Consider the following 137,471-nt stretch of genomic DNA (forward strand, 5'->3'; position numbering starts at 1 on the left):
TCGCAGATCTGGCTTGGATCCCACATTGCTGTAGGCTGGCAGCTGCAGCTCTGATTTGACCCTAAAAAGTAAAAGAAGAAAAAATCCCTAATTTATCAGTCACAGCAGCTGCAGTTGCATCTTTGTGTGCCACTATCCGGGCTCTCTCAGGACCCTCCAAAGGGTGGGCACTCACAGGAATGGGGAGGTGAGAGGAAGGGGCTGGGAATGGCAACCAAGGCGCTGGTGTCTGAGCCTCTCCACGTGCCTCACCGGGGCCCTACCAGGCCCTACCAGGGCAGATGTGGGTCTCACCGACCGGCTGGGGAGGCAAGCTGTCCACTTCTGTAAGAGTCACCAGGAGGCAGTAATGAGCCTGGTGAAGACCATGGACTCCGCCTGCAGTCAGGAGGCCAGAGGAGGTGTGGGGCTAGAACTGGCTGGAGCATTCAGGAAGACTTCCTGGAGGAGGAATATTAAGTGGGTCTTGAAAGACCAGTAGGAAGTGGATGGGCAGAGAGAAGGGGCAGGAAGGAACACTGTGTGGGGGGGGGCCAGGAGGAACAAGCAGGGTTCTTCGGGTTCCAGAGTCATGACTCAGGGTCTTGTCTGGGGGCCAGGAGGGTAGGGCTGGGAAAGCCTCAGGGAGTTGCCCTTTGCTGAGTAGGGGCTGGAAGGAAGGGGAGAAAGAAGAAGGGTAGACAGGGCAGGGCCGGCCACACCTGCAGGACCTGCCACAGCCAACATCTGCTCCGTCTGACAGAGGGTGGGGGATGTGCATGCACTCAGGACTCAGTGTCGTGTTCTCTCCTGCGCAGTCTCCCCCAGGGCAGGGGTTCCCATGCTGGCTGCCTGTGGAAGCCCTATGCAAACAGAGGGGTGTCCTGTGCAAAGAGGGACCTCGAAAAGCTGCTGCAGAGTCTGATTCTGTTGGTCTGAGTCATTACCCTGTGCAGCCAGAACAAAGAACCCCCTGACTCAGGGTTAAACACTGAACGGGGGCGGGGGGGGGGGTGGATGCTGATGTAGCCGACAAGGGACCAGCAGGGCCCAAACTTTGCATCAGCATCCGTTGAACCCTGGTAACCTCCTCTCCTGGTACAGTTAGGACTCGTGAGTTGCAAGAAACAGAAACTTAGTGGCAGTTAGAACTCTTGAGTTATAAGAAACTGAAATTTTCAAGGGTGGGGAGGAAGCTGGGATGGGATTGGTCCAGAACTGGGATCTGAAAGGCCTAGGTCACTCCTGCACTGACTTGTATTGACCCACACATCAGCTCAGGGCCTTCTCAACTCAGCCTGGCTTCATTTGTCATCCACATAATGGGTTCTCAAGTGGACATCTTTTTTTTTTTTTTTAACATGTGTACAATCTTTTTTCTCACATTGTCATGCTCCATCACAAGTGACTAGATATAATTCCCAGTGCTATACAGCAGGCTCTCATTGCTTATCCATTCCAAAGGCAATAGTGTGCATCTGTTAACCCCAAATTCCCAGTCCATCCCACTCCCTCCCCCTTCCCCTTGTCAAGTTGACATCTCAATGGCCAAGTGCCACATACTACCCACAGGATGATCCAGCTTTCTCTCAGGGCACCTTTCTAGTTCTGGGAAAGAGAATCTGGCTCGCTTGAGAATCTGGCTAGATCCACCCCTCTGAGGGTGTAGTGTGATCTGGCTAAATATGGCTACAAGGGCCAGCCATGTAGGTGGGATGGTTCTTGCATGGTAGGCCCTGTGCTGAGCCCGAGGGACACAGAAATGAGCACATGCTCCCGGCTTTCTCAGGAAACATTCGAGCTGGGTCTTGAAGAATGAGTAGGAGTTTGCCAGGTGGAAAGGTGGAGCAGGGTGAAACGGGTGAGACTGAGGAGCCCGCATCTGAGGCAGGAACATCACAGAAAGAGAGGGAACCTCCCAACTCTGCAGTCTCTGTGTGAACGAACAACAGAGCAAGGCAGGATCCATGATGGGGCACCAGGCTCACGCCTTGTTCGGGTTGGATATGCATCAGACTTCCCCTGCCTACCGCCACCAGCCGGTCCCCCGGTGGCGTTTGGGCTGAGGCTGATAATAGAAAGCACTGTTGTGTTGTGTTTGAAAAGCAGGGCACAGCGCTGCCCTAGACAAAACAGGAGTTCTGTTAGGAAGGAAAGAGGAAACGAGGGAGATCTGGCAGCAGCCAGCAGCCTCCACAGGTTCGACCCCTGATTCTGCCCGCCACGGGCGCAGACCACGAGAAGTTTACAGAAGTGGAGGAGGCTGGCATGGGGAGGCCAAAGGGTTTCATGCGAGAATGAGAACGAACAACTGCAAGGAGAGGGTTGTGTGTGTGTGGGAGAGAGAGAGAGCACGATCTGAAGAGAGGCTATGATGAGGCAGTGTATCTGTTGGGAATGGCATGCTCCTGTGTGGCCTTTCTACCTTCCCTGGGCCGTATGAGGACGGGCCTTGGGCCTGGAACATTTTCTCATCCTGAGGTAAAGGGCCCAAACAGCCTGTGCCGGGCTTATGGCCTCTTGTGGGAGTCGATGTCCCTGTTTCCAGCTCAGGGTGCACTCCCTTGCTCTGTTTATACCTGTACATCCGTCGGTCCCCCCTCCCCACACCCAGCACGCGCACACCCCCCCCCACCGCCAGATTTCAGGATTTCAAACTCCAGGGAGGAAGTGTTGGGGTCCTTCTGCTGTAGCACAAGAGGGGGTGCACAGGCCAATCGCCCTGCATCAGCTGCACTCGTCATCAGCGCCAACCACTGGCCAGGAGGGACGACAACGGCCCCCTGCCCGTGGTGCTCTGTCCTTTCGCAAGGTGAGTAAAGCGTGGTCTCTTCAGTGCTTGACTGTGCTGTGTTTTCCTTGGTGACTCCAATGCCAAGATGCAGTGGGCAGAAGTGTTGGGACTGCTGTTCTGGGGCCTTTGCTGTGCTCTGTGTAGTTGGAGTCCTCTGTGGCACTGGTGACTGTGACATGGTGTCCTGTGGTTAAGCGTGTAGGTATCAGTGCCAGGAAGACTGGGTACTGGGATGATGAACTCACCTCAGCTGGCCCCTGACTTTCCTGGTTGTGGCCCAGAGAAACCTGCATCCTGGGCAGACCAGCAGGGCTGGCCACCCAATCTGGGGCTTACTAGCTGCATGAACTTGATCAAGTGACCTAACCTCTCTCTGCTCCAGGTTCCTCCTCTGTAAAATGGGCATAAAATTCATACCTACTGGAAGTTCCCATTGCAGCTCAGCTGTAATGAGCTCAACTAGGATCCAAACTCAGTGGGTTAAGGATCCGGCATTGCTGTGAGCTGTGGTGTAGGTCATAGATGTGGCTTGGATCCCACATTGCTGTGGCTGTGGCGTAGGCCGGCATCTACAGCTCCCATTGGATCCCTCTCCTGGGAATTTTCACATGCTGCGGGTGTGGCCCTGAAAAGCAATAATAACAGTAGTAAAAATAATTAATAACTACTTAAAAAATTTTTTGTGAAGATTAAATGAGAGAATTTGTATAAAGGGGCCCAGCTCAGTGCCTGAAGTAAGGACATGTTCAGCAAATAATAGCCATTAATAATGATATTATATCAGATATATAGGGGGGTTGGGGACAGGAAAGAGCCCAGGTCTGGTGTCCAGTGGACCTGAGTTCAAGTCCCAGCCCCTCCATCCACTGGCTGTGTGACCTTGGGCACATGGCTAGGCTGGAGTCTGTTTCCCCATTTGTAGCATGGAGATGGTGCCACACGACCCCTCCTGTGTGCGACTGTGCTCCCTCCTCCATGAGGGGGGCACCTTGCAGGGCTTTTCTGGATAACCCCAAAGGGGAAAACTGAACCACTCTGTTCCGTACAAGGAAATATTTCCTCACAGATCATGGGGTCATGAATTGCCAAGGTGTTTAGATAAAGGCTGCTCCTGGGCCTGCTTTGTGAGGTGGGAGGCAGAACTTCCTCTGGCCCCTACATTTCTTAGTCCTTTGATTTAGTCTCGTCAGCCTGCATGGGTCTGTAGATTATGTGGACATAGGAGGAGCCATGTTTTTCATTGCTGGTGGTTTGCATCTTTCTAGAATTTTTCTCTGGCTGACCTGCTGCAGACCCAAGGCCTGAGAGATAGGGTGCCAAACAAGAAAACTGCGGACTGCAGGAACCGTCACAGGAAAAGCTTCCCTCTAGGGTGCAGGCCCCTTATAGAGGGGATGTGGTGTGATGATATCATATGTGTTGGGGTAGGGTTGGGGTAGATTTGGGGAGGGGTGTTGTCCTTAAATCTTCCAGCCCCAACACTGTGCATCTCCTGCGGCTGGGGAGGGAGCTGGGAAAGAGCCACAAGGCTACAGCTACACAGCAGAAGGAGAGGAAGAGGCGGGAAGATGGGCCTGGGTCTCCCGTCTATGCCTGTCCCCGCCTGTCTCTGACTTCATGGTGTCTCTCTCACACAACAATCGTTTGTAGCCAGGCCAGGCCAGGGCAGCAGACTGTGTGTATTGTGTGTGTGTGTGTGTGTGTGCGCGCGCGCATGCTCTTAGGGCCTACCCTCCTGGTCTTCACTTTAACACTGGCAGTGGAGCCCCCAAATGTCTCTGGAAACTCCTTGGGTAAGCCTTGAACGGGCTCTGGCTTTGGGTGGCTTCAGCTCCTCTGTCCACCACTAGAGGGCGGCAGCGGACATAGCCACAGGGGCAGGGAGGGACTTGGGGGAACACTCCCCAAGACTTTTCATGCCAGCTTTCCAGCCCTTCCCAGAGTCTAGGGATGCTCAGGCCTCAACCTCATGGCCACCAGGACCACAGAACCAACTGTCTCTGGCCTTGGGTGCAGTGAAGGAGTAAGTCTGTGAGAGTGTGAGATTAGCTAGGGGAGGGAACAGAGGCGGCCAAAGCCAGAACCCTGAGGTGTGTTCATTAGCTCCTATAAGGATCAAGGTAGAGGGATAAGAGTAAGAGCCAGGGGACTCGGTAGCCTTCAGGGAGATAAAGCAGGGCCCAGCCCACTTTATGATGACCAAGCAGGCAGGATCACCCTGATAGCCAAGTCAGGCGACTCTGAGAGACCAGAGAAAACCACGTGGCTCTGGAGCCAGACTGTCCAGATTCAAACCCCAGCTCCTCATGTACCAGCTGTGTGACCTTAGATGAGGTACTGAATCTCTCTGAGCCTCAGTTTCTTATCTGTGAACTGGAGATGGCAATAGCACTATTTCCTATGCTAGATGTGAGTATTAAATGGGTTAAAACTGGGAGTTCCCATCGTGGCGCAGTGGTTAACGAATCCTACTAGGAATCATGAGGTTGCGGGTTCGGTCCCTGCCCTTACTCAGTGGGTTAACGATCCGGCGTTGCCGTGAGCTGTGGTGTAGGTTGCAGAGGTGGCTTGGATCCCGCGTTGCTGTGGCTCTGGCGTAGGCCGGAGACTACAGCTCCGATTGGACCCCTAGCCTGGGAACCTCCATATGCCGCGGGAGCAGCCCAAGAAATAGCCAAAAAAAAAAAAAAAAGGGTTAAAACTTACAGATCACTTAGAACAGTGTCTGGTACAGAGTAAGAACATTATACATGCATGAGAGTACAGTTACGGAAATACTATAAAAAGAAACAAAAAGCAGTTATTGGTTTCTGAGGAAGAGATCAACATGATGTGGAAAGTGTTAGCTTCCCTGGAACATTCTCATAGGATATATGAGAGGAGTTCCCACTGTGGCACAATGGGATCCAGGGTATCCTGGCCCTGAGCAATGTGTTAAGGATCTGGTGTTGCCACAGTTGTGGCATAGGTTGCAGCTCTGGCTCAGATTTGATCCCTGGCCCCAAACTCCATATGCCACGGGGTGGCCAAAAAAGAAAAAGAAAAAGAAAGATAAATGGGAACTGGTTTCTGCACACACACAGAGGCATCGAATGGTAACACATAAGTGTGTGGATCAGTAAAATTAAAGGAGTAGGTGTAACATTGGTGTCAGTGTATGCAGTTACTGAGACCTGTCAATATGTCAATCAACAAACCTTTGAATCTACATATCTTTTCACTCTTGAGACCCTTGAACACCAGAGCCCTCCTGCTCCTTCCCACCCCTTCTTCCAAAGAGGCTGTTTGTTTGTTTGTTTGTTTTTTCATCTTTGTGACCCCCTGCCTAAGCACAGGGCCCAGAGCCCCTACCTCCCTGAGCCCTGCCCCACCTTGTTGGGTCCATCAAGCAGATGGGAGCCAGTGCCTCTGGCTGGCCTCTCACCACACTCAGGAAATCATGGCTGCTTCCTGCCTGCTCTCCAGAGGAAACATCAATCCTCAGCCTTGGTTCGCCGGGGGTCAATTTTGGCTCTAAAACTATGGGGAACTGAAAGTGCCCAGCTCTGGAATAATAGTCCTGGATCAGTCATCCGAATGAGCCTCATCTCCAATCTTGGGGAGGGGATGGGGGAATGCGTTCACATTTTCCTCCTTTCTTGGGAGGATGATATTTAGGAAAAACTAAGACCAACTGAGATTTTATTGTGCTTCTACCCTCTGATGCCTCTGTGACTCAAATACAAACGCCCCGGTAGAAAAGATCTAATCATGGAGCTCCCCTATTAAGCCAGTGAGGGGTGGCCAGGTCATATTTTTCAAGGTTGCTGGACTTACCTGTAAAGGAAGCACACTCTTTTCTCACAAAGGGCCTGAGTTGGAGTTCCCGTCGTGGCACAGTGGTTAACGAATCCGACTAGGAACCATGAGGTTGCGGGTTCGATCCCTGCCCTTGCTCAGTGGGTTAACGATCCGGCATTGCCGTGAGCTGTGGTGTGGGTTGCAGACGTGGCTCGGATCCCGCGTTGCTGTGGCTCTGGTGTAGGCTGGCGGCTACAGCTCCGATTGGACTCCTAGCCTGGGAACCTCCATATGCCATGGGAGCAGCCCAAGAAATGGCAAAAAGACCAAAAAAAAAAAAAAAAAGAATTGGCCTGAGTGATGCCAGACAATTGGAAGCATCTCAGCAGGTCCAGCACACTATGAACACCTAACTTTTTTTTGCAGATTTTATTATTATTATTATTATTTTGTCTTTTTGTCTCTTTGTTGTTGTTGTTGTTGCTATTTCTTGGGCCGCTCCCACGGCATATGGAAGTTCCCAGGTCAGGGGTTGGATTGGAGCTGTAGCCACCGGCCTACGCCAGAGCCGCAGCAACGCGGGATCCGAGCCGTGTCTGCAACCTACACCACAGCTCACGGCAACGCCAGATCGTTAACCCACTGAGCAAGGGCAGGGACCGAACCCGCAACCTCATGGTTCCTAGTCGGATTCGTTAACCACTGCGCCACGATGGGAACTCCATTATTATTATTTTTAATAGTAATTTCCCCAATGCAATTTTTTTCTACTGCACAGCATGGTGACCCAGTTTCACATACATGTACACACTCTATTTTTGCACATTATCATGCTCCATCATAAGTGACTAGATAGAGTTCCCAGTGCTACACAGCAGGATCTCATTGCTCATCCATTCCAAAGGCAATAGTTTGTATCTGAACACTTAACTTGCAAACTTAATTCATGAATAGGTAATACATTTAGATATATTTACACAGTTCAATGCTTTAAGGGTATAAAAACACATGGAGTGGACATGCCCTCTGGTAATCTTGAACCCAACTCTTTCTCTTCCTACGAGGCAAGCCAAGTTACCATTTTCTAATGGATCCCTCCAGAAATATTCCAAATAAAGACCTATGCAGATTTTTTTTCTCCCCATTCTATTGCTTTTTTCAAAAGGGGAGCCACTGGGTACTTAAAGAAGATCCTTAATTGTTTTTATGGCTCTGATTTTGGTGCACGGAAATGTACTTGTCCAGTTTCCTATGAATGAACATTTAGGTTGTTTTCGATCTCTCCCAGGGCTGCAATGAAGAGCCTTGTAAATAAGCATGCAGACATAAGGTCCCACTGCTCCTTGTAGGTATCCCTCAGGAATTCTTAATCAGGGGTGGGGGGACCCCTTAGAAGTCAGCAGTCAGGGGGACAAGCTCCGGGACCCTAGAAAGTTGGAAGGGAAAAAAGTCTCCTTCTTCATGTGCACTAACATCTAACTGAAATTTAACTTTTCTTTCCATTATGAATGTGGGCAATGAACTCACAGTAGTTAGCATATCTGTGACTTTCTCATCTTAGATGATTGCAGGTATTTTGAAATATTGATACTCATCCTTCCTTTGTAAGCATAGTAGTAAAGGAAAACTGTTCCTTGGGAGTTCCTGATATGGCTGGATGGGTTAAGAACCCAGCTGGTATCCAGGAGGACTTAGGTTCAATCCCTGGCCTCACTCAATGGGTTAAGGATCCGGTGTTGCCGCAAGCTTTGGCATAGTTCAAAGATGCGACTTGGATCTAGCATTGCTGTGGCTGTGGTGTAGGCCCTCGGCTATAGCTCTGACTTGACCCCTAGTCTGGCTTTCATATGCCGCAAATACGGCCCTAAAAAGACCAGAAACAAGAGAATGGCATGGGGAAAATTTAAGTGGCAAGAGGAAAAAAGAAGATGATGGTTGCTATGTTATTTTCAATTGCAAATAAAAGAGGACAAAATCAGCATGCCCAAAGAGAATGTGGACATCAGCTAAATTATTGTACTTCCACTTGAGAGAATATTATGCTGCCATTAAAAATTATAAGTACAGGAGTTCCCGTCGTGGCGCAGTGGTTAACGAATCCGACTAGGAACCATGAGGTTGCGGGTTCGGTCCCTGCCCTTGCTCAGTGGGTTAACGATCCGGCGTTGCCGTGAGCTGTGGTGTAGGTTGCAGACGCGGCTCGGATCCCGCGTTGCTGCGGCTCTGGCGTAGGCCGGTGGCTACAGCTCCGATTCAACCCCTGACCTGGGAACCTCCATATGTTGTGGGAGCGGCCCAAGAAATAGCAACAACAACAACAACAACAACAACAACAAAAAAGACAAAAAAAATTATAAGTACAAAGATTTTTATAGCAACATGGAAATACTTATGACTTTATGTTAAATAAAAAATAAGATGCAGAATTTTATTCATATTTTGCTTATGAACAATATAAATGTATGTGGACATATATATGCAGGTTGAAATAAAACCTTAAAGCCATAGTTTAAAAAAAAATAAAAAGACCAGAAACAAAGACAAAAGCAAGCAAACAAACAAACAAAAAACCTGTTTCTTTACTTATTACACTCCTGACACCAAATATGTGGGGATTTCTCACACATCAATCAATTTTCCAACTCTCTGGACACCAATTGGGTGTCTGATAATTTTATTCAGTTCTGAGACTATCTACCTGGAGTTGTTACAAGACTCCACAGCCTTAAGAGCCTAGTCCCACAAAACTGCCTTCAGTTCAGATTCCAGTCACAGTCATGGGTTCCCATGGTGCCCACACTTCTCTTTGACTTGGCTACAAAATTAGGGGGTTCCCACTTGTCCTCCATCAGATTCAATAATTTGTTACAATGGCTCTCCAGACTAGGAAACATTTACTTACGCTTACCAGTTTATCACAAAAGATATTATTTTTTATTATTATTTTATATTTATATTCTTCTTCTGATTTATTTATTATAGTATTATATTAAATTTCAGTTAGACGTTCGTATAAAGGAATAGGGAGGTTTTTTTCCCTTCCAACTTTCTAGGGTCTCTTTGTCTCCTTGACTGCTGACAGAAAGGACAGAGATAAACAGCCAGGTGAAGAGGCGGAGTCTGGAAGGGTTGGGCCTGGGAGCGTCTGTCCCTGGGGAGCTGGTGTGTACAACCCTCTCATCACATGGATATATTCCCAATCTGGAAGTTCTCTTCCAGAACCCTATAGTTTAGAGATTTTTATGAAGGCTGCCTCATGATTATTAACTCAATCTCCAGCCCCTCTCCCCTCCCTGGAAGATGGGATGTGGGACTGAATGTTCCAAGCATCTAATCATGGTTTGGTCTTTCTGGCGACCAGCCCCCATCCTGAAGCTATCCCGCAGCTCACCAAGAGTTGCCTCATTAGAACGAAAGATGCTCCTGTCACCCAGGAAATTTCAAGGTACTTAGAAACTCAGTGTCAGGAACTGGGGGCAGAGACTATATATATATATATATATATATATATATACACTTTCGTTTTTAGGGCCACACCCATGGCAACCTATGCCACACATTGTGGCGACACCAGATCCTTAACCCACTGAACGAGGCCAGGGATCAAAGCTGCACCCTCATAGATACTAGTCAAGTTCTATTTTTTTTTTTTTGGCCTCATCCATGGCACATGGGTTCTAATCGGAGCTGTAGCTGCTGGCCACAGCAACGCAGGATTTGAGCTGCGCACCTACACCACAGCTCACGGCAATGCCAGGTCCTTAACCCACTGAGCAAAGCCAGGGATTGAACCTGAGTCCTCATGGATACTAGTCAGATTCGTTTCTGCTGAGCCGCGAAGGGCACTCTAGTCAGATTATTAACATACTGAGCCACAATGGGAACTCCTATATATTTCTTATTATGTCACTCTTAGGTAGTCATCAGACTTTCTGTTAGATCTGCTTATGTGTTAATAAAGAAGTGTATATATTATTATACTACACAGTTTTCTAAAAAATATTTTGATGTCTATATTTCAATATAATTACTTTGCAATCTTATGCATTTTTTAGTCATGATAAATTATACATAACACAAAATTTACCATTTTAAACCATTTTTTTTTTCTTTCTATGGCCTCACCTGAAGCATATGGAAGTTCCCTGGCTAGGGATCAAATCGGAGCCACAGGCCTATGCCCCAGCCACAGCAACACCGGATCTGAGCAGCATCTGTGACCTATGCTGCAACTTGTGGCAACTTGGGATCCTTAACCCACAGATCAAGGCCAGGGATGAAACCCACATCCTCAGATACAGTGTCAAGTTCTTAACCTGCTGAGCCACTATGGGAACTCCCATTTTAACCATTTTAAGTGTACAGAACAGTGGCATTAAATTCATTCACAGTGTTGTGTAACCATCACTACCATCCATCTCCAGAACATTTTTAGACCCAAACTAAAACTTTGTACCCATTAGACAATAACTCCCTATCACCAGCTGTCCCTCCCCTACCCCAACCATGATTCTACTTTCAGGCTCTATGAATTTGACTACCTCAGAGGAATAGAATCATACAATATTTGTCCTTTTGTGCCTGGCTTATTTCATTTACCCCAATGTCTTCAAGGTACATCCATGCCATAGCATGTTTCAGAATTTTATGTCTTTTTTAAACCAAATAATATTCTGTTGTCTGTATACACCATTTTGTTTATCCATTCAGCTGCTGATGGACATTTGAGTTGTTTCCACCTTTTGACTATTGTGAATGTCTGCTATGAACAAGTGTGCAAATATCTCTTTGAATCCCTGATTTCAATATTTTGGGGTATAGACCCAGGAGTGGAATATCTCGATAATACGGTAATTCTATGTTTAATTTTTTGAGGAATATATATTTCTTTTTATGCATGAAAACTAAGACAAACATACCAAACACCCATTACACATACTTTATTTTTGCATGCCTTTCTCTGCCATTAGGTGGGGGACTTCTTGACAAAGACTGCCCAGCTCCTTGTGACCCCTCAGTTCTTCAGAGATGTAGTAAATGCATTGCACCTTCGTGAGATAACTCAACAGAGAGGGAGAGTTGGGCTTGAGGATGACTAATCAAAAGCTCCCCAGTTCCTACCAGTGCCGCTTCCTAGATGTATAACCTGAGGCAAAGTAACCTTCTTTCCCCATCCATAAAATTTTTTACATCATCGGATTAATTTCCATCGCGAATCTACAGCCTAGCCTTTAGCACAGTGCCTGGCACACGTCAGGCGCTCAATAATTTTGTCCCTGTATCTGCGATAGCAAGAGAAAGCCCTGGGATATCTGCCTGGACGCTTCTAACCCCAGATTGATGCGGAGGGGTCGGACGGCCCTCCCCGGCTCTGGACAGCTCTCCAGGCTGGCGCGGGAGTGCACAGGGAGAGGCCGGAAGCTACCTCCCGAGCTCCGGTACTAGCCGCGTCTCTGAACTTCAAGACGGTCTGCCTCCCCCTCCCCGCCACACACACACAGTGCGGGGGCGGTTGCAGCGACGACTGTCCGGTCGAGGCAGCCTCCGGAGCCTTGCGGTCCCTTGGCGCACGCCACTCGCGACAGCAGCTGTTGACCCTCCGCGCCGGGGGGCGGCGCTCGTCCAGTCCCGGCCGGGAGCGGCGCTCAAGCCGGGCTGCTCTCGGCGGCGGTGGCGCACGGCGATCCGCTGGGCGGGGACGCGGCAGCGGTGGCGGCGGCTCCGTGTCGCCGGAGCCGGAGCGCGCAGGCCCGTCCCGGCGGTCGGGGGGCAGGCGGGGGCGCCATGTGGTTCATGTACGTGCTGAGCTGGCTGTCGCTCTTCATCCAGGTGGCCTTCATCACGCTGGCGGTCGGTGAGAGTGCGCGACCCCGGCCCGCGCGGGCTTCCGCCCCGGCATCTGTGCTCGCCGGGGGTCGCATCGCGAGGGCACCGGAGCGCCTCGGGAGACCGCTGCCCGGTCCTCCCAGCCTTCGCTCCTGTCCCTCCTGGCCCTGCCCCCCTCCTGATCCCAGCATCCTAGCCTGACCGCGGGTCCTTCCAGGAGTCACAAAGTCCGCCCCAGCGGTGCCCGGGAGAGGCTGACTCAAGTGCCCCTTGGCCGCGCACCGCCAACCGCTGACGCGTCCACCCTCTCAGGGGCAGACCGCACCGAACTTTCCCCTGACGCCTGCCGCCACCCTTTCGCCTGCGGGCCCTTCGTGCTTCCTATTCTCACTTTGACACTCTTTCTTTCCCCTTGTGGCTAGTTCCTACTCTTGATCACAGCTGAGATCTCACCTCCTTCGGGAAGTCCTCCGTCTGGGGTTTGATGATCCAGCGGTGCCCTGTGCTTTCCCTACAGTGGCACTTTCCACACTGGGATCGTCTGACACCCCCCCCCCCCCAACCCCCTCACCCCTCAGCCTGGCACCTGACGCATACTAAGTGTCAACAGATGTTTATTGAATGAGTGAATGAAATTCCCCTTGTGGACCAGAGTTTCCGTTTGTGCCTAGGCATCAAATACAGGTTTCCATTCACTTTTAGAAAATCTCTCTTAGTGGCCCCGACAAAGTGTTAGTTCAGACTGGGAGAGCAGCACATGGGTTGTTTGGTTTGTTCCTTACCTGGTAGAGTTCTTGAAAGATTGATGGGGACCCAGCTGCAGAGAGAGGGGTGACCAGGATGGTGGGAGTGACCCTGGCTAATGTGCTCCCTGCTTGCCCTTTTCCCCAGCGGCTGGACTCTACTACCTGGCAGAACTGATAGAAGAATACACAGTGGCCACCAGCAGGATCATAAAATACATGATCTGGGTAAGTGGTAGCTTTCCCCAGGATTCCCCCCTCTTTTGTGGGGCTTCAAAAAGAGGAAGTGGGAAAAGTTTGGCCTGGATGATAAGACCTCTGTCCTTGGTGTTTCCTGAGGGTTCCACCCCCACCTTCCTGCCCTGTACCTTGTCTCCTGGTCCTGCTCTCCTGGGCCCAGGTCTTCCCTGGCTTCCTTCCCCAAGTGGCATCGCTTCACTGCAGGCCTTGTTCTTGGTTCCTTGTGGTGAGAGCTGAGTGCCCATTCTCTGTTGGCAGGACTGTGGCATTCTTTACCCTTGGTTAGTGGCCTCAGTGTTCTTAGCCCCTTGCTCTGCTCACAGCATTCAGAATTGAGAGGAACCTTAAGGACAGGTTTGTTTTTTGTTTTTTTTTCTGTTTTTGTTTTTGATCTTTTTAGGGCCGCACCCGCAGCATATGGAGGTTCCCAGGTCAAGGGTCAAATCAGAGCTACAGCTGCTGGCCTACACCACAGCCACAGCAACGTTGGGTCTCAGCCATGTTTGCCGCTGACACAACAGCTCACAGCAACACCGGATCCCTGACCCACTGAGCGAGGCCAGAGATTGAACCGGAGTCCTCATGGATACTACTCGGGTTTGTTACTGCCACAATGGAAACTCCTCAGGACAGTTTTGAGTACTTGTTCACTGCCCTCTTGTTTATTGGGTCAAGTGACTTGTTCTAAGAGGGAGACCCCTTTCCTGGCCAGGCCCTGCGTGCCCTGCTCAGGCCTCTTCCTGAAGACACCGTCCTTGCCATTGATGGCAAAGCCACAGGAGTGATTGCTGGTGGATAGACTTCTGCAGCTGTAGGAGAGGCTGGGAGGGGCAGGCGGCATATTTGGACAGGAATCCAGTGCTTCTCACGTCCCTCGGTGTCATGGCACGCTGGGCATGGCCTGGGGAGGATGCTGGTGGTGGAGGCCAAACCTCTTTGCTCTTGGTTCAGGGGCCCAGTTCATGGATGTTGGTAGGAATTATCTCCATTCAACCAACTGCCTGTCATTCGTTAAGCATTGACAACTGTAAGTCCTTCAGAACAATGTTTTTCAAACTGGTATGATTCACTTTTGGGTTGTGCAGCCAATTTGATAGGTCATTATCAGCATTTTAAAAGGGGAGGGGGGAGTTCCTGTTGTGGCTCAGTGGGTTAAGAACCTGACTTATATCCATAAAAATGCGGGTTTGATCCCTGGCCTCAGTCAGTGGGCTAAGGATACGGCATTGTTGGAGTTCCCATTGTGGCTCAGTGGAAACGAACCTGACTAGGAATCTTGAGGATACAGGCTCAATCTCTGGCCTTGCTCAGTGGGTTAAGGATTTGGTGTTGCCATGAGCTGTGGTGTAGGTTGCAGATGTGGCTTGGATCCTGTGTTGCTGTGGTTGTGGCGTAGGCTGGCAGCTGCAGCTCCCATTCAAACCCTAGTCTGGGAACTGCCATATGTTGTAGATGTGGCCCTTAAAAGAAAAAAAAGAAATGTAAAAGGCTAGAATTGAAATCTGAGCTTTGATTATATAAACAAATGTGTATGTTGGGGGCACAGTGTAAACCGTTCTCCTTCCTGTGGGTTGCTGTCAAACCAGCTTTGAGAATGGCATTAAAAGGTGCTGCCCTCTGGCACCTGAGAGGCTTGTTGGGGAGGTCAGGATGGTGACTTTGAAACAAGGAGAGATGGAAGTTCATCGGATGAACACGGTCTGACTAACCCGGGAACGAGCTGGGGGTTAGTGAGTCCAGGAAGGCTGCCTGGCAGAGGCTTCCTCCCCCCTGTGGTGCTGGTTGTTCCCGTTCACAGTGTGCTCTGGTCATTTCAGTTCTCCACAGCCGTGCTGATCGGCCTCTACGTTTTTGAGCACTTCCCGACCGGCATGATTGGCGTGGGCCTCTTCACCAACCTTGTCTACTTTGGCCTCCTCCAGACCTTCCCCTTCATCATGCTGACCTCGCCTAACTTCATCCTGTCGTGCGGTGAGAGGGGACAGGGTTGGGGAGGCGGCTGAGGTGGTTGGATGTGCGCAGCTCAGTCTAGGGCACTGAGGGCCGTGAGAGGAAAAGAGGCAAACCACTGAGGTCCTCCAGGAGGCCGGAGAATGGGCTTCTCACACGTGCGGACCCTAGAGCCCACCCTGGCTCTAGAGACTAGAATTTGCGGGCCGGGGATTCTCAGAGGGAGGGCTTTCCCAGGCTTTGAGAAGGAAAGAGAGGTGGGTTGGCTGAGTCGTTAAGCCCCTAAGAAACCACTTGGCCAGGAAGAACCCAAAGCCCTTGCCTGGCCTGCAAGCAGCTGCCCATCCAGTCCTCCTCTGGCCCAAAGTCGAGAATAAACGGAGCCTCACGGGCTTGGGGCTCCCTGCAGACAGTTGCCTTGGGGTTGACAAGCGTGTTTGGAGGACCCCGCCTTCCTGCCTTTGCCCTGCCACCAGTTTCTGACCCCGGGGAGCCATTTCCCCTTCCCAGCCTTAGCGTCTCCCTCTGTCTGTGATGTTTCAGAGACTCATTTGGCACCCTAGATGCTTATAGATATTTATAGTTTTTCCTGGAAACGGCTCTAGACAGTGTCTAGTTACCAGGATGGTCTTCTTTTCCGTTAATCGTTACTGGTCCTCTTAGCCTTTGATCAGGCTGTCAGATGGAATTGGGGTTTCCTAGAGCTGCTTTTCTATTTCTGTGAGAGAACCTGGAAAGAGACCGTTATTCACAAGGATGGCACGGTGTTAATACCAGGACTTCGTGCCTTGGTGTGATTCCACCAGAGGATTTGTTCTGCGGGGGTTGGTGGGAGGAGGCCTTCCCTGGAGACCAGGCCCCTTTGGCGTCTTCCCCCGGTGGGGCAGGGTGCTCCCCGCCCCCACCCCTTCTAGCAGCCGGCTCCCCTGGCTTCCCTTTGTCCCTCCCCTGACCTGCCCTCTGGATGCCTGAGAGAGTTGTCCTGAGGATGTCTTCCAGGATGCTCTGGCCCAGAGCGTGGCTGGGCACCGCAGCAGCCTCCGCCTTAGAAGGGAAGAGGCAAGGAGGAGCAAAGACGAAGGAGATGAGGCAGCTGGCTGGGAGGCGTCTCTGAGGGGGCCTGGGTGTGAGGGGAAGCCTCTCTGTGCAGTGGGTCCCCAGGAGGTGTGTGGGGATCCAGAACTTACCAGTTCAGACCAGTGAACTTTACTCTGGGGCAGGATGAGGAAGGACTATCTCCCCAAGAACTTTGAGGAACCTAAGGCTACACCCTAGAGCATCTAGCAAACTGGGCAGCCCTTTTATTCCCGAGGAGTGAGAGCCTCCGTATGTGCAGAGGCCTCCTCCGCGCTGCCCTCAGAGCCGGTGCACTGCACGCCCGCGACTTCTTCCCCCACTGCCTGGAGAGCGCTCTTCAGGGCTCACCGTCACACAGGCCCGGCCACTTGGCCTTGTGCTTTGGACTCTGTAGCACTCGCATGTAGTCTCATTTCCATGACATTCAAAGAGCTTTTTAAGGAGTTCCCGTTGTGGCTCAGGGGAAATGAATCTGACTAGTATCTTTGAGGATGCCCGTTCAATCTCAGGCCTCATTCAGTGGGTTAAGGATCTCGCGTTGCTGTGAGCTGTGGTGTAGGTCACAGATGAGGCTCGGATTCTGCATTGCTATGGCTGTGATGTAGGCTGGCAGCTGTATCTCAGATTCGACCCCTGGCCTGGGAACCTCCATATGCTGCTGGTACGGCCCTAAAAAGACCAAAGAAAGAGCTTCTTAACCTACTCCTAATTAGACTCAAAGATAACCTCTGCAGTGGGCAGCTGGGGGCTAATCCTTCCCTCCCCTCCTCTCCCCTCTCCTCCACTCCCCTCCCTCCCCTCCCCTTGTCGTGGAGAGGAGTGTGCCTGGCCCCAAGCTATATGCTGAATGGGGAGTAAAGTCAGGACTCAGACTCGGGGACTTGTGAAGGTTGAAAGTCCAGCCTCCTGTTACCCCCCAAGTGAACTGACTCTTCATTCCCTCAACAGGGCTAGTGGTGGTGAATCATTACCTGGCGTTTCAGTTTTTTGCAGAGGAATATTATCCTTTCTCAGAGGTAAGGAGTATCCAATACATCAAACTACTCACAGGGATAGAGGGAGTCAAGGGGACTTGCCTGATTTGGGAACCTGGCTGTGAGTGGAAACTGAGTCTATTCAGGGATAACACATTTTCACAAATAGAGCCTAGATGACTTTAGAAAGCCATGAGGATGGGGAGCAGGGATCCCTTTGGCCGAAGTGGGGCTGATGCTGCCCCTCAGGATCCCAGTCTAACATCCTGGGGTCAGAAGAGTCATGGGGTGGCCTGGTCTGACGCAGACCTCACGGGGCAGGGGTGGCCGCAGCCCTGAACCCGGCTGCTCCAGATGGAAGCTCTGGGAAGAACAAGGTCACTTCTTTAGGGAACAAGGCTCAGTCAAGGTTTGGCCGTCTGGATCCGCCTCCTTCTGGTCTGAGGAGTTGCTTGTCCTGGTGACTGAGATTTGGGGATTGTGGTCATCTTTGGCCTCCCCCTTTCCCCACTGGGTTTTCTCCCTGTCTGGGGATGGCCTGTCTCTGCTTCCTGGGCCCTGGGTCCCTCCAGACATCCAGTGTGGGTCCTCGGTGCACGCCTGACCCCGAGCTATGCGGCAGCCACTCCCGGCCCACCCTTGGCACCTCCAGGGGCACCCTCTTCTCAGTGTCTCTGTTGCCAGGTCCTGGCCTATTTCACTTTCTGTCTGTGGATAATCCCGTTTGCCTTCTTTGTGTCCCTGTCGGCTGGGGAGAACGTCCTGCCCTCCACCATGCAGCCAGGAGGTGAGAAGGGGTTCATGAGGGGTCCGGGTGGGAGGACGCCAGCAAGGCCTGAGTGGCCGGAGCCCCGCCCTGTGAGGGAGGTGCTTGGACTCTGCGTGGCAGAGCCACGTTCCTGTTCAGACACACTCTCGTCTCCCTGCCCATGTTTCCACAGATGATGTGGTCTCCAATTACTTCACCAAAGGCAAGCGGGGCAAGCGCTTAGGGATCCTGGTTGTCTTCTCCTTCATCAAAGAGGCCATTCTACCCAGTCGGCAGAAGATATACTGACCCCCTGGGGAGGGGATGCTGGGCGGGATCAGGAGGATCAGGCCCCCGGGCCTCTGCACTAGGTGGTGGCCGGGAGCCGGAAGGCACGTCCCCCCAACCCTGGCCCCCCTTCCCTCGACACCCCTAGAAGCCCCTGACCCCACCCTCCTGGGGAGGCTCAGCTTGGCACAGATCTGATACCGCCAAAGGCCGAGACCTCAGAGGGCGCCGGGGGAGGGGAGGTGTGGTGCCTGCTTTGCAGGAGGCCGAGTCCACCTGGGGGTGCAGAAGCTGAGCTCCAGTGGCCCTCCTGCCCCTTCCTGGACTGGGAGTTCCGGCTTGGCCAGGGCATGCAGGGCCGGGGCCATGACGCTGGAGAGCAGACAGTGCCGGGTTCTCTGGGCAGATGGCCGTGGGGAGGGGCCACAGCTTGGCCCTTGCAAGAGAAAGTTTTTGCTGTTGAACTGTGATTTCTGCCCAAGTGCTGATTCCCATTTGAATAAAGATTCTAGGTGGCACTGTTTGCCTTAATACCCTGAAAGTTCATCTTCCTTTCTGCCTGCTGATCTTCCACCTTGGACAGACTTTTCTGCGCCAGGGACTCCTTTTCTGGGTTTGAGTCTTGCCCTTCAAGGGACTGTTCCTGTGGCCCTTAGTGGGAAGGAGGCAGAGATGAGGAGCTGAGCCTGCTCAGGGGGTGGGGAGTGTCGGGCCCCCCTTCTTCCATCTTTTCTTCCCCCGAGGCTCCCCCGTAACTGGCAGGCTGGGGACAGGGTGGGACTGGGTTAGATTTTCAGAGGAGAATCTACAATATCCTATTTATAAGTCTTCCCCTAGAGAAGAGTGGTTTCTGGCTGAGTTCTGTCTCAGGCTCAAGGAGAAACAGGATTAAAAATAGGCTTTCAGGCAGCCTGGGCTACAGCTTGTTTTGTAAGAAATGGGACTGGTGGGAGAAGCTGTTTGTCACTCTAAGAGCACACATGGGCCAGCCCTCTTCTGAGTGCTCCTGGCTCCTGGGGAGGTGACCTCCGTCTTCTAAGAAGGCAGGCCAGTCCTGGGCACGGACCAGCATTGGTTGACCTTGTACTCCAACTACAGTGCCTTGCAAGTACTCAGCAGTGCATATGGGAATGAAGTCCCCACAAGAGCCATTACTGGCCACGTCCTATACCTCACAGCAAGGCTGGCAGGTGCAGAGATGGATTGCACATATGTGGTACCTTTAAACCACTGGGAAAATCTCTGTGCTTGGAAATCTTTACCACCTGCCTTGGGTCCCACCATAGCCCTTCATTTCCTTGGCTTTTGCACTCCTAGTCTCTTAAAAACACCAGCCTTCCCCTTTCCCTGGGAGGAGAAGCACCTTTTGGCCCTCTCTCGGTGGCACTGAGATTGCCAGCTCTTCTGTCCTGTGCAGATAAGGATGGACAAGGTAGAGGACACTGGTGGGCTGGGGTCTTTATTTCTCTCCCCAGTGGTGTGCCAGTGGCCTTGTGCTAAATGCAGCCCCTCTTCATATCTCCTCTTGCTGGATCTCTGCAGCATCTGGCAGGCTGATGGCGCCCGGTTCCTGGCTGGCGCTTCCTTAGCACTCTGCAGTTCCCGGCAGGTCCTGTGCTGGCTCCTCCACTCACCCCATGCACAGTGTGGTTTCTCAGGGTTCTGTCATGGGTTCCCTGGAGGAGCCCATCCACGGCTATGGCTTCAAGTATTTGAGAGCTGACCTCCAGCCCCAGCATCCCTCTCGGTCTTCTGAAGCACAGTGTGCTGCCTTTGGGCACACAGACAACTCTCGTGGCTCAGAAAGCACTTGTCCTCCACGAACCTGCCTCGTGTGGGTCCCTGCCTTGGCCCCACGATCACTCAGGAGCCCGACCAGAAGCCTGCTTTCTCTTTCTGCCCCCACATCCAGTCTCTAACAACTGTCAAGTTTACCATCTGAGCATTTCTTGTTAGGAGCCGCTCCCACTGGCTTTCCCCTGGATTATTGTGACAGCCTCCTGCTTCTCTGTCCCCCAGCCAGAGTAGTCTTTCTCATGCAGAGCTGACCCAGTCACTCCCTGGCCTACAACCTTCCATGGCTCCGAACTGCCCTCAGGTAAAACCCAGACTCTTGAGCATGGCTTCAGAGACTCACGGTGTCGTGGTTCTCGCCTGCCTCTCTGGCCTCATCACTTGCCCCTCGCACTCTGATCCTCAGCCTCCTGTATCCAGAGAAGCCACTTTGATTTCCCTTTCTCCTATCCTCTTACTCTCCTTCTCTGTCAATTCTCAGCTTAGATTTCACTTCTTCCAGGAAGGCTGAACGCCCCTTCTCCCTCCAGCACCCACACATCACTCTGGGCTTACTTGCCTACTTCCTGGTCTCTCTCCCTCACTAGACTGTAAGCTCCTTGAGGGCAGGGATTGGCCTTCAATTTTTGTATCAACAGTGCCTAGCTTGGCGCCTGGCACATAGAAAGTACTTAATAAACGTTTGTTTAATGAATGATTTGTAATGATATGTATCAGGGGGTGGCAGGGGATCCAGGATAGCTTCCTGGAGGAAGTATAGGTGCTTCCTTAGTTTCTACCTGAAGCCAAAGGTCCTCCCTCCTGCCTCCAGAGAGGCTGCCTGTGCCCTCCGTGAACCGCAGAAACCCCAGTGGCAGCGGGGAATGAAGGATGGCAGCCCATGTGACTGGGAAGCCCATGCCCTGGTGACCTCTTAGCTGTTTTCTTCCCCGTTCTGGCTCTGAAGATGCAGTGAGGCTTAGCACCTGCAGCAAGAAGGACTTAATATGAACAAGAGCCAGAATTTCCCAGTGGTCTCTTATCCTGGAATCTATGTCCCTGGTGAGCTGTTGGGGGTGGGGGTGGGAATGGGGACACTGAGGCCCAGGATAGAGAGGGATCCCACTCTGAGCCTTGGGCTACTGTCCTAACTTGGATCTCCTGGGGGGACTAAGAGGTTTCTTCTGGGAGAGAAGGGAGACCTGGGATCTGGGATTTGTGGAGGAGGGGGCTCCGATTCTTGAACTTGGGGGTGGGCAGCCTGTGGCCACTCCCCCTTCTCCCCCATCCACATGGAATCACACCTCAGCTGTCACTGGGTGGCCTCTGGTGGAGAGGCTACCAAAATATGTTTAAGGGGGGGATGGTTTTGGGGAGGACAGAGCAGGGAGCCCTTGATGGGCTCGCACAGCTGCCAGGAAGGCTTCGTCAAATGTCTCTCTCAGGTTCATGTTCAGAGTGTCTGTCCAGAAGACGCTGTCACCCAGGTGCCGCTTCCGGGGCACATGGCTCATGGTGACAGAGTAAAAGCCCTGGGGCACCTTCATCCTGTACGGCCTCTCCGAAGGATACAGCTCACGGATTATTACCTCAAAAGGCAGCCGGGGCACAGGTGCCACCTGTTTGCCGGCCACCGTGCACAGATGTGCGCCACCATGCCCGTCAGGCCTGACATCGAGGAAGCAGCGGAAGTCGTGTTCCAGCTTGGAGTCGGGATGCACGCCCAGGCGGATGCCCTGCGGGTAGCCGATCTGGGCAGTGGGGGACCTGGCAGGGTTGTTGCTAAGATTCCACACCTTGGGCCGCCTGAGCCTGGGCTGCTTGTAGGTGGGCCTACGCATCACCAGGGGCAGCTTGGGCTCCAGTGTCTGTTGCAGGCGTGCTTCTGGGGAGGGGTGCAAGCTCTTGGGAGGCCAGAGTCCTCTCTGCTTAGGAGTCTTGGAGATGGCGGTGGCCTGGGGCTCTTGCTGAGTGCTGTGGATCAGGGATTGGCCTCGGGGCAGCAGCTTGCGATGGAGCCACTTCTTGACCTCAGCATCTCTCAGAATTTGGTGCTTTCTCTGCAATAGCAGAAGACACAAGATAGCTCTGGAGGGCTGCTCTCCCTGTGCTCCTGTGGAAGGAGGCCCTGTGGCTGTCGCCCTGGAAACCCCAGGTCTGACTGATTAGATACCTTCCTGCCCACAGGGGAGCTGCGCTCTGATAAGAGAAACCCCTGCCTTGGGGGAGCCCTTGTTCTGATGGGGGGCCTGGGTTCATGGGACAGACAGAGCCTCTCCCATAGGGGACACTTCCAATCTGATGGACACACAGCCTCTGTGCTAGGTGAGGTCTCCAACTTGAGGGAGGGAGGCACAGTCCCTGCTTATGGAAAACCTTGAGCCTTAATAAGGGAGTCCAGCCTCCACCCCCCAGCAGGATTTCCCAGTCTGATGGTGGAGACATGTCCTGCCTTAAGAGTCTGTTTGATGGGGGAAAAGGCAAATGAGAGGTGCAAACTTAGCCTTAACCATAGAAGGAGAAAGCAAGAAAAGTCTGGAAGGCCAAGAACTGGGTGGAAGTAATCTGGGCAGGCTTCTTGGAAGTGGAGGGTCTTGTGAGACACAGTTGGCTGGCTCTCTGGTTTGGGTGGTGATGCTCTCTGTCCCTGCCACCGCTACTAGAGCTGAACCTTCAACTGGTCACAGATGCACCCCCTCCCTCCCTATCTCAGTGCTTCACTTCCCAGACTGTCGCTAAGCAGTCAGGTGGTTTGCAGATTGACCCAGCTCCAGAGGTAGGCTCTGATTAGGCTAAGCCCATCATGATAATTCCATCAGCCTTGCCCCAGACCTAAGTCAGTCAGCACATGGCTTTCCTTGAGCTCTAGGGAGTGGAACAAGAACGGACACCTGATCCAAGAGGCCAATAGGAGATAAGGGGAGAGCTGCAAGGAGCTTCTGGGAAATTTTAGAGCCAAAGGAACAGATGAATACAACAGAGGGTGGGACAGGGAAAACTGGAGAGGAATGCAGCTGAAACAGCTGGAGTACCAGATTTTGCCAGCCCCGAAGCCCTCCCCACTCCTGAATCCACTTAGGAGTCCCAGCATTTTCTTTGGGAGTTTTCTAGTCCTTGCATCCTGAATCTGCATTTCTTGGCATAGCACCATGCTCTCGTGTGCTCCTGTGCCTCTCAGCAGGGCTGTCTGTTCCTTCCGCTGGGTCAGCCCTTCCCTGCTTCTTCACATGGCCAACTGCTGCCCAACTTCAAAGACTCCCTTTTTTTTTTTTGTCTTTTTGCTATTTCTTGGGCCGCTCCCGCAGCATATGGAGGTTCCCAGGCTAGGGGGTCTAATCGGAGCTGTAGCCACCGGCCTACGCCAGAGCCACAGCAACGCGAGATCCGAGCCGCGTCTGCAACCTACACCACAGCTCACGGCAACGCCGGATCGTTAACCCACTGAGCAAGGGCAGGGACCGAACCTGCAACTTTATGGTTCCTAGTCGGATTCGTTAACCACTGCGCCACGACGGGAACTCCCAAAGACTCCCTTTTAACCATTATTCTTCTGACACCCTCCTAGACCCCCCCCTCCTTCCTAGAGGAGCAGGCGAGGGTGGGCTCTTTCTGGGTGGGACCACTTCTAGCTGCTCCTCTAACTACACGCATGAGCCACTGACTCCTCTGCTCACACCCTGGAACCTGGGTGGCAGCTGATACCCAGCACCCCTGCCCACCCTACCCTTACTTGATACTCAGTCAGGTGGTCCTGCTCCATGAGGGCCAGCTGGTCCTTAAGCCTCTTCAGATTCCTCATCTCACAGGCAAAGTCCTTCTTGTCCTGTTTCCACATGGCATCCTTCAAGAACCTGGCACCAAGGTGGGGGCTTGTCATCCCCCAGTGACGGACCCTCGCCCTGGCCAGGGGAGACTGGCATTCCTGAGGTCCTGCGTGTAGGTGAGCGGAGCTGCCAGGTGTGAGATGAGCAAGATGACCCGGCCCTGCTGCCTGAGGCCCCTCTGGCTAACTACTCGGTGGTGAGACAGGAAAGCGCTTGGTTGGATCACCAGCCTCCAGCCGAGGAGCCAGGGGCTTCAGAGCAATGCTAACCTCCAGGCTGAGGCCCTGTGGAGAACCCTGGGAATAGCATCCTGGGGAGGGGCCCCTTCACGGACTCATCTGCAGACCCTGCTCTGATATGCTCAGCCCTGCGTGAGGGCCCTGGGGGAGGGGGCAGGCAGGGGTGGTTCTCCCACCCTCACCGGGCACAGATGCGGTGGTTCCATATTTTGCAGTAGTCGATGGGCTTACAGCCCATGGCATCTTGGGCATGGACGTTGGCACCATTCTGCACCAGGGCCTTCACACAGTTCAGCAGACCCTCTCGGGCTGCCAGGTGCAGGGGTGTGAAGCCGTTGCATGTCTGGCTGTAGAGGGCCGGGGAGAGAGAGGGGGAAGTAAGGCAAATGGCATCTTGCCACCAGCCCACTAGGTGACCCTGGCATGTCCCTTCTCCTCTCTCCACCTCAGTTTCTTCAACTGTGGAAGGAGGGTTCGGACTAAATGAACAGTAAAGGTCTCATTACGGGAGATGTGCTGGAGCGCAGAGACCCCTAACCTCGTCTCCTCCTCAGCCACCCAGCCCTGCCGCCCCTTCCCCACGCCTGGCCGTGGCCCACAAGGCCTGCCCCCTGCCCCCTGGGCCCTGCTTCTGCTCAACTTCATCCTCTGACTTTGCCCCACTCTCTCCAACACACAGCCTTTTCACTTCTGCCAGGAACCTTTTCCCTGGCTCTTTGCCTGACTAGCTCACTCTCAGTCCTCTCCTTGGGGCGGAGGAGGGGGGGTGGGTAACTGCCTCTTCCAAAACAGATCCTCTCCCTACCTGCTATTTTTTTCCCCCTAGGGCTGCACCCATGGCATGTGGAAGTTCCCAGGCTAGGGACTGAATCAGAGCTGCAGCTGCCAGCCTACACACAGCCACAGCAATGCAGATCCTTAACCCACTGAGCAAGGCCAGGGATCAAACATGCATCCTCATGGATACTAGAAGGTTTCTTAAGCTGCTGAACCACCATGGGAACTCCGGAAGTGAGGTTCTTATCTGCCCAGCTTTCAAGCCACTCTCCCCCACAGGCTGGACTCACGTGTTGAGGGCCGCCCCTTGCTGAATCAAATAGTGAATGCAGGGGAGGGCCATGGTCTTGTTGTCACTGTGGATGACAAGGTGCAGGGGTGTCTGGCCATTTTTGGTGGGCATGTTCACAGGAAAATTGTACTCCTCTACCAAGACCTGCAGGCATGCCAGCTTGCCTCTCTGGGCTGCAAAGTGGATGGCGGTGAAACCCTGTGGGGGCCAGAGGAGGCAGGAAGAGGCTGAGCAGGACCAGTGCTCCAAGGTCCACAACCTAACCTAGAAGCAATTCCTCCGGTTACCCTTCCCCTCTTCTCTGTGCCCCAAACCTGGAATCACACACACCTCTTTCCCACTCCCATACCTGCTCACCCTCCACACTCCCCCAAACAGCCTTCCAGTGGTCTCAAGGTGAGTTAGGACCCTCTCCCCAGAAAAGGGTATCTCCCAATGCCCCATGATCAGCTCTGGCCAAGCAACCACGATGTGCGGAGCTCTTCGTGGAGTGGAGAGGACCTCGGTTCTAGCTCTTGCACTCCAAGCCCTTACCTTGTCATCAGCCGGGATTACCTCACCGTGCCGATCGAGACAGAACCGCAACCATTCCAGGTTGCCCAACGAGGCGGCGAACAGCTCGTAGTAGTTCCCGATCACCTTCTGGTTCCACTTCTCTTCTAGGTTGTTCACTAAGCTGGAGGTGGCGCGGGGAGGAAGGCGGGAGTCAGAGGCGGCGGCGGCCTGCCGGGGGCCGCGCCGGCGAGGCCCACACGGGTGGCAAGGCTTTTCTGGAGGCCGAGCCAGGGCGAGCTGGTCAGCAGGGTCCTGGGGAAGCGATTACCGTCGAGGGCCGGGCACCGGCCGCGTCCCCGCACCCTCGCCCCGCCCGCTCCAGGGCTGGTCCCTCCCGGAGGGCCGAGGGGTTTCGCGCGGCCCGACCCCCGCGCACCCGCTCCCCGGCGCACCTGGGCCGCTTGGCAGCAGAATCGCTGCAGGTGGCCCTCAGAGAGACTTTCTCCGCCGGCTGCATGCGGACGTCCCTAGAGAGGCGCCGCCGCCTCCAGGGTCCTGGCCGCTGAAGTTCCAACTCGCTCTCCGGGGGACCTGGCGGGCGCTCGAAGGCGCGGGGCTCGGCGCCCGCCTCCCTCGAGGGGCGGAGCCCGCGCGCTTCCAAGGCTCCTGTCGCCGCCGCCGATCTGCCACCCGACCTCCGGGGGCCGCTAGTCCTGGAGACTCAGCATCGCATATACCCCACACTGAAGGACGCGTAGCTTTTGTTTCTGACTATAAAATTAGCAAAAGCTGATTGTAAGAAAACAGAGAAAGGAACAACGAAGACAGTAAGAACCACAATCCCACCACCCAGAAAAACCACCGGCTATTACCATATATACTTTTGTGTCTCTTTTCATTCATCGTTATGTTATGCGCGAGCTTCCATTGTCAGCCCACATACTAAAGGGATATTATGATGCAGCCATAGCCAGCATCACAATGGATGCCCTGTCATTTCGCATGCACTGCAGAAAACAAAATGGCTCATTTCTGGTTGTTTTCCCAGGACAGATTCTTGCAAGTAGAATTACTAGGTGAAAAGGAATGCCCAGCCCTCCCTTCCACTTACCCCTGGCACTGGCTTTGGTCAAGTAGCCAAGCAATGAAATGTTGCTTGCATCAGTGTTGAGTGTTATTCAATCATCCACATTCTCACCCTTTCTTAGGGGAAATAGACCCCAAGCTTAGCAGAGGGCTTCTGAGGTCCCAGGGTCAATGCTAGGCATACCTGACCACACCGCCCACTTCTAACCACCTTCTCTCTGCCCCCGACTTTCCAGGTATTTCCCTTGGGAAAGTCTATGCTCGGGAGGAGGGGTCTCCTGAGACAATGACCTTCCCAGAGAGACAAAAATGCAGGTTCTCCACCCAGAAGCACCTCTCCCCTTTTCCAGGGAAACTTCCTTTGGGGGCCTACCTGCCTTCCAATCCTATTGGTCAGGAGTTAGTACCCCTCCTGAGCACTGTAAAAACCAGCAAATCTGACTGGATATTTGCCCCAGGTGGGACCTTAGCAACTGCCTTCAAATCAAGATAAGGTGACAATGCTGTGAAGGGACAAGTTTTGAAGACTTCCTGGAAGTCGAGGGATTCTTTGGGCTGTCGCTTCTGGGGTATTTGGATCCTAACAGTGGCAGCAAGACCCTATGTCTCTGTTGACGTTGGAGGGTGTATCTGAGGACCTCTTCAAGTAAACACGTTATCTTCACCTGAGGCACCTTGCAGTTTCTACAGCAGTTGTTGCAACTCTGGCTGTACATTAGAATGACCTGAGGGAGGGGTTCCCTTCCTCACACAGTGGGTTAAGCATTGCCACAGATGTGGCTCAGATTCAATCCCTGGCCGAGGAACTTCCATTTAAAAAAAAAAAAAAGGAGTTCCCATCATGGCGCAGTGGTTAACAAATCCGACTAGGAACCATGAGGTTGCGGGTTCGGTCCCTGCCCTTGCTCAGTGGGTTAAGGGTCCGGCGTTGCCGTGAGCTGTGGTGTAGGTCGCAGACGCGGCTCGGATCCCTCGTTGCTGTGGCTCTGGCGTAGGCTGGTGGCTACAGCTCCGATTGGACCCCTAGCCTGGGAACCTCCATATGCCGCGGGAGTGGCCCAAGAAATAGCAAAAAAAAAAGACAAAAAAAATTGCCTGAGAGAAAAATACCAGTGAAGGGGACTTAGGACTATGGATTCAAATGACAAGGCTTTTTTGTTTGTTTGTTTTTGTTTTTGTTTTCGTCTTTTTGCCTTTTCTAGGGCCGCTTCCCTCGGCATATGGAGGTTCCCAGGCAAGGGGTTGAATCGGAGATGCAGCTGCCGGCCTACTCCAGAGCCACAGCAACGCGGAATCCGAGCCTCATCTGCAAGCTACACCAGAGCAATGCTGGATCCTTAACCTGCTGAGCGAGGCCAGGGATCGAACCTGCAGCCTCATGGTTCCTAGTCATATTCATTAACCACTGCGCCATGATGGGAGCTCCTCAGTGACAAATTGACCCTTGAACAGTGCAGGTTTGAACAGAGCAGATTCACTTACACGGACATATTTCTCAATAATACGTACTACTTACTACACAGCCCTTGGTTGGTTGAATCCCGCAATGTGGAGGAACTGGATGTGAAGAAGGCTGACTATGAATAGCATGAAGATTGTCCCCTGCATTGTTCAAGGGTCAACTGATTGATTTGGTTTAGGGCCTGAGCAGTTGGTCTTTTGTAAAGTTCTTTAGGTGATGGTCATGTGCAGCCAGGGTTGAGAATGACTTGGAGGCACTCCTGCCTCAGTCCTCTTCCTGGGGAAGCAAGAGGCGACAGGTGACCCTAAGGAGGGAACTTTCACAGAGGGAAGCCGAGGAGGTGGGAGGAGAAGAAGCCTTTCCCGCTAAAGACCCCTTGGTTAGAGCTGGAGCCAGGTGGGCTGGGCAGACAGTGCCTAGTGGAACAACAGAAGCCAGACCCTGGGGCAGCTGGATGGCAGAAAATGCCCAGAGACTGTTGATTTCCTCTCTGGGAAGGGATGATAAGAGTATGGCCAAGGAGTTCCCTTTGTGGCGCAGTGGTTAACGAATCTGACTAGGAACCATGAGTTTGCAGGTTCGATCCCTGGCCTTGCTCAGCAGGTGAAGGATCCGGCATAACCATGAGTTTGCAGGTTCGATCCCTGGCCTTGCTCAGCAGGTGAAGGATCCGGCATAACCATGAGTTTGCAGGTTCGATCCCTGGCCTTGCTCAGCGGGTGAAGGATCCGGCATTACCATGAGCTGTGGTGTGGGTCACAGATGAGGCTCGGATTCCGCGTTGCTGTGGCTCTGGTGTAGGCCAGCAGCTGCATCTTTGATTAGACCCCTAGCCTGGGACCCTCCATATGCCGTGGGTGTGGCCCTAGAAAAGGCAAAAAAAAAAAAAGGAGTGTGGCCAATACATACAGTGGTATTGTTGGTCCTAGAACATAGAGAATTATATTTCACAATAACAACACAGAAGGAGGTGGATGGGAGCAAAGCTGTATGGAGTAAGGAAATAACGCCAGATTTTAACTCGAATCCACAGGAATAAACAGAGAAAACCAGAAATAGTAAATTAGAAGATTAGTATAGCAAGTATAACAAAATCTGTAAATACATACTGTTCTTCCTAGCTTCTTTAAAGGGCATAAGATTACATAAAGCAATACTTGGAACAATGTACTTTTGCATATGTAATATATATACAGATTGTAATATGTATACTAATATCACAAAAATGGAAGAGAAAATAGATATATGAGATATAAAGGCCATATGGGATATTTGTATCTCCTCGGAATTAGGTTCATATAAGTCTAAAATAGTCTACTAAGGTGAGATGTATATCCCTAAGCCCTAGAGAAAACACTAATAAAATAAATAAAAATGAGAGTGAAAAATATTATTAACAGAATTAGGACAAAAACTCATGATCATCTCAATAGACACGGAAAGAGTGTTTAACAAAATTCTATTCTATATCCTGGATAAAGCACTCAGCAAACTTGGAATAGAAGGAAGTTCCTCAACCTGATAAAACTGTTTATGTAAAATCCCCAGCTAACATCAAACTTAATGGTGAAAGACTGAATAATTTCCCTTTAAATCAGGAACATGACAATAATGTCCACTTTTGCCACTTTTTTTTTTCTTCTTCTTTTTAGGGCTGCACTTGGGGCACATGGAGGTTCCTAGGCTAGGGGTCAAATCAGAGCTGCAGCTACTGGCCTACACCACAGCCACAGCAACTCTGGGCCTAGCTGCATCTATGGCCTATGCTGCATCTTGTGGCAACGTGGGATCATTAACCCATGGAGCGAGGTCAGAGGTTGAACGCGCTTCCTCATGGATACTAGTCGGGCTCTTAACCCACTGAGCCACAGCAGGAACTCCCACTCTCACCACTTCTATTTGGGGAAATGAGGCAAGAAAGTGAAATGAAAGGCATCCGCATTAGCAAGAAAAGAAGTAAAACTATCTCTACAGATGATATGATCTTGTAGATTGAAATTTTTAAGGAACCCAGGACTGGCACAAGGCTAGACTGTAGATCCATGGGATAGATTTGGAATCCAGGGAAAAAACCCTCACTTAATGGTGAACTGATTTTTGATAAGAGATCAAAGATAATTCAATAGGTGTAAATACTAGGAATTCCCGCTGTGGTGCAATGGGATCGGCAGCATCTTGGGAGCCCTGGGATGTGGGTTCAATCCCTGGCCTGGCGCAGTGAGTTAAAGATCTGACATTGCCACAGCTGCATCTTAGTTTGAGTCTGTGATCTGATCCCTGGCCTGGGAACTCCATATGCCACGGGGTGGCAAAAAAAAAAAAAAAAAAATAGGGGCAAGACTAGTCTTTTCAACCTGTGGTGCCGGGACAACTGAATAGCCACATGCAAAAGAGTGAAGCTGGACTCCCACTTTGTACCATGACAAAAATTAACTCAAGGAAGTTCCCTGATGGTATAGTGGTTAGGATTCAGTGCTTTCACCGATGCAGGCCAGGTTCAATCCCTGGTCCAGAAACTGAGATCCCACTTCAAGCTGCTTCATGCCGCACTCAAAAAACCAACCAAACAACCACACTCACACACACACACACATACGCACATACACACCTCTCAAAATGCAGGAAGATCTACATGTAAGAGCTAAAACCATAAAACACTTAGAAACAACCATAAATTTAAAGCTTTGTGACCTTAGATCAGGCAATAATTCTTAGGTATGACATCAAAAGAAACAAGCTGGATATTTTCAAAATTAAAATCCTTTGTATGAGAAAAGATGCTATCAAAAAAGTGAAAAGACAGCTGACAGAATGAGTGGAAATATTTACAGATTATTAAGGACTTGTGTCTAGAAAATATTAAGAACTCCTACTATTTAACAATTTAAAAATACCCTAATTTTATTTTTTATTTTTTAATTTTTTTTCCAATGTGCATTCAATTTTATCTGATTATTTTTAATATTTTTTTTATTTTCCACTGTACAGCAAGGGGGTCAGGTTATCCTTACATGTATACATTACAATTACATTTTTCCCCCCACCCTTTCTTCTGTTGCAACATGAGTATCTAGACAAAGTTCTCAATGCTATTCAGCAGGATCTCCTTGTAAATCTATTCTAAGTTGTGTCTGATAAGCCCAAGCTCCCGATCCCTCCCACTCCCTCCCCCTCCCATCAGGCAGCCACAAGTCTCTTCTCCAAGTCCATGATTTTCTTTTCTGAGGAGATGTTCATTTGTGCTGGATATTAGATTCCAGTTATAAGTGATATCATATGGTATTTGTCTTTGTCTTTCTGGCTCATTTCACTCAGGATGAGATTCTCTAGTTCCATCCATGTTGCTGCAAATGGCATGATGTCATTCTTTTTTATGGCTGAGTAGTATTCCATTGTGTATATATACCACATCTTCTGAATCCAATCATCTGTCGATGGACATTTAGGTTGTTTCCATGTCCTGGCTATTGTGAATAGTGCTGCAATGAACATGCGGGTGCATGTGCCTCTTTGAAGTAGAGTTTTGTCCGGATAGATGCCCAAGAGTGGGATTGTGGGGTCATATGGAAGTTCTATGTATAGATTTCTAAGGTATCTCCAAACTGTTCTCCATAGTGGCTGTACCAGTTTACATTCCCACCAACAGTGCAGGAGGGTTCCCTTTTCTCCACAGCCCCTCCAGCACTTGTTATTTGTGGATTTCTTAATGATGGCCATTCTGACTGGTGTGAGGTGATATCTCAAGGTAGTTTTGATTTGCATTTCTCTTATAATCAGCGATGTTGAGCATAAAAAATACCCTAATTTTAAAATGGCCAATGATCTGTACAGGCCCCTCTCCAAAGAAGATATATAAATGGCCAATAGGCATAGGAAAAGATGAGATTCTCAAGATCATTTGTCATCAGGGAAATGTCAATCAAAACCATGGCGAGAGAATTCCTGTTGTGGCTCAGAATGTTAAGAACCTGAAGTTGTCTCCCTAAGGATGCGGGTTCCACCCCTGGCATTGCTCAGTGGGTTAAGCATTTGGTGTTGCCTCCAGCTTGGACATGGGTCGCATATGCAGCTCAGATCCAGTGTTGCTGTGGCGTAGTCCAGTATCTTTCATATGCCGCAGGTGCAGCCCTAAAAAGAAAAAAGAAAAAAAAACCCACAATAAGCTATCTACCATTTCACTATAATTTCACCACTAGGATGGCTATTAATCAAAAAGACACAATAGGAGTTCCCATTGTGGCTCAGCAGTAACAAACCCAACAAGTATCCATGAGGACTTGGGTTTGATTCCTGGCCCCACTCGGTGGGTTAAGGATCCAGCATTGCCATGAGCTGTGGTGCAGGTTGAAGATGCAGCTCGGATCTGGTGTTCTGTGGGTGTGATGTAGGCTGGCAGCTACAGCTCCAATTTGACCCCTAGCCTGGGAACCTCCATTTGCCGCGAGTACGGCCCTAAAAAAGGGGGGGGGGGAGCATCCACATATCCATATATTGATGAACAAAAGATGTTGTATCCATACTCTGAAGTATTATTTAGCACTTAAAGAGAATGAAGTTCTGACACAGGCTACAACATGGATGAACACAAAAATATGCTAAATGAAAGAAGCCAGACACAAAAGACCACACATTGTATGATTCCATTTATATGAGTTGATCAGCATAAGCAAAGCTACAGAGATAGAAAGGTTAATGATTGCCTCAGGCTGGGGAAGGGGCAGAAGAGGGGTTTGAGGGGTAATAACTTGGGGTGCAAGTTTTTTTTTAAGATAATGAAAATGTTCTAAAATCGATTGTGGTGATGGTTGCACAACTCTGTGAATATACTAAAAGTTGTTGAATTGTAAATTATAAATAGGTAAATTGTATAGTATATGAATTATATCTTGGTAAAGCTGTTATTAAGTGGAAACAACCCTATGTCCTGTGGGCACCCAGAAGCTTTCCCTAGGGAGTTCCCATTGTGACTTGGTAGTAACGAACCCAGCCAGTATCTGTGAGGACAAAAGTTCAATCCCTGGCATCACTTAGTGGGTCGAGGATCAGGCATTGCTCTGAGCTGTGGTGTAGGTCGAAGATGCGGCCCCAACCTGGTGTTGCTGTAGCTGTGGTGTAGCAGGCAGCTACAGCTCTTATTCTGCCCCTAGCCTGGGAACATCCATATATGGGTTCCACCCTAAAAAGAAAAGAAAAGGAAAAAAAAAAAAGCTTTCCCTAAAGTGGCTGTAAATTGTCTTAGGGATGGAAATTTTATTCTCAGGACCTCCTTTGGTGTCAGCTGTCAATCTAAGAATTCTGGCCTGGTTTCACAACACGGACAGAGAAATGGAACACAGTCTTTTGCTGAATTTCTATCTCCCAACCTGCCCTGCGTCTTAGGAAGCACTGAAGCACTGGTGACTTCAATGTAGTTGGGGCAGAGAGAGCAGACAGCTTTCAAAGGAACATCAGGTGTCCTGCTTGTTAGGGTGCCCTTTACCCTCCACCTTGCACACACAGCCCCTGTGTTCCCCAGGCTCTCTCCCCAGCAACTCCCCTTGCTGCTCCCTGTCCGAAGCAAACCAAATTCCTTCCTAGCATCTCTTAGGCAGAGCTGTTTAAAGTCAGACATCTCTTTTGTGGCCTTGAGATTGTCCTTTCTGTGGCCCCTGAGCTCACATTCCACTCAAGAAATGTATCAAGATATTTTTAAAGCAAAGATAAATATCCTCCTAAGAAGAATTCTCTTGTCAGCTGCTCAGACACTATTGTGGCTTTTTTTTTTTTTTTTCAAGGTGGAGAGAATAATTTAATGGACCTCATGTATCCATCACCCTCAGCTCCAACAAATGTCAGTGTTTTGCCAATTCAGTTTTCACCTAAGATAAATTCTGATTGGGGGGTGGGGGTGGATGGTTAAAAGTCAAATTTTCCTATCAGAACATGACAGAGAATACAGGCTTAACCGTCTGTTTCCCAGTTCAGGGAATCCAGGGAGAGGACAGGAGCGTGGGAGCACCCCCCCCATAGCCGGCGGGGGGCTAAGAGTGGGCACAGAGCGATTGATTAAGGCGTGTGGATCACGAGAATAGCGCAAGGCGTGTAGAGAAGGGCGCACGCCAAGGGCGGTCCCAGGACTGTGCTCCTGGGCCAGGATGCCCACCGCGCTAAAGCGCAGTGTCGGGCTCCGGCTCGGGGTCCTGGGGCGCCCCCTCGCGGGAGTAGAATTCGTCGATCATGCTCTGCGGGATGCGCTTCAGCATCTCCTTGGGGAAGATGCGCAACAGCTTCCAGCCCAGGTCCAAAGACTCGAACACCGAGCGTTTCTCATAGGGACCTAGGGACAGAGCAGGAGTGTTAAGGGTGTGTGTGTGTGTGTGTGTGTGTGTGTGTGTGTGTGTGTGTGTGTAAGGGTGTTATTGCTTGAACTCCCCCAGACACATCTCACCCTGGTTGATGAAGTTCCTCTCAAACTTCTGCAGGAATTCCAGGTAGAGCAGGTCCTCGGAAGTAAGCGCCTCCTCCCCGACCACTGCCTTCATGGCCTGCACGTCCTTCCCAATGGCGTAGCAGGCGTACTGAGTGAGGCGGGGAGCGGGCCGGCGGTCACGGCAGGCTTATCACAGGAGTCCCGCGTTCCCCATCTGACTGTGCTGGGACCCCCAAAGGGGAGGGATTTTTGCCAAGAGAAAGGCTTGGGGTCCAGATAGGGCTCCAACCCCCAGCTTCAGAAACTAGCTTCCCCACCAGCCCTTGGGCTCTCTCCTTCTTACCAGCTGGTTGGAGACATCTCCGTGGTCCTTTCTGGTCATGCCCTCCCCAATGGCAGACTTCATCAGCCGCGACAGAGAAGGGAGCACGTTGATGGGGGGGTAGATCTGAGGGTGGGGGGAGCCGAAGAAGGAAGTGGCAGAAGGCAGGGTCCAAACTTTTCCTTCCTTCTCATCTCCTCTTGCCTTCCCTTCCCCTGTGGTTCTCAGGAGACCGGTCCTTATTCACCCGGCATAAAATTTGGCTGGTTACACCGCACCCTCTTTCATCCCTCAAATTCTAGGGCTTAAGTATGCAGATGTCTACGTGTGTGCGCCCAGACCCGGGCGGGGCGGGGCCGGAAGAATGACATCAGTTAATCAAAGGCTGGCTATTTCAAAACTTTTGGTTATTTCGACAAAAATCAGGTTGAAGCTTAATAGTTCACAGCTGTAAAGAAAGAAGCTGTCAAGCAAAGAGGCAAATGTCATAGGCGTTGCCTCTAACCTCAGATGGGACCAAAGTATTTTTTAATCCTCTGGCACATTATTCACCACCTGCTTTTGTCAGCCGCCTATTGTTTTTGTTCACCGAGGCAAATTACTGGAACGCACAGAGAAAAGGTATTTATTTAGCATCTAGAATCTGCTAGATGCTGTCTACAGCTAACTTATTGTGTTCTCCACAATGCAACGGTGTGATAAGTACTACTGCGACCATCGTGTAGATGAGAAAACCTAGGATCAGAGAGATGAAATGATTTTCTCAAGGTCCCACAGCCAGCTCGGCTGGATTCCACCCAGACTTGTCTTCTGTCTGTGAAACGAACAGTCTTCTTGGGGGGTTATCTCTTGTTGAGGGTTAACCAGGTCCGGCCCCTCCTAATAATTCCCAGAGAGAGGAAGCACAGGAGGTGGCGGGAGGTCTGTTAGTGTCTCTGGGGAGGGTGGGGAGAGCAGCAAGTGGGCAGGGAGGGAACCGTACCTGTCTGTTATGAAGCTGTCGGTCCACGTAGATCTGTCCCTCTGTGATGAAGCCCGTCAGGTCTGGGATGGGGTGGGTGATATCTACAAGGACGTGAGCGGGGGTCAGGGTAGCTGGCGCCCAGGTCTCCGCCCACTCACGGCCGTGTAGGTTCTGTTCCCTCCCGGGAGTGGGAGATGAGGGGGGAAGCGAGGGAAGGACATTATCTGCCCGGATGGAGGAAGAGAGCTACCGCACATCTATGTGCAAAAGCACAGGCCCCTTTAAGTGTCGGGGCGGGGAGTTCCCATCGTGGCGCAGTGGTTAACGAATCCGACTAGGAACCATGAGGTTGCGGGTTCGGTCCCTGCACTTGCTCAGTGGGTTAACGATCTGGCGTTGCCGTGAGCTGTGGTGTAGGTTGCAGACGTGGCTCGGATCCCGCGTTGCTGTGGCTCTGGCGTAGGCGGGTGCTACAGCTCCGATTGGACCCCTAGCCTGGGAACCTCCATATGCCGCGGGAGCGGCCCAAGAAATTGCAAAAGACAAAAAAAAAAAAAAAGGGTCGGGGCGGAACGGGGGCTGCGGAGAGCAATGGGCGGTGAGGCGGCTCACCGTCATTGGGCATGGTGAGGATGGGGATCTGAGTGATGGACCCGCCCCGGCCCTCCACTCGGCCTGCCCGCTCGTAGATGGTGGCCAGGTCTGTGTACATGTACCCGGGGAAGCCTCTGCGCCCGGGCACCTCCTCTCTGGCAGCTGAGACCTGCAATATCCGTGGGGCATTGGGAGTAAGAATCGGACCAAGAGGCTGATTCCGGGAAGGGGAAGGGGCGGGATCGGGGTCTTGGAGGAGGGGGCTGGGGACCGGCCTGGGCGGGCCAGCTCCAGGGGTAGGCGGGGCTGAACCCGACACCCCTCCCCCGCCTCACCTCCCGCAGGGCCTCTGCGTAGGAGCTCATGTCTGTCAGTATGACCAGCACGTGCTTCTCACACTGGTAGGCGAGGAATTCAGCCGTGGTCAGTGCCAGGCGCGGGGTGATGATCCGCTCGATCCTGGAGGTGCGGCCCCTGTTTAGAAAGGCTGGAGGCCCAGGCCTGGGCTCCCTTTAGCCTCAGTGCTGAGTGGAGAGTGAACTGGGAAGCTGGAGCCCGGCCAGAGCCCCAGGTCAGGGCAGTGGTTCCTGGAGGGGGGCCCTCAGCCACATCCTGCCACTCAAGGCAAGTGGGCAGGCAAGGAGTCAGGTGAGAGGGACAGGCAGGGCCAGGAGTATTTGATGAGGATGAGAGTGGCCCTGTCTCCATGGCAAAGGGCAGGTCAGAGCTGCATGGGGTTGGCGCTCTGCTGGTGCCTCCTTCCCCCCCACCCAGGGCACCCACACTCTCTGAGCCCTTAGGGGTCTTTCCTTACTGTTCCCCCCTCACTCTCCCTAAGCACATCTGCTGGGCACCAGCCATGTGCTGGCTGCCCTGGCAACCTCTTTCCCTGATGCCCTCTTGGGTCTCTTCTATTTCTCTTTGAGCTGCCCCTACCTCTTACCCAGCTTCAGTTTCCCCATCTGCACAAGGGGCTGTCCTCTCAGTTCTGGCTCATGACTGTAGTTCTGGGCTACCTGAGACCTGGTGCTCTGGGTCTGGGGGAGGGGGAGCTGCTGCCCAAGGGCAGTATAGCTGGCTTGGGAAACCACTCACGTGGGGTCGTTGGCCAAGTTCAGGAAGAGGCAGACGTTGCCCATGGTACCGTTCTCCTCGAAGTCGGACTTGAAGAACCTGGCTGTCTCCATATTCACCTGGACACACAGTAGAGAGGGCTGGGGGTGGTCTAGCCATCTGAGGACAGGGGTCCATGCCCCTCCCATCTCTTCTCAGTAGCTCCTGACCAGCTCACAGTCCCTGGGGTGAGCCTGGGGCTGGAGAGCGCAGGGGCTGTGTTTGCTGTGCAGCCCAGGGTAGGGTCTCATCAGACCCCCAGGGAGGTTCAGACTCCCGATTGAGCTCTGCTCAGTGCCAACCCTGCCCCTCACGTGACCAGCTGCTTCCCTGCTAAACTCCTCATCCCCATTTTGGGTGCTAAACCCCCAGCATCCCCTCCCTGAAGCTGTCTTGTCTCCCCATAGTCCCTCCTCCCCCAGCTGCCCTGGGCTCATCTCAGAGCTGTCTTGGCTCTGGGTTGCCCTGAGCGACACAGCCAGGCCCTCCGCTCATGTTCTTGCCACCCCCACCAGACAGGCCCCGACTCTGATGGCTTGTCGAGGAGAAGAAGAAGGGTGTGCCAGGGGCCAAGGGGCCAAGGCTGCCTCCCCACTTGCGAATGGGCCCAGCCCTCTTACCCCCATGGCTGCAAAGACGATGGCAAAGTTGTCATCATCATAGTCCAGCACGGCCTTGGACTTCTTCACCAGCCCAGCCTGGCGGCAGATCTGGGCGGCGATCTGGGGATGGGAGGAAAGACGTGAGAGCCAGAGTCCAAGGCTGCCCCTCTGAGCAGCCCTGAGAGCGTGGACAGGGCCATTCCCAGTCCAGCCTGCTGCCGAGGTCTTCGGTGGGAGAGACCCAAGGTCAGCAAGGTGGCAGGGCTGCCCCGGCTCCTAACGCTGTTCTTGGGGGAGGGGCTGCCCTATTTGGTGGCACCTGAGGGCCCAGGGTGCCTGTCACAAGGAGCAGGCAGAAAACATAGTTCCAAAGAGTAACTTCCCACCCTGGATTTGGGGCAACTTGGCCCTTCAGACCCCCCTGGGCCCCTCAGCCTGCTGAGGGTTTATCTGGGGTTTGCTGCAGGCTTGCAGGGTGTGGATGGAGTTACCAGTCACCACATCCAGACCCAGGGTGTGTGTGTGTGTGAAGGTGGAGATGCTGATGCTGTCTAGTCATTCCGACCATTTTGAAGGCCACATCCAGGAGCAGTTGGGTGGTGGGTGGTCCGGGGGTGGGGGGAGCATCTAGAGAATTTGTCACATCAATGCTCTGAAAAGAACTGGGCTGTTCACGCTTGGTGGGTGGGGGGGCTGGGGAGGAGGGCTTAGGAACCTGCACAGATAGGCTCCAGACCACTGGCCTGCAGGGTGGGGTGGGGTGGGGTGGGGTGGGGGAGGGGAGCGCTCAGTGCTGGGAGTAAAGACGATTCAATACAAGGACCCATGGGTAGAGCTGTCAGCTGAGCAGGCTTTTCAACATGGGCTACCCATGGGCTCTCTTGTGAGCCAGGGAATGCCCCACTCGCTCAGGGAAGAGGCTTGGAGATTTGCCTGGGGACACAGAGGAGGTCTTGCGCACCCTGAATTCCTGAGGGGCTAGAAGACAGCTGCCAGTCCGGATGCCGGTGGCCCCAGAGCGGCTAGCCCCTCCCTGCTGGCCTACCACCCAGCCTCTGCTCTGTCTCTCCCCCTTGGTCTTGCCTGGTAGGGCCCCGCAGTCCTCACCTCGTTGTGGGGCAGCCCAGCTGCTGAGAAGATGGGGATCTTCTGACCACGGGCGATGCTGTTCATGACGTCAATGGGCGAGATGCCCGTCTGAATCATCTCCTCTGGGTAGATGCGGTCGTGGGGGTTGATGGGCTGGCCTGGGAGAGGGTGATCATGGACCCTGCTCAAGGGCTCAGGTTTGTCCCCACCCTTCCCCAACCCTGCCCTAGACTCCAGAGCAGCACCGTTGAACAGACTTTTCTTTGATGATGAGATGGGCTCTCACTGCCCAGCCCTGGCCACATGTGGCCACTGAGCATGTGCAATGTGGTTTCAAAATGCAATTTTATTTCACTTGAATTAACTTGCATTTAAGTAGCCACAGTTGGGCCCTGGTACATTGGAAGCAGCAAGTGGGAGTGGCAGCCACAAGGCTGGAAAGTGTGGGACCCGGGCACTTGGGGGAGATTTGCACAATGATGGTGGCATTTTACACAAACAGGACCTAAAGTGCTGCTGGCCCCAGACAGAGGGGGCTTTACTGCTCTCATGTCTCACTTGATCTGACCAACCCTGGTGGTAAGCACTGGGCAATGGCCCTAGCTTGTGTCTGGGGTGGGGAAGGTGGTTGGGGGGCTGGCTCCCAAGAGCTGTCCAGAGCCTTGGGTCACTCACCATTGATGTCCAGGAAGTCCTCCGCCATGACCACTGGCCCGTTGTCAATGGGTTTCCCCGAGCCATTGAAGACCCGGCCTGGGGGAGAGAGGGGGTTGGGGGATGCTCAGGACCCATCCTGGGTCTCTCACTGCCGCTCAGCCTCCACAACACCAGCAGCTCTCACCCACTCCTCGCTTCCCAATTGCCACGTCCCCCTCCATCCCCTCATTCCTCAGTCACCCCAAGGGAGCTAGTAGAGTGACTGTCTCCTTAAGGGTCTTCCCTCTCTTCCTGAAAACCTTTACAGTCAAGACCTTGGCTGGGGACAGTGACTCTAATGGGGAGCTTTGGGGCTGGAAGGAGGACAGGGCTTGGTAGGGCAGATCTTGGGAGAAAATGAGGGGCTGTGCAGTCCAAAGAGGTGGCTACCTACTGTGCCTCTGGCTCATTGAACTTGCCTTCCTCGTGTATTGAACACCTGCTGTATGTCAGGCCCTGAGCTGGGGTTGGGGGTCAAAGAGAAGACACACCCTCTGACCATAAAGGGCTCACAGGGAGGCAGAGAGGTGAAGAGGCAGTGGCAGTGCGGTCTGCCAAGCACTTGGTCTGGGAAGCTGGGCTGGCAGGATAGAGGGGCGACCCCACCCTGCCCACCCCCACCCCTCACCCAGCATGTCCTCTGACACTGGAGTCCGTAGGATGTCCCCTGTGAATTCGCAGGTGGTCTTCTGGGCATCGATCCCAGAAGTCCCTTCAAACACCTATGGGAAGACATGGAAGCAGCCTAAATGTCCATCAACAGAGGATTAGATAAAGAAGATGTGGTACATATACCTAATGGAATATTACTTGGTCATAAAAAAGAATGAAACAATGCCACTTGCAGCAACATGGATGGACCTAGAGATTATAGTACTAAGTGAAGTGGGTCAGAGAAAGCCGCATATCATATGAGATCACTAATATGTGGAATCTAATAAAAAATGATACCAAAAACATATTCACAAAACAGAAAAAGACTCAAAGATTTCAAAACCAAATTTGTGGTTACCAAAGGGGAGATGTTGGGAGGAGGGATGAATTGAGAGGTTGGGATTGGCAATATACACACCACTATATACAAAATTGATAGGCAACAAGGACCTACTGTGTAGCTCAGGAAAATCTACTCAGTACTTTGTGATGGCCTATAGGAGAAAGAATCTGAAAAAGAATGTATATGTATATATATATATATGTGTGTATATATATATATGGCTGATTCACTTTGCTGCACACCTGAAACTAACACAACACTGTGAATCACCTATACTCCAATAAAATTTATTTTATGAAAAACCCAAAACAAACAAAAAACATCTATGGGGTCAGCTTCCCATTCTGGACTCCCTCTGAGCCCAGCTATGGGCAAGGCAGTCTTGGGGGGCGGGGTAGAAGGGACACTTTCTGCCTTTGGAGCTTAGAAGATGGCGCGGAAACTTCGTGGACTCGTTCACTTATTCAACCAGCCAACATCTTACAGACACCACTTACCTGAACAATGGCCTTGGTCCCAGACACCTCAAGCACCTGCCCGCTCCTCTGAGTCCCATTGGGGAGGGTGAAGTTAACGATCTCAGCATACTGGGCAAACTGGCAGCAGGGGAGAACAGCTCAGAGTGACAATGAGACCAGAAGTGAAGTCCCTGTCTCCTCCCCAGCCCTGCTTGACCCAGTCTTATGTTCCCATCTCCCCTCTGTGCCCAGATACTCTCTGAAGTGAGCTTGGGGGACTGGTGAGGGAAAAGTGTGAATTCTCTTTGGGAAGCAGTATACGGGGGTGGGTAGGAACACTGACTTTAGAGTTGGAAGACCAGGCTTAGAATTGAAGCTCTGACACTTAGAAGTTGTGTGACCTTGGGGAAGTTACTTAATGTCTCTGAGCCTTACCTTCCTCATCTTAAGATGGGAATAAGAGAATTCCCACCATAGCGCAATAGGTGAAGAATCTGACAGCAGAGGCTTGGGTTCAATCTCCAGCCTGGTACAGTAGGTTAAAGACCCAGCACTGCTACAGTGGTGGTGTAGGTAGCAGCTGTGTCTGGGATTCAATCCCTGGCCCGGGAACCTCCACATGCCTCCACTGCAGTCATTAAAAAATAGAATAAAATAAAATTGGAGTAATACTAACACCCAGGGCTGCTGTGGGGAGGAAATATATGTAAAGTCATTAGCTGGTGCCAGGACCTTGTAACAGTGTAGCCGCTATTATGGCTGTTTAGGTCTCCTGGGCGGCATAGCTGTTTCTGCCCTTGGGGACTAATGGTGAACAGACTGCGAAGTGCTGCCCTCGGCTCCCAGGGGACCTCATCTACAAGTGGTGATCCTTCCCTGGTGGGGCTGGGATCAATTCCTGTGTAGTCCTCACTGGCTTCAAGAATAAAAAGAAGCCGGGAACCCTTCTCTTCTGGCTAGGATCAAGTGTAGTTTTCCTTCTTAATAGTATGAAAAGCACCAGGCAACTATCTGGATTATATAAAGAAATCTTACAGCAGTGCCCATTGTGGCTCAGCAGTAAAGAGACAACTAGTATCCACAAGGATTCGGATTTGATCCCTGGCCTCGCTCAGTGGGCTAAGGATCTGGTGTTGCCATGAACTGTGGTGTAGTTCGCAGATGCAGCTTGGTTCCTGGCTGTGGCTGTAGCTGGCAGCTGTAGCTCCGATTCAACCCCTAGCCTGGGAACTTCCATATGCTGCAGGTGTGGCCTTAAAAAAACTTTTTTGAAAAATAAAAAAGAAATCTTACAACTCAACAATCAAAAGACAAATACCCTAATTGAAAAATGGCAAAGGGTCTAAAGAAACATTTCTCTAAGGAAGAGATACACATGCCCCAGAAGCACATAGATGCTCGACTCATTAGTCATTAATGAAATACAATTCAAAACCGCAATGAGCTAGCACTTCACACTCATTAATATGGCTATAATGGAAAAGACAGGTAATGACAACTGCTAAAGTTGTGGAGAAATTAGAACCCTCAGATACTGACGGTGGGATCAGAAAATGTGTGGCCACTTTGGAAAAGTCTGGCAGTTTCTCAAAAGGTTAAACACAGTTACAACATGACCCAGCAATTCCACGCCCAGGTATACCCCCAAGAGAAGTGGAAACACATGTCCACATAAATACTTGCAGGGGTCCCCTTGTGGCTCAGTGAGTTAAGTATCTGGCATCGTCACTGTAGCGGCTCAGGTCACTGCTATGGCATGGGTTTGATCCCTCGCCCAGGAAATTTCATATGCCACAGGCACAGCCAAAAAAAACCACAAAGCATTGAAACAACCACTCTGGAAAACAGTATGGAGGTTCCTCAGAAGACTAAATACAGAATAACAGCCATATGATTCAGCAATCCCACTCCTGCGCATATATCTGGACAAAACTACTTTTCTAAAAGATACATGAGGAGTTCCCGTTGTAGCTCAGCAGAAACGAATCTGACTAGCACCCGTGAGGATGCAGGCTTGATCCCTGGCCTTGCTCAGTGGGTTAACGATCTGGCGTTGCTGTGAGCTGTGGTGTAGTTTGCAGACGTGGCTTGGATCCCGCGTCGCTGTGGCTCTGGTGTAGGCTGGCAGCTACAGCTCCGATTAGACCCCTAGCCTGGGAACCTCCATATGCCGCGGGAGCAGCCCAAGAAATGGCAAAAAGACAATAAATAAATAAATAAATAAATAAATAAATAAATAAATAAATAAATAAATAAAATTATGGCACAAATGAACCTATATACAGAATAGAAACAGACTTGCAGACATGGAGAACAGACTCGTGGTTACCAAGGGGAAGGGAGGAAGGAGTGGAATGGACTGGGAAGTTGGGGGAATTTGGGGTTAGTAGATGCAAACTATTATATTTAGAAAGGATGAGCATTGAGGTCCTACTGTGTAGCACAGGGAACTATATCCAATCTCTTGTGTTAGACCATGATGGAAGATGATATGAGAAAAAGTATATATAAGTGTGACTGGTTCACTTTGTTGTATAGCCGAAATTGACAAAACATTGTAAATCAACTATATTTTAATAAAAGATTTACCCCCCTCAACAAAACAAAAAACAAACCTTGCATATGAACGTTCATAGCAGCATTATTCATAATAGGCAAAAAGTGGAAACAACACAAATGTCCACAAATGTGACAAACAGATGAACAAGAAGTGGCATTTCCAGACAGTGGAATATTAGTCAGCTTCGAAAAGGAATGAAGTAGTGACACCTGTTACAACACGGATGACTGAAAACATGACGCTCAGTGAAAGCAGCCAGACACAACAGACCACATAGTATATGATTCCTTTGATGGGAAACATCCAGAATAGTCAAACCCATAAAACAAAAAGATCAGTGGTTGCAGGGGACTAGAGGAGGGAGGACTGGTGACAACTAACAGGTACAAACTTTCTTTTTGAGGTGACGGAAATGTTCTCGAATCAAGTAGTGGCGGTGGTTGCACAACTCTGTATATAGACTAAAACCACCAAATTGTATACTTTAGAAGTATAAAGTTTAGGAGTTCCTGCTGTGGTGCAATGGGATCAGCTGCATCTCTGCAGTGACAGGGCACAGGTTCGATCCTGGCAGGGAACAATGGGTTAAAGGATCTGGTGTTGCTGCAGCTGCGGCATAAGAGGTTAACGGCAGCTTGGATCAGAGCCCTGGCTCAGGAACTCCATGTGTCATAGGGCAGCCGAAAAAGAAGAAAAAAAGAGTAAAAATTATAGTATAGGAATTATAACTTAATTCTAAGAAACCAACAAGCTGTCCCTCCAGGACCACAGCAGGTGGGCAGGTGGAGGTCTGTCTCAAGGGAATCCCCATGCTTTGCCATCAGTGTGTGCTCTGGGAACCAGGTTCTAGAGGAAGCTGTGAGCTGAGCCAAAGAAGCCAGGCTGAGAGAGCAGTGCCTCCCCTCTGACACTGGTCCTCAGCACTGGCCAGAGCCAGGAAGGCTACATCCTATTCCTGCCCTTCTGCCCAGGGGAGGTGATGGAGAGAACACAGAGCATCCCCCAGGCCCCTCACCCTGCTGCCCATCCATCTTGCTTTCTTGATTCACTTTAGGGAGTAAGTCATAATCTTAATCCAATAAAAACAAATAGCAAAAAACAAAACAAAACAACACAAAACTGCACCTCTCCCTGCAATGTTCCTAATACTTTAGGAAATTAAATACTCCTCTAGGAGTTCCTATCGTGGCTCAGTAGTAATGAACCCGATTGGTATCCACTGGGATGGAGGTTTGATCCCCGGCCTCACTCAGTGGGTTAAGGATCCAGTGTTGCCATGAGCAGTGGTGTAGGTCCCAGACACAGCTTGAATCTGGTGTTGCTGTGGCTGTGGTGTAGACCAGCAGCTGCATCTTCAATTTGACCCCCAGCCCTGGAAGCTCCATATGCTGTGGGTATGGCCCTAAAAAAAAAAATACTCCTCTAAATTACTCCTTGGAGATTCGAGGAAATCAAAACTGAAATGACAGATGAAATAGAAGATAATGAAAAGGATACCACTTCATGCCATGACTTATAGAACACATCAAGCTGTACAATGCTTTCTGACCATAACCAAAGTTAGAAATCAGTAACAAAAAAACTAGAAAAACTACATGCATTTGGAGATTTTGAAACATTCTAAATACAGAAGAACTTATATTCAGATAAGAAAACATTTGGCACTAAACAATAATAAAAAACTATTTTCAACATATATGTGATGCATTTAAAGTTTTAAATGCTTATACAGAAAAGAAAAACAATTAGAGTGGTTTAAAATTATGCAACATGAAAAAAGAAAACAAGTTAGGAAAGAGAACAGAATTATCATTGTACAACTACAAATGTAATAAATTCATTGAGTAATTAAAAAAAAGAACAGAATTAAAATTCCAAATAAAATAGAAGACATAATAAAAGGGCAGAAATCACTAAAACAGAAAAATGTATTACAGAGAAGATCAACAAAGCCAAACTGGTTCTTTGAAAAGCCTAATAAAATACAGAACCTATGGCAACACTGATTAAGAAAAAAGATATGAATAAATAATTACTGGAATAATAAATCAAAACTAGCTATACTCATAATATTAAAAATAATTTAAAATTATGAATAACATTATGCAACATAATTCAGAACTTAGATGAAATGAATTAAGTTCTAGCAGAATAAAACTCAAACCAAAACCAATTAAAAACAAAATAGAAAACCAGGAGAGCCTTATAAAAATTGGATAAATAACAAAATTGTTCAATGAAGAAAACACCAGTCCCAGACAGTGACTTCTAACAATCGAGGAACACGTAACGTAATACTTACTTAAGCTCTCCAAAAGATTGGAAGAAAAATTCCAGTCTGAATTCATTTTATCAGGCAAGGATAACTTCGATATAAAATGAGGTAATAATGGGAAAATTATAGACAATCCCAATCATGAATGCATGGATGCAAAAATACTAAACATATATCATTAAACTAAATCCAGCAATATGCCAAAAAAAGACCAAGTTAAAACAGATCAAATAATCAAAGAAAAAAATTTTAAATAAAGATAAACACACTCACATACATAAATACAAATTAAAAAGACCAAGTTGGAACTATTCCAGGAATTCAAGGTTAGTCTAATATTAGAAAATCTGTTCATATCATTTACCTTATTGGTGAATTAAAGGATTTACAAACCTGTTATGTAAAACATTTTAGAAAAAGGGAAAAAACCTAAGATTGAAAACAACAATAACAATGAAAAGAACGAAGCTCTTCTTTGAAAACAGAATAAAGGGGAAATTGCTTAACTCCAAAAAGTAACCTCAAGAAACCTACAGAAAATATTTTCAATGATATAATGTATAAAAATTCTCTTTAAAATTAGGAGCAAGAACGACAATGCCCCTTAGCATCAGTCTGCTCAGCATTGTGCTGGAGGAATTAGCCAAAGTAATAAGATGAACCAAAAATCGAGATTAAAAGGAAACAACACTATAAATTGGAAAAGCCCCAAACCCCAAATCTAATAAAGATCGTAGCCCCTAAAAAACTACAGACCAGTTTCTCTTATAAATATAGACAAAGAAATTACAAATAAACTATTAGCCAATCAAATCAAGTATTATATTAAATGAATAAGCAAGTATGACCAAAGAGGGTTTATTTCAAGAATGCAAGCTTAGATCAATCAGCATTGTAATTAGTCAACATTGGACAACATAATTCATGATAATAAGGAGTTTGTGAACATAAAAGCAAAACCCCACAGGATTATGTAAATAGAAAACAAAAAGGCTTTTGATAAAATTCAGCAGCTGTTTCTAACACAATTCTATGTAAAACAAGAATGGAAGGTAACCCCTTGTGCTCTAGACTATTTACCAAAACCAACATCAATAACCTTCTAGATGGTAAAATGTTAAACTCGTTTTCATTTCCAATAAAATCAGTAATGCACACAGAGAGTTGCCTGTGTCACTGTTACTTAATATTGTTTTAGAAATTACATAATAACAATAGAAAAAACAAATTGAAAAGTATATCAATAAACACAGAGGATGTTCTATTTTTTAAAAAGGTAGTGAGAGAATATTGTATTCTTCAGAAATGTGAAAGAAAGACAGTGGAAATATTCCAGATTATAGAGGCTAAGCAGACATGGTGATAACCGGCCCTAGGCTGGATCCTGTACCGAAGAGGGAAAATGCTATAGAAGACTTATGTGATCAGCTGATAAATTGGACTATAGAATGTAGATTAGATAAAAGCATCCATGTAAATTTCTAAAGTTGATACTACTCTGGTTATGTCAGAAAATAGCCTTATTCTTTGGAAATGAACAGTAGAGTTTGGGGCACAAATTACTTTTCAAAAGATCAAAAAAAAATTATGCACATAGACATGCATATACACTCAGAGAAAATGATAGAAAAAAAGGGTACATGGGTGTTCCTTGTACTATTGTTATTTTTGCAAATTTTTTTGTCTCACCAGTGGCATATGAAAGTTCCTGGGCCAGGGATAGAATATGAGCCACAGATACAGCACTGCTAGATTCTTAATATGCCTTGCTACAGTGGGAACTCCTATTTTTGCAAATTTTTATAAACTAAAAAGTAAAATTAACAAAACGAAAAGACAACCCACAGAATGGGAGAAAATCTTTGCAAGTGAATTGACTGACAAGGGATTCATCTCCAAAATTTACAACTTCTGCAGCTCCATACCAAAAAAACAAACAACCCCATCAAAAAATGGGCAGAAGATCTAAACAGACCACTCTCCAAAGAAGACATACAGATGGCCGAGAAACACATGAAAAGATGTTCATCATTCATTATTGGAGAAATGCAAATCAAAACCACTATGAGGTACCACCTTACACCAGCCAGAATGGCCATCATCCAAACGTCTACAAACAATAAGTGCAGGAGAGGGTGTGGAGAAAAAGGAACCCTAGTACACTGTTGGTGGGATTGTATATGGGTGCAACCACTGTGGAAAACAGTATGGAGATGCCGCAGAAAACTAAAAATAGAACTACCATTTGATCCAGCAATCCTACTCCTGAGCATCTATCCAGAGAAAAACCACGACTTGCAAAGACATATGTACTCCAATGTTCATTGCAGCACTATTTACAATAGCCAAGACATGGAAACAACCTAAATGTCCATCGACAGAGGAGTGGATCAAGAAGATGTGGTACATGTACATAATGGACTATTACTCAGCCATTAAAAAGAACGAAATATCGGCACTCTTAGCAACATGGATGGACCTAGAAACTATCATGCTAAGTGAAGTCAGCCATATAATGAGATACCAACATCCAATGCTTTCACTGACATGTGGAATCTGAAAAAAGGACAGACTGAACTTTGCAGAACAGATGCTGATTCACAGACATTGAAAAACTTATGGTCTGTGGAGGAGACAGTTTCGGGGGTGGGGGATGTGCTTGGGCTGTGGGATGGAAATCCTGTGAAATCAGGTTGTTATGATCATTATACAACTACAGATGTGATAAATTCATTTGAGTAATAAAAAAATAAAGTAAAAAAAAAGTAAAATTGAAATATGCCAATGGAAAAAGAGACACAATTCCATTAATTTGCAGATCATATTGTATATCTTAAAAAAAAAAAAACCAAGAGAATCTAGTGAAAAACAGAAACAAATAAAAACAAAACACCCCTCAGGATTAGTAAGAGAATTTGGCTGTATACAAGATGAATATATAAAAATCAATCTGAGGTTATTTTCTAATATAGGTTATTATAAGAAGTTGAATATAATTCCCTCTCTTATTAGGTAAATCCTTTTTGCTCATCTATTTATCTGTAAGTGGTTTATATCAGTCTCATAGTCCTAATTTATCCCATATCTGAAAATATATATATATAACTGAATCAGTTCACACTTGAAACTAATTCAATATTGTAAATCACTATACTTCAATAACAAAAGTGTGTTCCCAATAAAAATTCACAGAGTAATTAAAAAAAAAAGTGTGTTCCCCCAAAAGAATCACAGAATGCTGAAAGGGGTCATTAAATAAAATTTATGCAGAAGTGGAAAAAAAATCAGTTTCTCTCTCTTTTTTTTTCCTATTCTACCCAAAATGAAGTGGAGAAAATCATTTCATTCACAATATGGCCAAAACCCATAAAATGTCTGTCAATAAATTTAACAAGAAAGGTTCAAGAAAATAATAAAATCTTACTGAATAATAAAAACAAGCCCTAAAGAAATGGAGCACAATAGTGTTTTCTAAGACAGAATGACCTACTATCATAAAAATATAAATCCTTTTCAAAAATATATAAATTCAATGCATACCCCAATGGATTGTTTCTCCTGGAATTTAATAAAATGATCTTAAAATGTATATAAATGTCTGAGAATATCCAAAAACTGTTATGGAAAAGATCGAGCATGGAGAACTTGCCTTGTCAGATTTTAAAACATGCTCTAGAAAAAGAATGGATATATGTATATGTATAACTGAATCACTTAGCTGTACACCTGAAACTAATACAACATTGTAAAGCACCTAGACTCCAATATAAAATGAAAATTAAATTAAAAAAATAAAGGAGTTCCTGTTGTGGTGCAGCGGAAATGTATCTTAAGAAGTGGAGTTCCCGTCGTGGCTCAGTGGTTAACGAATCCGACTAGGAACCATGAGGTTGCGGGTTCGATCCCTGGCCTTGCTTAGTGGGTTAAGGATCCAGCGTTGCCATGAGCTATGGTGTAGGTCATAGACACAGCTTGGATCCTGTGTTGCTGTGGCTGTGGCGTAGGCCGGCGGCTACAGCTCCAATTAGACCCCTAGCCTGGGAACTTCCATATGCCGCAGGTGCGGCCCTAAAAAGCAATAAACAAACAAACAAATAAATAAAACATGTGTTAAAGCTACTGAGGTCAAGTGGCCAGTGCTGGTGTGATACAGATGGGCACATGGGAAGGCTGGTGTCCAAAGACACCCCAGAGTTTAGGAGACTATTTGAGAACAAATGAGGCATATTAGTTCACAGGAAAAAAGAATCTATTGAACCAACGGTGCTAATATGACTGGGTACCTACCTGCATCATCAACACAAACACATTCCAGGCATTTAAAAATATTAAATACATAACTAAAACAAAATACTGGAAGAGATGGTCTTCTTCCTCTTCTTATGGAATAATCCAGTTAAAAGCTGGATAAAAGAGACGTCTTTAAGCAAGATAAGAAAACCAGAAGCCATGGAGTACCCGTCGTGGCGCAGTGGTTAACGAACCAGACTAGGAACCATGAGGTTGTGGGTTCGGTCCCTGCCCTTGCTCAGTGGGTTAAGGATCTGGCGTTGCCGTGAGCTGTGGTGTAGGTTGCAGACGCGGCTCGGATCCTGCGTTGCTGTGGCTCTGGCGGAGGCTGGCGGCTGCAGCTCCTTTGGACCCCTAGCCTGGGAACCTCCATATGCCGCGGGAGCGGCCCAAAGAAAAGCAAAAAGACAAAAACCAAACCAAAACAAAACAAAAAAACAGAAGCCATAAGCAAAAATACAGAAATCTTCGATACTATAAACATTTGAAATTTCTCTCTGGCAAAGATACAAACAAATGTGAACCATAAACAAGGCAAAATGCACGACTCAACATGTAGGAAGATTTCACAGAGGAAGAAGCGAGACCTCAACAGGTAAGAGGATAACTCCCTCCACCATCGGGGAAAGGCAAAGAAAAGCAAGACCCAACTAATCTTTGCTGATAGGCAAACGTACAGGAGAGCACATATTCAGGGCTGACAAGGACGCTGGGCAGTAGGTCCTCTCATGCATGGTCGGTCAGGATGTGAATTACCAGAACCATACAGGGCAAGCAATTTTGCCCCTAATCATCAATATCTATTGAAAAATAAACATGCCGTTTGAACCAGCAATTCCATTTGGAAGGAATCTATCCCTGTGGCAACAAAGGCACCAGCATAAAAACGATATATATTGTTGTACTATTTGTAATAGCGACACCTGGGAACACGCTGGACATTCGTCAATAATAGAATAAATCACAGGACATCCATACCCTAGCCTACTGTGTTGCTACCAAAAAGAGTGAGTAAAATGTGTTATCTGCTGACATGGAGGAAATCCACCACATGTTTTAAGAGACTAACATCAGTGTAAACATCTAACATGCTTAGGTTTGTGCACACACAGCAGGATCTTTAGATTGCTTATCCTAAGGGGTTGGGAATAGAGGCTGGGGGCAAATAGTTAATTTAGTGTCTTTTGTTTCAGTAGTTACAAAAAGCATAGTGTGTGTGTGTGCAATTAAAATGTAATAACATTCCGGGACATGTTCAGGGACAGCGAAGTGGTTATCATTAGCATTACTATCACCATATCCTCTGCTGTCCCAAAACCAGGGACCTTAGGGGTCAGAGAGGGGGAGGGGTAGCTCAGTTCCCCAAAGTGTGTGAATAGGATGGGGTCCTCTCCCCCAGGGCGCCCCTGTTGAGATTGCATCTGAGACAGGATTCACAGTCCTGTCGCTGAGAGAAGCTCTGATTTGGGCCTCTCCTCGTTCTGTGAAGATGCCAGGAGGCAATCTTCTTCTCCCCTAAACCATTTCTTCAGAGTGGGGACCCTAGGGGAGGGGGCTCTTCCCAAGAGGAATGCTCTGCAGTCCACCGAGCCCCTGATGCCCGGCCGTCTTTTTGCTTCACAACCACAAGAGGGAGCCCTAGAGCAAGGACTGCCAGGCCTTGGGAAACAAGCTAAGTCCTGCCAACATCTCTTCTGCTCTCTGTGGACCTGAGTCTACCTGAAATGGCCCCGGCCTCATTGTCTGTGGTGCTGATGGTGTGTTGCCAACCTAGGAAGGAACATTGCTGGATAGAGCACAGGCCAGAGTGGGCCCCAAAGCAATCAGGCAGTGGGGCCCAATAAAAAAACCAGCAGGAATTCCAGTGGTGGCGCAGTGGAAAGAAATCCAACTAGAACCATGAGGTTGCGGGTTCGATCTCTGGCCTTGTTCAGTGGGATAAGGATCCCGTATTTCTGTGGTGTAGATTGCAGACGACTCTTGGATCTGGCGTTGCTGTGGCTGTGGTGTAGGCCAGCAGCTGTAGCTCCAATTCGACTCCTAGCCTGGGAGCCTCCATGTGCCACAGGTGCAGCCCTAAAAAGACAAAACAAAGAAACAAACAAAAAAAACAGGCAGCAGTTTGATAAAAAGCGATCGTGTTTTATGTGGATTTATGGTGGTGAGGGAGAGTGGAGAGGAGGTGGCACTGTGTGTCCCTGAAAGATGGAACATCAGAGGAAATGAACTTCAGAGAGCAGAGAGGTTACAGTCAGACAGGAGGAAGAACTGTCAGAACGCTGGCACTGACATGGATGGAGAGTGATGTCTGGAATCCTTTAGGAAGAGATGCCAGATTTTGTTTTTGTTTTTGCTTTTTAGGGCTGCGCCTGCAGCATGTGGAGATTTCCAGCCTAGCGGTGGAATCAGAGCTGCAGCTGCCAGCCTGCACCACAGCTCACTGCAATGCCAGATCCTTAACACACTGAGTGGGGCCAGAGATCAAACACGCATCCTCATGAATACTAGTTGTGTTTGTTACCACTGAGCCACAACAGGAACTCCAACGCCAGTTATTTTTGTGGGGGAGGGGTGAGCACAGCCACTTAGAGCCCTGTGGGCAGGGGCAGAATTCCAATGTGCAGCAATGAGCTTATATTTACACCCTGTTTCCAGGCACAGACCTGATTCTCTCTGCTTTCACTGTTGGTGACTACGAGGATGGCAGGAAGCGTGGATGGTTCAGTGCAACCTATCTCCCTGGCTGGAGATTAAGCTGAGTTGTTAACCAGCAAGGGGTCAGGCACCTGGGAGCTGCTGCAGACTCTCAGGGGCCTGGGAGGTTCTTAGCAAGCCTGATAGGGCTTGTAAAGGGCATCCTGCCTCCAAGGCCCCTGGCTCTGACAATGCCCAGGGTGGTTTGGGAACTCCTCTCTGAAAATGGCTCTCAGAGCCAATACACACACTTTGGAAAGCCTTTTTTCCCTGAAGAGTTTTCAAGCAGCCATAGACATTGCAAACCAATGTGGATAAGGTGAGTCTCCAATAAGGGTGGGTGTGGGTCACAGGGCATAGGTGTTGGAAGACCCTCTAGAGCAGTGGTTCTAAGTGTGGTCTGTCCGACATCGGTAGCAACTGGGAACTTGTCAGGAATGCACACTCCCAGGCCTCAATCCAGGTGGCTAACTCGGAACTTCGGACTGGGGCCCAAATATCCCTCCAGAGGATTCTGAGGCATGCTCCAGTTTGAAAACCACCTCTTGAGTGAAATCTCCCTAGAGTATCCTTAGCAGGTAGGTGTCAGATACCCAGATTCCTCTTTAATGCCTGTACAACCTGTGTGATTGTGTGTGAGTGTCCCTGAGTGTGCAGGCGTATGAGTGTACTTTTGTGAGATCAGGTTTTGAGATATGGATATGTAATGATCTAGGAGGGTCAATTTTACACCTGACAAATCAGGCTGTAGCCTTTTCTGGGTCAGACTCTAGAAAATCAGATTAAAACAGTGGAAACTACTCGCCCTCCAGAAAAATGCACAGGCACATGAATAATACCTTAAAATATTTTCCTATACTTTCGAGATCCTTATGACCTAGCTAAGAACTTCCGACCTATACAAAACTCCCCCCCCCACCAGTGTCTTTCCATTTGAGAAGGATGGAAGCAGGAAGCGTAATTGCCTGTGTGATTCAATTTGGGCAGAAGGTGGCGCTGTAGAGACAGAATTGTGGAAGTTTGCACAAGCAACTCTGGAAAAGGGGGTGTGGGGTGGTGGAGAGGGGGATATAAAAGTGCCTTCTCCATCTCCTGCACCTATGAGACTATCACCTACTGGCTCCTTTCCTTCTCTCTGCCAGCCTAGGGTTCTCTGGGTGTCTCCATCATCCAGTAATTCTGCTCTGCAAGAGTTCCCATAATCACAGAGAACAATAGCCCTGGAAACTCTCTCCAGTTTCCTAGTCCAGCCCCACTTTACAACTGAAAAATGGATATCTGCATAGGTACTGGCTCTCTGTACCTTGTGAGGTCCTATATAGACTGACCGCTAAGGAGTGCAGTGGAGGTGGGCAAGGGGCAGGAGATTCTCCATTTGTTTAATCAGGCAGATTAGCAGGCTTCCAGGCAGAGGTATGGGAGCTGTTCTCCAGGAGGACCCTCACAACAAGAGGGTCATTTAATGGGTGAGGAAGAGGGTTTACAATCCTAAATAGAGGGTTCTCAAAACCTCGGGGAGCATCTGGTCACCTGAGGGCTGGGAGAACAGACACCCCTCCACCTGCCCGCAGAGTTTCAATTCTTTCAGTCTGGGGTAGAGGCCAAGAATTTGGGTTTTTGTTTTTTGTGTTTTTTTTTTTGCTTTCTTTTTTGGTTTTTTAAGGACACATCCATGCATATGGTAATTCCCAGGCTAGGGGGCAAATAGGAGCTACAGCTGCTGGCATAAGCCACAGCCACAGCCATAGCAATGCAGCATCCGAGCTGTGTCTGCAATGTGAGGCCAGGGGTCAAACCCGCATCATCTTGGATCGTAGTCGAGTTCCTTACTGCTGAGCCACAGCAGGAACTCCAAGAATCTGTATTTCTAACAGGATGCCAGGTGGTGCTGATGCTGCTGATCTAGGCTTGACAGGTGGCTAGTACAAAGGGTGGGATGGATCTGAGATTAAAATTCACTACGTCTGAGTTGGATAGTCCAACTCCAGTGCGCATATGCAGAAATTCCCCACCACCGATCTCCAAGGGCCTCCCTGACACTAATGCATCCAATGTGATATCCATTCCTTATGAGCTCGGAATCCGTTTTCCAGAAATGACTGGGTCTGATTTCTTTAATATAGTTGGCTCAGCTCTTGACAGATCCATATGCTGGCACTTATTCATTCATTTACTCACCCTTCCTTTGAACAAACTGAGCACCCAGTATGAGCTGGGTGTTCAGTTCAAGTGCAGTGTGGGGTTCAGGGAGCTTGGGATTAATAGACCCCATCACGTCAGAGAGGAGGGCACGGCATGTGGGGGAGGGGCAGGGAGAGACAGACTCACTGCCCAGGAGGCTGCGGGAGGCTTCCGGGAGAAGATGAGTTGGAAGAAGGGAACGAATGGGAAAAGGCAGTCAAGAAGGCAGCCGAGAAGGCAGCGTATGTGCAAAAGCCCGGAGACATAAATGGCAGCTCCACAGAGACGCATCGCGGGTTCCTAAGTGGGGAGATGTGGAGGGGTAGGCAGGACCCATAGAGAACAAAGGGCCTGTAAGGTGAAGGCATGCGGAGCCCTAGAGTGGGGAGAGGAGGGGTCAGGGCTGCAGGTTGAGAGGTAGAGGATGGGGCCAAGGCCAACGCTGTGATGAGGGATTGGAGCGGTGGGTGAGAGATTGCTGACAGGACAGAACCACTGGCAGACTGGGGTCCAGGAAGGTTAGAGCCAGATTTCCAGTTTGGGGGTGGGCAGGGGTGGGCTGGGAGACAGGGTGGACCTAGTTAGTGAGGGGTGGGCAGCGGTCTGGAGCCCTTTGTGCTTCAGGAATCCCCAACCCCGGGACTCAGAGTACAGCCCCGTGTCGTGTCTGCACGTGTCCTCCAGTTCCCTGGGGACACGAGGCAGCTCACATCCCGCCTCCTCAGTGAGGCCAGCTCATTTCCCACTCAAGCTGCCGGTTGCCAGGCTGAGATAGTCCAAAGTCCTCTGAAAACCTCAGCTCTGGGCAAAAGTTAGCGACACAGTGTTCATTCTACCAAGAAAGAGGCACAATAGCCGGATGCCCCAGTTCATCACTGGTGGCAGCAGGCCTCTTAAGGCGGGGGTGGGGTGGGTGTTCTCTGAAAAGGCGGGAAGGGGAAACCTGGGGTGGCTAAGGAGGGTGAATGTTACGGGTGGATGACGACAGATTGAAAATGGGCTGGGCACAGGGAGGCCACTTAGGGGGAGGGCAATTTAGAAGAAATCCACGCAGGGGCCGGGAGGGCTGGGGTTTAGCCATGGGGCCTGGAGAGACAGAAGCCTTACCTTGACGTGGTCCAGCACCACCAGGGGCCCATTGACGCTGCACACGGTCCTGTAGGCTGAGGGAGAGGTGGGGTGGGTGAGGGTCTCACACCAGTACACACACACACACACACACACACACACACAGAGGCATCCTCTGCCTTCTCTCCCTCTAAGCACCACCCCCCATCCCCCTCCAGAGCCTGGGCCGTCAGGGTCATTAGCTGTGACAGGGCCAGCCACCATTGCTGTAAGGGTCATGCCCCTGCCCGCAGGGCCCCCGCTGCCTCGGACACCTGCAGGAGGCTGGGGGAGGGCCAGGGCAAGGGCAGAGGCCCCCGGAGTCCTCCCCTCCCCCCGCCAGCCACGCAGAGGCCTTTCTCATCCCTGAGGCCTCTTCCCCTCCGGCCTCAGCCCCCACTTCCCCACTCCCTCCTCCCCGGCCCACAACATTTTCCAAAAGCTGGAGATGCGATGAGGGCCGCCCTCCCTGCCCCTCACCTGGGCCACACTTCTCTCCATCACCCCACGCTGACTGGGCACTGTGTGTGCGGTGGGGTGTGTGTGGTGGGGCGCAGGCACCCAGGAGAAAAGCCAGCCAGGCCCTGCTCTGCCACCAGGCTGGGCTCCCTGGCCGCCTGTGGGGGAGGGGAGAGAGCAGTGCGACAAGAAAGCGGGAAGCAGATTGTCCCCGTCCTAGTGGCTGGAGGGACCCACAAATAGGGATGTGAGCTCAGTTCCCAGGGAGGGTTAGACCTCAGGAAATACTTGCCAGCCAGGGACTCCATAGGAGAAGCATGGACATGCCGACAAGAAACCTACTTGGGTTCTGCCAGAGGCTAACTCAGCAGGTCCCTCCCTCACCCAAGACCCTGGGGTGTGGTGGCCCTTCCCAGGGTCCTTGTGAAGAGACAATGGGGATGAAGGAAGCTAGCAGGGCAGGACGGTCAGGGGTGTCTGCAAGGTCCCTGGGTCACTCACAGGCTGGAAGGGCCTCCGATGGGTCCAACCCTCCTCTCAACAGGCCAGGAGAATGGGGCCCATGTGTGTGGAAAGCCGAGCAGGGGCTGGGGTGCTTTGTGCTTCCCGACAGACCACAGGGGCTCCAGCCACCCACCCTCGTGCTAACACTCCCCCCACCCCCAACCTCCCATGGGAAGCGAACGAAACGCCTCAGCCTACACCCTCCATGGTCTAGGGCTGTGGTCAAGCCCTTCTTTTTGGCTGATCTAAGTTCCTTCCCTGGAGTCTTGGGCTAAGAAAACCAACTTGCATGGACGTTCGCCAGGGTCTTCTGAGTGGGAGGGCTATTAGGAGAACTTGAGAAAGCGAGGTTCTCCTTGGCCTTGGGCCCAGAGTCAAGGAACCCTCTCACCTTCCTGCCCTCAGACTACCAACCTGAGCCTCCCTCATGTCTTTTTCCCATGGAGATGGGAGCCGGTATCCATCTTCATCTTAGCCAGACCCCATCCCCATCCAGGCACCAGGAACCTGGTCTTCCAGGGGCTCTGTGCTGGGGTGACTGGATGATGTGCCAGCATTCCCACCACCCCCCCTCAGCTGCCCTGTGGATTTCCCATCAAGCTTTGATATCTACCATCTTTTCTTTTTTTTTTTTTTTTTTTTTTAGAGCCACACCTGTGGCATATGGACGTTCCAGGCTAAGGGTCGAATTGGAACAGTAGCTGCCGGCCTATACCACAGCTCATGGCAATGCCGGATCCTCAACCCACTGAGTGAGGCCAGGGATGGAACCCCCAGCCTCATGGTTACTAGACTGGTTCATTAACTGCTGAGCCACCACGGGATCTCTGATATCAACCTCCTTAAAACCATGCTGTCTGCCCCAGTCTGTGTCCAGCGGTGGTGATCACAGCCCAGCCTCCAACAAACCCAGCCCCACTGCCTTCTCTCTCCTTCTGAGCCTGGCTGTGTCTCCCCCCTCCTAGGCCCCACCCACTCCCGCACCCCCCTGGCTACTCCTCAGCCTATTTTCAGGACCTTTGGATGCTGGGGCCTCCAGGCGCAGGCCTGGTTCTGGACCTCTCACTCCTGCCCTCCCAGCTCTGCTTCCCCTCCCTCTCCTCCCAACCCATCTTAAAGCCCATGCATCGGAGGCCTTCTCAGTCCTGGGCTAGGCAAATTAAACATGGAGCCTATGATTTAAAAGGGGATAAAGATGAAATAATTGCAAATGTCTATGAAGGAAAGAGCAGGAAGGCCCTGCCCAAGAAGGGCCATTTGAGCGGAAGCTCTAAGGTCAAGTGGAACCAGCCAGCCAGCCCCCAGAGAGCTGGACAAAGGGCCTCTGGCAGAGGTGAGGAGGCCTGGGGATTCAGAGAAAGAACTCGTGGCCTTCGGGGAACAGAAAGAAGGGCAGTGTGGCCGGCATGTGCAGACTTACTTCCCCTGAGTTAGAGGACACACCAGCTCCATGTGAGGCAGGGGTGTCTGAGGAGCTCACTGCTGAATCCCTCCTCTCGGAAGAGTGTGAGTACAGGATGGCTGCTCCGTAAATATGTGTCAAAAGGGTCACCTGTTCCCCCAAGCTCATTCCTGTATTTCCACGTCAGGACAGATGTCCCCTGCTCCCCCTGCCACACATACGCCTTCCCAGCCCCAAACCAAATGAGGGTTTGCTCCCCTGGCTCCTGCCACCCCTGCGAAGACAGAATGGAAGGCCCAAGAAAGGGAATGCACTGGGCTAAGAGAGTGGTAGGCACAGGGAGACCCCAGCCTCAAAGGGTTAAGGCAGAGGCTGGAGTATCGCCCTTCCCACCAAGAAGAAAAATCACTCATGCGTCCTTCCTGCCCATATGGCATTTTGAGCAAAGCCTCTGGATGAATAGGACCATTTCGGGCAGAGCAGGTGAGGCTGGCAGTGGAGGATGGAGGACCGCCAGAGCAGGGGGAGGACCCCAGCTAAGAGACCTTGCTTTTCAAAAAGCCCCCAGAAGAGCTGGCAAACTTCCTGGCCCTATAGAGAAAATGCCAGACCAGCCAGCTGGCTGAGGTGGCAGAACACGAAGAGTGAGTGGGCTGTGTAGGGAGGGAGAGGGGAGGGGGCCCAGGGAACCCCTTCCAGTTTCACCTGGGGAGGCAAGTCTCTCAGTTCCTCCCTTTGTTCACTGCTGGCTTCCCCATGTCACAGCCTCTGCCTCTGTTGACCCTGATGGCCAGCAACTCTACCTTGGGTGGGGGGCGCCTGCCAGGGGAGGAGGAGGAGGCTTGTTATGGGCACAAAGAGGGGAGCATCTGGATGCGGGTGGCCCTTTGGGGGGAGCCTAGGGTCCGAGTGCTTGCTTGCAGCAGAGCTGGGTCTTCTGCGCTGCCAGTTTCTCAAGTCTATGCAGCATGAGGTCTCTAAGACCCCCTCTCATCACGCCAGCCTCATCCATAAGCCACCTTCCCAGGCTTCCAGGGAGGCACAGTCCTTGGTTCTAACAGCTGGATGAAAACATCACCCCATAGCTTGGACCTTTTATTGCAGATAATCCACTTATGTGGCCATTTCGGCTCAGCATTTGGCTATTGGCATCCTAGCTCACTGGGTCCTTTCCCCTCTGAAGGCTCACAGCTTATACCCCAGAGGGTATCCTGTTTTCCAGCTTATCAGTTAATAAGACAGACTGTGTCTCTCCCCTCAGGCTGAGGTGTCTCATCTGTCCAACCGAATGGTATCTTTTCTTAGAGGTTGTCTGGTTTGGACACAGCCAATGTAGTGGCTGAGCAACAAAAGTGTCCTTTTTTTTCTTTCTCTTTTTAGGGTCGCATCTGCCACTTTTGTAAGTTCCAGGTTAGGGCTTGAATCAGAGCTACAGCTGCCTGCCTACACCACAGCCACGGCAACTCCAGATCTGAGTCGTGTCTGTGACCTACACCACAGCTCACGGCAACGACCTATCATTAACCCACAGAGTGAGGCCAGGAATTGAAGCCAGATCCTCATGGATCCTAGTTGGATTTATTACCGCTGAGCCAAGATGGCAACTCCACAAAGGTATCCTTGACTGGAAGCCAGGCTTTTTGTCTGTACCCACCCCCAACTCTGTGTCCATTGTATGGAGTGGCAAACTGAGGCCCTCCTGGAGCCCAGCACAAATCAGGACACTCTCCCGTGGCCCTCAAGGCTTACTGCTGGCCCTGCCCCAGCCCCGAGGCACGCCCCTGACCCTGGAGGTAGGGCTGGAGGCAGGGGCTGAACCAGAAGACCCCCGAGGGGCACAGGCCTCCGGAGACTTTGCAGACACTCCCTCCAGCTGCTCCGCCCGCCCCCTCTCCATTGTCCTCGCTGACACTGGGGGTTGCTCCCCGGGCTGCGGGCGGCGGAGCCCCTCCCCGCCCCCACCTCCCCACCGCCGTCCGCGTCAAAGGCTCAGCGGGGCTCCGCTAATTAGGGCCGGCCCCGCCACACCTGCAGCGTCCTGGGAGAGGGCTGAGGCGGGCGCCCATGCGTGAGGCCAGGGTGGGGGCAAGCCCGGGCCAGCAGGTCCTGCACCTCCTCCCTGATCCCCGCCGGAGGGATTAGGGGAGGGAGGGCAGAGTGGTCTTAGCATCAGCCCGAGACCCTGACGGGCCGATCGCTCCTCCGCTCTGCTGTCTTCTGCCCCGTGCAGCTCCGGGCCACCTCCGTGGGGAACCGCTCCAGCTCCGAGGAGGGCAAAGGAGCGCCTTCCTTCCCAGGGCGGGGACTGCTGGGGTATCCACCCCACCTTGCTTTCTGGCCCATCCCCTCCCTCAGCCGCCGCAGAGAAATCATCTCCGGAGGTTTAGTCTGCCTCCTCCTCCAGGAAGTCTTCTCAGCCACGGCCAAGAGATTGCTGGGGCGGGGAGCCTAGCTGCCCCTTCCCCTGGCCCTCTGGTGCTCCAGCTTTCCTCCTAGGCCCTTTCTGCCGCTAAGCCACGTTCTCCTGCTTGGAAGTGCTTAGAGTCCTGGGGCGAGAGGCTAGAGAGGGCCGCAGGAGTCTGAACCCCTAGGGAGAGACCCCAAAGGCCCCTGAGCAGGAAAGAAGGAACTGGAGAAAGCGGCAGGTGCACGGCCCACTCAGGAAACCAGCCTCTCTCGGTGGGGGTGGGGGTGTCTGCCTGCACTGGCCCCTGGGGGGGACCCTGTAAGGACATTGGTGTGCAGCAAAAGCACAGGCAGTGGCCTTTGTCATCGCAATAACATCTTGAATGCAGGCCTGGAGCGAGGGGCTCGCCCTGCCCTGACCCGTGTCTCTGGGTCGGATGTGGGGTGTGAACACCGTCGCCTGGGTGGGGGCTGCATGGTGTGTGTGGAGGGGCACTACTGTTCCGGGCAAGCGCTCAGGTCAAACCTCCTGGCTGTTTCTCCTTGTGCCAGGGCTGGTTGACTATAAATAAGAGGCTGACTGGGAGGGAACTGGTGGGAGGGGATCCTGGAGTAAGGTTGCACCCTGGGAGGGCACATTCCAGGGAGAAGGAAAGCCGAGCTGGAAGATCCAGACCTCAGACCCCACCCCCACTCAGCACCTAGGCAGCTCTCGTTTTGCACAGTGGGGGGTGGGGTGGGGGTTGCTGCCACAGGGCCTGGACAAAGGGCAGCCACCTCCTACTCAGGACTCCAGGTCCCGGTTCTGGACCCAAGAGGGGCCCAGTCACCCCAGCTGGGCCCTGGTGACCCCAGCTTTGCCCTAGGGGAGCGTCTGTGTCTTCATCCTCAGATGGCCACAGGGCCCACGGGGCCTCCACTCCTTGTGAAATTGCCCCCCCCCCCTCAGTTTCTCCTTAGTACACCCCTCAGGGCCTGCCTGGGGCCTCAGGTGGTGCCCCCACCCCTGAGGGCTGCTCCCACGCACCCTGCGCCTGACCATTCTGCTTTCTGTGGCATGGGCCCCACTGCAGACCCAGCCCTCAACTGCGTCTCCCCCTGCAGAGGGAAGGGTGGCAGTGCTAGGCCAGCTTCTCCCCACACACACCCTGTTAGGAGGCTCTGGCTCAGCTTAGCTGGTGCTGGCCTGGCCGGTTTACTCCAGTGAGCTGGGCTATGTGAGAATGTGAGAATTCGCCCCACCAGGGAATATGACCTTGGACAAGGAAAGATGGCAGAAGCAGGGTGCTTGCTTTGGTCCTGGGGCTTTACTGGGTTCTCTGCCCCAGACACCTGGACTTGGCCCACCCCTGCAGGACATGCACTGGAGCCACCCCTGAGCTCCCCTGGAGCCCACAAGTGGGCTCCCAGGCCCCATCCCCTCTACACCTGGATGCCAGGCATGTGCCGACCTCCTAGCTGTTCACACCCAGACCTGTGACATCACCTCATCACACTCATCCGGAGTGTACAAGCGGGTGCACACACACCATCACACATTTCCTTTCTGATCACACACACACACACACTCAAGGGAATGTGGGAGTGCATGCCCACCCAGGTACACGCCTTCCAGGTTCATACCAGCACCCTCCCCCACAACGCTCCCGTGACATGACATGACACACAGTGTCAGGTAGTTCTCACCCTGAGAGTGCACACGAACTCTGCACTGCCACACTCATCCCTTAGAGTCACTTGATTATATAGTTCCTCCTGCTGAGCATTGTGGTGTACGCATGCGCACCCCCTCAATACACACATTCATGCAGAGGTCTACACACACACACTTGGGAGCTGTCTATGGACTTGGGGCCTCAGGGCAGGATCCCCAGCAACAAGGTTTCTAGAGCTACTCCCCTGCCCTTTCCTCTGGGGTACCCTGGGTTGGGGATCCCCATCCCTCCACCTGCATCCCTCTGAGGGGCCCAAAGCCCCCTATGTCTCCCTAAACTTCGGGTCCTCCTCTTTCCCTGAGGTGAAGAGGCTTGGTCCCCAGGCCACCCGACCTGACCCGCTGGGGACCATACTCACTGATGCGGGGGTGGGTGATGTAGTTTCGGGTGACCGCCTGCACGTGCTCTCGGGTGGTGCCCGGGTGGGAGCCACTGCTGGGGAGCCCCCCGGGCCTACTGTCTACCTTCATGGCCATGGCGAGGTGGCTGAGCCGAGTGCCAGCGCCTCCAACCCTTCTGCCAAGCTGGAGCTGGAGAGAGCCGGCTAGCCTCCCCCTGCGGCCACCCCTCCCTTCCGCCCTCCTCTCCTCCCCTGGGGTTGACGGTAAACACGGAAACCTGGTGCTGGGGCTGGAGCGCTTCCAGGTCTGGGAGGTGCCCTAGGCCGCAGGATGGGGAGATGGGGGAGGGGCAGGGGGTAAGGCAGGCTTCTCTGACCTCTGTCCTTGGCTGTTCTCTGCCCCTGCAACACCCCCCCCCCGCCCCCCTGCAGCCTGTGTGAACTCAGTTCCTCCCTCTGGAACCTCAGGTGCTCCTTCAGCTCCCTCCCAGGCCTTGTTTCTGGCAGGCTGCCATCTCCCCAGGACGTCTCACTGCCCCTCCCAACCTATCTTGGCCCTGCACCCCTTAGCCTGACTATATGTGGGTATCTCCTCCCCCGCACAATTCCACCATCATCATTTTTTTTGAATATCTATTGAAGATCATTCTTGGGCCAGCTTCAATGCCACCTCCTACAAGAAGCCTTCCCTGGATCCTCTGGCACTCTGGATGCACCACACATCTGACCTCTGTCCTATGTCATTCCTACCATTTGGCTGTGAGCCCCCACGAGCGCGGTCTGGGTTGCTCCATCAGACATGGGTCTCCTTAAGCCTTTTGGTTTCATAATATTGAGGACTCCCTGAAACCAGGGCAGGTGTCTCATCTCTCTCTGTCTACAGGATCCCATCTTACCTTGTATTTCACCTCCAAGGTCCCAGGCAGGAGGTCTGCCCTGACATTTTCAGCCCAAGGCAGAAAGTACAGATGGAGAATCTGCCTTCATGCTGGGTGGCTACAGAAGTTGTCCCCTGGGCAGTGGAGTGTGGCACAGGTCTGCCAGGCACTGGGGGTGGGGGGGAGGTGCCTGCTCTAGTGACCGCCATGTCTCCTCCCAGACCCAGAATTTCCCAGCTTCTCTAAGCACTTCCCCAAACTATACCCCTGCACCAAGGAGGGAAGGGGAAGCGCAGCGGTCTGGGGTTCCCTGTCTCCCAGCACCCACTCTGGGAGACTTCGGAACAGCCAATTCAATACCCAGTACATTTTGCAGAGCAGACTGGAACCAACTGTGCCTGCCTTCTTCTCCCCACAGAGTCACAATCTCACCCTGCATCCTCCAACCTGAGAACCCAATTCAGGTTCCTGGTTCCTCTTACAATTTCTAGTCTTTCAAAGTAGTGTACTGGAGTGAGGGCCAGTGTGACAATGAAGGGCAGCTTGGGTGAGATCTTTGTGGTGATCCACAGTTCTGTATCTTGTTTGTGGTGCTGGTTCCATGAATCTTAACACAGGTGATAAAGTGACATGCAACCACACACGCTTGCACACACACACATTCACTCACAGTATCAATGTCAAATTCCCGGTTTTGAGATTATACTGTAGTTATGGAAGATGCAACCATTGGGGGGAACTGGGTGAAGGGTAAACAAATTTCTCTGGACTCTCTTAGCAACTCCCTATAAATCCACAATTACTGCAAAATAAAAAGTTAAATGAAAGTGCCTTATTTGAAACGGAGGGAAAAAAATGTTTAAAGTGCTTCAAGTGGGGAGGTTTGTGAGGGGTGGGTGCTCTAAAGCGTGGGGGTGGGTGGGGTCTGGCCTGGGAGGGGCTCTCTCTCCCTGGCCCTCTGGACCCCTGTCTCACTTTCTCCAAGGTCTTGGTCTTCCCGTTGGAATACACGTTTGAAAGAGGAGCTGGTAAAGGGCAATGCTTACATATGAAAGCACCAATGGTGCCACCTTGGGCCTTGTAACACCCTGGTGGGAGCGCTGATTGGCAGCGGACGTCAAGTGGGTACCCCATCCCCCCAGCTGTGAACTTGGCTGCATTTCCGCCTCTCCCATCAGAGGTCCCCCTGACCACAGCTCGCTTTCCTTGGTAGCGGAGAGCAGGAGAGGGGATTGAGGGCCAGTCGTGGTGCGGGGGCAACTCCGTTTTCCTTCTTGTCATTGTTTTCCTTTTATTTCAGTGAGAGGCACACGCGCGCGCACACTGCACTCACGCACACAAGCTGCGGGACGGACGCCGTCCCTCGGAGAGTCTCTGAGCTGGGGGGAGGTGGGGCCGGGAGTGTGGCTGCCCCGCCTGCTCTCTGGGCCCGGGAGGCAGGGGTGATGCTGTGCTCGGGGACTCAGTGTCACACAGGGGTGGAGGCCTAGGCGTTAGCCTTCTTGCCGCCGCCGCCGGGGCTACCGACTCTCCGATCCAGCCGGCTGTAGGGCTCGAAGGCCGAGGAGCCCAGTTCGTAGACGGCAGGCAGGTCCAGGAGCGGGGCCGAGGAAAAGCAGAGGGCCGGCGGGGGGGGCGGTAGCGGAGGCGACGCCGAGGTCAAGGTCAGCGGGTTGAGGTGCGGGGAGGAGTTCCTGGGGTCACCCAAGGAGGTGCCCCTGTGGCCGGCAGGCAGGCCCGGGGGGCCGGGGGTCAGCGCCAGGAGGCTGGGGGCCCTGGGCACAGACAGCAGCCGGCCCTGCTCCAGCAGCCGCAGGATGTTGGAGGTGGCGAAGGCCTTGGAGGCGGAGGAGGACGCCCGCTTCTCCCGGTCTCTGCTCTGGTCTTTCTTCTGCTTGGTGCGGCGGTTCTGGAACCAGACCTTCACCTTGGGGCGGAGCGTGGAGAGGAGTGTCAGCCAGGGAGACGGGACAGGCAAAGCAAAGTGGGGGCAGGTTGGGGAGAGAAAAGGAAGGACAGGCGGGCGGCGGGGTGGGGAGCAGGAAGAGACGAAGAAGAGCGAGCAATCAGACCGTCATTGTGATCTTCAAATCGGCCCGCTGAGGGGGAGCCTGAGAGGAGACCCTCGACCCTAAATCATAGGCACCCCTCCACTGCTGAGCTGACACTAGGACAGAGGGATAGATTGGCAGTTGGAGGGTGGGGGCCAGAGGGCCCACACCCCCTCCACTCTTAGCACCTCCACCCTTCATGTGTCCTGCCCGAGCTGCCTCTGGAGGGAGTCACTAGCCCAGTCTGGCCCCGCCCCATTTGAATCTCTCAGCAGCCCCTCCTACCCCGTCACCCATCGAGGCTGTGCTTCTCAACGTGATAGCAAGTGTAAGAGGATTTGCCAGGACGCCGAGGGAGTCTTCAAAGGCTGGAAACCACGGGATGCCAAGTACCCCACATCCTAAATGGAGCCACCAACCAAAGGGTGGTGACTTTTTTTTATTCCTTTTAAGGTCTGCGCCAGAGGCATATGGAGATTCCCAGGCTAGGGGTTGAATCAGAGCTACAGCTGCCAGCCCAGACCTCAGCCACAGCAACGAGGGATCCGAGCCTCATCTGGGACCCACACCACAGCTCACAGCAACACCAGATGCTTTAACCCACTGAGTGAGGCCAGGGATTATATCCACATCCTCATGGGTACTAGTTGGGTTCTTAACCCGTTGAGCCACAACAGGAACTCCTGAGAGCTATTTTATTTTAACTTATTTTGTTTTATTTCTAGGGGTAGAGATCTTTTTTTAAGGCCAATGAAAGGAGAAGAATTTGCCCTCTGCACCTGGCACCCAGCATGCCAACCCCATAGAAGGAAAGGCAGGCTGGGAGGAAGGAAGCCCAGGAGTCAGTTCTGCGGGTCCCCTGATGGTGATGGGGTTTTCTCCCCTCTCTGGGAAGGACAGGGTGCTCCCCCACGAGTAGACAATTTAAGGGTGCTGAATCCCTTGCAGGGAAGGAGAGACTGACATTTGCTCCCCAGCTGAAAAACTTGTCGATCACTGTGGCAGCCAGACCTGTGTCCCCAGGAGCACAGAGGCTGGCCCTGCTTCCAGGTTGGAGGTCTGGGGAAGCTGCCAGCAGGATGAGCAGGAACCATCAAGTGAAGGGCCAGGAAGGAAAAGGAAGAGGAGACCTGTGGGTTCCCTGCAGCCTCAGAGCACATAAGGGAAGCCCTGTGGCTCCCGGGGAAGCAGAGGTGAGGAGGAGGCGGCAGAGGCCAGAAGCTTGCCTGGATGGGGACGAGGGAAAAGCTAAGGCAGCCTGGGGCAATGCCTAGCAAGCCACCTGGAGGCACCATCCCTCCAGCAAAGGCCTCCAGCCAGGAGGCTCCGAATGCCAGAGGGTGCTACCCTCCCTGCCCTCCGACCCTGGGGGAGGTCGCTGGCCGGGGGGTGGGGGGGCGCGGGGGGGGGGGGGCAGGTGGTGATAGAGGCTATGAGGGGAGGGGCTTTTGCCATGTAGGTCTCTGCAGCAGTGAGTCAGTCCTGTTCTGAGTGGGGGAAGAGAACAAAAGATTTGAAACAGGTATGAGCTTGGTATTTTATGCGGGATTGGATTAAGTTTCAATAACCTCAAGGGGCCTGGGGTTAACGGGATCTGCTTGAGGTGGGTTGCTTCATTCGTTCACACACTCATTGCATTCCACAGACAGGTATTGAGCACCTACTACGTGCCAGGGGCTGTTCTAGGCTGGGGGAACCAGCAGTGAGCAAAGCAGACCAAACCCTTGCCCTGTGGAGTGGACAGCATAGAGGGGGAGACAGGGGAAATGACAAATAAAAACAAACAGGCATGGCTGTCAATAACTCTAAGTGCTTTGAGCAGTGTCTAATGATTTGAGGTGAGGAGCCACTTTCTAAAATTTCTAATCTATTGTGGGTTAATACTTTAACAAAATACAGTTAAAATGAGTTAGAAAAATCCCTATAGCATTTCTAAACACTTTCCATTTCTGTGACTTAACTTGTCACACATGCATAACTGTGGGTTGGTATCAGCCCGAGGACCGCACTTTGGGGACACTGCTTTAGAGAAAGGGGGCACAATAATTAGGGGAGAGGCAGGGAGGTGACTATCTTATTAGTGGGGTGACAAACACAGCTCTCTGAAGAGGTGACATTTGAAGGTGATATCAATAAGGCATGGTCAGGAAGAATTGACTAAATCTAAGAGTTCTCTTATGATGCAGTGGGTTAAAGATCCGGGCTTGTCTCTGCTGTGGTGTGGGTTTGATCCCTGGCCCAGGAACTTCCACATGCTGTGGGCATGGCTGAAAAAAAAAAATAGTTTGACCAAGTCTGGCTGAAGGAAGTGAATTGTTGTCACTCTGGAATTTGATTGCTCCAGGAAGTGGTCCCACCAGATCCTTGGGGACCATGGCTCTGGGTGTTGCTGTAATCCTTTCCCCTGCTGGAAGCCTCCTGGCTTCTTGGCCAGGCTAGAGCCTACCAGCTTAGGACCTCAGGCCAGACGCCACCCCTGAGAACCCTGAGTCTCTGTTTCTCATCTTTAAAATAAGGACAAAACTACCTGGGCTGCAGCAGGGATCAAATAAGGGAATCCCTGTAGAGGGCGGGGCCTGGCCCACACTAGGGAGCAGGGTGGGGGTGGGTGGGGGGTGGTGGTGGTGGGGTATTGTTCCCTTACTCTGTTCCTACCTCTGAACAAGAGGGAGAGGACAGACCCCGAAGTCATGGTTCTTTTCCTCGGGAAACTGGCTATAGTGGGAGAGTGGCACCAACGCGCTCCCAGCAAAGGAGGGCAATTGGGTACAAAGGAAGTGGCAGTCACAGGGCTGTGACCAATGAGGAGGGAAGTGTCCCCAGGTGCTCTCCTACCTGTCCAGTCCTGCAGCGGCCCTGGGTGTCACCAGGAGAGGTGGGCCTGCCTAGAAAAACACTTGGTACATAGCGGGCATTCCATAATATTTTTGCACAAAAGTATGGGTGAATATACTGCGAATTCCACAAAATTCTAGCCATCAAATCTTGGGGAAATTAATTACCCTCTCTGAGGCTCAAGCTTTCTGAAATGGGGATCATAGTACCTATAAAGTCATCTTTTTCTTTCTTTTTTTGTCTTTTTAGGCTGCACCTGTGGCATATGGAGGTTCCCAGGTGAGGGGTCTAATTGGAGCTACAGCCGCCTGCTTACACCACAGCCATAGCAACATTAGATCCGAGCCGTGTCTGTAACCTACACCACAGCTCATGGCAACGATCCCAGCGAGGCTGGGGATGGAACCTACAACCTCATGGTTCCTAGTCAGATTCGTTTCCACTGCTTCACGACAGGAACTCCCTTTTTATTTTTTAATTAAAAAAAAATTTTTTTTGGCAGCCCCTATGGCATCCGGAAGTTCCTGGGTCAGGGACTGAACCTGTGCCAAAGCAGCAGCCGCTGCAGTGACACCACCAGATACTTAACCCACAAGGGAACTCCCTATCTTTTTATAAAAATTAGATGAGCTAATGAATGTGCCTGTTTCACATGTTGAGCTTGTTATTTAATGTCTGTGCGTCTCCGTTTCCTTCTCTTTAAAGTAAAAATTCTAAAGAGCCATTCTGATATACTGAAAAGCATATGGGGTCTTTGTCCCTGGTTCTGGGCACAGAGCTTTTTGTTATCCATAATCAGCCCCTTTTGAGCACACCTGAGTTTGTGCTCATGAGAGGCCTCAGGGTGGACCCCTAGTTTCAGGATGGGGGTTGGTCCCAGAAAGACCAGACCTGTGATTAGAGGGTGGAATTTTCAGCACCACCCCCTGACCTTCTGGGAGAGAGCAGAAGGGGCCTGGAGACTGGATTAGAGAGACCCTTGAACAATGGGATTGAGAGAGCTTCTGGGTTGGTGAACTCAAGGAAGGGCTGAGAGAGCAATGCACCCAAAAAGGGTGTGGAGGCTCCAGGAACTCTCCCCACTATACCTTCCTCTGCACATCTCTTCCATCTGCCTATTTCTTTCTTAATTTCTTTTTTTTTTTCTTTTTTGTATTTTCTAGGGCTGCACCCCACGGCATATGGAGGTTCCCAGGCTAGGGGTCTAATCGGAGCTGTAGCCACCGGCCTCCGCCAGAGCCACAGCAACTCGGGATCTGAGCCACATCTACGACCTATACCACAGCTCACGGCAACACCAGATCTCTAACCCACTGAACAAGGGCAGGGACCGAACCCGCAACCTCATGGTTCCTAGTTGGATTCGTTAACCACTGAGCCACGATGGGAACGCCTTAATTTCTTCTTTCTTTCTTTCTTTCTTCTCTTTTAGGGCTGCACCTGCAACATATGGAAGTTCCCGGGCTAGGGGTTGAATCAGAGCTGCAGCTGCTGGCCTACACCACAACTACAGCAACGTGGGATCCGAGCCACGTCTGCAACCTACACCACAGTATGCAGCAATGCTGGATCCTTAACCCACTGGTTGAGGCCAGGGATTGAACCCACATCCCCATGGATACTAGTCAGGTTCATTACCGCTGAGCCACAGGGGGAATTCCATCCATCCGCCTATTTCTGAGTTGCATCCTTTATAATAAATCTGTAAAAGTGAAGACAGTGTAAGGTGTTTTCCTGAGTTCTGTGTCATTCTAGCAAATTATCAAACCTAAGGAGGCAGATGTAGGAACTCCTCCCATTTATAGTTGGTCCACACTACAGCAGCCTCTGGGACTTGCTACTGGCATCTGACATGGGACTGTCCTGTGAGGCTGTGTCCTCAACTCGTAGTGTTTGTGTTAACTCCAGGAGTTAGTGTCAGAATTGAGTGGAATTGAACAGAATTGTTCTAACTGCATGCAGTTAGAACTGGGGAATTGGTTGCTGTCGGTGTGGGAAAACGCCACGTGTGTAGGGTCACGAGTGGTGTCAGAAAAAAATCCTTACACAAATCCCACAAGGTTGTGGTGAGGACGGAACCAGTTAGAACATGTTAAGCACTTAGTGCCTGCTGCACAGGAAGCTCTCGATAAGTGTCAGCTATTCCGTATATTTTCTGCAAAGCCCCCAGCGGTGGGCAGAGTGGAAGGAGGGCGGGAATGATCAACTGAGGGCTCACTAGGTGCCCAGCTGTGAGCCGGGGTCCCCGAGGAGGCCTTCAGTGCCCTCTCGTCCTTGGGGAGGAGAGACTGGTTGGCACCCACCACACACACACACACCATACACATCACACCACACCACACAGACATACACTTATCACAGGGGCGCTACCCCACACCCACACCACACCATATACACACACCATACAACACGCACACATGCTATACCACACACATCACACTACACAGACATACACATACCACACATGCACTACCCCACACCACACACACACACCATACCACACACACACACACACACACACACACACACTACACCACACACACACACACACCTTACACACCACACCCATACACTACACACCACATACCCACACCACACCCATCACATCACACACTTTACAGGTCAAGCTACGTGGGAAAGGTCTTGGACTGAGGTCATGAAGACTTAGGGAAAAAAACAAAGAAGACTTGGAGATGACCTCCTGGAAGAAGAGGGGCTTGGCCTTGACCTTCAAAGGTAGAAAAATGTAGCCTGTACTGGAGTCAGGGCAGGGGAGGGATGAGGCCTGAGAAGGAGCTGGGAGCCGGGGCATCTGAGATTGAAAAAAGATTGTCCAGAAAGAGTTTGGGGGCAAAACTAGGGGAGTGAGACGGAGGGAAATCAGGACAGAGAAGGGGGGCAGGTGTTGAAGGGTGACTCTGTGCCTAGACCTCAGGGTTTGAGGGTGTCTCCCTGACTCCTCCAGGAGCTTTGGTCCGGCCTGGCCACTGCAGGCCCCCTGAACAGAGCCCTACTTTCCAGCCCCACTGAGCTCAGCTGGAGGGAGGGCCCAGCCACCCCAGGCCATCTGCTGGGTTGTTTGGGGTGCTACAGGGGCAGCTGGAGGAAGAGAGTCCAGGTGGAGCTGACCCAAGCCTGCAGGACAGCAGTTGCTCCCAGCAGGCCTTGCAGTCCTGACCTCAGGCAGGGGTGGCAGGCGGAGAGCTCCTCCCATCCTCCCACAGCCTTTCCCAGGAAGCACCTCCCTAACCCCCCAGTCTATTGGCTTCCCTACTCCTCTCCTTCCTCTCCTCTTCCCTCTCTGCTCCTGGTTTGGCCCTTTCAATACATTTATTTATTTATTTTTGTCTTTTCAGGGCTGCACCCTCAGCATATGGAAGTTCCCAGGCCAGGGGTTGAATCAAACCTACACCACAGCCATAGCAACACGGGATCTGAGCTGCATCTGCGACCTACACCATGGCTCATGGCAACGCCAGATTCTTCACCCACTGAGCGAGTCCAGGGATGGAACCTGCATCCTCATGGATGCTAGTCAGGTTTGTTAACCGCCGGGCCATGATGGGAACTCCTCGATGCATTTATTGACCGACCTCCCTCACCAAGAGTCCCTGAGGCTTTCTTTGACAAGCTCCAAAGTGGTTGCCCTGTTTACAGGCAGCATAGACATGCTGGACGGCTTGTCCGAATCCTAGCTCTGGAACTTATTCATTGGTGACCTTGGGCACAACCTCTCCTCATCTGTAAAATGGGATAATACTGGTAGCTGCATCATAAGATTGTTGACAAGGATTAGTGAACTAAACTAACATATGCAAAGCACTTAGAACAGTGCCTTGTCACCGTAGGTACTGGGTAAGTATCATCATCATCATTATCATCATTATTATTTTTAAATTGTGACTTTTTTTAGGGCTGCACCCATGGCATGTGGAGGTTCCCAGGCTAGGGGTCCAATAGGAGCTGTAGCCGCCGGCCTACACCACAGCCACAGCAACTCGGGATCCAAGCTGTGTCTGCAACCTACACCACAGCTCACGGCAACGCCAGATCCTTCACCTACTGAGCAAGGCCAGGGATCAAACCTGCGTTCTTATGGATGCCAGTCAGATTCGTTTCCGGTGAGCCAGGGCGGGAACTCCATCATTATTATTATTTAGCTCTATTACCAGCTTGAAGTGCCTCCATTCATACAGAGTAGGTGCTCAGTTTACAAAAGTTTTCCCATTGGGTTAAGGATACTACGGTTTAAGTGCTAAGCCCTTCCTGGGTGGAGGACGTGTTCAGAGCCCTTCTCTCCAGCTGGAGGTTCCCAGGCAGGCTGAGATGAAGGGAAGGTGAGGGAGGATGGGAAAAGGTCCAGAGTGGGGGAATGACAGGTCCCCTCCAATTTTGCAATGCCTCATCTCTCCCCTGAATCTTTGTTCCCGGCAAACCAAGCCCTCACCTTCCCTTCCTGCAGGCTCCCTCCTGCACCAACAGACACCCCTTAAGCCACTCCCTGCATCTTGAACGTCCCTCCCTCCTATTCCCATATTCTACCCAGAGTACCCGATACATCCGGAAGCCACCCCCCCACCACCTCCTGCCCTGGGCATACACCAACTTTGTCTGGTCATCAGTGTATTTATTTGCTCTGGTTTACCTGTCTCTTTAAGCCTTTCCTTAATGTCTGTCTGAACTTCGAAACTGGGTCTCCGTGCAGCAGCCCACAAGCCTCATACCCAGAGGAGTTCCCAGGCTGCCAGGGCAGCAGTGGCATGGCCTGGCCCTGCCCTTTTACCTGGGTCTCGGAGAGGTTCAGCTGACGGGCCAGCTCAGTGCGCTCACGGCCCACCACGTACTGGCAGCGCTGGAACTCCATCTCCAGGCGGTACAGCTGCTCGGCCGTGAAGGATGTGCGGGTCCGCTTGGGCCGGTCCAGGTCCAGACCCTTGGGCAGGACAATTTCCCGGATGGTTCCTTTGGCATCTGCAGGGATCATGAAAGAAGATAGGTTAGGAGTTCCCGTCGTGGTGCAGTGGTTAACGAATCCGACTAGGAACCATGAGGTTGCGGGTTTGATCCCTGCCCTTGCTCAGTGGGTTAAGGATCCGGCGTTGCCGTGAGCTGTGGTGTAGGTTACAGACGCGGCTCGGATCCTGTGTTGCTGTGCCTCTGGCATAGGCTGGTGGCTACAGCTCCAATTAAACCCCTAGCCTGGGAACCTCCATATGCCATGGGAGCGGCCCAAGAAATGCCAAAAAAAAAAAAAAAGAAGGTAGGTTGGTTCACTAGTTAAGGATTTAAGCCACCAACGAGCATCTTAACAGGCAGTGTGGTTTGATGGGAAGCTCCTCAGGTCTGGACCTGGCTGTGTGATCTCTGACAAGTTGCTCACCCTCTCTGGGTCTAGCCTCTTTAACTACCCAGTACCGTCTTATATGTATTGGATATATGTATGTGAATGGGCCTCAGTACCAGTTTCAGGTTTGTCATCACAGTCTGTACAGAAAGGACTCACTCTGATGCAGCCAGGATTTTGTTCCTTCAGCAGAGTAAGAAACAAATGGAAAGAGAAATACTAAGTCTTCAAGTGCAAAGGAAAAGACCAGTTAGGGAGTTCCTGTCATGGCTCAGTGGTAACGAACCTGACTAGTATCCATTAGTACGCGGGTTCGATCCATGGCCTTGATCACTGGGCTTAAGGATTCGGTGTTGCCATGAGCTGTGGTGTAGGTTCAGATTCCGTGTTGCTGTCGCTGTAGCAAAGGCCACAGCTGCAGCCCCTATTCGACCCCTAGCCTGGGAAGTACCATGTTAGAATTGGATATGATCAATCAGGTAAGTCTTACTGAAGGAGATGTCCAGAGCCAGGTTTAAGCCGTGTGTGTGTGTGTGCGCGCGCGCGCGTGCATGGGTGCACTCTATCTACAGACCCTCTGGGGTTCTACGAAGAGGCTTGCTGGGGTGGGAGGGTGCTGGGATCCCTGGGAGGAGCCAGAGGACCACTGCCACTGCATCCAGCTGCAGAGGTGCCTTCCAGAAGGGGAACTTCTGGCACTTCCCATGTGCCTAATCCTGAACAGCAGGGCCATCCTCCTGTGCTCTGGACTGATGCCCTCCATGCATGGGCTCTCCAATATTTTGAAGCAAACTTAAAAGAGGTTGAAAAATCTGCAGCCCACACTCACCAGACAGTCCCACTTAAAGAACTCAGTAACAGCGACACAGCGTTCAGGAAAAGCAAAATTTCTTGAGAGGGGATTAGATATAGAATATCTATATCCTCTCTCAAGAAATTTTATTTTTTTATTTTTTTGCTTTTTTAGGTCCGCACCTGTGGCATATGGAAGTTCCCAGCCTAGGGGTCGAATTGGGGCTATAGCTGCTGGCCTACACCACGGCCACAGCAACATGGGATCCTTAAGCCACTGAACAAGGCCAGGGATTGAACCTGCATCCTCAAGGAGACTAGGCGGACTCGTTTCCGCTGAGCCATGATGGGAACGCCCAGAAAGAAAAAAAAAATATATATATATATATAAAATCTGCTTTAACTAAAGGGGCAAAGGTGATCTATGTTTGATCACACACTGATGGCTCGAAATCTAGATATTAGAAAATTTTAGGTCAAAAATTAGTGTAGAAATACTGCAGCATCATATTCTGTAGGATTTACCAAACCACTCCCAACACACGTTATTGATAATAAAAAGCTAATCGAATAGTCATTTGCGTGCACGTAAGAAGGCTGGTGTCAATGGAAACCTTACAATCAGGCAACCCTGATCAAGCACAGGAAACAAAGCAAACCTCCGAACTGCAGGAACTCTGTCCCTCTCCAGGGGGCGTGCTCAGCCAGAATTTGCAACGCCCTGGAAACAGCCCTGGCTGCTCCTGTTTTAGTCATACTAATAGCTGACACCTCTGCAATGACACCAGACCCTCTTGGTCTGGCCAGGCACTGCCTTAAGCACTTAAACCCTCCCAATGTCTCATTGAAGTTGGAACTAATATTATCTCCATTTTACAGATGGGGAAATGGAGGAATAAATTTTAAATCCCTTACCTGAGGTCATACTGACAGTTTTCAATAAGCTCTAGAAACACTCTGAATTTACTTGAGGAGTACTCTCTTTCAGGAATCTTTAGTGATTCAATCAACAGGTTATAATGAAGAGAACTTGGTTCATTTGTAGAAAATGGAATCTTCTTTTTTTTTTTTCTTTCTTTCTTTTGCTTTTTAGGGCTGCACCATGGCATTTGGGAGGTTCCCAGGCTAGGGGTGGAATTGGAGCTGCAGTTGGGGTGGAATCGGAGTGGCAGTTGCCGGCCTACACCACAGTCACAGCAACACAGGATCCAAACCGCATCTGCAACCTCCACCATAGCTCACAGCAGCACTGGATCCTTAACCCACTGAGTGAGGCCAGGGATGGAACCCACATCCTCACGGATCTTGGTGGGGGTTGTTAACTGCTGAGCCATGAAGGGAACTCCCAAAAATGGAATCTTCTAGATGGGGTCATCATTGCCCTGGAAGATGTAGGAAAGGATTTGCATTTGGGGTGTGCCATCTGTCCTGTGAGCCACACGACTGCAGAGCCTATTTTTACATTCTCTGCTCTAGACGGTGAACCTGAGAAATATTGCAGCATCATATTCGGTAGGATTTACCAAACCACTCCCAACACATGTTATTGATAATAAAAAGCTAACACCCCCTCCAAGCCCCCGGGGTGTTTTAGGAGAGTGGATCTCCCTGCCTCCTTCAAGGCCAGTTAATGTTCATTCCTCCAGGGTGCCCTTAAGCTTTTCCTAGGCTCCTGGCACCGCTCCCCTCCCTTCTCAGAGGTTTGACCACCTTTGAGTTCTCAGTCACCCCTTCAGAGAAGGTAGGTCTGGGTAGGGGGCTGGTCTTGCAAGGGTGCTGGGCAGAGCACTTCCCACGGAGAGGGGCCTTACTCCTGGAGGTTTAGTAGAATCCCAGGCTTTTAGGGACAACTCAGACTCTCCCACTCCAATATTTTCTACATTCCAAAAAGTGGGGTAATATTTGTGACCCCATTGTGACTGGGTCCGCTTTGCTCAGGTTCCACTGTTTCCAGCTGTGAGGCCAGTCTCAGAACACCCTCACCACAGAGTCCATCTCCAAAGGCACTGATTGTATTAAAACTGTCTTGGGAGTTCCCGTGATGGTGCAGCGGAAACGAATCTGACTAGGAACCATGAGGTTGAGGGTTCGCTCTCTGGCCTCACTCAGTGGGTTAAGGATCCGGCGTTGCCATGAGCTGTGATGTGGGTCACAGACGCGGCTCAGATCTGGCGTTGCTGTGGCTGTGGCATAGCCCGGCAGCTACAGCTCCAATTTGACCCCTTGCCTGGGAACCTCCATATGCTGCAGGTATGGCCCTATAAAGACAAAAGACAAAAAAAAAAAAGTGTCTTGGAGGGTGTGAATAGGAGCAAGGGTGATGGGTGTCATACGAGGTGCAAGAAGCTTCACATCCTCTTCTGGACAGGCCTCCTGGAGCCCATGGGAAGCTCTGAAGAGGCTGTGCTCCAGACCAGAGGTCAAACTGTATACCCAGCCCCCCAACCCCACTTTCTTCTTTGCTAAGAGGAGCATTCCTGCCTCAGGAACAGCCAAGGGCAACCCTCCTCCTCAGAGCCAGGAGAGGTGGGAACTTGTAAGAAAGACACCTCATACTTGCCCCAGATATTTAAATGATTCGTACAAACCAGCACATGGAAAGACATTCAACATCACTGGCCATTAGGGCAAGGCAAATGAAAACCATCAGAAATACCTATCAGAGTAGCTAAAATTAAAAATACTGGGAGTTCCAGGTGTGGTGCAGCAAAAACGAATCCCACTAGTATCCACAAGGATGCAGGTTGGATCCCTGGCCTTGCTCAGTGGGTGGGGGGTCCAGCATGGCCGTGAGCTGTAGTGTAGTTCGAAGACTCGGCTCAGATCCCGAGTTGATGTGGCTGTGACTGTGGCCCAGCAGCTGTAGCATCAATTCAATTCCTTGCCTGGGGACTTCCATATGACACGGGTGCAGCCCTAAAAAGCAGAAAAACAAACAAAACAAAACATACTGAGAGTCCCCAAGGCTGGTGAGGGTGCCAAGAAACTAGATCTGTCAATAGGGGGATGGAGAATGGTGCAGCCACTCTGGAAAATGACCTGGAAGTTTCTTAAAGAGTTAGACCTCTGTTTACCATAGACCCTAGTGACCTAATTCCTGGACATTTATTCCAGAGAAACAAAATCTTAGGTTCACATCAAAATGCAGATGTTCGTAGCCAATTTATTTGTGATAGCCCCCAAATGGAAACAATCCAGATGTCCGTCAGTAGGTGAATGGACAAACAAACCATGGTGCAACTGTACGCGGCAATAAAAAGGAGAGACTATTGATAGCACCACAATTTTTTTTTTTTTGCCTTTTCTTGAGCCGCTCCATCAGCATATGGAGGATCCCAGGCTAGGGCTTGAATCGGAGCTGTAGCCACAGCCACAGCAACACAGGACCCAAGCCGTGTCTGCAACCTACACCACAGCTCACGGCAACACCAGATCCTTAACCTACTGAGCAAGGCCAGGGATCGAACCCTCAACCTCATGGTTCCTAGTTAGATTCGTAACCACTGAGCCACGACGGGAATTCCTAGCACCACAATTTGAATACATTTCCAGAGAAATTCTGAGTGAAAAAACGAAGCCAGTCCTTGAAGTGATGGACTGTATGATTCCATATATGTTTCATTAGCAACATGACAGAGTTAAAAGGAGCTGAACTGTGTTTGCCAGCAGTTAGGGAAGGGAGGCTGTGACTGTAAAGGGGTAGCAGGAAGATGTTTCTTGGCAGTGATGGAACCGTTCTGTATCTTCATTGGGGTGGTGGTTTCAGAGATTCACAAATGTGATAAAATGTCGAGGTGCTATTACAAAGAAAAACAGTCCATGAAAAAGATGGGTGAAATCCAAGAAAGCGGAGTTCCCATTGTGGCACAGCAGAAACGAACCTGACTGGCTTCCATGAGGACACGGGTTCGATCCCTGATCTCACTCAGTGGGTCAAGGATCCGGTGTTGTCATGAGCTGTGGTGGAGGCCGAAGATGCAGCTTGGAACTGATGTGGCTGTGGCTCTGGCGTAGGCCGGTGGCTATAGCTCCAATTCGACCCCTCGCCTGGGAACCACCATATGCCGAAAGTGTGGCCCTAAAAAGACAAAAAGAAAAGAGAAAAAAAAAAAAAGAAAGAAATCCAAGAAAGGTCAATAGTCTAGCTAATAATACCATAACAATGTTAACGTCCAGTTTTGACAGGGCAAGATGTCATCATGAGAAGCTGGGTTATAGACACATGGAAATACTCTACAATTTTTACAACTTCTTGGCCATTGATAACTATTTCAAAGTAAGACAATAACAACAACATGCCAGGAAGCTAAAATGATATTTTGTTACAGAAAGTGATCAATCCCTAGTGGAAAGAAAACAACTGTGTTTCCCCAGATGCCTCTGCATTTCATCAGCAGTTTGCGAGATGATTTAAAATGATACATAGGAGTTCCCATCATGGTGCAGCGGAAACCAATCCCACTAGGAACCACGAGGATAAGAGTTCGATCCCTGGCCTTGCTCAGTGGGTTAAGGATCTGGCTGTGGCTGTGGTATAGGCCTGCGGCTATAGCTCCGATTTGACCCCTAGCCTGGGAACCTCCATATGCTGAGGGTGTGGCCCTAAAAAGATTAAAAAAAAAAAAAAGAGAGAGAGAGAGAGAGAAAAGAAAATGATACATAAATAAAACTTTGCCATTTCAAAAGTTACACACATATTTTAGTGTTTACTATAAAAAATTTAAACCTGTGATTTACATGCTTAGAATGAAGCTAAAGTAGGTTTTTTGTTTTAAAATATATCATGCTGGAAGTTCCCTTGTGGTGCAGCAGGTTAAGTATGTGGCATCACCACAGCTGTGGCACAGAGATTGTGTTGATTTCTAGACCAGGAACTTCCACATGCTGCTGGGGTGTCCAAAAAAAAAAAAATACCATTATGCTAAAACATTAAGTAAATGAAACATAGATACAATAGAAATGGTAAAGGTGATATTTAAATAACTGAATACTGGGAAACAATGGAATAAGATTACACAATTAGAGCCATGTACTTATAGTGACAGAGTTTATAATAAAGGAATATTCTAAGTGGGAACAGGTTGGTCTAGTCTATAAGTGGAGTTAGGTAGACTGGTGACCATAAGTTATCTGTTTGGAATAAAATTTAGTTAAATTCATATCTCACACCATAAAGAACAATGTTTCAAATGGATTAGAGAGCAAATCACAGACTATCAAATGATAATGGCATTTAAAGAAAATATAGGAGGATATTTTTATAATCCTAAGCTTGGGAAGAGCTTTCCAAGCAAGATATACACCTGAGCTGTAAAGGAAAAACAACGGATGTATTTAACTACATTAAAGCTGAAAACTCCTGTAAGTCAAAAGCACCGAGAGGAAGACAAAATACAAAAGACAGAATTGAAGAAAATCTTTTTAAAAATGACAAAGAAATAATATCTAGAATACATAACATGCAATTATGAATAAACAATTTTTATTTTTTGTCTTTTTAGGGCCGCACCTGCAGCATATGGAGGTTCCCAGGCTAGGGGTCAAATCAGAGCTGCAGCTGCTGGCCTACACCACAGCCACAGCAACACCAGATCCGAGCCACATCTGTGACCCACACCACAGATCATGGCAACACTGGATCCTTAACCCACTGAGCGAGGCCAGGGAGCGAACTCTTAACCTCATGGTTCCTAGCTGGATGCGTTTCCACTGTGCCACAAGGGGCATTCCTAAACAATTTTTAAACGGGCAAATAGTCTAGTAGAAAAAATGGTCAAGTAATTTATCTGAGCCATTCACAGAAAAAAATATCCAAATAGCCAAATAAGTATATGAAAATATGAGCACGGCTTCACAGTAATCAGGATAATCCAAGTTCAAGCAGCAATAGGTAACCATTTATCTCCCATAAGATTGGAGAGACATTAGTAGTTAATTAATAAAGCAGTGATGCACTGTTTGGGAATCCACACTCTGCTGCCGATTGGACTATAAATTCTCACAACATTTTAAGGTTTCATTTGTCAAGTTAAAGATGCATACAACTATTGCCCCCCAAATTTTATTTAAGTAGCTATTTATAAAGAAAAGCACAGGTTCATGTCCTCCAAGATATATAGAAGGATGTTTATTGCAGCATTGTTGAATGTTCAAAAACTGAAAGCATCTCGAGGGTTCCCCATAACGGAAATAGCTGAATGAATTATGGTACATTCATACCATGTGGTGTGTGGAAGTTCCTGGGCCGGGTGTCAAACCCTAGCCATAGCAGTGACTATGCTGACTCCCTAACCTCTAGGCCACCAGGGAACTTCCATAACATTCATATTTTATAAAATATCATGTAGCAATTAAAAGGAATGAGGCCGGTCTATGCCACAGCCATAGCAACTGGATTCAAGCTTCACCTGCGACCTAGACCAAAGCTCATAGAATGCCAGATCTTTAACCCACTGAGCAAAGCCAGGGATTGAACCCACATCCTCATAGATGCTAGTCAGATTTGTTACCACTGAGCCACAACGGGAACTCCAATGCGCTGATTTTTAAATGTGATGAGGTCTTTCCAATTTTTGTCTTTTTTTGCCATTTCTTGGGCCGCTCCCACGGCATATGAAGGTTCCCAGGTTAGAGGTCTAATCAAAGCCGTAGCCACCAGCCTATGCCACAGCCACAGCAACGCGGGATCAGAGCCACGTCAGCAACCTACACCATAGCTCATGGCTCCAATTTAATCTACAAATATAATATCACTATAAATATTCCTGATTAAAAATTCTTGGAATTCCCTTGTGGTTAGCAAGTTAAGGATCCAGCATTGTCACTGCAGTGGCTTGGGCCACTGCTGTAGTGCAGATTCAATCTCTTGCCTGGGAACTTGGAACTGGCCCACCCCCATCCCCAATAAAATTCATTCTGAAGGTTACTGAGAAAATTGAAAATGTAAGAATAGTTGAGAAAAAATGTTAAAAAGTGAGGAGAGAATACTTGCATTACCATTGCAGCGAGATGTATTACAACTCTATGGCAATTAAAATGGTATGATGCTGGTGCAAGAGTTAGGAAGCAAATCCACACCTTTGTGAGGATTTGGTATAGTATAAAGATGACATTTTTAAAAAATTATTTTTATTATTATTACTTTTGGTTGATTTTAATTTTTAAAAGTTTTATTGAAGTATAGTTGATTTACAATGTTCTGAAAATGTTGGCTGTATAATAGCGATTCAGTTGACATATCAAATTAGTTGAAGAAAAGACAAGATTATTAGAGACCTGCCCGTTGGACAGTTGGCTCATCTGGAATGAAGTAATTTATTCCACGCTGCATGCAAAAATATACACAAGGTGGAATAAAACTTGATTGATCGATTGATAGATTGATTGTGTTTTTAGGGCCACACCCATGGCAAATGGAGGTTGCCAGGCCAGGGGTTGAATCGGAGCCACAGCTGCTGGCCACAGCCACAGCAACACCAGATCTGAGCCGTGTCTGCGACCTACACCACAGCTCATGGCAACTCCGAATCTTTAACCCACTGAGCGAGGCCAGGGATTGAACTTTCACCCTCATGATACTAGTCGGGTTCGTTATCGCTGAGCCACGAAGGGAACTCCCTGGGGTAAAACTTTAGATGTGAAAAATAGAGCTCTAAAAATGGAAGAAAAATACTGAATACTTTTAAAAAATAAATGACAGCTTTGAATATCTAGAAATAAAATCTTCTACAGGATGAGAGACAGTTAAATTACAAATGACAGATTGGGAGGAAATGTTAATAATACATGCTTCACAGAGTCTTAATGTCTAGTGCATACACAGTCTCTATAGACTAATGCATAAAGTCCAACGGTCCAGTGGGAAACTGAACAAATGATATGAAAGAGTTATTCAGAGAAGAAGAAATACTAGTGGCTGATAAATATGAAAAAGTACTCAAGCTCAGAGGGACCTAAATGAAAGAGCATCAATGAACTAAATTTTTTCAGACATCACATTATATAGAGCAGACTAGGACAATTGTGCTGGCAAAGGTGAGAGAAAATAGGTTTTCTCAAGCTCTGCTGGTGAGAATAAAAATTAATACAAAATAAGTTTTCTTGGAGGGCAATCTCACAATGCTGAGATAAATTATAAAATGTTCAGATCCTTTGTTTCAGAAATTACATAGAGGTTTCTATCCTAGAGAATTATTGATATACTTTGATAAAGACAGAGCCACTCTTTGTAGTGCAGGTTTTAAGAGGGGGGAAGAAAAGGCTGAACGTTTATCAGCAAGAATGCTGCTGGTGAGGTCACAATATCGTCATGCCTTTGGCTGTTTGTTATATAGACATTAACAAGAACGAAGTGCACCTTCATGCACTGATCTGGACAGAAGTCTACTGCTACGTGCAAATGGCAAGTACATATGTACTCACTCATTTCCATAAAGAACAAAAGGTAAAACTAAATTGTGTGTGTGTGTGTGTGTGTGTGTGTGTGTGTGTGTATGCTTGTACTTACACAGAATGAAGCCTGGCAGGATGAACACCTCTCTCTTCTGTTTGCTCTGCGGAGTGGAAGCTGGTTAGGGAGGGAAGATGTCTCCCATCTTACTTTACACACTTCTTTATTATTTGGTTTGTTGCAAACACTGTTACAGTCTGTGAACAGACTGTTTTAGCAGTTTGCAAAAACATCTCACCTCTGTGATCTATAACTTGCATATTTATGTTTTTCAATTACTGGGGAAAGTTGGGGAGGTTACATCTTGTGAGTAGAAGTGTCTTATGTGGGGAAAATGAAGAATTAATTTTTTTAATTAGAGTATAGTTAATTTACAAAAAATGAAGAATTTTTAACTTTCACATGATTTCAATATGGATTGGTTTGTAATTAAAAGAATATTTTACACTTCATAAATGATAAGACATTAGAAACAAAAAAGGCAATTATAAACTCAAAAAACTGCAACACATACTGAATTTTTATAACAAAAATTTGAGTAATATAACTATATATATATATAGCATGTACATCAATATAATATATATGATATTATTACCTTTGGTTGGAGAAGAACTTTCTAGTTGAGAACTAACATGTAGACACCCAAAAGGAAATGACCACTAGATGTGATTACTGTTCAAATCTGAGTCCATATAAAAAACACCAACCCAAAGTAAAGTTAAAAAGAAAAAGATCTGGGGATGTTTGCAACACATGTCACAGAAAATGGGATCATTACACTTCTATATAAATACATATGATATGTTTATATATTTACATATGTTACACATATATTTATATAAATATGTATAAATATTTTTAGAACTATAAGAAAACATGAGCAAACCAAAAGAGAAATGGGTAAGTACACGAATGGAAAATTCACAGAAGAAAAAATAAAAATAAAAAATAAGTGTATGAAAACATGCTTAATCTCACTAGTAATTAAAAACACTAACAAAATAAGATTTTTTTCACTTGAAATTATTTTACTCTAAAAGATTGAGTATATCCTGGGTTGGGAGGATGAGAAATGGCACAGTTATACACAATTTCTGGGAGGACAAGTTTGTACACTTTTTGGCATTTTGGAAATATCAATCACAATTTTAAGCCTATGTACTTGGATTTCAAATTTTCACTTCTAGGAATTTATCCTGTAATTATAGGCATACCAGATATATGTGAAATGATATTTTATTATTTAAGAATTTTTATCATGAGAAATTTCAAATACAAACAAACCAAGAGAGAATATTATACTGGATTCTGATATATCTACCTCTCACCCTCAATAATTATAAACTCAGGAACAATTCTATTTCCTCTATAGCCCCATAATTTAAACAAGTCCCAAACATCACATCATTTCATCCAAAAATATTTTATAAGTATTTCTAAAGACTCCTTTTAAAAACAATCATGATACTGTTGTCACGAGTAGAAACATTAATAACCATTCCTTAATATAAAAAAGTCTCACCTGTTTACATATCTTTCACATCTCATAAATGAAACTCAAAAAATCTGTTCAAGTTAGGATACAAAGAATCACTGAAGCATTTGGAATGGTGAAATAGCAGAACCAACCTAAAGATTCATCAACAAGAGATTGATTTATTATATCTGCATAATTTAGTACTACGCAGCTGCTAAAAATAATAGGTGGTTTTAGAGAGAAAGATACCCATTAAATGAATGTTAAATGAAAAAAAGCAGTTTGTAAAAAAACCCCTCACTTTTGCAATATGTAACTCATATATTTATATTTTTTAATTACTAGAGAAAGTTTAGGAGATTACATCTTGGGAGTAGAAGCATATTACATGGGAGAAATGAAGAACTTTCAACTTAACAATATAGCAAAACAGCAGGGATTGGTTTTGTAATTAGAAAGATATTTTATACTTCAGAAACCAAAAGACATAAGAAAAATTAGAGGACAATTAATAAACTAAAAAAAAGCAATATATATTGAAAGCAATGAGCTACTATCTATAATAGAGTTTCTACAAATCAATAAGGAAAGATATTTGAGAATTTAAATGGTCAAGTAGAATGAAAAAATAGATAGCAGAAGAAATACATCTGGCCAATAAACATGGAAAGATGCTCAATTTCACTAGTAAACAAAGAGCAAAAATTAAAATGCCAGTGAAGTATTTCTTAGCAAAGGTATGTGAGCAATATAATGCCCAATATGGGGAGAGGGCAAAGATGGAGTATAAATTGCTAAACATATTTCCTCTGGAAGAACAATTAGACATCTATCAAGATATAAAGTGTGAACTGTGATAGCAAAATTTGGGGATACAAGTACTTTCAAGCATTGCTGGAGGTCTGGGATACCATCTTATGTAGGGCCCTTTGGCATTATCTTCCAAATTACAAACACAGATGCTCTTTGACCCAGTAGCCTACTTTTGGGAACATCTCTGACAGATAAACCCACACCTAAGAAAGCGACCAAAGAACAAGTTGATGTGTTGCCACATTGTATACAATGACAAAGATAAGAAAAAAGCTAAATATCTACCATTAGGGTATGGGTTATATAACATACACTATGGCCCACCCAGTCTCTATAAATGGAATACTACACATCTGTAAAAAACTAACAAGGAGTTCTTTCAATCCCAAGATTCACAGGTAAGTGAAAATAATAAGGTGAAGGAAAAAATAGAGATTTCACCATATGAATAAAAAAACGAAAGAAAAAATAATCCAGCTGCACCGACTTGCATAAGCCTAGACGTTATTTGGAAGAACCTATGAGAAAGCAGTAAATAATGGCTGGAGGATGGGGGTGGAGGGGACAGGGATAGGAGAGAGATTTTTCGATGTGTATTTAAAACAACTTTTTGATGTTTGAATCACAGGAATTAATTACTATTTAAATTTTTTTTTTTTAATTAGTGAATGTAAACTTTTGGAAGCAGCAATTCCACTGCTAGGAATTTATCCTTTGCAAACACTCAAAGGACAAAAGAAGACCCGCGCCTTGGGAGTTCATTTTGCCATGTCTGTACCACGGAAAAACCACCGGATCAACCTTCCTGAGGTTTGGAGAATCTGGCTTTCCCCAATCCAAGGAATACTGTCCTGTCTGGGAACAGTGTGAAATGGCTGGGCAGAAAAGATGACACCCCCCACCCCCACCCCACAGCGTCCCCTGCGGACTGAGTTTTTTAAATGGTTAAGTCTCAGATGGCTCCCATAATACGATTCCGCTATCGCTAACTTTTGTATAAAAGAGAGGGGAAATTTTCTGAAGCACCCCTGAACCTGCGAACGGGGCGTCTATTTCTAGGAGGCTTCTACCGCCTCTTGGTTTTGTTTTTGTTTTTGTTTTACACCTTAAGCTTGTATTGCTTTTTGAATTTAAATTCTCTACCTACTCGTCTACACTGGCTCCTCGCAGGGTGTCCTCCACGCGCCCCGCCCAGGCTGCCTGAAGCTCCGCGGGTGGCCGTGGTGGGTGGTGGAACAAGCAAAATACCGAACAAACGGTGGCTTTAATTTCCCGGTTATTTCAAGCTCCATCGGAGGATTGGAGGCGTGTGAATTGGGCGGGGAGGAGTGGCACGGGTTTATCCAGTTATTTCCCTGGTTGGCTTTGCACTAAGCAGTGGCAGAGAGCCGGGAGACTCACTACCGCCCTTCTGGCCGTGCCCTTCGCAAGACCTTCTGCTCCAGACGCGGCCGTCCTCTAGGAGGCTTCGCAGGCCCAGTAAGAGGACCATATCTGAGCTTTTTCAGGTTATATATTTCAGCGGTTTCCAAAGTTGAGAATTGCACAAAATTCCGAAAATATGGCGCCGTCAACTTTATATTTTAACAATTATTCTGTGCTCTGGCATCATCATCATTTCACATAAGCAACGACTTTGCAACGTCAGAAAATAAGGTCATTTCGGAACAGATGTTCTTCCAGGGACGGGCCACTACCCGGCCTTTTACCTAGTGAAATTCCTCGCGATGCGGATGGTTTTGCCTGCTTTCATTCATTCGGCAAATATTTACTGAGTGCCTACTGTATGCGTTTGGGGAGATCACGTGGGTTTGGCGGGAGCGGGGACAGTCTCCTAAGAGGTCCCTGTTCAGCATCAAGGGAATCCGGCTCCCGGCTCCCGGCCCCCGCCTCTCTTGAATTTAGTGCCGACGCCCTTCGACACCCCGGCAGGGCCTCCACGGCAGCTCAGGAGCCCCACACGTCCCTGCATGCAAAATGGACTCTCGGTTGGTAATTTTAGCACCAGCAGCCCCATTGGGTCGGTCTGGCACCTACTAGGTACTCAAAATGTTTGTGGAATGAATCAACTAGCAAGCGAAGGGCAAGATCATGGGGAGAACATGGGAGAGTTTGTTCCCAGGTCTTTGCCGGTTTGGCGGTGGGGAGCAAATGGGGGCACAACCAGCATCTCAACAGCCTCCACCTGCCCCACCCACCCAGCAGGCACTCTGAGCCCTGGCTTTTCTGGATCCACCACCTCCTCGGTTTTGTAGGCCAGATCCCATCCTGATGCTGCCACCCCTTTCCGCAGTCCATTGCCAACTGGCATTCGCAGCGGAGAACCTCCAACCTTCCTCCAGGATGGGCGATGGACAGGGTGCAAACCAGGCGCCTGATCACCACCGGTCCTGGGGATTTCCTCGGAAGGCCCACTGTGCCTGGGTGTCCTCCATCAGCTTCTTAATTTGGGGTACAGACCTGCCAGGATGCATTGCGGGTAACCAGCCACCCACTTTCCCAGAAGGGTCAGGCTAATTTAGTTTATGTAAAACAAACAGGACATAGAGGCAAAATTCATTTGCTTCATAGACTCCATTGCCTGCCCCCAACTCCTGCCCATTTAAAATGCAAATCAAAGAAAAAGTGAACTGAGAGGGAGCTTAGGGTTACTACACCCCAGTGCGGGGGGGGGGGGGGGGGTGTAATTGAGGAACTGGCATAGAGCCAACAGGACCCGTTTTGAAACCCTCTCTCCCTACATGCTGCGCAGTGGGTGAAGCCTCAGGGACGCACGCTGCCGCTGTCTGCTCCCTCCCCTCGTCCCTGACTACCTACACGCTGTCCTAGCCTCCCTGCCCAGCCACGTCACCTGGGGACTACATGGGAGCTCAGACCCCTCGGGGTGTGTGCACTGCATGCTCATGCACGCTACAAGTGATGATCAGCAGAGGATCTACTGGCACTGGAGTCCAAGAGATCACCCAGGGTGGCAGAAACAGCTGAGAACACAAGGAGCCACCAAAGGTGCCATACAGTTCCCCGAAAATGAAAGTGGTGCCCGCAAGACACCAGCAAGAGGACACATTTGGCTGAAGGTCTGCTTCTGTGGGGGGAGATGGGGTATGGATTTAGGGAAAAACAAAGACCGAAATGAAGGGGCCTGGCATAGACCCACTGTGAGAATGTGAGCCTTTCTCGCAAAAACAAAGCAAAAGGAAAAACATAACAGACGGAAAACAAAAACAACCTCAGGAAAAAAAAATCGAATACTCTTATAAACCCCCAAGCTAAAATTAAAAGCAAAACACCCAAAGTGCAATCCCGTACATGAATTATTTAAACCTTTTAAGACTGCTTGTGTGTGTGAGGGGGTGGGGGCTGGTCCTGGATTTCCGCATCCCTTAACAGGCTTATATTGAGGCTACAGGCTCTGTGTCTCACAATCCAGTGCGCCTTCCAATACAACACTCTGCCTCCTGCCTTCTCCATGGTCAAAACACTTCTTTGGGAAGGTGGGCATCTGGGCATGTGTGCCCCCGTGAAGCTGCCATGACTTGACTGCTGGGGTGAGGCCTGCTAGGTCCAGAGTCCACTGGGTCCAATGGCTGCTATAAATCCAGGTAGAAATTGAGAGGTTGCCAGTCAATGCTGAGCCCAGACCTGTCTGTTCCCACAGGCCCCTCCTAGCTCCAGCCCCTGAAGACTTGGCCCCTTTCCTGGTGTCCTCAGATGTGTCTGCTTTAGCCAGGACCCTGCCTGGTGTAGGCCATTGTGCTGTCGGTGCTTCCACCGATGCATCTCGGCAGCGCAGGTCCAGCACAGGCCCCAGATTCTCAGGAGGGGGCCAGACCTCCTAAATACGATGGCTCCCTGCTCTACACCCACATCCATAGTAAAGGGAACTCTTTGGCTGCAGCCAGAGGCTCTGGCCATCCTGCAGCCTCCCACTGAGCCAGCTGAAAGCATTTCCGCAAGTGGGTGGTGGTGCTCCAGGAGGAAGAGGTAGCCATTCAGTCAAAACCTCCCGCACTCTTCCTGTCCCTCTGCTCCCAGACAGAAGGGTGCGGAGGGGTTTGGAGCCAGGCCAGGTGTGCTGCAGGCCTCAAGGTGCTGGAGTGTCCCTCGGGCAGCCTCTGAATCCTGCTCCCGCTCAGGCCAGAGCCGGGGCAGAAGGTGAGGCCCCCGTGGGGTTTGGAGACCCAAAGTTGTGAGGGAACACCTTGGGTGAGCTGGGGCGGGCACTAGGCATTGTTCATAACATTCGCTGGGTCGGGTGATGCTGGCAGACAGCCATTCCCGGCTTTATCCAGAGGGGTTGTTGAAGTGGACTCTGGATTAATTTGGGAATCACATTGGTGCCTCTGAGAGTGTGGGTGTGGGCGCAGATTGTGAGGTTTGGGAGTCAAGGCTGAGAGTGGTCCCACCTCTTCTGACTGCAAGGATCCCGGCTCCACTGAAAAAGGCCCTTGCGCTGCTGAGGCTGCAGCGAACTTAAAGCCAGGCGGCTCTCCTTCCATCTACTTCCTGCCCTAGGCTGGCTCGCCCTTTCCAAATAGGAAACAAAAGGATTCCCCAGTATGTCCCCTCACCCATGGGCAGTGCTCACAGAGGTGTGGGGTGGCCCAGGCGGCTGTTTGTTCCCCGAGGAAGCTTAGCTGCGTCCTCGGTGGGGTGTGTGCAGTGCCTGTTGTGTGTACACGTCTGTCATCCTGGTGGCCTTGTTTGTGCCCCAGGAGCATAAGGCAGCCTCCATTTTGAGGCAGGGGATGCAGCAAGGTCGGCCTCCCTGGCTCCCTGACCCACATTTTGCAGAGGCAGGGAAACTTGAGCGATTGGTGGAGCGAGGGTTCCTCGAAGGGGACTGGGGAAGGCCGCACTGTGTGGTCTGCAAGGTGACGCTGGACCTCCTTTCATCAGCCGATTCTTGACCCCTTGGCTGCTCACCTCCCAACATAGCCTCTGGGCCTAGGGGGGTGCAGAAGGGGAGGCCTCTGGGGAAGGAGGCCCACTGCCTGAGGCAGGTTGTAGGTCTCCTCGGAGCTCCCTTCCCTTTCCTTCAACAGGCTATTTATGGAGAACTTGCTGGTGGTTTGCAGTTTCATAGACAGTATCTCTGACCCTTAGCACAGCCCTTTCTTTGTACAGATGAGGAAACAGAGGCACAGAGAGGCAAAGAAACTGGTTCAAGTTCAAAGGGCTGTGAGGCCTGGATTCCAAACCAACTTTGCTTAATTCCAGCGGCAGCCTCTGCTCTAACTCCCCTGCACCTTGGGACTCCCTCAACAGATCAGATCTTCTACCCCGGAGCAGAGCCCTCACAGGAGCACGTGCTGAGTGGAAAAGAGGCAGAAAGAAGGGCAAAGACCCAGACGGAGTAGGCCTTTTTTCCAGAATCTTCACCCCACCAGCAGCCTGACTGTGATGGCAACCATCTACCTTCCCCCTTTTTATGATTTCCTCCACCAGTACTTTGGGAAGATGTGTCCTCAGAGGTCAAAGGCAAAATGTCCTCTCCCCTTAGAGCATACTGGAGGGACATTCAGCCAGGGGCCAAGGTGCTGCAGACTCCCCCTCGCTATTGTGGGAGCAGGCGGCCTTCATAGGTCAGAGCCTCTGCCCTGGGCCCAGTGGGGCTGGGTGACACAGGTGACACTGGCTAGGAGGGATTAGCAGTAAATGACGTCCCTGGTATCTCAGGCCCATGATAACCTCCTGTCATTAAATGGAAAGGGGCAGAGGGATTTATAAGGGCCCTGTTTACCTTTTGTTTCTTTCAGATGTGTAAATTCCTCTTTTGTGCTCTATTTCTATTCTATCGTACAAGTGTAAGGGCATTGTTATATTGCCAACATGCATTTGTAAAAGTACACCTGACAAAAAACACACACAAGCTGCCCCCACACACCAGGGGTGGGGTTGGGGTGTCCATCGCTTCCTGGCTGTGGATTGCTCCACAGGGTGGAGGGTCATTTTTGACTCCAACCTTCTGTGAGTCTACACCTGGGAGTTCACTGATATCTATACACAAAATCCATTCGATCCATGTGAAGAATTAGTAGAGCAGAAGGGGTGGCGGACAGGCAAAGAACTCACAATAGTCCAGGCAGGAGAAAATGACTACTCATAGATGGAGTGTGATGTGGTGAGTGTCCGGCAGGGATCTGGAGTCCTTAATTTGGGAGTTTGGGTTTAGGGGGCTCATTCCTCTGTTTCTGGAAGCCCTGGGGATTATGGAACTCAAGCTGGCTGCTAGCGCCTCATATCCAGGACACTCCACAGTCTATTGAATGGGATCTACTTTAATCCCAGGTGCCCAACAAGTCCACACACCTGTTGGAATCCGTGCTGTGTGGACCTGTTGGGCACCTGGGATTAAATTAGATCCCTGTGCCCTGTGCTCTGCTACGATCCAAGACTGACCCAGAGCAGTGCTGGGCACTCACCTCTAGGTGACCATACCTGGCACCAGGAGTGTTTCCTAAAGACCAGGGTCCCTGAGTCTGTGTCAAAGGTGGTTATCTGTCAATTTCACATTGGGCTGCCTCCTTGCTTGATGTAAGCCCCCATTCCCAGAGCCACCCAAAGCCAGTGGCTGTGGGGAAGCTGTGTGCGACCAGATCACAGTGTCCTAGTCTGTGTGTGGGTAACTCAAACACAGCCCGGCTCAGATCAGACAAACCCCAGGGCCTGGCGCTGGAGCGACCTCAGGCCAGCATCCGTCAGGCTAGTTCCCCTTTCCCAGGCAGAGGCCAAGGAAATCAGCTCTGGCCGTTTTCTCTTGAGGCCCTCAGGCTCGCAGGAGCGGCGCTCAGAAAGATGGCACAAGAAAAAGCGGGAGGAAGCCGAGCGAGGAAGTTGGAGGAGGCCGAGGCAGTCGTTACCCTCCAAAGGCCTCTTCTAGGCGCCGGGTCGCCTGGTCCCGGGACTCGGGGATGGTGAGGGAAACAGACCTCCGGCTCTGGCCGCGGCCTAGGATGGGCTGAAGGCAAGACCTCAGAATCCCCTTTCTTCTTCCAGCTCGCTAGGCGAGGCACAGATCCGGCAAAAACCGAGACTGGAGCTTCGCGACAGGCTTGCTTTGGGGGCCAGGGGAGCCTCCGCCTCGCGGCGAGGAAGGCAGGCGGAGCTGGGCTTTCGGACGCAGTCCACAGGCGCTTGCAGGGAGAGAATGCTGAGAAGGCGAGCTCGGCGGAAAGAGTCAGGAAAGACGAGAGAAGGACGATGAGCGAGGGAGAGCCGGGGAGACGCGAAAGGCCAGGTTGGGAGAAGGCCGCATCGAGAGCCGGCTGGGCCCAGGCGCCGCAAGGAAGTGGGAACCGAGAGAGCGAAGCCCAGCGGGCGAGCTCCGCGCACGCCGCCCTCCGTGTCCCGGTGCCCTCTCCCGGGAGCAGCCGGTGGCGTCTGCGTGGCTGGGATTGGGAAATAAGGCTGGGCGGGGAACGGGGAAGCACCCCGGCCGCTGAGCGGAGCCCCGGCCTTTTCCTCGCGCGGTTCCCGACGCTGGTCCCTCCTCATCCTGACCCCGCGGAACGCTCGTGACGCTTTCCTCCGCACCCGCCGCGAGGGCCGCGGGGCGGAGACTCGGCTCTCCGCATCCCGCACTCCCATCTCGGCCCCCGCCACAGTCACCCGCCCGGATGGGCCTGGAGTGAGGCACTGGCCCGAGAAGCTGAGAATTATAAGGCAGTGAAATGGGGATCTCTTCGTCACCGGTCGCCGCTTTGTCCCCTGCAGTCGGCTAAACGTCCAGCACACAATAGACGCTAAAAATAACGTTTGCTGAATGAATGACTGAATGATAACTGACTGAATGAAATACGAAGTGGGAGTTGGAGGCTGCTGGAAGGTCGGAGGCCACATAGGGGAAGGGAGGGGGCGTCCAGGGGACCTGGGCTTCTAGCTGTCCTCTTACCTCGTACCAGGATGCGGCGGCAGTGGTCTGCCTCGCCGAGCCCAGGCTGTCCATCGCTGTCGGCGCCGCTCTCCCTTGAGCCCGCGGGGCTGGAGGCGGAGGTCCCGGCAATTTCTCTGGGGCTGCGGCGGCCGGCATCAGTGCTCGAGTCCTCCGCTCCTCCGCGGTCCCCGCCTCGCCCGCCGCGTGACTCCCGGCGTGCGGGGCCGCGGTCGCGCTCGGCGCCCCCATCGCCCATGCCGACCGCCACCTCCTCCTTTGCCACCGCCCGGCCAGCTTGGGCTGGCGGAGCCAGCGCCTCCCCGCCCCTCGCACCCCCCGCCCGACTCCTCCTCCTCCGGCCCCGCCCCCGCACGGCGGCTCCACCCCTCCCTGCTGATTGGGCGTGAGTCGGGGTTCTAAGACTCCCAGCGGCTCGCAAGGAAGCTGCGCCACCCGGTTGGAGGGGGGGTCGTTGGTCCCACTCCTCCGCCCCTAGTCTAGCCCTACACCCGGCCCGGCAGAGGGAGGCCCGGGCGTCCCTGGGGTACAGAGGATTGCCCCACTTCCTCTCCTAAAGTTTATCAACTCCCTCCCCCAACCACCAGCCTACTCCTTCTCCCCACAACCTTCGTCCCCAAGGAAGCGCAGTCTCCTCACTCCGGCTCTTTCAGCAGGATCAATAACCAAAGTGTTCCAGGAAGGCGACCCCAGAGAGACCGAGCAGAAAAAAAGGAGGTTGGCCTTGCTGGGGCGCTTGGCGGGGTGGGGGGGCTGGAAATGGGGGTTCATGCCTGGGATTCAGGGGCCTCCCGCCCCTAGATTCATATTCAGGAACACAGACTGAAGGTCCTTCCCGGCGCTCCTTGAGAGCGAGGCCGAGAATGTGGTAAAAGAACCCGAGACCGCGAGGCCAGGGGACTGAAGAAATGACGCGCACTAGCTGAGAGAGAAACAGATTTGCTGACAGATAGCTGGGTCGAGGAGCGGAGAGGGTCGAGTGAGGCCGAGGCTGTCTGTGGTAGGCTGCAAATGCCGGGGTCCTCTGCTGCTCTGAGTTCTTCACACGGGGGATCGCACCCCCAGACTGGGATAGAAGGTGAAAAACCTCTTTTTGCCCCACATCCCGGCCCCGTGGAGCTCTCCCCACCTCAGCCCTGGATCCCCGGCCGCTTCTCCCAGCTGGGGAGAAGAGAAGGGCGGGGGTGAGCGAGGCTGGAAGCCGGGCAGAGCTTTGGAGATGAGCAGTGGGGTGTCCCTGGGCCTTCTGAGTCCCAAGCACTTTCTGAGGATCCCAGTGTTCGCTCGAGTTGAGCTTCTCCTTTGAGATCGCCAGGAAAGGCCGGGCCTGGATTTCCCTTCCTTTCACTCAGAAGTGGGTTGGAAGAAAGATTGAGAGACCCCATCGGAGATGGGTGTGCAGCCGCGCGCGCGCGCAGGAGGGCTCATGACTCCGCTTCCCTAAAACGCTATAATCACAGACTTGGCTTCCCTTTTCTGCGCCAAATGCTATTGTGAGCTAGGATGCTTCGGTGTTTTCCAGGGACCACTAGAGATTGCCTGTGGGGTCAGGAGCCATGGATGTACCAGGTGCAAGTGGCTGCGGTGTGGTGGAGTGCGCGGCTGGTGCAGCCTCCATGACTCCCTGAGCGGGAGGAGCGGGTTAAAAGAGTGAGCATGTGAGTCAGTGCCTTAGTGGGTGTCCAGTGTGCACGTGAGCAGTTGAGTGCGTATCTGTGTCCGATCTCAAATGTCCCCAACGGAAGGCGAAGTGGGCGGGGAGCACCAATTATTTAATTGGGTGACTAATGGCGCTTCCGCGCAGGCTTTGGGACTCGGGGGAAAAAGGGAGGGTAAAAGGGGCAGGGGAGGAAGCCGGCTGGTCCGTATTAACGGAAAGGAGAAAAGGAAGGAAGGAAGGGAGGGAGGAAAGGAAGGAAAGAAGGGAGGGGGGAAGGAAAGTGCCGCAAGGTAATTTGGATGGGGAAGGAGAGCGGCGGGATCGCGTGGAGGGTGCAGGGCAGAGTGTTCAGGCAGAGGGAGAGCAGCGCGCACCAGCTATATGGGCTAAGAGTGTGTGTAGCCCGAACTATCAGAGGTAGAAGGGAGATTTTTAGTTGCAGAAGGGCTCTGGGGAGTGTAACTCAGCAGGACCAAGCTCTGCTGGAAGGACTCACGCCACGTGGCACTGTGAGCTTTGCACTTGCCCTTGGTGCCTCTGAGCCTGACTCCTGGAGGGGCTGTGGAACTCCTAAGTGACGCCTCCCACCCACCCACCCACCCACGGAGCAGGGCGCCGTCCACTCTAGCCCAGTAGGATGCTGGTTGCTTGATCCATCCCATCCTCTTTGCTCTGCACTTCTGTCTTCTCTCTGGCTCTCAAAAATTTATTTTTATTATTCAAGTAAGCTATGACTGGTATAGAAAAATTGTAAGCAGAAAGCAACCAACCTGCAACTTTCCTGGCTTTCAAGCCTTCGCTGTACCGACCGCCACGGGGGAGGCCCGGGTTCCTGTTAAAAAAAAAAAAAAGAAAGAAAGAAAAAAAGAAAAAGGAATAGCACCTACTGAATCCTACTGGGTTTTGTTTTCACCCTTTTACACGTTCTTTTCATGAATGATGGCTTTCCGTGCCAGAAACTCAGGTCTCCGTCCTGGCATCCTCTTTGAAGTCCTCAGATGGGCTTGGGGGAGTGCACACATTTCCGGGGAGCTGGGCTGTTCTCCGAGAAAGGCGGGTGGCCTCCAGTAGAGTCCCCGTGGAACCGTGGAGGTTGGGGCCGCCTCCCCTTTCCAGGCTGCTTGGGAGGGCGGTCAGAGAACAAGAGAGCAGGGCTGCAGGTCAGTCCCGGATTGATTCTTGGGAGTTCCCAGTCTTCCTCCCTTTCTTTTCTCTCCTTCTCTGTGGGCGGTATGGGGTTTGGCGTCCCTCAGAAGTCCTAGCTATTTCCACTCTGCAGGCCTGGGAAGTGGGGCCCTGGTCTCCCTGATTGCGCGCTTGGGGCTCTAGAGTGGAACTCAGGGCTTCTGCAAGCTGAGGCGAAGAGCTGGGGGCGGCAGGCGGGGGGGAGGGCGGGGGGGTGGATCGCCCCCTCAAGCGCTAGCTCTGGCCCAGCAGAGACCTTGGCCAAGCCGGTCTTGGAGCCTGGGCAGCCCTTAAAGCCAGGTAGTGGAACAGTGAGTGTCCTATGCCTGCTGCCGTCATCCTCACGTCCGGTGTCCCGCCGCCATCTCCTACATCTCAACCCCGCCAAGACGCTAGAATCCCAGAGAATTTCCTCGGCCTCGCTATGCTACCCGATATCCCAGCCGATAGGGGGCAGGGGAATGGCTTAAACTGATTTTTTAGCGGCTCAGCGTCGACAAACCCCAAGTACTGGTCCGGTCCTTCCTGGGTTCCAAAGGGCCGAGAAAGCCGGAGGCCCAGCTGGATCCGTGCTATCAGGCTCCCTTGCAGCCTCATCAGGTCCCGGGGAATTCGTGGGCTTGGGCGTTAGGGGATGAGCACGTCTGGTCACAGGGAACTGCTTCCGGCTGGGCTGGAGTCAGGGGACACTGCCACTAGGAGTTCCCCAGACACATGGTGGTCGAGGTTCTCCACTCACAGAGGAAGGGGTTGGGAGAGGGTGATCAGGAAGGGGCCACCAACCCCTGCTCCCCTCAGATGCCCCTTAGGACTAGGTTTCCGGAGGGTTTCTTCAAGGAACTGCCTGAGTTGGGGAAAGACCCCCACCCCCCTCAGCATGGCTCAGCGCCATGAGTCCCCAGTTCCCTCCTCTTTTCCAAGGAGTGAGCCTACTCCACTTTCTCCAGGGACCCTTCAGTTCTTCCCTCACCTATCTTCTCCATGAATTTGGCATCTCAGGTGGGTGAGACTGACCTCTTGAGCTTCTGTGCTGCAGAGAGCTGAGTCCCAGCTGCTGTGGGTAAAGAGTGCCTTCCTTCCACACTTGGCATCAGAGCTTTCTAGGACCAGAAGTGGGATCTAGGGGAGCCAAATTTTGTATGTGTATGAGTGGGAGTCAGAGCCTAGGTTTTCCCAGAAGCTGCCTGTACCTAACTGCCCAGCCCTCTGTCCTCCACTGCTGGTTGTTCAGGAGCTCTGGCCTCTGGCAGGAGGCTTCACCATCCCTTTCAGGTGCTCAGAACCTGGAACCTTGAAGGTCTGGTCTGTGTCTGGCTGTTCTTCCACCTTCTCTATCTCTTGGGTGCTCTGGCAGGTGCACCAAACCAGGTCTTCAGGCTGGGCCTCTGGTCCCAGCTCAGCTTGCTCCTTGTGCCTCTCCCTCTTGCTAAGGATGGGACCAGACCACAGCCCCAGGACTGCTCTTCTCCCCCAGAACCTGGGTAGAGCTTGCAGTCAATTCAGGTGCCTTCCCTGGCTTGCTTCTTTTTCCTTCCCGTCCTCCCCCTTGGCCTCTGTCTCTAGTATGCCACTCCCACTCTCAGCTCCATGCCTCTCTCCTGCCCATTTCCCTGTGCCTACAGACTCAAGGGGTCTGGCTTCCTCTGCCCTGATTCACCCCCTGTCTGGATCTCCACCTGTCTTTCCATTGGTTTGGGGACCCCACCCAAAGCTCCTATTGCTTGGTTCCTGGGGAATCCAGTCCCCTAGGTGACTGAATCTGCTCAGCCATGGCTGCTGGGATGGGGGGGGGAGGGTTCCCCTGTAGCTGAAGAGCCCTGGGATTTGACGTGAACAAGGAAGGACACCCCTCACACACTCAGCTGGGGAGTACAAGACCCAGCTTTTTGAAACAATCCATTTCTCACTTTCTTCCCTGAACCAACTTGTGTCCCACCCTACATGCCTGGGAGCTAGACCTCTGCACAGGCTCATTAGGGAAGGACCCACTGTCCCACCCCCCAGATAGGGAGGGGTTGGATTTTTAAAGGGGATGGGATGCTGCTGTTGGGGTTTTTAGGATGCACGTGAATATTTTTGTAAAACACAACAAATACATATATTTCTGAGAAGATCCGCAGTGCTGAAACTCAAAAAAGGGCAGCTCTAATAATGGGAAGGTGGGAGATGTCCTGGGTGGGGGGACAGGGTGAGGCTCTTCAAATTCCAGTGTTTGGCCCCTCCTAGATTTGATGGCTGCCTGCAGGCTCAGTCACAACAATCAGTCACTGACTCATTTCAGTGATGGGTACCAGAGTTGCGCTCAGGGAATTCTGCAGGGAGGAGGACCCTCTGGGTGATAGGGGTGCCCATCATAAGAGTGGAGGTCATTCCCGTTGGGAGAGCAGGGACCCCAGTGGCTGGACAGGGATGGGGGGTCATGGTGCAGGTGAGATGGGGGAGTCCCCTACTCCCACTGCTGCTGTGCTCTCACCTGCAGCTGCCTGATCTGCTACCTGGCCTTTCCTTCTCTGGTACCTGGTTGCTTTCAGTTCCACGTAGCTTGGGTTGCTGCTGAGTCCTTTCCCCTACAGCCACCTCTTCCAGTTCAGAGTCCTGGGTATGGCACTGTCCCCTCCTATGCTTAGACAGGGATCCAAGCCAGGCAGTCTTGAGCTCTGGGGCTGTCAAGGTCTGCCAGCCACCCCAGTTCTGAGATGTGCTGCTGGTATCTTTCCTGTGCCTGTGAGTCCAGGATTCTCTCTGGGAGGGCTGCCCAGAGGATGCTGTGGGTTGGGCCAGAATGTAAGGAGGTCCCCGTGGCATAACCCTCATCCGGTCTGATTAGACTCTCCAGGTATCTACCACCCGGTGGGTACCAGCAGGCAACTCCTTCTTTGACCCTGGCCTTGGCTCAGGGCTAAAAAGGCTTAAAGAGGGAGGCAAAGAGTTCTCCACACCTGCCATGTATTAAATGACCTGGAGAACTTAGAGAAAAAAGCCTGAGCTTGGCCACAGACCAAATGGCTTCCAATCTGATTCCCAGAGGACCCCCTATATTTAAAAGTCTTCCAGATGAAGCCTGGTTGGAAGCCACTGAACCAAGAGTGGGGCAAGCAGGCATTGCCAGATGAGAGAAAGGCTGGGGCAAAAGCCTGGAGGTGGTTCAGGGAATGAAAAATGGTTTTTTAGGCCAGGACTTTGGGTGGAGTGGGAAAGGGGAAGCCAGCAGTGCTGACATCTGGAAGGAGGGGACAGTTTCATGGAGGGCGATCAGAGAGGGTGAACAGGCCTGGCCAGGACCCAGGTGGACCCTACTTGATCCAAAAACTTGTGTCCAACTTGATCTGAAAACTTCCCCACCAGTAGGACTCAGGATTCTCTTGGGTAGAGACCACCCAAGGGTGAGGGAGGAGGTGGCTGGTGAGGGGTAGGGGTGGATGGTGTCCCCTGGTTCTAGGAGAGGTGCTTGGGGATCACTCAGGACTTGGTGAGCTTTGCTTCCCATCTGCTTTCCTCCAGACAGATTCCATGATTTCTTGGCTTCCGGCTCCTCTTCCCAAGTAGTTCTCTAAGAATCTTCCTCGCTCCTGATCCTCTGAGGAGTTTGCTACCTCTTCCCTCTTTATTTGCCTCCTTTCTCCTGCAGGTTCTCCAGCTTCCCTTCCTCCTCTGGGCCATCCCCTCCCTGCACTGTTGTCCTCCCCACCTGGCCAGCCCCAGCCCTGGACTGGGGCAGTTTCCCTCCAGCCCTGACTCCCCATCCTCTCTCCCTCCTCCTCTCCCTCTCTCAAGCTCTTATTTTTTGCCTCTTCTCTTCAGCACTCTCCCCACTGGAGCCAGAGCTGGAGTGCCCTTTTCTTCTGTCTGTCTTTGGAAATTACAATCCTGACACGCGCTCGGAGTTAAAATCAATGAAAAGACACCAGAGACTTGAGAATCTTCTAAATTTTTTTCTTTCTTTTGCAACAAAAGCCCTTCATTCCTACCACTGTCTGATTTGATCTGGATCATCCTTAAAACAATTGCATCTGCATTTGTTTTCTAGCAGGGGATACAGGGCTAACTGTCCAAAGCTGTGCCAGGCTCATTATTACCTGCGATAGTCACAACGACTCTTACTGGTAGTGAGTGATTCAGTTGCTCCATTTTGGTGAAACAGTGGATTCAAACCCGGGCTCTGGATCCTGGGGCTCTGCTCTTTCCCTCTTTCTTCACTCTGAAAACCCGACTCCCAAACATAGGAGCTACAGCTGCCAGCCTATGCCACAGCCACAGGAACTCAGGATCCCAGCCAAATCTGTGACCTACACCCCAGCTCATGGCAATGCCAGATGGATCCTTTAACCCACTGAGCGAGGCCAGGGAACAAGCCCACATCCCCATAGTTCCTATTCGGGTTCGTTAACCACTGAGCCACGAAGGGAACTCCCAATATGTGTTACTTGGTGTTTGCTGTTTTGGTAATAGCTTTATTGAGATAGGATTCATATATCATACAATTCACATATCTACAGTGTACAATTCAATGATTTTTTAAAAGTATATTCACAGCTATACTAAAATATATAGCACGTGCACAAATATGCAGTGTGGCCATCACCATAGTAAATTTTAGAACATTTTCACCACCTCAAAAAGAAATCCTCTGGTGACTGTGGTTAATGACACTGTATTGTATATTTGAAAGTTGCTAAGAGAGTAGATCTTACAAGTTCTCATTACGAGAGAAAAAATTGTAACCATGTGTGATGGTGGATGTTAACTGCACTTATTGTGGTGATCATTTTGCAATATATACGAAGATGAAATCATGTCTTGTACACCTGAAACAAATATAATGTTATATGGCAACCATATGTCAATTTTAAAATGGAATAAAACAAACTTGCACCCTTTAGCTATCACTCACAACTTCCCATCCTCCCCTCAGCCCTAAACAACCACAAATCTACTCTTTGGTTTCTATGGATTTGCCTCTTCTGGATATTTCATATAAATGGAATCGTATTAAAATGGGCCATGTAATAAAATATAGTATTATCATATTATCACATAATAATGTTTTGAGTTTCATTCATGTTATGTGTATCAATACTTTGTTCCTTTTTATGGTCAAATAGTGTTTGATTGTATGGTTATATTACATTTCCTTCTCCATTCATTATTGATAGACATCTGGATTGTTTCCACTTTACCTGTGTGAGAATGTGGGTGCTCCTGGGCTCAGGGTGCCCTGTTTGGCTGGAAGAGGGAGGAAGGTTTCTGGGAGAAGCTGGAAGAGACTAGTGAATCTCAGGAAAGAGCCATCCACTGGCTGTGTGTCCCCAGCGAACTGGCCACCTTCCAGAAGTGATCTTTCTTTCCACTTCTGTCTAAAGAGGAGGGCCAGGTCATATTGGGAGACTTGTAGGAATTACAGGCTCTGCAGTAAAGATTCAGAGTCTTGGCTCTCTGCTAGGTAGGGACGGAATCCTGGCTCTACTGAGAACCAGTTCTTAATGGGTTGTTTAACCTCTCTGTGCCTCAGTGTCCTCATCCATTAAATGGGAATAATATTAGTACCAACCTCCTGAGGTTGTTATGAGGAGGAAGTTAATCCGTGTAAAGCACTTTATCCAGTACCTGGCACTCTGTGGGTGCCCAAGAAACTAACATTGATGCTTATATCATTTAAGGCTTAAAGCCCAGTGCTCACTCCTGCTAGTGGGTAGCTGTCCTTCTCCCATCCCCCGCTGCCCAGGGGGCAGGGGGAGCTTGTCTGGCCTGTAGGTTGTGAGCCTAGATTCTCAGCCCTCAAACCCAGCTTCCGTGCTTGGAGTCGGGTTGGGATGCGAGGGACTGGGAAGCTCTTGCTGCCCTCCCCAACCTTTGTTCAAAAACGGACAATGAGCTCAGTGAGGACTGTGAGCAGTGAGGCCAGGACTCAGCCCGGCCTCAGCCCTCCAGTTCAGGGTCCTGATGCTGACATGGGTGAACTTGCGAATTTATAGTGCCACTCGTTGTACCTCAGCCCCCAAGCCAGATTATCCCAGAATGCCAGCCTCCTGGCAGCCCTTCCCCGACGCCCAGGGAAGAATGACTCTCGGATGCGGTGAGGAACAGCAGTGCCTGCGAGCCCAAGGTTCGCCTAGAGTTCTGCCCAGCAGCAGGGGGTTTCACGGTGGGCAGAGTCCTGCCCCTGCCCCTTTCCTGGGTATTACCCTCAGGACATGCCCAGGAGAGAGCTCGAGAGGCCCTGGCTTTGCCTTATATATGCTTTGATATCTTTTGAATTTGTGGGATGTCGCAGTTCAAACGAATCTGGTAAAACAACTTCTTCAGTGTTAGGAAAGATTTGAAGAAGTGTTTTGTTTGCATGCTTCCATCAGGGGCAGCTGCTCATCTTCCCTCCAACTTCGTGCCTCAGAAAGCTGGCTGGCAGCGACTTACCATGTAGACAGGGCTCTTTTTGCCTTGGCCATGCCCTCCAGAATGCTGCACAGTCAAGTTCACCAACCACCCTGTCCCCAGTCCCTGGCACAGGGGAACTCATGAGCTTTGGCCCCTGGTGTCCCAAGAAATGGTAATTTGTGATCAACATCACCTACAGATGGTTCCAGGCTGACTTTGGCAGAGGGAAGCCAGGAAGCGCAGCGTTTCCAGCACCCTTTCCATAGCCACCCTGGTTCTGGGGTCTCCTCTACATGGAGGGCTGGCCTGAGGCATCTTTGCTCTCTGGGTCAGGTTGGACCCAGTTAAGAGTGCAGCAAAAGACGGGATTGCCTAGGGACGGGATGGGGGTGGGGCTGGAGGAATTTTCCATCACCTGTCCTAGGGAAAGAACTTCTAAAGGGAAGGCCCAGGAGCCTCCTGGCAGGAGGTGTTGGGTGACTGACTGTTGGGCCTCGGTGGGAATGCTGGGAAGCCCTGGCCACTAGGCACAACCCTCCTTGAGACCTGGTGATCGTCCCTTAGGGAGCCTGTCCCCTTACTTTGACATGTTGCCAGAAGTTCTGGGAACAGTTCTCCAAGAGCTGCTGCCACACTCTTTGGAATATCTTTCATTCAGTAAATATTTATTGAGCTACTACTATACGCCAGGTATGGCGCGGGGCAGTAGGGAACAGCTGTAAGCCAAAAAGACCAAAATCCCTGCCATCATGGAGCCTGTGTAGTGCTGGAGATGCTAAGCTTCTGTTGGATGGTCAAACCCTTTGTGAGGTCAAGGTGGGGGACCTCAGATGTTGATCTTGCCTTGCTGCTTCACCTGGTGGTACCCAAAGTTGTGTGAGCCAGCTGGTGACTAAATGCCGATCTGTTTTTCTGGCTAGAGATCCAGCTCTGAAAATAACTCTCCTTAAGAAGATGCTTTTGCACAGCCTCAGCATCCCTATAATAAATGAAGGGCCAAGAAAGAGAACACAGTGCTTTGTTTTCCATTCAGTTGGCTGACAAAACAAGTATATAAACAAACAAACAAACAAACAAACAAAAAACCCAAACAAGAGTACCCCCCTGCCTTGGGTGTACCTATGAGCCCGGATTTATAAGTGCCTAGGGTGTGTACTAATTTCATTAACTCTTTAAACAATCAGTTTTAAGTTTTTCAAAATGCGTCTGAGGGGAAAACATTCTAAACACCACAAAGGACTATAAAGCGACAAGTAGGCGTCTTCCAGACCCTCAGCCCCATCCCTGGAAGTCTCAAGTTGCTGTTCCATATCTGACAAATATCTACCCCCCCCTTTAAAATAGGAATAATGTCACACTGTCTTCTGTTTTCCGTCCTGCCTTTTTCGCCTTCTCCCGCGCCCTGGTGCTTGCTCCTGCCAGCCGGTCTCTGCCTTACTCTTTCTGCGCCCTCACTGCTTGCCAGCCTCATGTGAAAGTGCCAGCTTCCTCGCAGTGTCGCCAGTTTAGGGAGTTACCTAAGATTTTTATCTTTGTGGATAGATTTCTAAAAGAAACGAATTAAACTAAGAGGAAACAAGGGAAAGCCAAAGAAGGAAAGAATGCTTGCAACACCGGGCTCTTGCGTCCGGAGAGCGCGTAAGCGCGGGTCGCGGCGATGCCGGGCGGTGGTGGCCAGCGCAGCAGACCGCCCCGCGTTCGGAGGCCCGAAGCCCTCGCCGCGCTTCAAAGCCCGGCGAGGGGAGAGAGGCCGTGGGGCGGCGGGGTCAGCGGGAATTAGCGCGCCGGGGCCAGGGCGAGGGATCGCCGCAGGGCGAGAGTTCGGGACAGGATTAGTGGGTTCAAAAGCAGGTCAGGGAGAGCTAAACTAGGCGACGAGGTCCGTGCGAGGTCAAGGTCCTCGGTAGAGGCGGGCTCCGGGGCCAGGCGAGGGAACCGCAGCAGGGGGACTACGATCGCGGGGAAGCTGGACCGGGAAATCTCGAGGTCCGAGCGCGTGGAGGGGCTCGGCGGGCTCTCCAGGGCAGGCCTCGTCCTCCAGCTGCCGCGGGACTAGCACCCCGCCGTGTGCGCGGCTTGGCGCCGGTGAAAGAGCGCGCGACTAGGTGAGGCTGGAGACCCGCAGGAGACAATTTGAATGAATAAAGGGCCAAAGAATCTGAGTTCCGGCTGCGCGCACCTGTAGATTTCCTTTCTGGTAGATTTTAGTCCCATTCCTTTGTTTTCATTTTAAATAAACGTTTGGTTTTTCTCTCTGGCAAGATAAGAACATCTCTTATGCAATCAAATAGTTCCAACAAAAGGCATGGAACTGTGCTAAAGAATTTCTTGCGGCGCTCTCTGCTTTCTGGCTGAGGATTTCTGCGGGCTCTGCCGTGGAGAAACTGCAGGGTGTCACACTGTATGTGTAAAGATAAGAACGATTAACGCCCCACACTTCTGTGGGTCCTTAAAGTGTATGAAGGGAGAACTGGAAGGACAGCCTGAGCGAGACAGCGCTTCCTCGCAAGAAATGAATGTTGGGGGTGCGTGCGTCATTCTGAAGCCTCTGATTTGAAGGGGTTTTTTTGTTGTTGTTTTTTCTTTTTTTTTTTTTTTTGGTTTGTTTTTCAGGAGAAAGAGAATGTATTCACATATGAGTTCTTTCTCCTGAAAGAGCTCCTGGATACTGATGGAGAACAAACTTGGGGGGGGGGGGATATTGCGCGATGCAAAGTGGGAGCTCTACTCTGAGATCCTGGCGTTGGCAGATTAAAACAAACAAACAATCAACCCACCCAATAAATGTAAGGATAGACGACGGATAGCACTCAGTGTCACTTGGTGGAGGTGGCCCCGCCCCGGTCGCCATCTCCAGTGTCCTTACACTCGGTCATCCCGTCCCCAGGGACCTGCTTCTCCCTTCCCTGCCTCGGCCTTTCGCCTACCCTCCCCCAAGGGAGAGGGCAGAGCTGTCGGGAGAGAGGGAGCTGGGATGCTCCGGCGTGCGTCTTGGATCTCCACGGATGCTGGACTCTCTGGATTGGGTCCTGCTGATTTTCCGCGGAGAACTCTCCAAAAGAGTCCTCTCCTCGGGACAAAATTTGCCTAATCCTTGAGGTGACGGTGATGGTGAAGGCGGTGCGGGAGATCCTGGTGATGGGGGGGAGGTGCGGGGAAGGCGTGTGTGAAGATCGCAGAAAGGGTAAGAGAGCGGGACGATGCCGGCGGGAACCAGAGTGAAGCTGAGAAAACTGGGTCCCAGGAGCCCAGGGGCGAGAGCCGGGGTCGCAGAGAGGGGGAAGGGGCGGGGCCGGAAACCAGGAGGCCGCGCGAGACCCGAACAAAGCGCCGCGGGGTCTCCGTCGACAGTGATCTGCCTTTTCCCCAATTTCTCTGAAATCTTTCGATTTGGTCTGCAGATCGGCTGGTCTTGGTGGGGACGTGCAAGTTGTTAACGGGGAAGCCAGTCTAAAGGACTGATCGCAGAGAAATCCCGCTCATTCAGCCAACCGGCCTTCCGCTCCACCCAATCCAGCTCTGGTCGAGGGTGCTGGTGGGTGGGTAGTGGGCCAGGGGCCCCTTTCCTACCGCTCTGTGCAGGTGCACTCGGTGGCTCTGGTTTTGTTCTGAAAGACTCTGGGAATCTCATTTCTGGCCCCCGGCGTGCAAAGGCCGATCAAGAAGCAAAATGCGTTCCTCTGGCTGAAAATACCTCTTTTAAATCGTATAAACAATGTTGAGACTCCTCTTAACGCCTCTTCCAACCTCTGCGCATTTTTCAGAAGGTTAGAGCAAAGATAGTAGAGTTGAAAGGAGGGGAAAAAAAAAAGTCCCGGTGCCCAAACTTAAAATCATCATCCTCGTTCCTTAAAAAAAGGAGAAAAAAAAAAGTCTTTTTTTCACTGCACACTTAATTGACATCATTTTAGTCGTGGAGAATGTGGTGTAGTTTTGTATTCAGCCTACTTAGATACTGTGGTCCATATAATATACGTTTCAACAGTCGAGGAGTATTATATATTTTGTGATTGTGTAAAGTAACCATTCAGTTGTTAGATAGTCCAGCGTGTCTGGTTTTTCAGCATTGAAATAATGCTCAAACCAAAACAGTCAACTATATAGCTCTCTCTTTGGGGGAGGATTATTTCTTTAGGTTCCTTATTGGACCAACAGGATAAGGACTGTTCCATTGCTCTTAATATAGTACCAAACGGCTTTCCAAAGCAATTTGTGTAGACATTTATTTTCGAGTCATTATGGGCTGGGGGTGGTGCTGGCCGTCAGGCCTTAAAGCGTTTTCCCTGTGCCTCAAGCCGCTGCTGAGACAGGCCCTCGAAGGCAGGAATGACTGCGCAAAGTGGGAAGTCCTCCAGGAGAGGGAAGGTGAGGCAATGGGAGTACTGGGGTAGGGAGAAGCCAGGGTTCCTTCCTCCGCCTCGAGAGAGCCAGGTCAGGCTTCACGGTGGAGGTGATTGCGGACAGTCTTAGGCAGGATTTGTCAGGTAGAAATTGAGGGAAGAACAAAGCGACCTTCGCGTGCACCGACTGGGCAGTGGGAAAGTTTTGTGGGCTTGGAGAGGCACGTAGTGGCTTCTATTTTGCAGAAGTGGGATTGGAAACCGACCTTACCATCGGGCACTCGCACTGTTTTAAACTGTTCCTGTTTTAATAGAGGCATAGTTACATAGGCATTACTTTTTTAATTGTTGAAAGGAGCTCACATTTCCTTATTTAAAAGAACCATTTGTTTTTTAAGAACCAATGCTTTCTCTTAGCCACAGTAATATGTATTTTAAAAGCAATATATATATTACTTGCTTTTTTCCATAATAAGAATATATTCATGTATTACATGGTTAATTAAAAATCATAAATTAACATGAACGTATTGTAAAATAATCAGACTGAAGTGTATACAAGTTCCTCCCCTTAATCCTCCCTCCAGAAGGAGCATGGCTGATAGTTACAGTGTTACATATGCAAAATATATATTTTTGCAACAATGATTCATGTTATCCCTGCTATTATACAGACTTCCCTTACAAAATATTAACAATTGGCCATGACATTCTTACATGTTAGTGGATATAGCTCTTGTCTCATTTTTAACAGCTGTCTAGATACCATTGTATGAATGTTTTGCCATTTTTTCCTGTTTAAAAATTTATATCTAGTCACTTGTGATGGAACATGATGGAGGATAATGTGAGAAAAGTTATGTATATATATAACTATGTATGTCACTATATATATAAAACTATATAACTATAACCATATATATATATACACACATAAAACTGGGTCCCTTTGCTGTACAGCAGAAATTGACAGAACATTGAAAATCAGCTATAATAGAAAAAAATAAAAATCTTTTAAAAAGAAAATGCTTTACACAAATAATACACAAATATCTTCTACATCATGAAACAATTCAAAATATAGAGGCAAAATCTGAAAAGGTTTGGCTTTGTCTCTTTCTGCTCTTCTTGTTTGCCTCCACTCCTACCCCGCCCCATTCTTCAGAAGTGTGAGGTGAGAAATTTGGCCTTTGTTTCTTCCCTCCTTCAGTCTTTAAAAAAAAACTAAAAAAAGTTTTATTTCTTCTTTTCAGCCTGCACACTTACATTCTCTTCCCTGACCCAATAAGGAACCAGTGGGTTGTGTTTACTGTGCATATCCTAGATATTATATATTCTCACAAAGTGTGCATTGTGGGGTTTGTGTGTGTGTGTGTGTGTGTGTGTGTGTGTGTGTGTTGTTCCATTCATGTACACTGAGATTTATATTTCATTTATTACATTATCTTTAAGCATTTTATTTTAAAATAATTTCTAATTTATGGTAAAGTTGCAAGCATAGTGCAGAAACTCCAGTATACTCATTTCTTAGCTGCACTTGCTTTATCATTCGTTCTCCCTATGTATTTATAAAATTACTGCCGTTGAAGCATTTGAGAGTAAGTGACAGGCACCATATCTCCTTATTCCTAAATGCTTCAGTCTTTCCTAAGAGAGGAGGCCTTCATCTCCATGACCTCAGTACAATGATCACAATCGGGAAACTTACCATCAATACAATGTTATTATATAACTTTCGGGTCTTATTCCAAAATTGTCAGTTCTTTATGTTTCCAAATTTGCCAGTTCGGTCCAGGACCGAATTCAATGTTAGTCATTGCATGTAATTTTCAAGTTCTTTCTCCTTTCGCTGGAAACAATTCATTAACTTTTTTTTTTCTTTTTGTAAGAATGTAAGACATTTTGGAAGACTGCAGACCAGTTATTTTATACACACTATGGTTTCTTGTTTTATTTTAAGCAATCTGAAACTTAAACAGAAATGGTCAAATATAAATATCTCACCCCATCCTAGACCCATTTGAGCATGAATTGCTGACATATGTTTTATTTTGTGTTTTCAACAAACAAGGGCATTCTCTGCAATAATCATGATATTTACATCAAAATTATAAAATTAACAGTATTGTCATCAACTACTGAGACCTATTAAGCTTTACCAATCAGCCTGACACTCTCTCTATAGCAAAAGAACCCAGTCAAAGTTGTATGTTGCATTTAGTTGTCATCGTCTCTTCAGTCTCCTGTGTGTAACAGTTCAATCTTGTCTTGACTTCCATGGCTGGGTATCATGTTGTAGAGTGTCTGTCCTTGTGGGTTTGTCTGATTTCCTCATGATTCAATTCAGATTATGCATCTTTGGCAGGAATATCAGTGAAGTGATGCTGAATTCTCCTCATTGTATCTTAACCAGGTGGGCTATAATTTTGATTCATTTCATTACTGGTTATATGAGTAAGGTGGTATCTGCTAAGTTTCTCTCTGTAAAATTCTTTTTCCTTCTGTAATTAATACCAGTTTTTTTTTAGGGAGGAACTTTGAAACTACGTATATATCCCACTACTTGTCAAATTCTCTACTCATTGTTTATATCAAGTTCAATGGATTTCTATCATATTCAATGGGTTATAAACTTGATACTATCATTTTTTTTTGTCTTTTTTGTCTTTTTAAGGCCGCACCCATGGCATATGGAGATTCCCAGGCTAGGAGTCTTATCAAAGCTACAGCTGCCACAGCAACGAGGGATCCGAGCTGGTCTGCGACCTACACCACAGCTCATGGCAACGCTGGATCAATATTATCATTATTTACTTTATTATTTACTTACTTTGCAAATTGCCCCAAAGCAAGCCAGTGGGAGTCCCTTCAAGCAGGCCTCTATGTCTTTTTTTTCTTTTTAAACAGCTTTATTGGTATATAATTCATAAATCATATAAGCCACCTATTTAAACTATACAATTCAGGGGGTTTTAGTATACTCACAGAGTTGTATAACCATTCCTACAATCAATTTTACAACATTTTCATCACTCCCCAAAGAAATCTCATACCCTTTAGCTATCTACTCCTAATCCTCCCCTGTCGCCAGGCTCTAGGCAACTGCATATTAATCGACTTTCTATCTTTATAACTTTTCCTATTCTGGAATTTTGTATAAATGGAATTGTACAATATGTACAGTGTTTTGTGACTGGCTTCTTTCATTTAGCAAAGTGTGTTCAAGGTTTATCCCCATTGTAGCACTATTTCATTCATTTAATTTTTTTTTTCTTTTTCATTTTCGTTTGTAAAGAAGTCTCTCCCAAGTGGGAGTCCCATAGTTTTTATTTTACTATTTTATTTTATTTTATTTCATTGTATTGTCATTTTAGGGCCACACTCACGTCATATGGAGGTTCCCAGGCTTTGGGTCAAACTGGAGCTATAGCCGTTGGCCTGCGCCACAGCCACAGCAACGCCAAATCTGAGCCACATCTGAGACCTAAACCACAGCTTGCAGCAATGCTGGATCCTTAAACCACTGAGTGAGGCCAAGGATTGAACCTGCGTCCTCATGGATTCTAGTCAGATTCATTTCCACTGAGCCATGATGGGAACTCCTTTATTTTTCAGTATAGTTGACTTATAATATTGTGTTAGCTTCAGGGGAACAGTATAGTGATTCTTTTTTCCCCCCAGATTTTATTCCATTATTGGTCATTACAAGGTATTGGGTGAAAACTTCTTCTTTTTTTTGGCTGTACACATGGTGCATGGAAGCTCCTGGGCTAGGGATCCAACCCGCACCACAGCAGTGACCTACGCCACAGCATGACAATTGCCAGATCCTTAACTGCTAGGCCACCAGGGAACTCCAAACTTCATTCATTTTTCAAGCTGAATAGCATTCCATCATATGGACATTTCACAGTTTGTTTAGCCATTATCAGGTGATGGACATTCAGGCTGTTTCCACTTTTTGGCTACTATGAATAATGCTGTTATGACTATTCTTATAAAAGTTTCTATGTGGGTGGATACTTCCATTTCTCTTGAGTATATACTTAGGGATGGAATCGCTGGGTCAAACAGTTAACTCTATGTTTAACTTTCTGAGGAAGTGTCACCCTGTTTTACATTTTCGCCAGCAATGGATGAGGGTTCCAGTTTTCCCACATCCTGGCCAATGCTTGTATTACCTGTATTTTTGATTCTAGCCATCCTAGTGGGTTTGTACTGGTATCTCACTGAGGTTTTGATTTTCATATCTCTGATGACTAATGATGGTAACTATCTTTCTCATGTGCTTATTGGCCGTTCGTATATATTTGGAGAAATGTCTATTCAGATTTTTTGCCCATTTTTAAATTGGGTTGTCTTTATATTATTATATTGTAAATGTTGTTTATATAGTCTAGATATAAGTCCTTTATCAGATATATGATTTGCAGTTATTTTCTCCAATTCTGTGGGTTGTCCTTTCACTTTTCTGATAGCGTTCTTCGAAGCACAAAAATGTTCACCTTTGTCGAAGTCCAATTTATCTGTTTTCTCATTTGTTGCTTATACTTTTGGGATTATATCTTAGAAACTATTGCCAAATCAAAAATCATGATGATTTAGACCTGTGTGTTCTTTTGAGAGGTTTATAATTTTAGCTCTTATTTAGATCTCTGATTCATTTTGAGCTAATTTTTGTATATGGTGTTAGGGAAGAGTTCAACTTCATTATTTTGCTTGTGGATATCCAGTTATTCCAGCACCATCTTTGGAAAAGAGACAATCCTTTCTCCATTGAATTGTCTTGACACCCTTGTCAAAAGATTCTTGTTTCTTTTTGACATGTCCTTATTATTCTTTGAGTGTTTCCTTACTTTCTGGCATAAAATGGTTCAGTTTCACCTTGTATTTTTCCATGCTCTAGCTCTTGAGTCAGACATTTTCCCCAAGGAGTTCTGGTTCTTTGAGTGGAGAATGTTTTTAGAGGCCAAGAGCTGGGTCCTAGCCATGGCCATTGTTCTTGAGGGTAGTGACCCTTTCAGTGGACAGACCAGGGAATATGTCAATGTACTCATAACACATTTGCACTTACATTTACTGAGACCCATAAGTTCACACCAGTAGCTCCAATTCCAACCCAACATCATGGGGCTCTTTTTAGCTTTCTTTTCTGTTTTTTAGGGCCACACCCATGGCATATGGAGGTTCCCAGGCTAGGGGTCGAATCAGAGCTACAACTGCTGGCCTACATCACAGCCACAGCAACACGGGATCCAAGCCGAGTCTGTGACCTACACCACAGCTCACGGCAACACCGGATCCCCAGCTCACTTAGAGAGGCCAGGAATCGAATCTGCATCCTCATGGATACTGTCAGATTCATTTCCCCTGTGCCACAACAGGAAATCCTGGCTCTCCCTACTTGGATCCCAACACCTCCCGCTGGGACACTGTGGCACACACCCTCCCTGTGTGGATCTTTGCCTTTCTGGGCCCCACCTAATGGCTTTTGGGCATAATATTCAGGAAGAGCAAACTCATGGTATTGGAAATCCATCCCTGTGGCTCTGTGCATACCTAATCAGCTGCTTGGCACGGCTGTAAATGCTCCACGGTGTGTGACCATCTCCTTTTACTTAGCCGCTCCTCTGGGGAAAGATACCCAGGTGGCTCCAACTCCTCTGCCACCTCAAATAAGGCCACAGCGCACATCTCTGTACACATTTAAGCACTTCTAGGAAATGCCTTTGGGATCTATAGCCATGAGTGGAATTTCTGAATCACGTGGTATGAAAATGTCTAATTTGCTGAAATGATGGCAGCTCTCTGTTCAGGCTGCTGCTCCAGTCTATCCTCTCCAGCAGGGCATGCAAGTTTCTGTATCCACATATTCCCTCTGTCTAGGCTTGTCTGACTCTCTGGTTGCCAGTCTATGAGGCAGAGGGGATATTTTGCTTCAATTTTCATGTTTATTATTATGAATAATCTTGAGCATCTCTCCAAGTGTTTGCTGGCCTTTTGGCTTTCTGTCTGTCCCTAAACATTCAGCTATACTGGTCCTGTCCTTCCTTAAAACCAAAACAGATCTGACTGTTCATAATGTTCTCCAACTTTCCTCTCTCACTTAAACTGTTTTGAAAATCTTACCCAGCTGAATGAAAGTCCACAGCTTTATGAGTAACCCATAAAGTAGTGAGTCATTTCCCTATTAATGGGCAACTGGGCTTCTTCAGGGGTTTCTGCAAACAAAATGCTCCCATAACCATCCTTGAACACACATCTCTGCACTGTGGCAGAATGTCTTCCGATGAATCTGTAGACGTGTGTTCTTTAATTTAGAATGCGTGTTTGGAACCCCGTATTGAGTCACATGTAATAGCATCAAGTCTGTAGTGGAGACTTGGGACTGTCAGATGCAAGAGTTTGGGAAGACAACACTTCACTGAGAAGTCCTCCTGGTTTTGGAAATGTGAAGAGGCGTTGAGGAATTAAGTAGTGAGGAGACAGAGCAGAGAGAGCAGAGCAGTCAGCCATCTTGGCCAGGATATGCCAGGCAGTGGGGGAGGAGGCTCCCTGGCAACTTTCCTGAAACTGTAGACTCCATCAGGTCCAGAGTCAGAGGCTGTGGAGGCAGCCACAGGGAGTCAGAAGTGTTATATTTTCCTAGGAGCAGTGACTGTCCTCCCCTCCCTCTCCATGGCCTGGGAGTGTGGAGGTGGACGAGCAGACATCTGCCTGATTGTGGACAGCCTGTTTCTCCTCTCCAAGGGGGCTGACAGGATGCAGGTTTCTGCCATGTAGTGGGGCAGTCTGTCTACGGTACAAGGTCACCTGGCCTACAAGGTAAATGGAGACTGAGAACCAGCCTGAGCTCCTTTTCACAGAAGTGCCGTACCAGTTAGAGGTGGACCTGCCTGGGAGCCAAGGCAGCCAGTGCCCAGGGCTCCCTGGCCTCAGACTGGCCACATGAAACTGTCCAGGGGAGGGTTCCCAGGACCTCTCCCCAGCCACCTCCTCCTGAAGAGGACATGTATCCCTTCCCCGCAGTCCCTCAGGGAGGGCAGCCCAGGCTTTCACAGAGCTTCTACCCTGCACCCCTTTCAGCAGGGCCTGAGTGGGGTTGTGCCATGAAGAGTGGAATTTTTCCAGGCTGCTGGCTGAGGCAACTGGGTGGAGCTTTCAACTTACTTTCTGGGAAAGACCTGAGGAGGGCTGATCATATATACCAACTCCTGGCAGTTGAGTAAGAAATTAGAGATGATGCACCTTCTTTCTCCATTTAGAATCCACAGCCTGTGACAGACACAAGCACAGCTAGAGTCAGAGCCAGAGATGGAAGAGGGTGGAGACCAGGCCTAGGCAAAGCACTTTCAGGTGGACTAGACAGCGGGGTGGACTAGATGGACCAGGGCACGCTGGGGGAGAGGCAGCCCATCTTTTCACGCAACAGGGAGGCCAGGCTGCCTGGATAGAGAAAAGCTCTATGTGGCTGGAGTCTGAGGGTCTGGAGGTCTGATTTGGACACAGATCTGGGCAGGAACTCTGTAGGGCCCTGCGTGGAACCCCCACAACCTCATCCCAAGTCAGCTCCTCGATTTTCCTGGGCTCCCCGAGCAGATATTTTCATCGGGGCTGGTGCTGGGCTCGGTAATACCAAAATGACGGCCTTGCGTTATCCTCGGGGTGGAGCTTACAGTGTGAGCCCCTGGGGTGGGTCTCGGGGGGGCGGTGAGGTTGAGGGAGGAGACAGATACACAGTCCGGCAGTTTTGATGCAATAAGAAAAGTGATGATAAGGATTAATAGTTATTAAGCAATTGTCATGTGCCTATGAGCTCCACAGTGACCCAACCAATGAGCAGGGCCCTACAACCCTTATTTAATACATGGGGAAGACAAGTCTCAGGCAGGTTGGATAATTAGCCCAAACTCACACAGTTAACAGTGAGATATGAAATTCTTTCAGCCTCAGGGCGAAGCCTGTTTCCTTCACCCCTGCACCACAGGACCCCTTGTCAACCGGTAGTGACACAATGGGTCGAGTTTGTAACTAATTACTCGGTCCTTGGTGCCAGGCATGCGCACTAATGCCCCGACCCGTCTCTCTGCTAATTATACCGTGAGATGGGGCCCCCTTTCCTTCTCCAGCCGCTGCAGTCTGGTGCCAGCCTGCAGCAGGTCGCTGCTAGCTTGCCGGCCACCTTCAGGGGAACGGCCTTGTGTCGCCCTCTGCTGATCGCTTTTTTGCAGCGCCCGTTTCCCTGCGCATGCGCCCTAGCTCTGTGGGGGCCACGACAGCTCGCCTCCCAGCGCAGGGTCCCAGGGTAGCGAAGCGGGACGGGAATGTCTCCGACAGGGCCAGGCCCGAGCAGCTGGTTGCGTGTCTCATTTCTCTGGTTTACCTGTCTGCGCCCGGTTCAGGTGGCCACACTCCCAACCCCGGCTCCTCCCAAGGGGTGGGAAGGGGGCAGGACTGAGGGTTCCCTTAAGATGAGGAGCCCAGTGAGCTCGGTGGGGCAAGGGGCGTCCTGTATTCGTTCCTAGGCAGGTCCTGAGTACTGAGGGTCCAATGATGATGAAAACACCCACTTTGAGGTGGTGAACAATGGCAGGCCCCACCCTAGGCTGCTCCCCGTGGGCTGACGTCACCCCTTCCTCCTCTTAGTGATCAGAGGCCACAGTGAGTGTCTAGTAGGGGAGAGAGACAAGGAGCAAAGGATACAGAAAGACACTGATGACTGAAAAAAAGGCATAACCTAAAAGTTGAGAATTATGTTTTACTCGGTGGACTTTCTGAGGACTTCAAGCCTGGGACACAGCCTATCAGATGACACCAAGAAAACTGCTCCGAAGAGGAAGAGGGGTATATAAGAGCTTTTGCAACAAAACCAGGTGGTTGGAACATCAAAACATTACTGTTAGTGAAAGAGAACCAGATATCTCAAGCTAAGGAATTGAGTGCTTTTTCTTTCTTTTTTTTTTTGGCCGTGCCTGCACAAGAGAATGTTCCAGGCTAGGAATCGAACCCGCGCTATAGCAGTGATCTGAGCCACAGCAGTGACAACACTGAGTCTTTACCACTAGTCCACCAGGGAACACCCATAGTGCTTTTCTATGTATGGGAAGATGCAAGAGCCTGGGCTCACTGAGATCATTCCTTTGATATGCACCTCAGCTATCTGAGGCTAGTATCCTGTGCTTTCTTATCCTGAGTTTCTTCATGTGGAGGTCGCTGCAGAGTGATGATTCCATGGTGGGTATTATTAGTTTCTATCCTGAGTTCTTTCAGGGCTTATGGGGAGTGGTGGTGGGTGGGGGTAGGGGTGGCTGCAGTTGCTGATGGCTGTGATATCTTTTGTTTACTGGTAGGGCAGGTGGCATTTTTAGTTCATGACACACAGGAGAATAACTATGGGTATAAAGTACAAGCCTAGTGCCAGGAGGCTCATCAAGAGTTTTCACCTGATCCAGGCTGGTAGACTGTGTAGGAGCCCTCCAAGTGCACCTTTCCTATGCAGAAGGGTTCTGGGGAGAGAGATGGCAGGGAGCAGGTCTGATGTGTGCATCTGGGGCTGCTCTGTTCCAGGCACACCTGTCCCTTTTCTGAGCTTCCTGTTTTACATATTGGCACACAGGGTGAGTAGTTCCTTCAAGACCATGGGGTGACAGTTCTTTACTTAAGAGGATAATCATTATTTTTAACGGAACAGAAAAATACCAGATATGTTAGGGGGAGGTGGGTCCCCCCAATGATCAGGAGGATTGGCCTTTCCCAGACCCTTCTGTGTCATGGGAAGGACTTCTCTGGCTAAGGATTGTTGTCCAGAAGAACAATCACAGAGGGGAGTCAGAGGCTGCTGCTCCCATCCCTAAATCTGGTCGCTTTAGACTATTTCTGTGGCTCAGGTTTGTTGTATGTGCAAAATGAGAGGAAATGGCATGTGGCTGTTCATTCATTCATGTATGTGATCATGGGACCCTGGCGCCCCTCAGGTTATGGCCTGGAATGTGGTAGACCTCTGACGGGGAGAGTAGCTACCAGGGGATGTTGATATAGGCAAATGTATGGCTTGTAGGAGAGAGAACCATCAAACCTGGGCCTGGAGGATGCCACTGAGCCTTTGTGGTGTTCTGGATACTCTGCCCATTTCAGCATAAAAATGGAAGCCTGCGGCCAAATGAAGGACTGAGCAAGGGCAGGGCAGATATGCAGGTAACTAACATGCCATAGAAAATGATAAGGAAATTAAAACATTTGCCCTCAAATGGAGCTGAGACTTCAAAGGGAAAAGACAATCTTCTTGCTGTGGCATTGAGAGAAGGCTTAATGAATGACGTGGTGTTTTTGATGGCTTGTGAAAAACAGGGAAGGTTTCAACAGGCTGAGGTGACATGGACAGTGTTATGCTCATCAAAACGTTAGTCACAAGGAGTTCCCGTTGTGGCACAGTGGTTAATGAATCCAACTAGGAACCATGAGGTTGCGGGTTTGATCTCTGGCCTTGCTCAGTGGGTTAAGGATTCTGCGCTGCAGTGAGCGGTGGAGTAGTTTACAGACGTGGCTTGGATCCTGCGTTGCTGTGGCTGTGGTGTAGGCTGGTGGCTACAGCTCCGATTAGACCCCTAGCCTGGGATGCTCCATATGCTGTGGGAGCAGCCCTAGAAAAGGCAAAAAGACAAAAAAAAAAAAAAAAAAAGAAAAGAAAAGAAAAGAAAAGAAAAAAGACATTAGTCACAAGCTGGGAGAGGTCCCTGGAACTTGAAGGTAAGACACTGTGTGTGTGTTTGATGTTTATCAATTCAAAAATCATGTTTAAAAATCAAGAGTTACGGGAGTTCCCATCATGGCACAGCAGAAATGAATCCAACTACAAGCCATGAGGTTTCGGGTTAGATCCCTGGCCTTGCTCAGTGGGTTAAGGATCTAGCATTGCCATGAGCTGTGTTGTAGGTTGCAGACACAGCACGGATCTGGGGTTGCTGTGGCTCTGGGCTCTGGTTTAGGCCAGCAGCTGTAGCTCCAATTAGACCTCTAGCCTGGGAACCTCCATATGCCACGGGTGTGGCCCTAAAAAACAAAAGTAAATAAATAAAAAATAAAAACCAAGAGTTACAAAGAAGTTTAACAGCCTAAATTTCCTACCCCAGCCCTTAGTCACTCAGGCACCCTACCCTCCTCGGAGTTATTCAATATTAGTTTCTTGTGTAACCTTCCAGGGGTGTCTTATGCATGTACAGATGAGTACACACTCACCCACACATCTACTCTCTTTACGCAAATGGCAGCATACTCACTGTTCTGTACCTCGCTCTTTCACTTATCATATTTTGAGGATGGGTCCATACTGGTGTGGGGAGAGCTGCCTTGAACTTACTGGAGGAACACTGGAAACATTCCCACTGAAGCCAAAAATAGGACCCTGTGATTTTTGAACTGAACCTGGAACTACACCCCCAGACCCTACCATTAAAAACCTGCAAAGAGTTCCCATCGTGGCGCAGCGGAAATGAATCCAACTAGGAACCATGAGGTTGTGGCTTCGATCCCTGGCTTCGCTTAGTGGGTCAATGCTCCGGTGTTGCTGTGAGCTGTGGTGTAAGTCACAGATGTGGCTCAGCTCTTGCACTGCTGTGGCTGTGGCATAGGCTGGCAGCTGTAGCTCCGATTGGACACCTAGCCTGGGAACCTCCATATACTGCAGGTGCGGCCCTAAAAACAAAACAAAACAAAACCAAAAAACCAACCTGCAAAGAGGTGGAAGTGTTTGTTTCTCTTTGGACAGACTATTATTTTAATTTCCATTTGCTCTGCCCCCGTCCTGTTGCTTCGGGACACCACTGTGTGCTGCCGCAGTCTGTGAAAATGGCCCCTAGGTCCTGGGTGGGTATCCATGGGGGTGCTATTAAAACAGAACACAGGCCTTGATGGGGCCCTCAGGAAAATCACTGGCAACTGACGGGCCTCCAGCCTTTATCTTCTACTTCTCCTCCCTCACACTCCCAGGGCTGGTGGGTCTCTGTCCAGGGAGACCACCTCTGCCCTCTGCTGCTTCTTCATGGAGTCTGAAGTTGAAGACATTTGCCCAGAGAGCAAACAGCTGTGATTGCCTGTGGCTCTGGTGCTCGAACTCAGAGCTCAGCTGTTCTTCCTCTTTGTGCTCAGTAGGAATGACAAAGACAAGGGTCTGAGCATCTCCCCCACACTCACTATCAGGTGAAGTAGTTGGAATTCTTGAGGGAAGATGAGCTCACAGATCAAAATAACTAGACACCCGAGGAGAACACCTGTCTCCAAAGAAAGCAACAAATGAGACAGTGCATCTTTTGAAGAATTAGAATAGATGGACAACCAATAATTTACCAGAGGCTTGATAAATATACTTAAGGAGACAAAGGAAGATATTAGTAATATGAAGTAAGAAGAAGGAATCATTTAAAAAGCAAGAGGAGGAGTTCACATCGTGGCTCAGTGGTTAAGGGGATTAAGATGTACAAACTGGAGTTCCCATCGTGGCACAGTGGTTAACAAATCTGACTAAGAACCATGAGGTTGCGGGTTCGGTCCCTGGCCTCGATCAGTGGGTTAAAGGATCCGGGGTTGCCTAGAGCTGTGGTGTGGGTTGCAGACGCGGCTCGGATCCCGCGTTGCTGTGGCTCTGGCGTAGGCTGGTGGCTACAGCTCCGATTAGACCCCTAGCCTGGGAAACTCCATATGCCGCAGGAGTGGCCCAAGAAATGGCAAAAAGACAAAAAAAAAAAAAAAAAGATGTACAAACTGTTATGTGTAAAATAAATAAAATACAAGGCCGTATTGTACAACAGGGGGAATAAAGCCAGCATTTGTAGTAACTACTAATGGAATATAACATTTAAAAATTGTGAATCACTATGTTGTACACCTGTAACATGTAATATTGTATATCAACCGTACTTCAATAAAAAAGAAAAAAACCCAGATATACTTAAAGCATAAAGATACAGATAAACTGAAAGTAAAGAGACGGAAAATAACATATCAGGTAAACAGCAAAGAAACAGCTGGTGTGGCCATATTAATATCCCACCAAAAGGACTTGAAGAGAAAAGGTATTGTTAGGGATAGAGAGGGAGATTGGAAAATGCCAAAACATTCACTAAGAAGGTATAACGGTTCTAAACACTTATGTACTTGGTAACATAGCTTCTGGTGATAAAGCTGATGGAATTACAGGGAGAAATGTACAATTTCGTGATCCCCTAGTAGGGGATTTCAGCACACTTAATAGGCCAGAAATGAAAAATCATATCTCTGTGGCAGATCTAAATTATAGGCATATCTAAGGAAGTCACCCTGACAGTAAGTGGCTCCTGGTATTGAAACTGATAGCACAAATGGCCTGAACCTAGCCAAAACCCAGACTGGGACTTGAACCAGGGTGTCAGCAGGGTTGGCTTGTGCAGAGGTCCTCTTCTTGGTTTTGGACAGCTATCGTTTCTTTGTACCCTCATATAGTGAAGAGGGAAATCATGGCTCATGTTTCTTCTAATAAGGGCACTAATTCCATTCATGAGGGCTCCACCCTCATGACCATTAGGTAGTTATTCTTCCTAAAGGCCCCACCTGATAATTCTGTAACACTGAGGGTTAGGATTTAACATATGAATTTTGGGGGACATAAACATTCAGCCATGACAGAAACAAAAAGATCATTTCACCATGACCTTGGCAAGAACAACTTTGGTGGCGCAGGGATGGATGGGGTCCTATTGCTGCCTGATTCCTGTTTTCCAGGGCCTCCTCATAATAGGTAGTCCTGGTGTTTCTAGAGATTCTAGACTCTCAGGACTGAACTTGTCAGGGCTTGGTGTATTTATTTTTTATTTTTGTTTTTTGTCTTTTTTTTAGGGCCGGCATAGGGAAGTTCCCAGGCTAGGTGTCCAATTGGAGCTACAGCTGCAGGCCTACGCCATAGCCGCAGCAGTGCCAGATCCTAGCTGCGTAGGCGACCTACACCACGGCTCATGGCAACACTGGATCCTTAACCCACTGAGCTAGGCCAGGGATCGAACCTGTGTCCTCATGGATTCTAGTTGGGGCCATTACTGCTGAGCTACTGTGGGAACACCTGGGCTTGGTGTATTAAATAATTACCAGCTGGTGGTACAGAGGCCATCTCCACTCTGGCCAGTTCCTGAAGAACACCACTGATCCTCTGTGTCTTCTCCTTGGGGACAATGCCTGTAACTCTCTGTCTTTCATGAAGCCAGCCTCTATCTCTCTGTTCAAATGGTCTGGCTACTTTTTCCATTTACTAAAGTCTCAAGTCCTGGCCTAGGGAGTGAGGGGTAGGGATTGTATTACTAGCATTACTAGCCACATTTATTGAGGGGGTCTTGAATCCCTGGAAAGCCAGGATCCCATCATATCCATCACCGAGTCCAACAATTGCAAGGAGACCAGGTTCACACACATAGTGAAAATCCTGCACTAAGCAGCGGAGTCCTCCTGTGCCTAGCCAAAGGTAACAGCGCCATCTATGGGTGACTGGAGGAGAGCACATGGGTGGAATTACAAAAAGGGAGTAGCAGTGGCAAGGTCTTCAGGACTGGTATTCAACTTCTTCCTGTTGACTAATGAGGAGTGAACTTGACAGTGATCTGATCTTTGCTTAACGACGAGATGTTTGAAAGCAACGCAAGAGATGGATGGCCCGATATGTGAATCTCATTGTGAATTGAGGAGGGGGAAAGATCAAGATTGTGGAGGTCTGCGTCCTGCAACAGCAGAGTGAAAGGCTTCTTTTACAGAATATGACCAAAAAAATAGAAATAGAAAAGGGAGGAGTTCCCGTTGTGGCGCAGTGGTTAATGAATCTGACTAGGAACCATGAGGTTGCGGGTTCGATCCCTGCCCTTGCTCAGTGGGTCAAGGTTCCGGTGTTGCCGTGAGCTGTGGTGTAGGTCGCAGACACGGCTCGGGTCCTGTGTTGCTGTGGCTGTGGCGTAGGCTGGCAGCTACAGCTCCGATTCGACCCCTGGCCCAGGAACCTCCATATGCCACAGGAGCGGCCCAAGAAATGGCAAAAAGCCAAAAAAAAAAAAAAAAAAAGAAAGAAATAGAAAAGGGATAGGAATAAAGAACATTCTCGTGTCGGCAGAGGCAGCGGATCATGGCTTGGGAAGTTCCCAGGCTGTATTTGATTGCATTAGGGCTGGACACAATCAAATACATCCTGGGAAGGCAAGTCTGTGTGTCTCAGTCCCTTAATAATACCCAACACTTCTTACCAAGTGCCATACATTCTCCCAAGCATTTCAAAAGCGTATTAACTCTCCTAACAATCCTGTGAGGTAGATGCTATCTAAGTTCCTATTTTTATCTATAAGGAACTGAGGCACAGGAAGGTTAGCTAACTTGCCCAAAGACACACAGCACGGGGACACCAAGACTACGGTACTCAAGCGCTGTCCTGCCTCCCTAACATCTGCACCAGCATCAGCTGTACATCCTTCTAAATGCATTATGTGTTCCCTGCCTTTCAAAATGGAGCACGAGGAGCATAACATAAGCATTTATTGGTGGGTTTTTTTCTTTTTAGGGCTGCTCATGGCAATGCCAGATCCTGAACCCACTGAGCAAGGCCAGGGATCATACCTGCATCCTCATGGATACTGATTGGGTTTGTTACTGCTGAGCCACCGCAGGAACTCTGGAAATAGTTTTTTGCAGGTTTTCTTGAAAGGTCAGTCCTTCTCCCATCCAGGTTGCAGAGCCCCAGCTGGGGGTAGGTGGGAAGCTCTGATCTGAGCTCTATAGTCACGTACTTGTCTCCTGGCAGATGTGCAGTCCCCACAGCTAGGTCTGTCCTGCCCCCTGCATAACCAGAGCGCCGGCCTGCAGGGACCTCGCAGGCAGAGGGCGAGGTGGCCCTCACAGGTCCTTTCTGAAATGGTCGCTTCTTTCTCTTTCTCATTTTCTTTTTTTCTTTTTGCCTTTTGTGGGGCCGCTCCCACAGCATATGGAGGTTCCCAGGCTAGGGGTCTAATTGGAGCTGTAGCTGCTGGCCTACACCAGAGCCACAGCAACGTGGGATCTGCAACCTACACCACAGCTCACGGTAACGCCTACAGCAGAGCCACAGCAACGTGGGATCTGAGCTGTGTCTGTGATCTACACCACAGCTCACGGCAATGCCGGATCCCCAACCCACTGAGCAAGGCCAGGGATCGAACCCGCAACCTCATGGTTCCTAGTCGGATTCGTTAACCACTACGCCACGACGGGAACTCCTCTTCCTCATTTTCTTTTGTGCAGCTTGAATTGGAAACAGAGGAGTCTCCAAGAGCGAGGAGGAGGCGTTCTGATTTGGTAGAAAGATTTGAGTCATCAGCCTGGGGAAGCGCTCACAGCAACCTTTGAAGAAATTTCATGCCCTTGAGGTTTTCTAACAAGAACCCCTTTACCCATATCTCGTCCTTAACCTCTGCTCTGCTAGACCCTCCTCCCCTCGGCCATCAGGACAATGAACCGGTCAGATCCCCCAGTTCCGGGAGTGTAATTGACGAGGCCCTTACCTGCTTCATTCTGAAATCCATGGCCTCCTTGGTGTTAAGGCCATGTTCCCACGGTGGCTCCCAGCCACAGGCAGAGCGCAGTGGGGACACTAGGACAGGATACCATGGGGATGCCTGGGAGATGTGAGATTCCTTTGGTGGTTCACTGGCTCCAAGATCACCCACTGGCCTTGCCAAACCCTCCTTGGATGACCAGCAGTCTGGGATGTTTCCACCCAACCTCCCCCCCTCTCCAGTTCACTGGGGTCAGACACTGACAGCTCCGCAGCCTCTTCTGGCTCCCTCTAGATTTCTGCTCACAGGCACCTTCCTTGACAAATTTATTGCATGTTTCATTGTCTTGACATATACCTCTCGGAGGATACAGACTAACACACTCCCCTTGCTCAAAATGGGGAGCCCCTTTTGGACTCTTCCTTTCTGGGGTGCCAGTCCAGATCCCCACCTTCTCTGAGCTGCAGGCAGTGAGGGATGCTGGGGATCAGGGGAGGCCTTTGAGGTGCTTGGTACCCCAGAGCAGGGGCCCGCCCTCCCGCCTCCTTCAATGGGAACTCCGAGGCCAGGAGAGCCTCTGTTCAGTGAGGCAGCTGGTCTGTGGTGGCCGTGGCCCTGGATGGCCTCAGCGGTGCATGACGTGGATGTCTGTGTGCACACCCTGCCCACCTCCCTCCCCTCATTCGCTACTCTTCGATGTCGGTCATTCTCCCAAATGGCCTCATGTTTTTTGTTTTTGTTTTTGTTTTTGTCTTTTTTGGGCCATACCTGCAGCATATGGAGGTTCCCAGGCTAGGGGTTGAATCAGAGCTGCAGCTGCCAGCCTATACCACAGCCACAGCAATGCCATATCTGAGCCAAGTCTGTGACCTACACCACAGCTCATGGCAATGCTGGATCCTTAACCCACTGAGCGAGGCCAGGGACTGAACCTGCATCCTCACGGCCACTATATTGGGTCCTTAATTTGCTGAGCCACAATGGGAACTCTCCAAATGTCCTCCTTTGGGTGGTAGGTGAGTACGGGACAGGGAGAGCTGCCAGTGGTGTCTGCACCCCTTCCCCAGGCCCTCTTCCCCCCTCTCAGAGGCCTCACAGGAAAAATAGGCCTCATGCAGCCTGGAATTTTAGGAAAACAGACAACTATGAAGGTCAAAGTCTCCCACAAGAATAAAGCCAAGAGAGTTGGCAGGGAGCCTATACTAGGCCCCTTTGTTGACTTTAATTCTTCTCACCTTTATTGAATGTTTATGGTGATAGATACTGCTAATCATCTTTATGCACCTCCACAGTCAAGCTTCCCAAGTCCGAGAGGTTGGTACTGTTGATTCGTAACCCCACCCGGCTGAGATGACTTTGCACTGAGGTCATAAATCTGGGGAACAGTGGAGCCTAGATCTGAATGAAAGCTGTCTGACCTCAGAGCAGCTTATTCATTTGACAGGTTTATTTGAATGGCTTACAGGTGATGATCCTTGACCTCATGAAGCTTATACTTGAAGCCTTATTGTGCTTCACCAACTGTCTTTGCCAGGAAAATCATTGATCTCAGACTCAGGCTGCTTTTGAGCCCTTGCTCTGTCCCCTGTTGTCTGTTATCCCAGGAAACCTCTGTGGCTCTGTCCTCAGTTTCCTCACCTGTTCAAGGTGGGCTAAACTGGTCCAGCTTAGAGAGGTTGTTTTGGATGGGATGAGGCCACGTAATCATGTGTGATAGGCTCTGGATGCAAAACAGGACACGCCCTAAGCAGTACAAAGGACAGAACCCTGAAAATAAAAACAAACATATACAAATGGGACCTAATTAAGCATAAAAGTTTTTTGCACAGTAAAGGAAACCATAAGCAAAATGAAAAGCCAACCCACAGAAAGGGAGAAAATCTTTCCAAATGAAGTGACTGACAAGGATTAATCTCCAAAATATAAATACACCTCCTACAGCTCAATATCAACAACCTGGAGTTTCCGTCGTGGCTCAGTGGTTAACAAATCCAACTAGGAACCATGAGGTTGCAGGTTCGATCCCTGGCCTTGCTCAGTGGGTTAAGGATCCAGTGTTGCCATGGGCTGTGCTGTAGGTTGCAGACGCAGCTGGGATCCCACATTGCTGTGGCTCTGGTGTAGGCCAGCAGCTACAGCTCCGATTAGACCCCTAGCCTGGGAACCTCCATATGCTGTGGGAGTGGCCCTAGAAATGGCAAAAAGACAACAAAACAAAACAAAAACCCCAAACAACCCCATAAGAATGTTGGCAGAAGATCTAAATAGACATTTCTCCAAAGAAGACATACAGATGGTCAAAAAACACACGAAAAGATGCTCAACTTCGTTAATTATTAGAGAAATGCAAATCAAAACTACTATGTAGTATCACCTTACACCAGCCAGACTGACCATCATCAAAAAGTCTACAAACAATAAATGCTGGAGAGGGTGCAGAGAAAAGGTAATGCTCTTACACTGTTGGGAAGTAAGTTGGTACAGCCACTATGGAAAACTGTATAGAGGTTCCTCAAAAAACTAAAAATAAAGTTACCATATGATCCAGCTATCCCACTCCTGGACATCTATCCAGAGAAAACCATAATTCAAAAAGATACATGCACCCCAATATTCATAGCAACATTATTTACAATATTCAAGATATGGAAATAACTTAAATGTCCATCTACAGAGGAATGGGTAAAGAAGATGTGGTACATACATACAATGGAATATTACTCAGCCATAAAGAGGAATGAAATATTTCCATGTGCAGCAACATGGCTGGAACTCGAGATTATCATGCTAAGTAAAGTTAGTAAGACAGTGAAAGACAGACCTCACGTGATATCACTTATATGTGGAATCTAGAAAAAGGATACACACGAACTTGTTTGCAGAACAGAAACAGACTCACAGACTTTGAAAAACTTGTGGTTGCCAAAAGGGACAGTGTCCAGGGAGGGGTGGATGGGTAGGGGAGGGATGGACTGGAGGTTTGGGATTGGCATATGCACACTGAGGTATGTGGAATGATTGGCCAACGGGAATGTGCTGTATAGCTCAAGGAACTCTACCCGATGATCTGTGATGACCTGTGTGGGAAAAGAATCTGAAAGAGAGTGGATGGGTGTATACGTATAACTGAATCACTTTGCTGTACAGCAGAAATTGTCACAATGTTGTAAATCAACTATATTTCAATAAAACTTTAAAAAAATGAAAAAAAAAAGACAAAAAGAGTACACCAGGGGCACAGGACTGGGAGTGGGGGTGGGACTCATGTCACACTGTCCTGTGGTAGCAGTAGCGGTGAGGGCCCCGGCCATGCCAGGGGCTGGACTGGACGCACGCAATACTGACTGTCACTGCTTCCTGGTGGTGGCCTGGCTGGTGTGTCTCCATGGATGCTGGTATTGTCTCTTTCACTTCTCCCCATGGCTTCCTCTGCTGTGCTGACAATATCTTGGAAGGATCTTCTCTTTTTGACTTCGCTAAGATATATTTAAAACCTTTAATGATATTGACCATGTTAATTTGAGTCTGATATTCCTTGGTGTAGCTTTCTTCATATTTCTTATGCTTGGGGTTTGTAGAACTTCTCAGATCTGTGGGCTATTGTTTTCTTTAAATTTGGAAAGGTCTCAGGTATTTCTCTTCAAAAGTTTTTCTGTCTCCTCTCACCTCAAGAAATCCAGTTGTCTGCTTAAAAGTGTCTAAAAGCTACTGAGGCTTTTTTCGTTTCTTAGATTCTTTCGTCTTTTTATATTTGAGATTCTATTGCTGTGCCTTCAAATTTACCCATCTTTTCTTCTGCAATGTCTAATTTGTTGTTAATCTCATCCTGTTTATGTTCATATGTTTAAGTCTCAGACATTAGACTTTTCATCTTTAGAAGTTTGATTTGGGTCTTTTTAAAAAAATGCCCATGCTTCTGCTTCACTTTTTTAACATGTGGGATATAGTCGTATGTCTATTTTAATGTCTGTCTCTGCTAACTTTAAGGGCTATATCAATTCTGGGTTGATTCCATGGATTGATTATTCTTCTCATTATGGATCTGGTGTTTCTGCCTCTCTGCCTGCCAGGTAATTTTTGATTAGATTCCAGATATCATTAATTTTTCCTTTTTGAACACTGGATATTTTTGCATATTTGTGAGTCTTCTCTGCTTTATTCTGGGGTGCAGGGAAGTTACTAGGTAATGAGTCTCTTTGGATTTAGCTGTTGTGGTTTGTCAGGCAGGTCCAGAGGAGTGCCCACTGCAGGGCTATGTGTCCTCTACAGCTGAGGCCATGCCTTCCTGAGAACTCTACTCAGTGCCCCATGAATTTTACATTTTTCAGCCAGGCTGGTGGAAACAGTCACTGTTTCAGGCTTTGTGTGAATGCTACCCATTTTTCCTTGTAGTCCTTTTGTGTGGTCCTCTTCCCAGCCTTGTGTGCTCCCCTCACACACAGGCATGATTAGTACCCTGCTGGGTGCTGCAGGGGACTCTTGGGCCCCGTATCTGATCAACTCCCTCCTCTTGGGTGCTCTGTCCTCTGTCCTCTGGCTGCCTCCGTCTCCCTGGACTCTTGGCTTTGTCTCTTCAACCCGGGAAATTGTCCAGCTCTGCCTGTGCTTTCTCCCTGTGCTGTGGAAACTCGAGAGAGTAAGCTGGGCCATCTCACTTGTTTCCTTCATCTCACAGATCACATCCCTCATGGCCTGATGCCCAGCGTCTTAAAGACCATTGTTTCCTGAATGTTCTCTTCTCCCCCTCCGGGCAGGAGAGTAAATATCATTTCTGTTGCTCTGTCTTGGCCATTAGTTTCATTCAACCCCTTTAGTTCTGAACTAGGCCAATAAAAATTCCTGGATGACTAAAGATACCACTGGAGGATCCCAGGCCATCCCAATGGATTTGAGCCCAGCCCTGTTCTCAGGGGTCACCCAGTAATGGCATCATTTTTCCCAACCAGCTGGGGTATGATTGGAATCAGGTGTGGGACTGGTCCGGTTCTGTGGCCCACAATGGAGACCTCAGGGATGTACACCCAAGGCCAACACTGGCAGGAAACAGTCTCTCTGTCTAATAATGGGGCATCTTCTTGGTCTTGGCGAGGGGTCCCCAGAACACAGGCTTCTGGATGGAATTGCTTCCTAGTTTCTGTGTCTTCCATCAAGACATGTTTGTCCCAGGACTCAGGTATCACTCTCAGAGAGCAGTAAATACTTGTTTCAGGAGCTCCAGAGCACTTCTTTGGTCCAGAAAATTCTTTGGTTCTGGCCAGGAGGGTTCAGGACATGAGCAGCCTCAGGGCTATGGAACCCAGGGGAGAGACACCTGGAGGCCAGGCTGGACCATGGCTTGTGCACACGTGCTGGGTTCCTGGCTCAGTCACCACTCAACAACCCGCCCATGAGGGGCTGTCAAGCAGCACTAACAATTCTTTGTGTTTTTCTTTTTAGGGCCACACCTGTGGCATATGGAAGTTCACAGGCTCGGGGTCTAATCGGAACTTCAGCTGCCAGCCTACACCACAGCCACACCAGTGCAGGATCCGAGCCATGTCTGTGACCTATACTGCAGCTCAAAGCAAAGCTGGATCCTTAACCCACTGAGTGAGGCCAGGAATTGAATCTGCATTGTCAGGGGTTCCTAACCCCTGAGCCACAATGGGAACTCCGACAGTTTTTTTGTTTTGGTTTTTAAAGGAAACCATAACTTGAATCTAATCATGTGGAGACAGCCTGACACATCCAGAATTGGGGGCTTTCTACAAGCAACAGGTCTGGACTTCCTATAATGTCAGTGTCAATAGCATGAAAGATGAAAGAGGTGTGTGTGTGTGTGATTGACAGTGGAGATGGTGAGGCTGATGTAGGTTATAGGAAACTATAGAGCCATGACCATCAAACACAGTGTACCAACTTTAACTGGGTCCTAGAGTCAGGAAAATCCTCTAGCAACAGGGATATTTTTTCTTAAACATTTATGTACAGCTTAGATATTGTAGCCATGTTAAATTCTTTGGGTGTGGCAATAGTATTATGATTATGGAAAGAATATCCTGTTTTTAGGAGATAAATGCTGATTTTTTTTTTTTTTTTTTTTGTGGCTGCACCCATGGTATATGGAAGTTCCCGGGCCAGAGATGAAATCTGAGCTGCAGCTGCAAACTACACCACAGCTGTGGCAACACAGGAACATTTAACCCAATGCACTGGGCTGGGGATCGAACCTGCACCTCCACAGTGACCTGAGTGGCTGCAGTTGGATTCTTTTTTTTTTTTTTTGTCTTTTTGCCTTTTCTAGGGCTGTTCCCATGGCATATGGAGGTTCCTAGGCCAGGGGTCCAATTGGAGCTGCAGCCACTGGCCTACGCCACAGCCACAGCCACAGCAACACGGGATCCAAGCCGCGTCTTCCACCTACACCACAGCTCATGGCAACGCCGGATCCTTAACCCACTGAGCAAGGCCAGGGATCGAACCAGCATCCTCATGGTTCCTAGTCAGATTCGTTAACCACTGAGCCATGACGGGAACTCCTGCAGTTGGATTCTTAACCCGGGGCACCATGGTGGGAACTTCAATGCGGAAATACTAAATAATGCAATGCTGCAATTTACTTTCAAATAGTTCATCAAAAAAATATGCGTATGTACATACATACATACATATACACAATTTCAAGTGCAAAGGGCCTGAGGAAGAGTCAGGCTTGGCATATTTCCAAAGGTAAAGAAAGTGGTGAGAGATAGGAATGTGGAGATAGACAGGTGCCAGATCTTGAATGGTTTTGTTAAAGATGACAAAGATTTAAAAATTTTCTTTTAAGGGTAATGAGAATCCTTTGAAGCAAGGGACATGGTAGGGTTTATTCTTTAAAATCCCATTATGCGTCTCATTTCTTCCCATACACCTGGAAAATGTCCCCAGGCCCTTGGAGTTGCCACACATTTGAAAGGATTTTTGTTCCTTTTAGCATGTAGCTAGCTGTCCCCTCACCCATCACTCTGGTGGCCACACAAGGGGCCTTTGTGGTCCCCATGGTTCTTTCCCCTGGGAAAGTACCCAGGAACCAGGGGGCTTCCCTGTATGGCCCCCTCTCCTGAGAAGGTGACCATATGTGACACCACGGAAAGGGATCCCTGCCCAGTCAGGAAGTTGTGGTTGTGGGAGGTGGTCAGTCTTCCTGCGGCCACAGAAGAGGAATGATTCATTCTGGAATTTGCAGAGAGAACTTAAGCAATAGTACTTTGTTGGTGGAAATTGGTATAAATGGACAGATAAGTTCTTGGAATAGAGCATCTTCAAGAGGAATGGGGGACCCATGTCTTCCATTTTATACTGAATCTCTGCATCTTCCCCCTCCCCCAGGTCTCCCTGAATGGCATTTGACAGTACCCCTGACCTTTCATCCCAAACCTACAACTGAATCCCCTCCTCTCCTTCCTGGAGAGCAAGATTGGGAAAAACCACATAATTGGATAAATTGAGGCCATAGGAGGAAAATACTACTTGTCCCTTTGTGATGTTCTGGCTTTGGACCTTATAGACTCTCAAGAGCCTATCCTGTGCATAACTTCTTAACTCTCTCAGTGACATCATGACAACAACTTGAAATTGGCTATGGTAGGGATATTTATGCAATGGGAACTGGCAAATATTGGAAAAGATGCTTTCCTCTCTAGAACCCTAGGGCCAGTTGTTAATCATCCATGAGCACACTGCTGCATATTTTGTTTAAAATTCTCTTCTACTCTTTCCCCTACCCCACCCTGCCCCGTACTGAAGTTTCTCAGGACCCTTCTTTTCTCCTGGACTAATGGACTTAAGCTTGAGAATAGGTTTAAACTTGAGCATGGCGCTCATAAAAAAAATCTTAGAAACTTAGGGAGAAAACGTTCTCTCCCACCAAACTGTAGGAGGGCAGAGCTATTTAAAGTGAGTTCTGGATTCCCACTGCAGCTCAGCAGTAACAAACCCAACTAGTATCCATGAGGATGCAGGTTCGATCCCTTGCCTTGTTCAGTGCGTTAAGGATCTGGTGTTGCCTCGAGCTGAGGTGTAGGTCACAGATGTGTCTCGGATCTGGTGTTGCTGTGGCTGTGGTGTAAGCAGGTAGCTACAGCTCCGACTTGACTCCTAGCCTGAGAAATTCCATATACTGCAGGTGCAGCCCTAAAAAGACAAAATAAATAATGTGAGTTCTGGTGTGTGTTTTTGGTATGGTGGTGAGCATAGCTGCCTTCTATAAAGGGAGTTCTGATAAAGAGGTATATTGAGAATATTCACAAAGAGAATCAGTTTTACTTTTTTGCCAGTGGGAAGAGTTGTTGAAAGTGTAAAATCCTGTTCTGTTTTTATGTAACAAAGGAGCCTTTTAATGGATTCCCGTTGTGGCTCAGTCGTTAACGAATCCGACTAGGAACCATGAGGTTGAGGGTTTGATCTCTGGCCTTGCTCCAGGGGGTTAAGGATGTGGCATTGCCATGAGCTGTGGTGTAGGTCACAGACGCCGCTCAGATCTTGAGTTGCTGTGGCTCTGGTGTAGACTGGAGGCTACAGCTCTGATTCGACCCCTAGCCTGGGAACCTCCATTTGCTGCGGGAGTGGACCTAGAAAAGGCAAAGAAACTATATATATATATATAATATAAATATATATTATATATAATATATATATAATATAAACATATAATTATATACATTTACATTGATATATTTTAATAATATATTTACATCGATGCATTTTAATAATGTAATAATTATGTTTATAATTATAAATAATATTTACATTGATATATATTTTTTCTGAGTGCATAACTTGCAAGGTTATTTTATAGCTTTCCTAAAATTACTGAATTTACTAATATTGAGCTTTACTTAAAATCTCAGTAGGACTTTGTTTTTGTAACTTGCCAAAAGGTAATTTGAAAGAACATGTTAAGAATGGCTAAGAAAATTTTAATTAATAAAAAGGTTAAAAAAGGGGGAACTGTCGTATTTTAAGATGTGTGCAATGATTAGTTTGGTAATATTGAAAGAATTCAATAAATAATTCAATAAATAATTGAAATAATTCAACAAATGAAATGGAATAGAGAGGCCCTTAACAGAACCCAGAATGATAGAGTTCCCATCGTGGCGCAGTGGTTAACGAATCCGACTAGGAACCATGAGGTTGCGGGTTCGGTCCCTGCCCTTGCTCAGTGGGTTAAGGGTCCGGTGTTGCCGTGAGCTGTGGTGTAGGTCGCAGACGCGGTTCGGATCCCGAGTTGCTATGGCTCAGGCGTAGGCCAGTGGCTACAGCTCTGATTCGCCCCCTGGCCTGGGAACCTCCATATGCCACGGGAGCGGCCCAAAGAAATAGCAAAAAGACAAAACAAAACAAAACAAAAACCTGGGGATTGCAAATTGTCAAAGAACTGTGGTGGAAACTAATTAGAAAAAAAAAAAAAAAAGAACCCAGAATGAAATGCCTTATTAAAGGAAGCATCTGAAATTGATGGGGGGGAGGTTCCAGATGTTCAACAGAATGGTGAGGCTAATCTCTGCTGAGCATAAATGCTCTTGAAGGAGGTGATGAATCTTTGTGTGATTAAACCAGGGAGGTGCCAAGACCTCAGAGCAAACTAGAACTTGAAATCTGAGGAAACTGTAGTCTTTCTGAATCTTCCTTTCTTGGTCTCAAGCCAATGTTTCTCAGAATGAGCCTTCTCCATCAAGAAAACACACAAGAAAAGTAGTAATTGGAATCCCTATTGTGGATCAGAGGTATCAAACCCCCGTAGTATCCTTGAGGATGTGGGTTCAATCCCTGGCCCCATTCAGTGGGTTAAGTGGGATTCGACCCCTAGCCTGGGAACTTCCATATGCTGCACGTGCAACACCTAGGGGGGAAGAAAAAGAAGAGAAAAAAAAGAAAAAAAAAGAGATAATGGCAACCATGGTATAAACTATTGTTAAACAGATTTTCTTAACCCAGGAAGTCTCAGAATCTTTACTATGCTCACAATTACGAATCTTTAAGAAAGGCACACAGAGTGGAATATTTACCAAACTATTTAAATTTTTGTAACCCTTTTTGGGCAGAGCATATGTCTGTGCCCCATGCAACACACTCTGGGAAGACTGAATCGGTCTCAGGAGGAAAGAGTTATTTTGGTGTGTTATGTCACTTAGCATTTTTTAAAATTTATTTTTTATTGACGTGAGGTTGATTTACAGCATTGCATTAATTTCTGCTGTACAGCAAAATGATTCAGCTATGCATGTATATGTATATATATGTATGTATACACAACACATTCTTTTTGTTGATATTCTTTTCCATTATGGTTTATCACAGAATATTGACTGTGGTTCCCTGTGTTATAGGTAGGTCTTTGTTGTTTATCCATCCTATAGGTAACAGTCTGTGTCTACTAACCTAAAACTCCCAGTCCATCCCCCCCACCACCCAGCCCCCTGCAACCACAAGTCTCTTCTCTACATCTGTGAGTCTCTTTCTGTTTTGTAGGTAAGATCTTTTGTGCCATATCACTTAGTCTTCTTGGCTGGAAACACAAGCCCTTGTCTGGATAATTTAAGCATGAAAAGAATTTATTGGGAAGGTAACTCCTTGTTCTTAGACTCAATGGGAAGACTTGGAAAATGGGGCGGGATCAAGGAAGACTGACCATCAGAAAAGACTCTCAGGAGGTCTCTTGAAGGACCTCTGATGACCGCACCTTTCTGTCTCCATCATGCAGTGGTGGCATCTGACTCTGGTGAGAGGTGCTGGGTGTGTTTTTGATTCCCTGGCCATGTGTTCTGGGTTCTATATGTGTGACTGACAGGCGGTGAGTGGCTCTTTCCCAGGCCCTGGGCACACGCACTTGCAGCCCTGGAGCAATTAAGCTATGGGATCTTGAGGTTTGTTTTTGTGGCCAAAAGATGGCTTACCTCTCTTTTTCCATTTTTGGTTCAAGACCCTTGACCCTGGACAAATGCTGTTAGATGTTTTCATGCAACAATCATCCAGACTGAGGGCAACTTTTTTTTTCTTTTAATTTTAATTTTTTTAAAGGCTCTATTTTCTTTATTTCTTTCTTTTTGGGCTGCACCCATGGCATATGGAGGTTCCCAGCTAGGGGTCCAATTGGAGCTGTTGCTGCTGGCCTACACCACAGCTCACAGCAATGCCGGATACTAAACCCATTGAGTGAGGTTAGGGATCGAAACTGCATCCTCCTGGATGCTAGTCAGATTCGTTTCCGCTGAGCCACAACAGGAATTCCAGGAGTCTATTTTCTTTATCTAGCTATCTATCTTATTGAAATATGGTTGCTTACAATATTATATGTTACATGTGTACAATACAGTGGTTCACAATATTTAAAGACTATACTCCATTTATAGCTATTACAAAATATTCCCAGCATTGTATGATAAATATATCCTTGTGGCTTATTTTATGCATAATAGTGTTCACTTCTTCTTTTTTTTTTGCTTTTTAGGGCCACACCCAAGGTACATGGAGGTTCCCAGACTAGGGGTCGAATTGGAGCTGTAGCTACCAACCTATATCACAGCTCATGGCAACGCTGGATCCTTAACCCACTGAGCACGGCCAGGAATCGAACCCACAACCTCATGGTTACAAAAACAGGAGTTCCTGTGGTAGCGCAGCAGAAACGAATCCATCTAGTAACCATGAATACTGATGTATATGTAGGTACATATACATGTAGATAGCTGCCGTTTTTTTCCTGTATGGTAGATAATTTTTTTTTCACTCACTTGGATTTTTTTCTGTAATGAAATTATTAATGAAGAAATAGGAGTTCCCGTTGTGGTGCAGCAGAAACGAATCTGACTAGGAGCCATGAGGTTGAGGGTTTGATCCCTGGCCTCCCTCAGTGGGTTAAGGATCTGGTGTTGCCGTGAGCTGTGGTGTAGTTCATAGACGTGGCTCGGATCCTGTGTGGCTGTGGCTCTGGCATAGGCTGGCAGAAACAGCTCTGATTTGACCCCTAACCTGGGAGCCTCCTAACGGGTGCAGCCCTAAAAAGACAAAAGAAGAGAAAAAAAGAAAAGAAAAAATACAAAAAGAAACCGTGCATACCATTCCCAAGAGCTTTTTGTGACTTTCCTGCCATGAATATGCCCTTCCCACTAAAGCCAAAGGCCAGGGCTCTGTGACCTGGACAGTTTAGAGCAGCCTCCTCTGCCTGGAACACAGTGATCCTTCCATGCAACCAGGCCGCTCAGCCACCAGCCACATCCATACCACACTATTTAGGATGGCAACAGACATAACAGCCTATTTACTGAGGTCTAGCCCATTGTCACTGTGCCAGAGAAACACTGCCCTCATACAATGCTCTAAACAAGAGGAACTCATTCCCAAGTTCCAGGGAGAGCTGGGGAGGCCCCTGCAGGGTCCTTTTCAGTCTTGGGAGAGTCTTCAATTCTTCCTAGGGTTGCGGATGCCATGTTTCCCCAAGAGGAGTGCTATTTCTGAGGGCAGCCTCTGTGGCTGTCTTTCTCCTTGTACCTAGTGCAGAACGGGCACTCTAAAGGAAAGGATAGATGCACGGTCCCACCTACCATTCCTTTTCTCTGGGTTTCTCTGCCCTCTCCCCACTTCCCAGGGCACAGATCCAGGGGGTGGCACTGAACCCTTTGGTTCTCTGGGGTCTTCTGGTCAAATGCTGCATCACATTATATACAGGAATAGCCTATGCAGCCTGTGGGTTGGCCAGACCCACCGTAGTGACTGTCTCCTTTCTCATTTCATCCCCCTGCTCCATCCCTCCCAACTTCCCTCATCCCCTTCCATGGCTTGTCACCCACTCTAGTTTCCTCTGTGTCTTGGATGGAGGAAATCAGATCACTACTCCTTGGAGATGATTCTCAGCACTGCTGGGGCATTTCAAACAGCTCAGTTCTCTTTTCTACTCTCATTATGTCCATGGTCCACTTTCAGGCATAAGGAGAGTCCCAGCCAGACAGGGGGAAAGTGGCCTAACTCTTTCCTTCTTCCACTCCTACCCAGAGAAGCCCTTTGAGCCCTGGGAGCCTGGGAAGTGGGGAAACAGAAAAACAAACACCGACTTCCCCTTCTGTCATCACAGCAGGGATTTTTGGTCCCTCCAGAAGCAGACCAAAGTCCCTCCTTTGTTTGGAAGAGCTGGGATCTCCTGGGTGTCCAGGACAACTGCCCAGCCTTCCTGCTGGAAAGATGGGAGGCACCCATCTCCCTCAGCCTTTTCTCCTCCAGGGCGCGCTCAGGCCGGGGGCCACATAGAGCCCTCGGAGGGCTGTGGGGGGCACTGCTCGGAAATACCTGCGGATGGGCGTGGCCAG

General features: G+C 49.4%; 4 protein-coding genes across 6 annotated transcripts; 1 reads left to right on the forward strand and 3 right to left on the reverse strand.

Annotated features, from left to right (window-relative positions):
• The first annotated feature begins 12,239 nt into the window (after positions 1-12,239).
• TEX261 (testis expressed 261) lies at positions 12,240-20,887 on the forward strand. 3 transcript variants are annotated; one of them, XM_047781825.1, is made up of 6 exons: positions 12,240-12,382; positions 13,271-13,350; positions 15,180-15,333; positions 17,338-17,405; positions 18,048-18,150; positions 18,305-20,887. In XM_047781825.1, the coding sequence occupies exons 2-6, from the start codon at positions 13,342-13,344 to the stop codon at positions 18,418-18,420; spliced, it is 450 nt and encodes a 149-aa protein (XP_047637781.1). In that variant the 5' UTR covers positions 12,240-12,382; positions 13,271-13,341; the 3' UTR covers positions 18,421-20,887. The 3 variants fall into 3 exon arrangements, with proteins under 3 accessions (XP_047637781.1, XP_047637782.1, XP_047637780.1); XM_047781826.1 differs by having other exon boundaries at positions 12,240-12,348; XM_047781824.1 differs by having other exon boundaries at positions 12,255-12,407.
• Positions 20,888-21,482: 595 nt separating this feature from the next.
• Positions 21,483-28,375, reverse strand: ANKRD53 (ankyrin repeat domain 53). Its single transcript, XM_047782800.1, has 7 exons — positions 28,368-28,375; positions 26,252-26,482; positions 25,839-25,980; positions 25,303-25,502; positions 24,418-24,582; positions 23,903-24,023; positions 21,483-22,232 (listed from the first exon to the last, which is right to left on the reverse strand). Exons 1-7 carry the CDS (start codon positions 28,373-28,375, stop codon positions 21,525-21,527), a joined length of 1,575 nt encoding a protein of 524 aa, XP_047638756.1. The 3' UTR covers positions 21,483-21,524.
• A 5,136-nt stretch (positions 28,376-33,511) lies between these two features.
• ATP6V1B1 (ATPase H+ transporting V1 subunit B1) lies at positions 33,512-63,767 on the reverse strand. The gene is made up of 14 exons (XM_047781828.1): positions 63,543-63,767; positions 56,699-56,754; positions 41,631-41,729; positions 40,765-40,858; positions 40,116-40,193; positions 39,459-39,598; positions 38,370-38,471; positions 37,732-37,829; positions 36,972-37,095; positions 36,655-36,805; positions 36,061-36,143; positions 35,100-35,204; positions 34,775-34,904; positions 33,512-34,663 (listed from the first exon to the last, which is right to left on the reverse strand). The coding sequence occupies exons 1-14, from the start codon at positions 63,658-63,660 to the stop codon at positions 34,494-34,496; spliced, it is 1,548 nt and encodes a 515-aa protein (XP_047637784.1). The 5' UTR covers positions 63,661-63,767; the 3' UTR covers positions 33,512-34,493.
• Positions 63,768-65,684: 1,917 nt separating this feature from the next.
• Positions 65,685-94,325, reverse strand: VAX2 (ventral anterior homeobox 2). Its single transcript, XM_047779212.1, has 3 exons — positions 94,061-94,325; positions 74,072-74,259; positions 65,685-66,329 (listed from the first exon to the last, which is right to left on the reverse strand). Exons 1-3 carry the CDS (start codon positions 94,296-94,298, stop codon positions 65,889-65,891), a joined length of 867 nt encoding a protein of 288 aa, XP_047635168.1. The 5' UTR covers positions 94,299-94,325; the 3' UTR covers positions 65,685-65,888.
• Positions 94,326-137,471: the final 43,146 nt, after the last annotated feature.

Source organism: Phacochoerus africanus, chromosome 5 (genome assembly GCF_016906955.1).
Source record: "Phacochoerus africanus isolate WHEZ1 chromosome 5, ROS_Pafr_v1, whole genome shotgun sequence".
Lineage (NCBI taxonomy): Eukaryota > Metazoa > Chordata > Mammalia > Artiodactyla > Suidae > Phacochoerus > Phacochoerus africanus.

What these genes read in the sequence shown, in the direction of transcription:
- ANKRD53 (XM_047782800.1), bottom strand. An exon ending in TCTGCTGCCAAGCGGCCCAG is followed by an intron (nt 25,981 to 26,251) that starts GTGCGCCGGGGA and finishes CGCCACCTCCAG; the next exon opens with CTTAGTGAACAACCTAGAAG. An exon ending in AACCACCGCATCTGTGCCCG is followed by an intron (nt 24,024 to 24,417) that starts GTGAGGGTGGGA and finishes CCTTGGTGCCAG; the next exon opens with GTTCTTGAAGGATGCCATGT.
- ATP6V1B1 (XM_047781828.1), bottom strand. Translation starts at nt 63,660, where the DNA reads ATGGCCATGAAGGTAGACAGTAGGCCCGGGGGGCTCCCCAGCAGTGGC. An exon ending in GGACCAAGGCCATTGTTCAG is followed by an intron (nt 40,859 to 41,630) that starts GTAAGTGGTGTC and finishes GTCTTCCCATAG; the next exon opens with GTGTTTGAAGGGACTTCTGG. An exon ending in AGTGTCAGAGGACATGCTGG is followed by an intron (nt 40,194 to 40,764) that starts GTGAGGGGTGGG and finishes TCTCTCCCCCAG; the next exon opens with GCCGGGTCTTCAATGGCTCG.
- VAX2 (XM_047779212.1), bottom strand. Translation starts at nt 94,298, where the DNA reads ATGGGCGATGGGGGCGCCGAGCGCGACCGCGGCCCCGCACGCCGGGAG. An exon ending in CCGCCGCATCCTGGTACGAG is followed by an intron (nt 74,260 to 94,060) that starts GTAAGAGGACAG and finishes TGATCCCTGCAG; the next exon opens with ATGCCAAAGGAACCATCCGG. An exon ending in TGAACCTCTCCGAGACCCAG is followed by an intron (nt 66,330 to 74,071) that starts GTAAAAGGGCAG and finishes CTCCGCCCCAAG; the next exon opens with GTGAAGGTCTGGTTCCAGAA.
- TEX261 (XM_047781824.1), top strand. Translation starts at nt 12,338, where the DNA reads ATGTGGTTCATGTACGTGCTGAGCTGGCTGTCGCTCTTCATCCAGGTG. An exon ending in TCATAAAATACATGATCTGG is followed by an intron (nt 13,351 to 15,179) that starts GTAAGTGGTAGC and finishes TGGTCATTTCAG; the next exon opens with TTCTCCACAGCCGTGCTGAT. An exon ending in AATATTATCCTTTCTCAGAG is followed by an intron (nt 17,406 to 18,047) that starts GTAAGGAGTATC and finishes CTCTGTTGCCAG; the next exon opens with GTCCTGGCCTATTTCACTTT.